A 144,179-nucleotide genomic window follows, 5' to 3' on the forward strand; every position below is an offset into this window, starting at 1 on the left:
GCTGAAATCAGAGAATACCAGGAAGATATTTCCTTTTGTTTTATTGACCATGCAAAGGCATTGGACTGTGCGGATCGTAACAAATTATGGAAACAGTGTGAAGAATGGGAATTCCCGAACATTTAATTGGGTTCATTGGGAACCTGTAAATTAGACCAATTCCCGTCATTTGGATAGAATAGCTTAAGGGTATACTGCATAGATTAACATTAGCAAAGATGCGTATCAGGCTTGTATGCTTCCCACATTTATTCAGCCTGTATGCTGAGCTAGCAAGATGAAAAGATGGATTATGTGAAGAATGGGCATCAGGATTGGAAGGATACTCATTGACAACCTGTGTTAATACAGCTGATATAACCTTGTTATTGGAACACAAAGAAGGTTTGAAGCACTTATTGACTTACTGATCATCAAAACCAAAACAAAACTCAGGGCCATGTAGTTGATTCTCAGTGCTAGCGACTCTACAGACACGGTAGAACTGCCCCTTGTAGTTTCCCAAGACTTTAAATCTTTACAGGAGTAGAAAGTCTCATGGTTCTCACTGAGAATAGCTGGTGATTTCGAACTGCTGATGTTGGGGTTAACAGCTCACAAGACTACAGCCTTTGGAATGGATTACAATACTATGTAAAAAAAATCCCAAATCTTCACACCTGGATCAAAAGACACCATCATGATACATAAAGAAAATATTGCATTGGATTCCAAAATTCTGGCCCAGCATGAAAGCTTCTCAGGTTTATAATGAAAAAACAAAGAGAAGGGGGGAAAGTCAAGGTAATAGATGCTTTTCATGAAGCTAAATGTATCAAGGTAAAGAAGTTTTTTTTATTGTAAAATCTACGGTTCTCACGTCTGTGTTTAAAACACGTATTCTTCAGTAAATTGATGGGAATTGCCTTCAGTAGCTAGTCTCTTATGTTAAATAACAATTTTTTGTCAATTAGGTGGGGATTTATATTTCAGGTTATGTGCTTTGTGTTCAACTCTTCAGACTACTAAACAGACCCCCGTGACTTACCCTTCACCTGCTCTTTGCTTTCTCTTCTCCCTCTTGTGAACTAACTTCCATTTCACCCAAGTTAACACTGGTCAACCGTCGTTTAGCCCACTGACTTATCTTCTCTCCATAACCTCCCACCTTTGGCAATCTCTAATGTCTGTTCCCTTTGGCATAAAAGTCTTTAAATGCTCCCACCCCACGTCCTGGCCACATGCTAATAACAGTTATCTCGATAATGTTTTGTTTTTTGTGATTGGCTAATTTCACTCAGCATCATATTCTCCAAGTCCATTCACACCATGAGGTATTTTGTGGTTTGTTCCTTTTTAAATTTAATTAATTTATTTGTAGTGACACATAGTATTCCATTAAGGCATTCTCGTGACATTGTGGATATGTGTTGGGCTGTGATCCCCAAGGTTAGCAGTTCAAAACCATCAGAGACATCATGGGGGAAACACAGGGCTTTCTGCTTCTGTAGACAGTTGACAGGATCCTAAACTCACAGGGGCAGTTCTATCCTAACCTGTAGGGTCGCTGTGAGTCGGCATCCACTCGATGGCTGAGTCTGAGTCTTCCCTTGTGTGAATGTAGTTTCCTGATCTAGTCTTTTAGGTTGTTTCCATCTTCTTGCTGTTGTGAACAGTGCTGCAATGTATTTGAATGTGTGTATATCTATATTTATATCTATCTGTTCCTGTTATCACTGTTGCTTCTTTAGGATCTATACCCAGTTGAGGGAGTGCTGGTTCGTAGGGAGTTCCTATGCCCAGGTTGTTTGGGGTTCTGCCATATTGCTTTCCAAAGAGCTTGTACATTTGTACAGCCCTGTAGTCATTCACGTTTAATACTTTATTGGTTACAATCAACTCTTCACCCTGTCAGTCCCCCAGTTTTCTGAAAATATATCATGGATTGGTGCCATTTTGGAGACTCGTTTAAAGATAGGATTCACTCACAACAGCACAGTATTTTGACTTAAACCTACACATTGAAAGAAGACAAACCATTATCTATGAGCAAAACTTGGCCTTGATGATGCTCATGATAATAGTAGTCAGCAGATACTAGAGGTAGTCTGCTGAGCTTCATTCTCAAGCCTTTTAAAGAATGTACTATGTCATGTAAATTTCCTAGAAGCCCAAGGACACACTATTATTGTCCAATTTTTATAAATGAGGACTCAAGGCATAAACAAAATTCTTTGCCCTCAAACCCATGCAACCAAGGTAATAAAGTGGCGAAGCAGGGATTCAAACCCCAGATTCCTGTTACAAAGGGGAGTCAAAACATATTGCTACAAAATCATACAACTCTTTATTAAACAGAAATATCCCAATGTGAGGCTATTGCTTCTCAATATGGACTTAATCTAAGTCAGCACTTCTGAAATGGGTGCTTCCTTCCCTCTACCCCTTTTCTGAAGAATTCTGTACTCTTATTTGGACCACATCACAATGGCAGTTTGAACATGGTTGCAGATTCTAATTGTGTTTCTTTTAAATGTTCTTTGAGTGTCAGGGGCAAACATAAATCTGGAGGGCAAGTTCAGGGCCGTAGAGTGGATGGGGTAAGGTAGGTTTTCAAGGACATTCTCTGCTATACTCTTGTGATGTAATAAAATCCCTCAGTTCAATTTTTCTGCCTTTTGACCAATGCAGTTTTCATTTTTCTTAAAACTTCTTTATAAAACAGTCTCTGTGATTATCCCAGTATTGTCTGAGAGAATGTATCAAGATTACTAACCACATTGGAAACCCCCAAAGCGGTTGCCATAACCTTCGAAGCTGACTGTGCTGCCTTTTATTTAGTTGGCTCAGTTGATCTGTTAGAAGCCAATTTTGATTGTACCTTGCTCTCTGAATCCCATTCATAAATTGAGGACTCCATACTCCATGTGTTCATAATTTCTTTCATAAGAATTAATACCAAACTCCAAGGAGTTAGAGATTAAAGATGTCCCAAATGTCTAACTTCTCCAAGATATTATAATGCTCTCCCCGCCAATCCCACTCCTCCTTATAGTATGGTCCTTCAAATCCCTGGGTTTGATAATTCACTGCAGTATCTCACTGAAGTGTTAAGGAAATGTCTCATAAACTTTCAAGGTTGTGGGTGCTGTTAGGTCTCAAATCTGAAGGTAGGGGCAAGTGAAATGCAGGGTCCAGAACCAGAAGTCAGCTAGGTATAAAAGCCAAAGCAGGTCATCTTGCTTCAGTCAAGAAACAGAGGGTACAAAAACAAAAGAGAAGGGCTTGGTGGAAGTGTTTTTATTTTTCAGCAAACCCTTTCTCCAAGGAAAACAAGGATGGCGATTTAAATCATACCCTTTAATAGAGTCTAAAGATATATCCCACCATATTCCTGTGACAGAGAACCCCCTTCAAGCTGATAAAAGTCTTGAATATATACATCACAAAAGGGATTATGGCAAGCAAGATTAGGGCTGGTTAGGCACCATGAAATTGGTTCCAACCCATAGGGACCCGTGCACAATGTAAAGAAACGCTGCCTACTGCTGCACCATCCTTACAATTGTTCCTATGCTTGAACCCATGTTGAAGCCACTGTTGAGGCTCATCCATCTTGTTGAGGGCCCTCCTCTTTTTCACTGCCCCTTCACTTTACTAAGCTTGATGTTCTTCTTCAGGGCCTGGTCTCTCCCGACAACACGTCCAAAGTATGTGAGACTAAGTCTCGCCATCCTTGATGCTAAGCTAAGGAACACTCTGGCGATCTTCTTCCAAGACATGTTTTGTCTAGAAGCGTCTTATTAAGAAATTCACTAGATTTCAGGTGACGATTTCTCCCATAAAATTGTCTTTATTAGTTTGATCGTGTTTAAAATACTGATGGACTAGTCAGTGCTGTAAGCTGGCTTATCGTTGAACAATTCCTTTTGGCATTCCAGATACCTAAAGCCTCACGAGGACAGATGTTTGCTTAAAATTGAAAATGCCAAGCCACGTGAGATGCTAATTTCCCGAGCTGGCACATCAACGGCAACGTTTTCCAGTCTTCCATCAGCTTCCGGACTTCCAACAGTCTCTTCATTCATTGGGGTTGACCATCATCCCTCCCAATCATCTTCCAGGTCTTCCCGACCATCCTTAAAATGCACGATCCATCTAGAAATCGTTGTCTTGTGTGAGGAAGCATTTCAGCAAACTTGTGGCAAAACTTCAGTGGTTTGGGAAGATGTCCAATTGAGGGTTGCTAAAAAGATATAATGAGCCCTGATGTCAAAATTGTCTTTTCCCATGGCGCAAAAAGCATCCTTTTATTGAAGGCAACTTAATGAGATTAAGTGTTTTACAGAGAGAACTTGTTCGTAGTCATCCATTAATTGTAAAGACATGTTTAAAGACATTTTGTTTTCAATAAATCTGTGCTCATTGGACTAGAGCCTGAGTAGTATTACTTTCTTACTTACATTGGTATGTTATTCTATTACAAATAGATGGTCAGAAAAGTACAAACAAGAGAAATGCATTGGTTGTTAGTCTAATGCTAAGAAAATGTTTCAATTAGCATACAAATAAACTCCTACTCAAGACTCCTATTGTCATGTTAATCCAGCGCCTTTCCCAATATTGTCTTATTATCCCATTTATTAATGACCTATTTTTAGCTTCAGTGTTAGCACACTGTCTCATGATTTTTATTTGTTTTGATTAGCAAAACTCAAAACACAAAAATCAGAAAATATTATTTTCAGTAGGGCCTCCCAACCAAGCAGGTGCTGACAGTGTAGTCAGCAAGGCTAAGTTAACTGAGGACAGTTGAATCTTTATGTCAAATACAAAAAAACCTTCAAATGAACAGGTTTCATACTCAAAAGAACTAGAGCCTCAGCCTCCATATCTTGACATCCATCCCAACAATAGTTTCTTGTTTATAGATACAACAAAAACAAAACAAAAAATAGTTTCTTATTTGAAATAAGAAGATCAAAACATTCAATTGGGACTGACATTTGATCCATCAAGTTTGAAACCCAACTAAAGGAGTAACTGGGCAATATAAAATAAGGAAGTAAAATTCATAGTAAAACAAAAAGTAAAACTGGTGAGTCAAATGTTCTAAGTACAAAAAACTACTACTACTACAACAACAACAAAGAAACCGTTCGTATTCACAGCAAACGGAATTGAAAGAGTACTTTTGGTTTAAAAAAGTGATTTGGCAAGCTCAAGTTGAGCTTGCATTACAAAGTTATGGAATTTCAATCGTAAAGGAAAAAGGTCTTAACACGAGCAATTCCTGGGTCCACAGGAAAAATCTCAGCGAACTCAGAGGTCCTGAAGTTTTTCACGATTTCAATAAACTTTGTGGATTAATGTCCACCTTAGACCTGAGAACTGAGGTGTGCATGTCCCGTCGTTTCCTCGTTATGTATAGAGACCTGATTTCGGACACTGCAAGTAACTCCTGCACAAGGTCCTCTTTCAACTTCCGGGCTGGTGTCCAAGTACCCATCCCTACTCCACATGCCCTAGAAAAACATAGGAACCAGTTTAGGACGTCAGCTAGGCAGTGGGCTCCCCGCGCTCCTCCCCGATACTGGCTTCCCGCCGCCTCAGCCCAGCCCAGCCCAACCCAGTCCGGCCCACTACAGTCCTCTCAGTCTCTCCGAGCATCCCCCGCCCGCTCTGTCCACGTGACCAGGACCCCCACCGACAGCCCTCCTCGACCCACCAATCAGCCACGTCCTGAGCACAACAGCAAGTCTCAGATGGTCCTCTTTGCAGCAGGCAACTCGATGTTCCCGCCCCCGGCCCCGCCCTCTCCCTCCTCCCGCTCCCAGGTGACCCCGCCCACCTCCCAATTTCCCTCCTCCCCTCCTCTCGCTACCCACTCTTGCTCCCGGGCTTCGCCCCGCCCCACCCGTGGCCGCGCGCTCGCTCTCTTCTCGCGAGATCTGACGTCCTCGCCGCGGCCACCGTCGTCCCCCTCCCGTCCTCCCACCCCCCCTCCCCCCAATCTCTCCACTCTTTGGCTCTCCTCCCTCCTCCCTCCCCCCTCCACCCTCTGGGCCGGATCTCGTCTCGCTGAGGCGGAGGAGGAGAAGGAGGAGGAGGAGGACGTTCGGCCTGCGCAGTGAGATGTTTGTCCGTCGCCGCCGCCGCCGCCATCGCGGAGCAGCGCGATAAAGGGAGCCGAGTCGGGCGCGAGGGGGACCCCGCGGAGCCGCCGCGCCAGCGCAGCCCCCCCAGCCGAGCCCGACCCGCCGAATCCGAGCCGCCGCCCCCGCCGCCGCGGCCGCCCAGGGGCCGGCCAGCTCCCCGTGCCCAGCCCGGGGGCCGCGCCGCCGCCGCCCCCAGCGTCTCCCCTCGCCCGCCCGCCTTAAATGTGACACCGGCGCCTCGGAGTGCGAGCTGAAGCCGCCGCCGGGGAGGGGACGAGCACCATGTCGAATCTGAGCAAAGGCACGGGCAGCCGGAAGGACACCAAGATGCGGATCCGGGCCTTTCCGGTGAGTGTCTTGTCGTGCCCGGGACCCCGGGGCTGGGCCCGGCCGAGAGCCGCACGCGAGGCCCGGGCTGAACTCCCCCAACAGGCCGCAGGCCCGGCCTCCCCGCCCCCACGCCGCCGGCCGCGGGGCGCGAGCCTGCCCGGCAACGGGGTGGCGCGGGGCCTGGCGCGGCCGCCTCCCGCCCGCAGCCGCGGCTCCCCGGCCCGCGGGCGTCGGCTGCGGCCAGAGCCCCACGCCGGGCCCCGGCCGCCCCACCGGCGGGGGTGTAGGCCCGATCCCCGCCCTGGCCCCCGCCCCACCGGGCCCCCGAGACCTGCAGCGGTGGGACGTGAGTGTAACTTTGACGCGCGGGTTAGCTGCAAGGCTAGAAAAATCACCCAGCCCCTAAGACGGCCGGGCCGAGGGGACGAAGGGGGACTGCCCTCGCGCCCTCCCCGCCTCCTTCGGAAGGGTTGAGCCGGCCACCTTCCCCGCCGCAATGACAGGGGCTCCTGGGAATGCACAACGGTGGGATCCGGATAGCACGGACCTTATTTGTAGCATCTTTCATCGCACACGCTTCCAGAGGGCCCTACACGCACTCTGTAGGAATCGCCTCGCAGAGGAGGAGCAAACTGGACAAGTGGCCCTCTGCTTCGTGGCCCTTGGAAACCCAGGAGAACCCTGAGCTGTTCCACTTGACCCGTTTTAGTAACAGCAGACCTGCTCGGCTCTGAAACTTTTAGTTTTGAGGGGTTGAGTCATGTGCTTGCGGAGTTGAGTCTACAGGGTACAACTTTGGATGGCCGGTCTGATTCAGAGACCCAGTGGCAAGCAGCTCCTATGCACTGCTGTTAGAGAAACAGGACATACTTGCTCTGGTCGTTACAGTAACAGACATGTGTCAGGATTGACAGGCTGTCTGCCAAACTAGCAACGGAACTAGAATTGTTTAAAGAAGCAAAACGGGAGCTGTACTACTAGTTTGTTTTCCTACGTGTGCCTTCCTTGCAATGAAGGAAGATTCTCCCCCATCCCCCCTCACTTTCATTGCCCTCATTCAGTACTTTTGTCCCAGGAAACTCGACCTCTGAATTCACAGCATACACCTATTGCTAAAGCCTGAAATACCGTGCATACTGACTAGGTGTAGAAAATTCCAGCTACAAAAGGTAGAACATACTCTGGAGACTTAAGTGTTTGGGTGCTATTTTAAGGGATTTCGAATTATAAAAGTACTTTCCTAAGTAAAAACTACATCAGATAATGAGCAATGTTGACCAGAGGAGCACCAATGAGGTTCACTTGCAAGTGTCCCCATATAATGAGGCAAAGAGCTGGATCTGTGAAGTCAGAAGTCTTGTTTTATACTAAATGAGTCCTGAAAGCCTGAACTCTTACTTTATTGCTAAAATGTGAAATAGCTCAAAATTGATGTCAATTCACTTATTTTAACATATACTCCGATAATCCAGCTGTCTCTTTGTTGTACCCTTATCTAGGTGTATCACCAACTCTTTGATCTCTAGGTTTGCCTGCGCTTTCCTGTTCCTCCATTCAGTGAATATTCCTTAAGTACTGTGTCAGGTGTCACATAAGCAATATAGCTTGAAAAACCAAGATCCCTGCTTTCTGGAGCATGTATTGCTAAGGGAAGGCTTGGGAATGAATTTCATTGTCCTTTAGTTGAAGGCTGTAACACTGTGTGATGGGTTTACATGTAGTACAGGAGTGTGTGTGTTTCCAAAGGAGCATCAGAGTTGTGTGCTAATGGATCTTTTCCTTCTAAACTTTGTTGCCATGAAATTTTCTTTAAAGGCTCTTAAGGAAGTTTGTGTAGTGTTTGATAATCAACAGCTAATATTGTTAATTTTTAAAAGTAGTTTTTTGTGTTTATTTAAGTATTTCTGAAATAGTTTATGAACTTATTTATTAAACGTTTCCATCAAAAACAGTTCTTATATTTTAAATAGGTAATTTTAGTTGTCGTTCCTTGACTTCATTGAGGATATTTATTGAGGCATTTAAAAGTTAGTGGAAAATTTCATTATGTGTTAATTTTGTTTTTCCACCAACTTTTTGAAGCCCTTCATATGCCTCAATATTAGGATATACCAATAACTTATCCTTTGAGGTCTAAAGACGGATCTCTCGCCTAGTTTAGCAGCCTTGACTACAATACTACATTTTGTGTGAGTCTATAGTCAGAAAGAAATAGTAAATGTGTTTTTTCCATGATGAAAAAAAAGTTTATATGCACACTTAAAAACTACTATTGAATTTTACATATGTCATTTGGATATGTAATTATAAGTTAAGCAAAATTATAGTTTACCAAAAAGTCTTGAGTTTCACTTCAGGTCATATAAGAGAAATTGGTTCCTTTTAGGATGAGAAGCATTAAGGAATTTCCCTGTAGTTAAACTGTTGACAGGAGAAAAGTTTTAGTATTTAGTCTTTGCTGCAGCACATAAAATAGTTGCCATGTCACATCTCTTTTTTTGAGGCATAAATAATATAAAATAACAGCCAGGGCCATACGACTTTTATAAGAAAGGAGCCTATAGTTTTGAAACTTCTGGAAAACATGGGTTTGGATCAGCTACTAGTGCTGCCCCGAGCGGCCTTCGTTGCTTGTAGCCGTGTGTGTTACTTCTGCGTCTGTGCTCTGACAGGAGGGTTTGTTGCATTTAGGTGAGCCTTTGTCCTTACATTTGAAAACTCATTGCCTCCCATCTTTATTGTCCAGCAGTTGGTCTTCTGAGAATTGGAATTGGAGGGGGAGATGTCTGAATGAAAATATTGTTTAGCCTTTTGTTGTTACTGGCTCAGTCTTCAAAATTGAGGAGACACAAGGAGCGTGAGAGAAGAAGAATCGCCGCTTGACCTCTGGTTTATGCATGCTCAGGTTTATTCCAAACAAAATATATTTGATCATGGCTCTGCATTCTGTGGATGGTTGCAGCCGAGCCTCCTCAGTCTCATTAGGGTGCCTTTAAAGAAAAGATACTTTTTGTGCATGGGGGATCTAACAATTTTAAGATCCTAATAACAAATTTTTAGCAGCACCCAAGTGAACTTCTTCCCAAACAGTTGAATGCTGCCTCACACAAAATGACAGTTTTTAGATGAATCAAGCAAGTGTTTTAATAAGGATGATCGCAAGATCACAAAGATGAGTCAAGGGACGGATTGAATCGTCAAATATGATAAATGAAGAGTCCGGAAACTTGGTGGACTGCAGCATTACCATTGATGTGTTAGCTCCATAAATTCAGATCTCACATGGCTTGACATTTCAATTTTAAGCAACCGTTTTGACCTCAGCATGCTTTTTAGGCTCCATGGGGACCACAATCAAAGATCAGCCAGATCAAAGCGTTGATTTTTTCCATCAGACTTCTAAGAAGCTAATGAAGATGATTTTTATGGGATGAATTGAAATTGGGATTGAGGCTTGGATTTACCTAGGGGAGGCAGAGGGATGGTGCAATGGTCCAATGCAAGTAGAGCTGTCAATTAAACTGAAAGAAGAGGGGTCAGGGCAGGTATGACAACTGTTTTTTGAGATTCCTTATCTATAAGGTTTCTCAGTGAAATTCTCATGACAGGGTTTTATCCAAGGACATACAATGATCACCAGGACTTAGACGTTTTAAGAAAATTAAGAACTGCATTAGTGATGAAAAGGCCAGGAAAGTTGTGCCAAGGCATTTTTTCTTCCCCCGTCATGACTATGCACCTGCTTGTTCTTTGAGGATAGCCAAGACTGTCAATAGACTCCTACTGAGCAACCTTATCCCGTTCACTTCCCATTTCTCATCTTGATTCTTCCGATTGCTTTTTGCCCCTGAAGCTTAAAAAGTTTGAAAAGAAACAAGATGTTAGATTTTGAAAGGGTGCCAGACTATATTTTTTATGTGATATCAATCAAAGCATGAAAGATTTAGAGAGATGGGCAACACTCCTTCAGAAGTGGATAAAGATGGAGGATATTTTACGAAATAATAGCTTCACGTTTTGATACTTTAAGAAAAGTCTCTCTGATTTTGTAGCAACACTATTAGATTTAATCCTTGTATTATGTAAGTGAAGGCCTGAAAAGTGAAGTGCTCAGGTTATATTACGATTTTACCTTGAGAATTTGGAAATATTTATATTCCAGTTACTGTGGAGTTGATTCTGATTTATGTTGGCCCCCTTTTTGTAAGAGAAGTAAGTCCCCTAAGGTTGCTTTTTGAAGATAGCCAGCCCTTTCTTTTGACATACCTCTGGCTGCACTTGAACCTCCAACCTTTTACCTAGCAGTAGAACATGTGAACTATTTGTGTGACCCAGGGAAAAATAAGCATGCTTAGTCGTAACAAGGAAGAATCTGATTATGATGTCTACGCGAAACACTAAATGAGCTCCAGAGAGAATCATGTGAGTGGTGAATGGTGTGGTTATTATGGGGTGGACCTCTCAAAGGGAAAGACATTAGTGGGAGATGAGTTTTAAGATCATTTGCAAGGTATGTACGAACTCTTAAGAGACAGTGCAGTGAAGCTTCTCTTCGCTGTTTGCTTTTCTACTGTGATAGTTCCAGATTAAGGGAAATAATTTTGATCTTCTTAATAGATTTCTTTTGTTTAAAGAAAAAATTTGTCTAGAGCTACTTCAACTTTACATACCAAACCAAACAAAAACGGGGCTCTGGTGAGTAATAGTGACTCCTTGGGCAGCTAACCACAAGGTGAGTTGGAAACTCACCTTATAGTAGTTTTGGATATCACACAGAATTCAGAAATAAATACGAATTTGGTTATCTTTTCAATATTGGATATTTATTTATAGAGAATTATAGATCAGATGTTACAGATTCATTGAATTGTTATTTATACTTAGACATTCTCTGTGTTTGTTTTGGGGCAGCCACTGTTGTAGCTGCTGTTAGTGCCTCTAGTTGATGAAGTTGGGAAATAATAGAATCTTGAAGTAGTTCACTGTAAAGTTTTATTTTGCCTTGTCTTTCTAGGTAACAATTGAAATGAGCTTTGAAAATTACTGGTACCAATAATGAAAAAAAACCCAACTTCTAGTAGTAGTATAAACTATAACAAAAGTTTGGTGTTTTTAAAAAGCACATTAGTCACAATGTAATCGAGAAAGCTTTGTAGTTTTTCCTATAATTCTTCATTAACTGTAATTTAGTAGTACCGCTTCTTTAGTTCAGAAGGATGATTTAATTAACACTAGAAAAAGTTAGGACCTTATCAGGAGAGACCAGTCCTTGGAGAAAGATATGCTTGGTAAACTGGAGGGGCTGGGCAGCAAAAAAGAGGAAGGCACTCAATGAGCTGGGTTGACACTGCTGCAAAATGAGCTCAGACATAAGAGCAATTGTTACGGTGGCGCAGGAATGGTCGTTATTTTGTTCTGTTGTACGAAGGGTGCTATCAGTAGGAGGCGACACCACAGCACTTCAAAACGAGAAAAAGCAAAAATATGCTTCCCCATGTTGTATACTGGGAGACTCTAGAAGTAAACTTCAATATTTTAACAAGATTACATGGATCTCTTCACCAATTTTGTTAGATTTTTATGAAAGTGACTAAGTTCTGTAGTTTTAAGTTTGAAATATATATATACATATATATAGGCTTTTACTTCCTTATTGTGAATTAAGTGCAGTTTTACAATTTCTGGTTATCATTTGAAAGAAAAAAGTTTTATTGGCATGTACTTCACATATACTGTTTAATAGATCACATTAAGGTTTGCGCAATCATCACAATTTCAGGCCATTTTCTTCTCATATTCATTGTTATTTCCCTATTGTAAGTTTAACAGCAAAGTAATTACATCATTGTTGAATTACTGAGATGAATTATGAATTACATTTAATATTAGCATATCAGTGTATTGTGAGTGTTATCCAAACAGTATGTGTTATAGCAGTTGTAAAAATGCTTGTTACAGGCAGCAGCTGACTTCTTTGGCTTCCCAAGGGGCGGTGTGTTTGGGGTAGTGGTGGGGTCTAGGATCACCAGCAGCATCATCCTTTGGCAGGTTTCTGTGAGAAGAAGGTCAACCGTGGCTCTACCCGCCAACCTTCACCACTTCTGATACTAACTATTCTGCCCATGATACTGTTATTATTCTGCTGGGTTCAATGATAAGCAGCCACAGGAAATTCAGAGATAGTACAATTATGGGGCTCACTTGGGGGAGTTAATATGTTACATTTCAGGATCAGCAATGTTAAGAGTACAGTTCTTGGTTTCTTTTCAGCCTGGCCAGCAGTTACAACCCTCTCTGGTCCTGTCAGTCACATGACTCATTTTCCTCTGTCCTGCTTGGGCAAGTGTTAAATAAACAAAGTCCCCTTATCACTACCAATAGAATGCTCATAAAGCATTCTACTCAAAGCGAGCGCTTTCTTAAAGGTGCTCAGCTTTACTCATTGCATAGGATGAAAAGCTCATTGTTATCTCGTGTTCTCTTGGTTCTGCTGCTGCTGCGCCTCCCTCACTTTTCCCTGCTTCCCGGGTACCCCACAGTTCTATCTACTGCATCAAGGAGGGTTAGCACTGAGATCTCTGGGTCCGTGGGATACACTCTGCTCTTTGTCTTTTTTGATGGTAATGAGAGCTTCAGAGATGATGACACATTTTAAACGTAGGATGGCAAAACTGACCGATCACTTTGTTTTTGTTAAAGTTTCATGTATCCTGGTTGTATTTTTATACCCAGTTATTGGGTAGCAATGATAAAGACTATGTATGGATAGAAAAATCGTACCACGTAATGCATTGCACCGCAGTAGTGCATTCATTCTGGTAGCTTTTCTAATTATAAAAGTGATTTAAAGTCTTGGTAGAAATGTTGAGAAATAGTAAAATTTATTAGGAAGGAAATAAAAATTAGTAAAATCCTACCAGTTGGATATAAACAGTAATACCATTTGGGTGTGTTTCCTTGTAATCTTTCATATGTATTTGCACAGAGTAAAATTGAGGTTCTACATAATTTATTGTTTTGAGAAATAGCATCATATTGTACATGTTTTTGAAAGCATTTTAAATGATTGTAGTACTTTCGTCGCAGTCTGCTTAGCTGTTTCATGACTTTCTGTACTGCTAGGTATTTTGATTGCGTCCGGTGCTTCTCTGTTATAAGGCCTGGCACTAATTGTGTCTCTCCATGATTGTGGGGTATTAGAGCTTAAAGTCCGAACACTTGGTTGGCTAAAGGGTCTGAATGGTAATGACAGCCCCCAATCCATTTGCAGAGTCCCCACATAAATTAAGCCTCCACGAATACTTTCTGATAATTAACCAAGGATGTAGAGAATATTGTTCTCAGATTGAATGCTTTGGAGAGTGGATTGCCTCCACCTCTCTGGCCAGCCCAGAGAGGGGCAGTCTCCTTCTTGGGCTTGCTTAATTGTGTTCTTAATGCACCTTACAGAGCATAGTACAGGTGGTCACCTAGTTATGAGTCATGCCTTAGCAGCTTTGCCCTGATTTGATCAGAAGGCCCTAGACCAATCTTGTAAGCCCTTCTATTTTAACAATGTACTTGTCCCAATCATGGTCCAGTTTCTGCTTCTGTAGTCCCACGTGAAACTGTGATGCATTGTTCTGCCACCAGCCGTGCTTTTGTGACAGTTTTCTTTGCCCAACATGCCCTTTTGAAATTTTGATATCTCAACAAACCCTTGGACGCCATTTCAACCTCGTGGTGGTGGTCTGCCACATCTGCATGATGTGTCGTTGTCCTTGTTTTCTATGTCTCTTTAAGACTTTAATATTCCCTTTATATTCAAGATGGGGTTTCTTTTGTACTCTAAAACAGTGGAAAGACTGGCCTAAATATAATTAATGTATCATACCAAATTTACTCCTAGAAAGGTCTCACATCCACACTGTCATTTAGTCAGTGTGGTTCAAAGCGACCCCATGTGGGTTTTTGAGACTTTAACTTTACAGGAGCAGAAAGCCCAGTCTTTTTCCTGCAGAGCTGCTGGTGTTTTTGAACTGCTGACCATCTATGCAGATCACAGTTCAATACATAACCATTAAACTGAAAGGTAGTAATCATAATTAAAAAAAATTCAAACTAGTTGCTGTCAAGTAAGCCTGTTGTACCTTGGTGACCCCTGTGTTTCAGAGTAGAGCTGCACTGCAGAGAGGGCGTTCAGGCAAGAGTAGCCATGGTGGTTACATGCTCCGCAGCTAACTGGGAGGTGGACAGTTCGAACCTGCTAGCTCCTGCCAGGGAAAAAGATTAAACAAACAAAAAACAAGCCCATCAGAATTGAGTCAGCTCCGATTCCTAGTGACCCTGTAGGGTAGAGTAGACTTGCCCAATATGATTTCTGAAACCTTTAAGGGCAGTTCTACCCTGTCCTTCAGGGTCGCTATGCGTCAGTAACAACTTGATGACGAGTTCCGTTTTTTGGTTTGGAATTTTTATGGAAGTAGACTGCCACATCTTTCTTGAAGCTAGTGGGTGGGCTTGACCTCCAAACCTTTGCTTAGCAGCTGAGCACTTAATCACTGTGTCACCAGGGCCACTTCCATCAAGTTACAGCCTAGTTAGAAACCCTTTGGGGACAATACTACTCTGTCACGGGTTGCTTTGAGTCAGAATTGACTTGATGGCGCATTGGTAGCTATAGCTGTAAACAGAAGGTAGATCAAGCACATGCAATGCAAAGGAGCCACTGGATAGATTGGAATTGCCAATCTTTCAGATACTGGCCATTTAGAAACCTTAATTGTATTATTAATAATAGCTAACACTTAGTGAATGCTTACTGTGTGCCAGGTACTATCCTTCATGCTTTGTGTATGTAAGCTCCGCCAGTTCGCTGAACTGTGACAGTTCTTATGTTTTGCAAGCGAAGCCTAGAGCAATGAACTAATCTGGTAAAGGTTGCTCTGGCCTACAAGCAGGTAGCTGAACTGAACAGTCTGCCTTGAGAAGTAATTCTGCTCAAGCGTGTCTAGTTTAACCTTTGCTATGTAGCCTCCTTAACCAATGTACTCTTTATTTTCATTGGCGAAAAAAATAGTAGATTCATGCTTTAATTTACATTTCTGTGATTACTTGTTTGCTTTACTCAGAATAAAATGATGGATAAATTATAGGGGATTTTCATTTAGTTTTGCATTGGGGTAATGAGCATCCATATTTGGAGTGTGACTAATAAAGCAGAGAGACTGGGTACGTGGTAGAGTGTGGGCTTTGGGCTAGCTGAGTTTGGATGCCAACTCCACCTATTTTATGTTGTAGCCTCATTTTTTTCCCTGTAAAATGAGAATACTCATTGGATGAGCATACTAGATTTTTTGTGTGGTGAAACAGAAAAAAGCATACCACATTTAATAGCATTCCAAAATTTATATAGTTGCATATATAATTAATATGTGTTACATATTGCAGTTTGCTTGCTTTTGTATGTATTTATATTTGGATACTGTACACTTACTTTATTGTTGCTGTCCCCCTTTGTGGGAATAATTTTTAGGGCTCATGTTTTACAAAGTCTACAGGGTCAAGTTTCAAACCATATTAGGAAATCATTCTTTAAGAATAGGAATCAATCTTGAAGGAAAAGGCTTGGCACCCCTGCAGCCTTCCGAGAGAATATGCGACAGGCTGTTGGGAGGTAGTTTTGAAAGGAGTTCCAGTAATTCTTCTCACACAGTCCGTGGAATAAGCGTGTAATCTCTTCAGGTAATTTTGTTGCGCGAGTAGACACAGACTTGATATGTACTGGATGATAACCAAAAAATCATATCTCCTGCCATCTAGTTTGTCAGTTGTGATTTATAGCTATCTTGAGCCTTGTGGCTTAGTGGGTTACACAAAGTCAGCAAATCAAAACCACTAGCCACTCACTCCACAGGCATTCTACTCCTGTAAAGATGTATAGTCTTGGAAAACCCCAGGGGCAGTTCTAAGCTGTCATATAGGGTCCGTGTGAGTCAAAGTTGACCTGATAGCTGTGTGTTTAGTTTTTTCTTAAGTACAGGGTAGAACTGCTCTGTAGGATTTTCAAGACTTAATTCTTTACATAAGTAGACTGCTTCAGCTTTATTTTGCTGAAGGTGTGATGGAATCGAATCGGTTACCTTTCACTTAGCAGCTCAGTGCTTTGGCATATGTATTAAATGTTCATCTAAAAACACATCTTGTTTTTCTTCTATCTTTCTCACTCTTTAGCCTCTTCTCCTGTGTTCAACCGAGCGAAACACTCCCTGTTTCTGTGCCATCTTCCCAATTGTTATATGCTAGCCCATCCTTGTAGTTACTGTGTCAGTTCATCTGGTTGAGGCCTTCCTCTTCTTCACTGCCCCTTACGTCACTAAGCACTTTTCCAGGGGTTGGTCTCTCCTGATAAACATGTCCAAGGTATTGTATTGAAAGGTGGTGTCTTAGCATCCTTGCCTATAAGGAGCACTCTGACCTTACGTCTTCCAAGACAGACTTGTTTGTCCTTTGGCAGGCCATGGTACTCTGGATAGTTTTCTCTAGCACCACAGTTCAAATGCATTGCTTTTTCTCTGGTCATCCTTCACTAATGTCTAATTTTTGCATATAAGGCAGTTGAAAATACCATGGCGGTATAGGTTAGGCCCATCTTAGTCTTCAGAGTAACATTTTTGCTTTTTAACACTTAAAAGAGGTCTTGTGCGGTAGATTTACACATTGAACTGTGTCTCTTGATCTTTTGACTGCTGCTTGTGGATCGATTGTGGTGGATCCAAGCATGATAAAATACTTGACAACTTCAGTTTTTTCTCCTTTTATCAAGTTGTTATGTATTGGTCCAGTTGTGAGGATTTTAGACTTCTTTAAGTTATAATCCATATGGAAGGCTGAGATTTTTTAAAATCTAAATCAGCAAATGCTTCATGCCCCCCTCACTTTAAGCAAGCAAAAGTGTATCTATATACTGCAGGTTGTTAAATAGCTTCCAGTCCTGGTGACAGGGTTCTTCATATAATCCAGTTTCCCTGATTATTTGCTTAGCATACAACCCTATTGTGTACACCTTTTTGATTTTAAACCATCCCCGTGTTTTAGTCACACAACTGACTCGTGATCCATGTCTCTGTTTTCATACAGTTGAAGTGCGCCCCTGATTTAGATTTTAAAACTCCAGCCAATCTTTTCATTGTAGAATATTTGGATAACTTAAAATTTTTCTCTTCCCATTTCTTTTTCACCTTTTCCTCTTGAGATTCTATACACTCTTATTTGGGCTGTGTGAGATGATGTACTCTGGTGATACTAAGTTAAGAGTTCTTGCTCTGTGAATGATTTTTCCACTGATCTCTTCAATCGTATTTTCCCTTTTAAAATACTTCCCCTGGTTTCACCTAACTCAGCAGCTTCACCCACCCCATGTACCTACCTTACATGCATTTTCCCATCGCTCCCTTCACAGAATACAATGTGTCAGGTACCCTGACAGTAGGAAATGTGGCTCTGGTAATTTAAATGTGTGTCATTAATCGGGGACTACCTGTAAAAAATGCTATAAAACCTTAAGTATGAAAGTGAAGATGTGGTTCCTTGAAATTTGAATATATACATTGCTTAAAGGCATGCTAGTATGTACTGAATTGGGAAAAAAATTCAAAATTACAATATTTAAGAAAGATTCATTAGTTGACACTTAGGAGTTAACATTTTTACTTTAAGATTCAAGACTGGCAGCGCAAATTTAACTTTCTTTTTAGGTAACTGAAATGTATCTTAAGAATGTGATTTAGAAAAAAGTGATTCTTTAGAGTTAACATAACAATTTTTTTCTTTTGGGTTTACAAAAAAGTAATTTATCTTGTTTAATCATTTACTTTTTTACATGCTCTGAGACATAAAAGAAAGTGTTTTTTTTTTATGGCTATCACTTGCCAAATAGACATTTAACTTATTGTTTCTCTTTATTCTGCTGCACTTACGGTCACTATGCAAACAGCACTTTATATTAGTAAGGGCACTCTGTTGCACACTTGTTAAAAATTGGGCTGCTAACTGAAAGGTTGTTGTTTCAAACTCACCAAGTGCTCCAAGGGAGAAAGAGCCATCTGCTCTCTGCTTCCATCGAGGTTACTGGCCTCAGAAACTCCATGGTGCAGTCCTACCTTAGGCCGTCCTGAGTCACTGCCAGGTGACGTGACTCCAAGGCAGCAGATTTGGTTTCAGATTTATTTATATTGGTGGTTTAGGTTTTAAAAGCAAATGGAATTGTTAAAAGTATCTGTTCTAGCTGGTGGCTGTGAAATTTTGTTTCCTGCTCGGGGAAGAATGGCCACAGAAACTGTTGTGAAGTTGAACACAGCTCGCAAGGACAGCGCTATGGGGGAAACTCAAGTGTTCGAGTGGTTTTCTCCTTTGTCAATTGATGACAAACCTCTTTCTGGCCATCTGTCAACTTCCTGAACAGACTGAGATGGCGACAACATTTGTGCCCTTGTGCTTGAAGACTGACGGCCACCATTGAAGTAAGAAGGGGAGTCATCGGAACTGTCTAGGAGCTCAGTTCAGTGAAGTTTAAGGGAGACTCGGGAATGAGATGGGTAGCTGTGAGATTTGTGCCTTAGTTCTGAGCGCCAAGTGGAAACATGCTGCACTTGGAAATAACAGCTCCCAAGTGACCCACACTTTTCCCAAGGTCATTACTGGTGACGAGACATGGTACTATTCGTTTTTGATCACTTGATTGATGGCTCTTACAATGCTTATTACACGCTCGACATCAATCGTATCAGGCATATTTGTACATATGTTGCCATCATTCACTTCTGGACAATTTCTATTGAGTCCTTGGTATCAGCTCCTCCTCCCCCACCTTTTATAAGTTATTATTATTTTCATATCTCACACTGACTACAGTCTCCCGTCCCCCATGGTTTCTGTAGTTCTGCCCCCTGGAGGGTGTGGTGTGGTTGTGTGTCGATCGTTATGATTGGTTCCTCTTTCGACACGATGCTATTCTTAAGGACTCCAAAAGCAAGCATCTTTCAAGCCTGTGGAAGACGCCATCGTCACCTCGCCCAGAGAAGGTGCATCAAGTGAAATAAAAGATCAAGATGAAAAAAAAAAGTATCTGTTCTATCTTAATTAATTTTTTTTAACAGATCAGGAAAACTGATCTGTTTTACCCAAGGAATTCTCTTATGATTTGAATTTATGGAAGGAACCATGAGTAGAAGTCTCATTTCCAGCCACAGCTCATCATTACGCCAACATGAAATATACTGTTCACTTGGCATGCTGTTGAGTTGTAACATGATTTCCTATAGATCAAGCACCCTGATTAAGTGACTCCATTCAGTATGGTTTAATAAAGGAGCACTCAAGCTTAGAACCACTTGCATTTGGTCATTGCTTTAATGAGCCATGTGATCTTGGCTAAGCTATTTTACCTCAGTTTCCTAATTTGTAAGATGTTCAGGTTTCAAAATTTGGTTAGCTTAGATTCTTCCCAGCTTTTAATAACCTCAGTAAAAAGGTGTATGATTACATACTGACTCAAAACTGAATGCTGTATATTGTTTTTCGTCCTACCTATCTGCTTTACGTTTTTTCTTTAAAATGGGAATGGTATACAAGGGGGCTTCAAAAACTCCTTTAAGAAAAAATTCCATTATCTTTAAATTCCGTTAATCTACAAACTTTCTGAATCCTCACATTTCAGTGATGATGCATAGATTCTAATATGAGGATATGTGAAACAGTATTGGTTTTAGGGTTCCAGTTCCTAGATGCATGTGTTTATTCCAAACAGCATGTGTTGAACATGCTTCTGTGACTAGCGGATGGCTGCAGGCAAGTTCTCTCATTCTTGTATTTGTCTTAGTCTTATTAGGGTATCCTTTAAAAAATAAAATAGTGCCAAAGCCTTTGCCATTCTCTTTGGAGCATTTTGGATGTACTTCCAAGACAAATTTGTTTTTTTCTGGCAGTCCATGGTATATTATGGTATAATCACAACAGCATGGCATATTTTCCCCAACACCATAACTCAGAGACATTAGCTCTTGTCCAGTCTTCCTTATTCATAGTTCAACATCCACATGCACTTCAGGCAATTGGAAATACTTTGGCTTGGGTCAGGCACAGCTTAATTGGCAAGGCAAAGTGCCATCTTAAAGAGGTCTCGTGCAGCAGATTGCGGGAGAAAGATGAGGCTTTCTACTTTGTGTAGACGTTCAGTGTTGGAAACCTACGGTGACAAATGTACCCTGTCCTGGAGGGTCTCTAAGAGTTGGAGGTTAACTTAGTGGCAGTGAGTTTGGTGCAGATTTAGCCAATGTAATATGTCTATTGTTTGTCTGCCACTTGTATGAATGTTGGGTGTGAATCCAAGTAAAGTGGATTTTTGACACATTTAACATTTCCTGTATTCATGATTTTGTTATTGGCCGAGCTGTGGGGACTTTTCTTTGCATTGAGCTGTGATCCATACTGAAGGCTGTAGTTTTTGATCTTCATCAGTAAGTGCTTCAAGTCCTTTAATTTTGGCAAGTAAAGTTGTATCAGCTGCTTGCTGAATTATAGTTAACACCATAAATCAATTGCTCTATGACTTAAATGAACTTTTTGTAGCTGATCTACCAGCTTGACATTTTATCTTAAAAAAAAACAAAACAAACACTTCCAGATCCCACAAATGCATTTTTAAGTTGATTTTTGGACAGCTAATAATTTTTAGGATCAATATATAGATCATGACTGAAACTAGAATTGGTGATTTTGTTTTCTCATTATGAAAGTTACTGTTCTGTACCCAAATAAAGATTGTGCTTTTAGTTATTTCATAGAATTATCCCAACCTGCAGTGCTTTTCAAGTTGATTGTATTTACTCTTTCCTCGATACTCGGTACTCCTGGCAGGACACTGCAGTTAGTTGGGTTGTACCTGAAGAGAAGCAGGCTAATTGCACTTTAGTGGTCTTAACTATCTCTTCAGGTTGAGTCATTAAACAAGGCTAGATGAGTCTTCCGAGTAAGGAAGAAACAGAACATCTCTTGAACAAATGCTGCATCGGGTGCTTTCCCAGCTTTCTCAGTTGTCACGCTGCACACCAGTCCCCATTCTTCCGGCTCTAAGCAAGTGAGGAAAATGGTTAGAAAGGTTAAATAGTTGTCCAGAGCCTGTGAATGCAACTAACTCACTGACTATTTTTTATCATCTTTGTTGCTTAAAGCTTAACTGGTGGAAAAAAGGGAATGAGTGCAAATGTTATAATCATTGTATAGTCATTGGTCACAAATAAGAGTCATCAGTAATACTAATACTGTACATGGGATGAATTCAAATTACGTTTTTTGAATGTCATTCTGTGTATTATAACCAAATCCAAACTTCCTGTCTTCGAGTCAATGCTGACTCGTAGCCACCCCGTTGTGGACTTCTGAGACTAACTTTTTACGGGAGGAGAAAGGGGAAGACACCTTATTTATTATGAGGTGTTTATAGGCTGGGCAGGAGCTTCCTTACATAATTGATAGTCGTGGATGTTAAAATACTGCCATTCCTAAGATATCTGTACCAAAGTGGTCTTTTGGGGAAGACAGGGACTGAAGTTTGAAATTAATATCAAGCATTTTTCTGTTCATTTTTTTTCAAGTGTGTCATTCAGAATTACCAGGAATTTCAAATTCTCACCCCTTTTCCCACCCACCTGTTCCAAATTTCTTTTCATAGAAAATTATTTACAGAGGACTACAGACTTCTTCTCCTTTGTCTACATTGGATGTGAGACTATAATTCTATTCATCTAAATTTTGCCTTAACACTGCAGCCCTCTTGACTCAGTAATTACAAAAATTACTAAGTATATGATACTAATATTCTTTCACATTTAGGTATTTTGAAGGGTTTATGTTTTTGTATAATTTGAAGATGAAAGAACAACTAGGGGTAGATGTGAAATAAAATGTGCATCAGAATTGTTTTTGTTATAGATTCTTACCAGTGAAGCAATCATCATCCTGGTTATGGGAGGTGGCGGTGGCACTTTTTAAAATTTAAGTCTGGTTATGATTTTTAGTGGTCTGGTTAAACCGTAAGCATTTATGAATACTTAATTTTATCATTTTTCCCTCCCAAGAGAGCCTTTGTTCCTGCTAGATGATTTTACTTTACTCTGATCACTTTGTAACTTGAGTTTCGTGGGGAAAGACCCTATATGCATTTAATAGTAGCCAGTGCTTAAATGTGAGTGTACATTTGACTTTACTGATTTGCTTCAGTATCACTGCCATATCCCTTCCTAAGTGTGCTGCTCACAGTTTACCTACATGATTCAACTTCATCCATAGGCTTAAAAATCCTCCTGGAATACTTTAGAATATTATGTCCGAAGAATGTTAAGCTGTAAATTTTTTTGTATGAGGTGACATCCTAAGTGTGGTACAAATGGATGTTTTTATATTTAATGCATCAACCAGATTAGCCGTTAGCAGTCTTTACTTTGATTGGTGGTTGTATTCTGTTTTGAAAAAGTCATTTGCTAGCGTTGTTAACATGTTCACTAGATGTCGATATCAAGGCATCCATATATGGGCACCTGTTGTACTTGAAGCCCAGTTCAGTTTCCTGATTTTATTTTGATAAAGATGATAGTTTATTAGTCCTCTGCAGATTCTGTTTTGTGTATTACTGCACGTGATTTCAATTTTAAAAAGACATTAGATTGTTTAAAAATCAGCACCCATTGCTCTAGATAGGCATGTTGAGATGTTTCTCATTCACATGCTTACTCATTCAAATTTCATATTTTACAAACTTGGCATTGATACAACATGGGCAAAATAGTATTTAAACAAACACCTTTCATGGCCTACTGCTATCATATAGTCTAATGGGAATATACATAGGCATAATTGTTGTGCAGTATAGGTGTATAAAGCTTAATATAACTTGAATTTATGGAAGAACAGAGGATTTGACAACTTTGCTTCAGGAGGTCAGGGAAGGGTTCTTGATGGATGTAACACTTGAACTGTGTCCAAAGGATATGTATAAGAATTCAATAAAGAAGATATTGAAGGAGGAGAATAAACCAGATGTTTTGAGAGGGCGAGTGAGGTAGTTGTGGCAGTAGATAGAATGTGTGAGAAGTAGCGAGCTATATATTGGAAATCAACATTGGTTTAATGTTAGAAAATAAGCAAGTGTTAGGTAGTAGTAGTGAGTAAAAGATGAGGTTGGAAAGATAGGCACTGTGATTAGATCTTGAAGGATGTAAGTTCTCTCTTAAGAACTCCCCCAACCCTACACACCCCAATCCATGTCACAGATGAATCATGAATGGTTTTGAATAGGGCTCTGATGCTTATGTGTTTGCTTTTAATCACTGGTGATTTTGAGGAAGGTAGATTCCAAGAGTTCATAATAGTTGGAAGACTGTTACAGTGATCTAGATGACAGTTTTAAAACAGTAGTATTTGAAACGAAAGAATAAGACATACTTGAAAAATCTCTACTTTCAGTAGCACTTCATAATGGGTCAAAAAGGTGATAATAGAAAGTCAACAATAATGGGAAAGGTGTATGCTTCAGGTTTATATAATTGGGCTGTGTGTTAGTTAATCTCTTCTGAATTAGAGAATACAGGAGAATAAGTCTTATCAAGGATTTTCAGAAGCCAAGTAAAACGAATTCTTTGACAATTTCAGTGTTTTCACTGTCTTCCTTTGTGTTGCTTTAACTCATAATCCAGGATAAAATGTAGGTATCTGATTTGCAGCCCCCCTGAATTGTAATGGGATTGTACCTGGTCCAGTTATTAGAATTTTTGTTTCAGGTTGAGGTACATACTAAAGGCCGTAATCTCTGAGCTTCATAAATGAGTGCTTCCAGTCTTTTGATTTTAGCAAGCAATATTGTGTTATCTGATTATTTCATTGAGTAGGTACGTCGATACAACTCCCTGGTGACGTTAAGTCTTGGGCTATTAAGTGTAAGGACAGCAGTTTGAAACCACCAGCTGCTTTGAGGGAGAAAAATTGAACTTTTTACTTCCATAAAGATTTGCAGTCTAAGAAACACCCATGAGGGTAGTTCTACCCTGTTCTATAGGGTTGTTATGAGTTTGCATTGACTAGATTGCAGTCAGTTTGTTTGTTTAGTCAAGGGATAAAGCCAAGTAGGATTTATGAATTTTGAGATTATCACAATATATAAAACTAAAAATTCCTAACCTAGTGCCATTGAGTCTATTCTGATTCATGAGGCAAACTCACAATGCTGACTCCTAGTGACCTCTTCTTAGACTGTAATTGCTCATGGGAGTAGAAAGCCCAGTATTTCTTATGCGGAGCTGCTGGTGGTTTCGAACTGGCAACTATGCGGATCGCAGCCTAGTACATAACCCACCACATCACCAGGTAACCTATATAACATGAGTGTTGTATAGCTGTTATTTAAAGCCATGAGATTGGATGAGATCAGTTCTATTTGGAAGCTGACTAGAGGACTATAATCTGATCGAGCCCTAGGGTTGGAGATGGTGGTCGTGAGCCAACTAGCAAAGTAAGCTGACAAGGAAAGAAACGAGATTGTAGTGCTTGAAAGCAAGTGGGAGTTCTGTTCAAAGGAACAGCAGTGATCAGAACTTTTAAGCGCTGCTAGAAAGGTCATGTAATATGAGAAACAACAGTATGCCCACTGAATTTAGCAACATGAAGGTCACTGGTGACCTAATAGTTTCAGTGCAATGGAAATGAAATCATTCAAAGTATATTAAAAAATAATGGAAGATGGGACTTGGAAGACTGAATGTAGAAGTTTCTGTAATTCCCCATGGCTTTACTATATAGGAAATTAAGTGGTGTTACAGGAATGTGTATGGAGACTGGTGGCACAATTGGTTAAGTATTGGGCTGCTAACGTAAGGTTGGTTGTTCAGACCCAGCTATACCCTTAATTGAAAGATTGAGACCATTTACTCCATAAAGATTTACAACAATGTTTCTCAGCGTGGGTGATACTGCCCCCTAGCGGGTGCTGGAGCAATCCTGGGGGGGAAGGGGGCCTGCAAATAAGGTACCTACATTTTATCCTGGATTATGAGCTATAGTACAAAGAAGCGGAAACTATGCATTTGAAATTGAACATTGGTTGAAGAAGACTGATGGGAAGAACTATTGAATTGCGGTGCTGGAGAAGCATATTGAAAGTACTGTGGACTGCCGAAAGGACGGACCGTCCTGTTTTGGAAGAGGGAAGGCCAGAGTGCTAGAGGCAAGGATGGAGAGAATGTCTTCATACATACTTTGGAAATGTTGTCCGGAGGGACCAGTCCCTTGAGAAAGGATAGCATGTTTGGTAAAATAGAGGGCCAGCAAAGGGGAGGAAGGCCCTCAAGGAAGGATGGATTGTGACTCCATGGCTGTAGCAATGGACTCGGGCATAAGAAATCACTGTGAGGATGCAGAGGATGGGCAGCGTTTCCTTCTGTTGTGCATAAGGTCGCTGTGGGTTGGAGCCGACTGCATGGCACCTCACAAGTTTCTCCTTACTAAACACTGTAATTTTTTTTCCCCTGTAAAGAGGTGGTAGGTCAAATAAAATTCGGAACCTATGATTTACAAGGGGATTCCACTCTCCCAAAATGGAATCTTTTTTTCGAAGTTATGTATTGTGGGGTGCCAGCCCCCACAACCAAATGGGCTCAAGTGGGCAGTTGTATAATTGAAGGGTAATTAAAGAGACATTGGATAAGTTAAAGCCTGCAAGGGCTCACCTAGGCCATGACTTCAGGAGCTTGGTCCATTCAGAGAGTCATTATATTTCCAACAACAGCTTATATATTCTTGGAGTTTGCAAGCCCCCATAATTACAGGTAACCATCTACCTAACAAAGTGGGCTGTACCCAAACCCTAAAGGCCCCTGAGTTATTGGAAGAGTAACTTAACAGTGCTGGGGCAGGTACAGGGAAGTAACTGTCTCCGGCCAGAGAGTCATCGAGCCAAGCGTTTGTAAGAAATAACTTTAAGGTAACACCATTATGGGAGGATATAGTGGGGAACAATATTAATTATGAGAATATGATTGAGACTCATCTCTAACTCCCAAGGGTGAAGGCCTCCCTCCACCCCAGAGACCCAGTCTGCCAGGCTTCTTAAGATAAGGGAATAAAGGATTCATCCTTAGACACTCTCATCCCCTTCTGTTTCCCACAATGTATTTCAAATTTTTTTAACAAAATAACCTTATCACCTTCAGAGTATTCTCCATTACACTTAATATACTTATTAAGTCTGCAATTCCATTCTTGGAAACATTTTCCAAACTCATCTGTTTGGATGGCTGACAGCACCTCCCTCTTTTTTTTCTTCACCTCTTCTATGTCGTCAAATCACTGTCCTTTCATGTTCCTCTGCATTCAGGGGAACATGTACCAGTGTACATGCTTTGGTTTAGCCAGATTTGTAAGGTAGAAATGGGATCATGAATATTAGGGTGTGGGGGTGGAGAGGAAGCATTAAAGGAGGAAAGTTGTATGTTTTATTGGTGCTATACTGCATTCTGACTGGCTGGTCTCCTCCCCATGACCCTCTATAAGGAGTTGTCCAATTGCTTACAGATGGCCTTTGGGTCTCTACTCCGCGACTCATTCACAATGATAAGATTTTTTTGTTCTTCGATGCCTGATACCTGATTCTGTCGACACTTCATGATCACACAGGCTGGTGTGCTTCTTCCATATGGGCTTTGTTGCTTCTCCGCTAGATGACCGCTTGTTTATCTTCAAGCCTCTAAGATTCCAGATGCTATATATCTTTTGATAGCCATACACTATCAGCTTTCCTCACCACATTTACTTATGCACCTACTTTGTCTTCAGCGATCATGTTGGGAAGGTGAGAATCATGGAATGCCAGGTTATTAGAACAAAGTGTTGTGTTGAGGGAGTACTTGAGAGGCCCAATGTCCATTTGCTACCTTAATACTAAACCTATAAATATATGTACAGAGACCTGTTTCCTCATTGTCTCATATATATATATATTTACATATGTACCTACCTGTATTTAGACCTCTATAAATGCCCTTTGGAGGGCTGTCCTCTTTCACTGACCATCTATTTTATCAACATAATGTTCTTTTCAAGGACTAGGTACTCCCACGTACATGTCCAAAGTACATGAGATGAAGTCTTGCCATCCTTGCTGCTTGTACTTGGTGGTTATGAATTTAAACTAAGTCTGGTTGAGTTTGTTACTCACTTACTTTACGCTACATGGGTGTAGGTTAGGAGTAGGTAGGCAGTATTTGCTTGACAAGCATTTGTGAGGGTGCAGTGGGAAGAATGAAGCGATTTTTGGATGTATATAAGGTAATTACAAACAAGGAGTCACAGACTAACTCTGAACTAGAGAAAGAGGAAACTGAGAATGCTATGTTAAATTAAAAAGATAAAAAAGCTATTTGCAGGTCTCTTCTGTATATTTAATTTGTTAAAGTAAATAGATTTCATGACCCCATTTGAAACTTAATTAATTTTTTAAATCAATCCTTTTGCCTTACCATTTCTTTGGAATTTTATTCTATGTAAACTTGGAGAAAAAATATTTTGGATATAGCAAGTGCTACCATTAGCGATTATGGTTTTTCTTAAAGGAGGGATTTTAAAGGATTAAACATTAGAAGCTTCCCTCAGCTGTAGAAACTATGTTTAAATGTGTCCTCTTCTTTTACTTATGTCAGACTTTAAAATCAAGTTGTTAACATCCTGGTAAGTTAAGGTGGCCAGACGTCCCACTTTTTAACAATTTTTCCCGCGTCTGACGGCGTTTTAAAGTCCTGATTTTTGGAAAGAACTCAAGACGAGCTAGGGCATACAGTTTTCGGCTGCCATGTGGCTATTGCGCCAGGCTATGAGTTTGATCAATGGTGTCCCGCTTTACCAATGTTAAAATCTGGTCACCTTGTAGTAAGTCAGGCAGAGTTATGAATGTGGCTGTATAATTAAACATATGGAAAAATTTAACTTTTCTTTACCCTCTTTTGAATATTACAGATGACCATGGATGAAAAATATGTAAACAGCATTTGGGACCTTCTGAAAAATGCAATTCAAGAAATTCAGCGTAAGAATAACAGTGGTCTTAGTTTTGAAGAGCTCTATAGAAATGCATATACTATGGTTTTGCATAAACATGGAGAAAAGCTCTACACTGGACTAAGAGAAGTTGTTACCGAACATCTCATAAATAAGGTATCCACTTTTAAAGGGTTGCTTACTAATAATATGGACTGTAAAGAATCCTCTGTAATCATATTTTACTTTGAGTAGAAGTAGTATTTTTAAAGAGTCCAAGGAGCCTATAGAAATAATTATGAAATCTCAGTCAGAACTTAACAATTGGGTAAATTAGAATTTAAAATTGACAGAAGATGCTTATGATCTATGGTAAAATATATTCTCTAACAATAATTAAGGAAGCAAACATTTTCAGTAACTTTGAAAATATTTCTTAATAAGTTAAGTACCTATAATTATTTTTTATATCAAATGCTTTTGTAGTCGACGTTAGCTTCCTCTCTTTGCTCTGTATATTGAGAAATGGAACTACATTGTTTAAAAAACATTCTCATAGACTTTTCATTGAAATTGACCGTACTCATTTTAATATAGTAAACGTGAATTTTTTTAAAAGATAATTTAGTGATGTACTGTTAAAAGTATAAAATGATTGCTTGAAAAAATATATTTGCACTATAAAACACAAGTGTTTTCACTGTGCAAATTCTTCCACTGCTAGTATTATTAAAAGAATGAAATAACTTTACTATATTGCCTTGTTTTAAGATTGCCAGAGAAAACATAAAATACCACAGATTCATAAAGACCTCTCATCATTTTTGTGTGGTATTAAGGTATCCATTTTAAAAGTTGTTAATTTGGAAAAATAAAAGCTGCATGAAAGTGAACTCTGTTTTCCCTTCACCTAGTTTCAACGGTTAACATTTTGTCACATTTTTGCCAATCTTCCTATTGTTAATTACTATGTTTTGTACTCTTATCACTGAACCATGAAAGAGTAAGTTTTAGATTTCATTTACCCTAAATACCCTGACCAAAAATTAGTCACCTTAACCTTAATGAATACTGGGGCCCAAATGACCCATATTCAAATTATACCAATAGATACTTTTTATTTCTTTCTGAGCCAGGATTTAGTCCCGGGTCACATACTCAGTTCCTTAGTCTTTGTTTGTCTTTCTGCGCATTGACACTTTTTTGAAGAGCATAGGTCAGTTGTTTGTAGATTGCCCCTCAGTTTTTGGTTTGTCTGATTGTTTCCTCATGACTAGTTTCAGGTTATGCATTTTTGGCAGGAATAATACATAAGTGATGTTGTGTCCTCAGTGCATCACATCAGGAGGCACATGATGTCAGTTTGTCCCATTATTGGTGATGTTAACTTTGATCACTTGGTGTCCGCCAGATTTCTTCACTGTGAAGGTACCTTTTTTCCCTTTGTCATTCATAAGTAATCTGTTCAGATATAATTTTGAGACTGTTTGAATATCCTGTTCCCAAAACAAATTTTATGTGATGGTTTAGCACCCACTGATGGTTCCTGCATGAATCATTGTTCTTATAGTGGTTGGAAAATGGCAGTTTTTCTATTTCTATGGTTCCTTTTATAATTCCTTTCTCTTAAATGGGATAACATGAACAGATAGCTGGGACTAATTAAGTAAGGTGATTGTGTTCATCCTTCAATCAGTCGGTTTTGATTAAGGGCTTATTATGTACAACTTTTCATGAAAACATACTAGATGCAAAAGAGTGATAGTAAGCTATTCTGAGACTAGGTTTCCTTTTGATATGAGAGATGACAAACACATTATGTAACAGTGTGAGGAGGTGTATCATTAAATTGCAAATGATTTTTCCAGGCAATAGATTGCTTAGGAATTCAAATATAGGAGAGTTAAGGTTTCTTGAGAAAATATCAAATGAAACTGAGTCTGTAAAGGTTTAGGATGTAAGTGAACACTGAAAGGCATGCCAAGACAGCAGATGTCATGTGACGTTCAGACATAAACTGGGCGCACAAGTGGCGAGTGCAGTGATTGACATAATTTTAGGGATTAGTGGACTGTAGCCATGAACAGATGTGCTAGGAAGAGACTGTAGAAAAATTTGAATGCCAGGTTAAAGAATTTAGACTTGCTTGTGTTGAGCTCTTTGATGCTTATAAGTAGATGATATGCCACAGGATATTTGAAGAAGATAAAACGAGACTAAATGCAGAACCAGTGAAAATGCTTACTAGAAACAGAAGACCTAGAATAATCTGATAGAGTGATAAACTTGAAATGACTAGAGTCAGAATTCTGAAATAAAACTAAATTGTAATGAAACTCTTACTTATAATGGGTAGAGGTGACACTTTATTTTAGATCATAATGGAAATTTTTATAGTTGTTACTTAAGCACCGTAGAAATAAATTTATATGAGAAGAAATTTGAGTGTGAGAAAGTAAGAAAACGCTCAAGTGGAAATACCAAGTTTAGAGATACAGGGAGGATAAGTAAAAAAATTGCTATAAAATCATAAACATTAAAGTGAAACACAAAAATAGGAGGTTGTTTCTCAATGTGCCCTCCACCTAGGTCTGTTAACTTTTGAAGTTGGTAGTGTTGCCATCACTCAAATTCTGTGCTCATGGATAAACACCATTTCAATGATGCCCTTCGCCTTTCAGGGACTTAAATCATGTTCCTTTGAAAGTACGCTTTGAGTAAGGTTTCCCAGTGAAATTCCCAGAGCACAGCCCATGACACCCTCAAAGAAAGAACAGGTAGGTTGTCTTGACTGGGGGATAAAACACATCCCTGGGAGCATCTTTGTCTGGTCTTTTTCCGACCAGTGCTCTTTTCATTTTTCTTAAATCTTCGTCATGAGCACTGTCAATGTCCTGTTTCCTTGGAGAAAGTCTTTTGAGATTACCCTTTGGAATCCTATAAATAATTGCTGTACCTTCTGACCTGATCTCTCTGCCTTGAATTTATTTGGGAGCCCCTGTATTGACTGGATCTTTTCTCTAAATTGGATTGGTAAACCTAGGACTTGCTCCTGGTAAGGAGTTCTGCAAAATTACCTTCATTAACCTCCTCTTGTGTACAAGATTGGTGGAAAGATCAGCTTTTTTGAAATGGCTGATCTTCATGCAACCTTTTGGCACCCATTGAACCAAGATGCTTGATTTAAACAGAAAATGCCAAACCGTGTACTAGTCCACATTTTAATTGTGGCAATTTTATTGTCTTTCTCCACCAGTGTTTAGACTTCACTCCATTTGTTGCAGTGACGACTCTCCCTTTATTGGCTTCTCTTCGTGGCTCGTTTTATGGGTGGCAGATTTCCTGTATGCTTCTTGCAAAATTGCAATGGTTTGGTTAGATTGGCTTTGTTAAAACGTGGATGGTAACTACACAAAATGCTTTTGAAGGCACTCTAATGAGACTAAAATGAGTATTTTGCTGAGAGAATTTGGCTGCAGTGATCCCTTTATACCAGAGGTCTGTTTAAAGATACTTTGTTTGGAATAAATCCATGCATTTATGAACTGGAACCCTTTTACAGCAGCACTTTTGGACTTTCTCTTTTACAACTTGGACAGGAGTCCAGAAATAGAGGTAGAGATTTACTATTTGACAAGCATGTATTGAAGTGTAAGTTTGAGAGTTGAGAAAACAAGCTAAGAGCTGAATTTTCAGAAGCAAGCTATGATAAGTAGGTGAGGACAGTAAATAAGATTAGGGAATTTGGTAACTAAAGGAGTGCAGAATCTACTGAAGGAGGGTCTATTGAAGCAATTGAAGTTTTGAGAATGAGAGTATGACATTGAGAATAATGGTGAAGCTGTAAGGGTGTAAGAAGGGATATTCTCATTTGTCAGAGGTTCTAGGTACATATACTGCTTAGATTACGGAGCCCCGGTGGTACTATGGGATAAGCACTGAGGTAAGTAATGACAAGGTCACTGGAATTCCAGTCAGGAAGTGATTAGACTTGCCTGCTCCCTTAAAGATTTAGAGTCTTGAGGGCAGTGGGTTTGGGTTTGATATTAGTAGGTTATGGAAAACTTCTATTCCAGTTGATTATGTTAGAGAAGTTAAATATACAAGGATCCTTCAAGAAAGTGTGGGAGAATTGGAATGAAAAGATAATGGAGGTTTCCTTGAACTTTAGATGATTTCCTTTGTATATGCTAAACTCTTATTTTATGTCTCTTTCACAATGATGTCTGAAAGTGTACTTTAATCTTATTTTTTTCTGTCATCAACATTTGACCAGTTTAGTTATTATCTGACTAGGCTGAAATATACCAATTTTTGAAAGTTTAATGATTGATGTAGTTATTTATTCAATTGAATTAATATTTGAGACCTCTGCTGGTATTTTGTTTTCGTTTTTTTTTTAATGTGTTTTCCACTTACTTTCATTTGAAATCCTGGGGTTAAAAATTAGTAACCACACGAATCCAGTACTGCTGTATGAAGGAAGCACTGCCAAGAAAGATGAACTGATAGGCAGTACCATCATAGAGTAGCTCAGAATATTTGACCTGTGATGTAAAATACAACATCTTTATTTATTCTACCAAGTGGAATTGGGTTGTTACTGATGTATTGTGCAAAAGTGGAGTCTGCATGAAAATGGATACCTGCTGTCTCTGTGTTGCAGCTTTTGATGGAAATTCTTAAACGCACAGGATACATCCCTTATTGGACTTACAAAAATTTTATTATTTGCTCTAGCCATCAGGATTTTTTGTTATTGTTCTTTGTGTTCTGTGTTCTTTTGACAGTTAGTTGGATTGTCCAACTAACAGCACTTGCCTTTGAAAAAGTGACGTACTCTAACACTGTAATGCACCTTCTAGTGCTGTGGCACGGCTAGCCAGGACCCGACAGCAGTCCACTTGGAAGAACGCAAAGGAGTACAGCTTTACATGAAAGTAGGGTTGGTTGATTATAAGGAAGTTCGTAATTTCCCAACACCACAAAGCAGAACCTTAGGGTATGGTGTGGCCTTTGGGCTTTGCCATAAAAATCATTTTTCATGTTAGTGAAGATGAAAATGTTTTAGGGATTGCTCTTTGTTTTTCTAGAGGGACCATTGTCATGAAGTGGGCTTAGGTATTGGGCTGCTGTCTGGAAGGTTGGTGGTTTGAGTCCATCAGTTTCTTGCTGGGAGAAAGAGGAAGTAGTTTGCTTTTGTAAAGATTTATAGCCCTGGAAACGTGGAGCACTTCTGCTCTGTCCTTGTAGGTTTGCTAGGAAGATATAAATCACTTGATTGTTGTGTGTGCGTGTGCGTGCGCGTGCGCTCGCGCGCGCGCTCGCACACAGGTAATGAACTTGATCCATATCATTGCTAAATAAGATAAATGTTCCCTAGTAATTATTTAGAAAGTTTCCATTTTTCTCTTTAAGCCCCTAAAGGTTCCTTATAAGGCTTTTCACTACAGAATTCCGCATTCAAGAGCATTTGTTACTTGCCCAGCTTTAAATTAGTGCAAAGAATATTTTGGTAAAAATTGAACACATCTGATCTTTGCACTTGTGGAATAAAAGTAAAAAAGCAAACATGCTTAGTTATAAAGTGTAATGAAGAAACAATATGAATGAATTATGGAATGGTGTCTGCTTAGCTCTTAATAAAGTGGTTAAGGAAAAAAAGTAACATGGTGCAATGATACAATCAGGGCAGGTACGTTAAGGAAACGGTGACCTCTAAATGGGTTGAAGATGGAGAAGACACCGAAGAGTGGTTTCTGGAGCATTTCACACAGAGGTGAGGGCTATCCACACATCCCTCACACCTTGCAGTTTTGGTTGCAGGCCACTGTAAAGCTAGTATAGCAGTCAAGGGAGTCAGAGTGCTCTTGGTTTCCTGTTATGTGTGTACTCGGCTCACTGGCAGCGAGTTTGTTTTAGTAGTCTTATTAACTGGGCAGTAGCATTTGGAATACTCTGAGAATTACCAAAATGAGTCAGTGACATGAAGTGAGCATGCACGGTTGGAAAAATTGTGCTGATAAACTTGCTTGTTGCACAATTGCCACAAACATTCAGTCTGCTAGGCACAGTGAACGAGGTGTACTTTTGTAACGTTTATTCTGTGAAGGACCAAGTAGTCGTTCACTTCAGTTTTGTGAGTCATAGTCTGGTGCAGCTCCTCACCTGTCCTCTTGGTGCACAAAAGGATACGCTCATGACCATGTGCATGTGGCTAAGGGCCTTTAAAACTATCAAAATGGCAGTCGGCGGTAGTTTGCCAGTTTCTAGTATAGAGAAATTGGGATGGGAGTAGGGGAGTCTGTAATGAATGGGGTGTTGAGAGTGGGCAGTGGACAGGAGGAAGCAGGTAAGACTGAAGAGAGAGAAGTCATTTCATGAAACTATGACCTAAGGGCTTTAGAGTTAGTTGAAGATATGTTAGGAAGCCCTTTATGGATTTTAAGCAAGAAAATGCAGTGGTCTGATAATAGAGTTTCTAAACTATTACTCTGGTTATTGTGTGAAGAAGTTAGAGAGCTTAAGAATTCAGATAAGGAGACCAGGGAATTTCAATTCAGTAATTAAGTTGCAAATTCAGAAATAGTGATAATCAGCCTGTCACTCACTGGTGGACAGATTAAGGGTGGAGTTAGTTACCTCTTAATTTTTTGTATTAGATTTCTACCTAAGATTCAAATTTGACAGTCTCTAAACTCACAGTACTAAAATAAAAGGCTTGCATATTCCTGCTCAGGGGAGGAGTTGAATAATAAATTAATTAAAATATCTTGAATAGGGAGAATACTGGGAAAAAAGTAGAACTGAGTTGCAGGACTGATTTTGTCACTGACAATCTTGTACAAATTAGACAATCATAGCACAAGTTAGCCAACCATTTGGGTGTCAGTTTGTCGTACTGTCAGTGATTTGTGTGTTGCTGTGTTGCCGGAGGCTATGTCACTGGTATTTCAAATGCCAGCAGGGTCATCCTGAGAGAACAGCTTTTAATACAGCTTCCAGACTCAGTGAAGAAGAACTTGGCTCTCCACTTCAGAGGAAAGAGTTGCTGAAAACCTTACCCAGAGCTTCCAGAAACGGTTGGCTATTGAAAGCCTAATGAATGGAAGCAGAAGCTTATTGGAGGTAGCGTAGCAGGAGAGACTCCGAGGGCCAGAAGGCACTCAAAATGGAAGTAAGGAGAAGCCGATTTCTCCCTCAGAGTGGAGTTGACCATGAGTTGGATAAAGCCTATGGGAGTGGAGCCGTGGATCTTACTTTGCTGATTCAAGGTAGGAGAAACAGCTGTAAAATAATGCTCATGATTGGAACTTGATGTGTGCAAAGTATGACCCCAGGAAAATTAGAAGTGGTCAAAAATGAAACATAAAGATCAATAATCCTAGGTGGTAGTAAACTGAAATGGACTCTAGTAATGGTCATTTTAAATGGGAAGACCTTTTGATTTTCTATGCTGGGAATAACATGAGAAATGGCGTAGCATTCATTGTTAAAAAGGACATTGCCAGATCAATCTTGAAATGCAATGCTGTCCGTATAGTGTTATATTTATCTGCCTTCAAGGAAATCCAATCTAAGAACTGTTCTATTCACATTAACACCAACCACAAAAGCTAGTGATGAAGAAATTGAAAAATTCTACCAATGACTTCAGTCAGAAATCGATCAAGCATGCAGTAGTCAAAGATGCATTATTGGCGATTGGAATGTAACAGTTGGAAACAAACGAGGAAGGAGTCTTAGTGGGAAAATAGGGTTTTGAAGCTAGATACAAAGTTGGAGATAGCATGAAAAAAGTTTTCAAGACCAACTACTTGGTCATAGCAAATACCTTTCTCCAACAACACAAAAGGCAATGTGGGCTTACATATGGACTTCTCCAGGTGGAATACACGGAAATCAAATGGACTAACTGTGAAAAGAGATGCTGGAGAAATCAGCAGCTTAAACCAGGCCAGTGGAACAGACCATCAGTTGCTCCAATGTAAGTTCAGGTTGAAGCCGAAGAAAATGAAAACAAGTTGATGAGAGCCAGACTGACTGAGTGTATCCCACCTTAATTTCGAGACACCTCAAGAACAGATTTTTTTTCTGTTCCAAAATGTATTTTCATTAGCTAGAAAATGAACCAATGCATCTCAGATACCCGAGATGGCTCTGGGTATCTGGGGAGTGTGATGACACTAGGGCAGGGTCCTAGCACAGGAGGACTAGGGGCTAGGAGGCTTTACATCCAAGCAGAGGCTGGGCAGTGGTTTCCTGCTTAGGAATTCCACCAGCAGACTGGTGCAGGTTCAAACCAAATCCATGTTAAAGAAGGAAAGCAGACAATTCGTTAGAAGCCAAGACATAGTCCTTGCTGATTTTACATTGCGTCCTCCAGGCGGAAGCTGTTCTTTGGACCGATGTCCCATGGACTGGTCTAGCCTGGTGGGACAGAGAGGGACCATTAGGGTGAGGGTGGGGGGATGATGGAGAGCAGTGTGAAATCCCAGCCCTGCAGGCCTCCTGTATCATCTGGCATGCCACTTCATGAAGTCTTCAGCTTTATTCCAGAAGCCCTCCTTGCCCCACAAATGATGTTCTGCAGCTTCAATATTCAGTGGATCATCCGACATTCAAAAGATCAGTAAATAAGGAGTTTAATCTTCAAACAATATCCTTCAGCGTCCTTGTGGGACCCCAACTAGTGCCGTCAGTTGAATGTTCTCAGTAAACTAGAGGTTCCCTGTTTCCTCCAGTTCCTAGGTGCTTCCGCGCCCCCCCCCCCGCCCCCACTACCGTGATCCGAATTCTACCTTGCAAGTCTGGATAGAGCAGAGGATGTACACTGGTGCAGATGGGAGCTGGAGGCACAGGGAATCCGGGGCACATGATACCTTCAGGACCAGGGGTGTGAGGGGCGATACTGGGAGGGTAGAGGGTGAGTGGGTTGGAAAGAGGGAACCGATTACAAGGATCTACATGTGACCTCCTCCCTGGGGGACGGACAACAGAAAAGGGGGTGAAGGGAGACGCCGGATATGGCAAGATAGGACAAAATAATAATTTATAAATTATCAAGGACTCATGAGGGAGGGGTGAGCGGGGAGGGAGGGGAAAAAAGAGGACCGGATGCCAGGGGTTTAAGTGGAGAGCAAATGCTTTGAAAATTATGAGGAAAAGAATGTACAGATGTGCTTTGTACAATTGATGTATGTGTATGTATGGATTGTGATAAGAGTTGTATGACTCCCTAATAAAATGTTAAAAAATATGCAAAAAATCATTTTATTAGGGGCTCATACAACTCTTACCACAATCCATACATGCATCAATTGTGTAAAGCACATTTGTTCATTCATTGCCCTCATCCTCAAAACATTTGCTCTCCACCTAAGCCCCTGACATCAGCTCATTTTCCCCTCCCTCCCCGATCCCCCCTCCTTCATGATCCCTTGATAATTTATAAATTACTATTTTGTCATATCTTGTGCTGCCGACATCTCCCTTGACCCACTTTTCTGTTGTCTGTCCCCCAGGAAGGAGGTCACATTGTAGATCCTTGTAATTGGTTCCCCTTTTCCAACCTACCCTCTCTGCACCCTCCCAGTATCGCCACTCTCACCACTGGTCCTGAAGGGATCATCCGTCCTGGATTCCCTGTGTTTTCAGTTCCTATCAGTACCAGTATACATCCTCTGGTCTAGCCAGATTTGTAGGGTAGAATTGTGATCATGATAGTGGGGTGGGAGTGGAGAAAGCCATGGTATTTTCAATAGCCTCATATATATGTGAAAGTTGGACATTGAATGAAGACCAAAGAAGAATCTCCTCGTATGACTTAGGGTGCTGGAGAAGAATAGTGAAAGTACCATGGCCTGCTAAAAGACCAACCGATCTGCATTGGAAGAAGTAAGGCCAGAGTGCTCTGTATAGACAAGGATGGAGAGCATTCGCCTTACCTACTCTGGGCGTGTTGTTGGGAGAGACCAGTATTGGAGAAGGACAATCATGTTTAGTTGCACAGCTGCGAAAAAGAGAAAGGGTCTCTAGAAGATGGACTGACACAGTGCCTGCAGCAATGGGCTCAAGTATAGGAGCAGTTATCAGTATGGTGCAGTACTAGGCATTGTTTTGTTCTGTCGTACATTAGGTCGCTATGGGTTGGACCTGACTTGATGGCACCCAATAACTGAACAAATTATTAGAGCCCAGTTTATTTTTTTATAACATTAAATTGGAGTTGGCTGTTTTAGCTAGAAAATCACTACAATTTCATGCTAATAGAGACATGGTAGGTATTTGGATTTTACAATTTACCACTCTTAAATCTTGCACCATAATACACGTTTAGAATCAAAGCATCTGAACCTAATTGTTTCTTGAAGTGTGTATGGGGGGGGGGGGCGCTTTCCTTAGTTTCAATGTAGGAAGAACTTTTTCATTTTAGTCTTGTGATACTTAATGGGTTTCTTTGACCTATTTATGTATCATTTCCCATTCTCTATCAAATTATTACTCTCTGGTAATTGAACAGTATAGCAGCCCCACAAGTAATCCTGTAATAGCTAATTCTTATACTTGAAAATTTGTTTCTTCTTGGAATAAAAGCTTGTTTCCAAATAGCAAACAGTACATATTTTTAAATGTACTCTAAGAAGCATCTTGGTGTAGAAAAAAAACATTTGCTTCAGTAATTTTCAAAGTCTCTCTTTCAATCTTACTTAAATAAAATCTTTGATGGAATGGAGTGGGCCGACTTTGGCTCTCTTTTCGTTCCTAAAAATAACAGCTGGGGAGGGGGGAAAGGGACACGTGGGGGCTTGGGACCCTATTATGTGCCAGGCACTGGTTTAAGCATTTTTTATCTCTACAATCAGACGGATTTCTTCTTTGTGTATCTCATGTTCTTGGACTTAACATTGTTGGATTTCCATGCCTGTGATCCTGATTTACTGTAACCACTTTGTTTTACATGTAGTAAATTTAAGCCTTTATGGAGCCTATTCTCAATTTCTAAGTGAGTTTCTTGTTTGAGAAGTCAGATGACAACAAATAACATTCTTCAATTTAGTTTTATGTTTCACATACATGTGCTGAGAATTATTTCTCTGTAGTAACTTTTTCTAGTAACTATCCCCCTCCCCCCTCCCTATTTTTAGAAAGGAAAGGAGAAGAGGGAAAGTTTTAAGTAGTTGGTTTATGTGCTGTTTAGGATGTTTATGTTGGGGAGCTAATTGCCTATGGAAATGAATTTAGTTAACTTTGTGGTGAGTCTGGAATGTTTTATAAGCCAGTTATGTAAACAGATTTTTATAATAAAAGACTTTTTGTTTTGTTTCTTAGACATTCCTCACTAACTCCTTAATGGGCATATGTGAATGAGTGTAGAAAGATTTAAAAATACATACATTTATGAATAAAATAGGCTATAAATATAATCACAGTGAATGACAAATGGTACATTCCTAGAAATAACTCTTGAGAAAGATTAAGTTCAAAGCCCATACTTATTGGATCTTTTCTGTCTTTCAGGCAAACTCCCTTAACAAAACAAAACACCCAGCATCATTCCTACCAGCAAGCAGTTCACAAGTTTTTAGTAGGGTAACCAGATTTGAAGTGGAATTGTTCTACTTGAGAAATTAAGGGCCCAAGAGAAGAGTATGTCATTTTTGTATGAATTTTAAAGGATTATTCAGATTTTATCATAGCAAAAGATAATCCCAGTAGAGAAAATGGCATGAGAAGAAAAGGCAGGTGGGTGTGACCATCATCAGGCAGATCAGTGTATATGGCAACATGGGCTTCACATGAATGCATGGACTATGATAATGGTAAAATGTATTGGAATAGGTGTTGAGAAGTGGAGGAGTTGGGTTTTATTCTGGTCGTGGTTGTAGTCTTTGATGGTGGGAGCCACTAAAGGTTTTTAAGCTTCTAAACAGTGAGCATAGTGAAAAACATAGGTTAAAGGTGTCGCTTGAATGCTGTTTTCAGGGTTTAATTCTGCCATCTTGGGCTCTTTTTTCTAATTGGAGAAAATTGATGGAAGAAACTGAGGACCGAAGGCGACATTCTATCAAATTAACTTTTGTAGTTTCTGGAATGGATAGTAGACAGAATGGGGTGGGAGTGGGGGGTGAGCCGTGTGTGCAGTTCGTTTTTATGACTATGATTTGGGATCTACTTGACTATGAACAGGTCATCCCAAAAGCAATCGAGATTATGTTGAGTAAAGGAGTAGTGGGATGTGCAGGACATAAGGACTGGAATACTGCATATAATTGTGTATAAGCCAAGGTTTTTAGCATATTTTTCATGATTTTTTGTGGTAAAATTAGGTGCCTTAGCTGATAGGTCAGCTTCTACTCAAGTGTATATGGTAACTTGCAATTTGCAAGATTTGGAAGAAAGATGTCTCCGGTTAGGGAGCATAACAGGTTTGAAGAAAGTGTTTCTGTTTAGCAGGTTCACCAGATTTAACTGCCTAAGCTGTGGAGTAGACTTTAAATACCGTGTGATGTTTTACTTGCTGGTGATGTTCTTTTTTGAATCACTAAACTTTTAAATTATCTTTGTGTCTCATACCATGAATGTAGTTAATACTCAAAATTGCCTATTGAAGTGAATCTCTGGGAGTGATAGCAGCAGGCCACGTGGTATGTCAGACACAAGTGGGGTCACCCTGGTTAACACGTTTGGGCAGCGATTCTAGTCTAAGAACAGACTAAGAAAAAGAAATCTGTGGTCCTTCTGAAGGATTAGCTGGCAAACTCTGAAGAGCAGCAGACCCTTTCAGATACAGTGCTGGAGGGTGAGTGCCTCTGTTTGCAAGACGATGAACATCTGACTGCAAAGTTGAGTCGACTTTAATGATGTGGACGAGTCAAGCTTTTGAGATCTAAATTTACTGACCAGATACACTCAACATGTGACCTAACAGCTGCAAACATCTATTAATAATTTGAACCTGGAATGTATGATGTATGAATCTAGGAAAATTGGAAGTCATCAAAAATTAAATGGAACTCAAAGATTGAAAGCCTAGACATTTGTGAACTGAAATGGACTGTTACTGGCCATCTGGGATTAGACAACCAAATAGTATACTGTGCATGGAATGACAATATCAAGAGGCATGGAATCACAATCATCAGGGGGAAAAAAAAGATGTAACTTGAAATGCACTATTGACTTTCACAGGATAACATCTATACTACCTATAAGGTAGACCAGTTAAAACACTTAATGAAATTATACCCAACCAGTAAAGCCAGAGATGATGAAATTAAAGCACCTAGTCTAAAATGGATTGAATTTGCAGTCAAGTTGCTTTTATTATTATTGGCAATGGGAACGAAGAAGTTAGAAACGGGAAAGAACAGTAATTAGAAAATAATGGCCTTGGTGATAGAAATGAAGCTAGAGATTACATGATAGAATTTTCCAACACACACCAATTACACACGCAGACCTCCCCAGATGGACAACTCAGGAATCTAATTACATCTGTGGGAAGAGACAAAGGAGAAGCTTTATATTATCAGCCAAAACAAGGCCAGGGACCAACTGTGGAGTTGCTCAGCCATTGCTCATATGCAAATTACAGTTGAAGCTGAAGAGAAAAGTAAAATACGTCCACAAAAAAAAACCAAAATATGTCTTGAGCATATCCCATCTGAGTTTAGAGAGCATATCAAGAAACTATTTGACACATAGAATATTTATGAACAAAGAACAGATGAATTGTGAGATGGCATCAAAAACATTACATATGAAGAAAGCAAAAGGTCATTAAAATGAAAGAGAAGACCAAAGTGGGTGTTAGAAGAGAGTCAAAAAACACTCTTGAAAACAGAATAGCTAAAGTAACAAGAAGAAATTAAGTAAAAAGGCTTGACAGAAAATTTTACTGGATAAATCGGAAGACAGTGAAGCGTTATAATGAAATATGCAAAAACTTTGAGTTAGAAAACCAAAGGAACATGTTTAGCATATCTCAATCTTAAAGAACTGAAGAAAGAAACCAAACCTTGATTTGCAGTATTAAAGACTTAATGGGCAAAATACTGATGTCTAAGTTGCACTGAATGCATTGGTAAAAACAAACAAGGCTTTGAGAATTGACAAAATGCTAATTGAAGTGTTTCTACCAACTGATGCAGGACTGTCAATGTCAAAGTGTGTGACGAATGTTCTGACTGGAACTGATTCATATTTTCGCCCATTCTAAAGAAGGATGACCCAGCACAATGTGGAAATGAGCCACCTTGTTGATAACTCACGCAGGTAAAATTTTGCTGAAGCTTATTTAAAGCAGTGGTTTGCAGGACATCGACAGGTAGCTGCATGAAATTCAAACTGGATACAGAAGGGAAAGGTGGAACAAGGGCTATCATTCAAAGTCAGATGGATCCTGATTGAAACCAGAGAATACTGGAAAGATGATTACATGTGTTTTTTGACTATGCAAAGGCATTCAACTGTGGATCATAAACCACTGATAACATTGTATAACCTGTATAGAGGCAGTCCTTTGGACAATACAAACATAGTTTAAATCAGGAAAGGAATGTATCAGGATAGTATATATTCACAATTATTCAATCTGTGTGCTGAAGTAATAACCCAAGAAGCTGGACTATTTGAAGAACTCAGCATCAGGAATGGAGAAAGGCTCATCAACAACTTGAGATAAACAGATGATACAACTTTGTTTGCAGAAAGTAAACAGAACTTGAAACACTTAAAGAAGATTGAAATTGTTAAAAGATTTTGTTTTATTAGGATCCATTATCAGCTCAATAAATCAAATACAGCAGACAAATCAAATAATGTATTGCATTGGGCAAATTGGCTGCACAAGACGCCATTAAATTTGTAAAGAGAATTTAAATTTTGTTGAGAAAAGGATATTATACAATTGTAGGTTGGCTATGAATTGTAATATATGAATTGCTGACTAACTGTGAATGATCGTTGGTCGCTGGGAAGCTATGGATGGCAGCGGGATTCCAAAGTCCACTCACAGGGTCCACACATGGATTAAGCCTCCAGTGACTCGTCTTAACCACAGATCGGCTATGTGAAGAGCCTTGCTATCATGCCGAGTACAGCATTTTGGTTGGTTGGTTTTATTCTGTACATGAAATCCAGGATCGATAGAACTATTGAGCAGTGACTGCATCAATGCTTTCATGAGCAGGGAAGGCGGTGGGGAGGTGAGGGTTGATGACAGTGGGTACAAGAAGGAAAAACATTCGGAGATTGTGGAGATGATTGTATGATTCTTACTAATCTGATTGAACTATTAAAATGTAGGCTATGTGAAAAATGTAGCTGTTGTTTTTTAAACTTTTTAAAAAATAAAGGACCCCCTCCCCTCAGAAAAATGTATTTCAAAGGACAGCGTTGAATCTGCAGCTCCTGGAGAGAGACATAATTGATCGGAGCACACAGGAGCAGATGAACAGGGAGGAAGAGAGAGTGGAGCACATCCTGGCCCACCAGGCCATGAATATGATGTTCCCGATTAGAGCAGCCAGTTGACAGAGAGGAACGCATGGCTGGCCCCACTATGAGGCATGATGTCCCTAACTGACCCATAGTGTTACAGGGGACAACACTGGAGACACAGAATGGGAATCGTGCCCGCTGATCGCGCACACTGAGGCAAAACACTAAGGGGGTGCAATAGAAGAGCAAGGGAACAAAGCGATGAGGTCCCCAGGGAATGCTGAAGGTGGACTTTGGGGCCAGGGTGTGGTGCCCCAACAGACTGGACTGGAAAACACTCCTAAAAGCCAACAAACAGTCGTTGAACTAACTACAAGCTTTTCTTTCTTGTGTTTTGTTTGTCATTGATTTGTTGTTGTTTTGTTGTATATTGTTACTTGGTTTTTCTGTCTTGTTTTTGTGCATGTTATTATCTCTGCAGGTCTGTCTAAATATGATAGGCTGGATGAACAATCTGGAGGAGAAAACAACGGGACTGACAGTTCTGGGGGGACATGGGAGAGGGGGAGGTGGGGGGAAAGGTAGTGGTGTTAACAAACCCAGAGACAATGGGAACAACAAGTGATCCAAATCACTGGTAAGGAGGGTGTGGGAGGCCTGGTAGGGCATGATCAAGGGTAATGTAACCAAGAGGAATTGCTGGAACCCTGGTGGGGACTGAGCATAATAGTGGGACAGGAGGAAAGTCAAAGGAAATAGAGGGAAAGAGCTGGGAGGCAAAGGGCATTTATGGAGGTGTAGATAAAGACATGTACATATGCAAATACATTTATATATGAAGATGAGGGAATAGATCTATGTGCATATATTTATAGGTTTAGTATTACGGTAGCAGATGGGCATTGGGCCTCCACTCAAGTACTCCCTCAATGCAAGAATACTTTGTTCTATTAAACTGGCATTCCATGATGCTCACCTTCCCAATATGCTCGCCAAAGACAAAGCGGGTGCATAAGCAAATGTGGCAAAGAAAGCTGATAGTGCCCGGCTATTAAAAGATGTAGCGTCTGGGGTCTTAAAAGCTTGAAGGTAAACAAGCAGCCATCTAGCTCAGAAGCAAAGCCCACATGGAAGAAGCACACAAACCTGTGCGATCACGAGGTGTCGAAGGAATCAGTTATCAGTCATCATCAGAACAAAAAAATCTTATCATAGTGAATGAGGACGGGAGTGCAGAGTGGAGACCCAAAGCACATTTGTAGGCCACTGGAGATCACCTTACAGAAGGGTCTTGGGGAGGAGACGAGCCAGTCAGGGTGTGATGTAGCAACGATGAAACATACAACTTTCCTTCTAGTTCCTAAATGCTTCCCCCTCCTACCCCTCCCATTATCCTCCCAGTTCTACCTTGCAAGTCTGGCTAGACCAGAGGATATGCACTGGTACAGATAGGAGCTGGAAGCACAGGGAATCCAGGGCAGATGGTCCCTTCAGCACCAGGGGTGTGGGTGGCGATACTGGGAGGGTGGGTTGGAAAGGGGAAACCAATTACAAGGATCTACATGTGACCTCCTCCTTAGGGGATGGACAACAGAAAAGTGGGTGAAGGGAGACGTCGGAAGGGCAAGATAGGACAAAATAATAATTTATAAATTATCAAGGGTTCATGAGGGAGGTGCGGAAGGAGGGCAAAAATGAGCTAATGCCAGGGGCTTAGGTGGAAGGCAAATAAATGTTTTGAGAATGATGAGGGCAATGAATATACAAATGTGCTTTATAGAATTTATGCATGTATGGATTGTGATGAGTTGTATGAGCCCCTAATAAAACGATTTAAAAAATAAAATAGTTTCACTTAAAGGACTAAGATGTACCTAACCCAAACGCCGGTATTTTCAGCTGCCTTGTAAGCATGTGCAACTGGAACAAGAATAAAGAAGACTTGGCCAAAAATTGATACATTGGAATCATAGTGCTAGTGACAAATGTTGTGAGTGCCATGGACTTCCAGAAGAGGAAACAAATCTGTCTTGGGGGAAGTACAGCCAGAGTGCATCTCTTGTTCCCCCATAGTACCTAGATAGCACCCTGCTTTGCTCATTGAGTGGATCAGTAAATATTTGAATTGCCTGTTTGGAGAGAAATGTACATATCCAGAATCTCATTTTTTTGAGTGTGTAAAGCAAAGAATTCTCTGCTAAGGGAACAATTTTGAAGTTTGAAATTGAAAGTAGCTTCTTTGAAATGTGATTACTCTGTTAGTAAAATTATCGATAGCAGGGTTTTTTAATTTGATATAATAAAATGTTTTGCCTGTGGTAGTCATTTCATTGTTAACGATACTGGTATATAAGGTTTATTTTAAAAGTTGGTGAGCAATAATGAGAATAACTGTCAATCAAGAAAATATCAGGACGATTTTAATCATTTAAGGATCACTAGTTGTTAGCAGTTGGAATCAATTCAAAGGCAGATTACCATATATACTCACATATAAGCCAACCCAAGTATAAGCAGAGGTACCTAATTATTACCTAGGAAACCAGCAAAACTGATTGACTTGCGTATAAGCCTAGGGTGGGAAATGCAGAAGTTATTGGTGAGTTTCAATAATAAAAACAAATTAAAATAAAATTACTAAAAATTGAGATAACAGTGGGGTAATGTATTAGAATATTTATTTTAAACAAAAAACAAATAAAAGGACAAGTCATTTAACTTTAGTAAACCACAGTAAGTGGAATATAGGTTCAACAAAAACAATAAGGTATCAATAATGATAGCTTAAGAGTGAGTACTATTCCCTGAGCTCAATCAGCAACCAAGCTAAAATGGAAAGAGTTAAAATCCTTCAAAACTGGATTCCTCATCATCATCAGTATCCCAATGCAGACCTTCAGCTGGTGTGAGGTCATCATAGACGCTGTCCTCACTGAGATCACTGTCATCACCATCACTGCTGTCATGTTCATACAAAGCGCAGTCTTCATTGCCATCCGTAGCATTACTAATACTACATTTCTGGAAGGCACATCGCACCATGTCTTCTGCAATGTCTTCCCATGCATCTCGAACCCACTTTGCATTAACTCTATGTCAGGCTTCATGAGATTTCTTCCTTTTGTTAGTCGGGCTTGACCAGATGACATCCATTCATGCCATGTCCTACGCACACGATCTTTAAAAGGCTTATTCAAAGATACACGTCATAAGATGGCTCTGATTAGTTAGGTGTGAGTAAACAAACATTCAAAGCCCTGCAGTGTCAGCGGAGCTTTGAATGAACAGTGGAGAAATGGCAATCACCCGCGAGATGGGGGTTGGGGGAGGCAGCAAGATTTCCTTTTTTTGTCCTGAAAAATCGGCTTATACATGAGTATATATGGTGGGTTTGGGTTAGGTTGTCATCATTTAAGGAGCCCAGGTGTCACTTGATTGGTGAGTTTCAGGCTGCTAGCCAAAATAGTGGTCCAAACCATCCAGCTGCTCCATGGAAGACAGATACAGGCAGTCTACTTTCGTAAAGATTTGCAGTCTTGGAATCCTGATAATGTACAATCAACTTGGTAGCAATGGTTTTTGTCATCAAGTTGAGGTTTACAATAGCTGTAAGACCTGACAGCTTCCTGATTGTACCAGAAATTCTTCAAAATACAAGGATTTTAAGGTTATATGTGTTAAGAGAGATGTCAGCATCTATTTTAAAATTTTACGTCAAATGCACAAATAATAGGATACTTCCTGAATTCAGAATTCCTTCGAGTATGAAGTGAATGACTCATTCATAAAATTTTCTGTTCTTTAAAAGAGAGGAAAGCAAGAATCAAGTGTAAAGTGAATTTGAAAAAATGTGGAATATAGTACACGAGTATAGGTGTTCTATACTAAAATTTCAAAACAAAAATTTTGTGGAGCTCTTGCTAAAATGCAGATTTAATAGCATACACTAAATGGCATTTACTGTGACGCACTATTCTATAAGCACTTTATATTAATTCATTTAATTCCAAAAACTTGAAGTAGCTATTGTTATTCATCTTTAATAAACGATAAAACTAATAATGTACAAATAAATAAGTAATTTGCTCACATTTTAAGGCCACACAGTTTAAGTGCTGGAGCTGAGAGTTGGATGGAGGCCAACGAGTTTTAGCAGTATCCGTACTCTGCACTATTCAGAATATAATATAACTGATAAGATTATCAAACCATTGCACTATGCATTTTTCCACGTTTGAAGCCAGGCATGCTAAGGGGGAGAGAGAGCGCTTTTGCCGCCTTGCCTCTCATCCTGTGTTACGTTTGGAGACACTCTTCCTACCCCCAAGTCTGGGCTCCCGTCCACACTCTCTTCGGTGAGGCGCCTCTTTCGTTACAGGCTTGTGCCAACTCAAATGTGTTGATGTAGAAAGTTATACTGGGAAACAGTCCTCAATTATTCTTTTAATGGAATTCCTTTGTAAAAAAGGATTTACATAATTGGTCAAATTTGCTAATAAACCCACAGGTCATGCATGAATGATGACAAGAATGTGAATAAGTTTAAATGTCAACGTGGAAACTTGGACTATACTATTGTGGATCAGAATAAACATTGCATATTAATTTCAGTATATGAAATAACCTAAATTTTAGAGGGTAGAATCAGAAAAGCATTTAGCAGTCATTCATCCCTTCCCAATTAAATCATATAAAACCAGGGGTTTAGGCATATCATTGGAGCTGGTGTAAAAGCCACTTAATTAAGTTACCTCCAGTCATAGGAAAGGTGTTAACTGATTTGCTGAAAGTCATAAATAGAAACAGCAATTTCTGTAAAAACGGTTTTGATTATTTTACCCTTTGTGTGAATCTCAAAATATAGAACCAATTTCTAAGGGTATACATGCTTCTTATAACTAATAGTACATATGTGGTACCTTTATTTTTTTATTTTTTAACATACACTCTTATCACAGTCCATACATACACATACATCAATTGTATAAAGCACATCCATACATTCCCTGCCCCAATCATTCTCAAAGCATTTGCTCTCCACTTAAGCCCTTTTCATCAGGTCCTCTTTTTTTTTTCCCCTCTCTCCCCTCCCTCATGTGCCCTTGGTAATTTATACATCGTTATTTTGTCATATCTTATCCTATCCGGAGTCTCCCTTACCCCCCTTCTCTGCTGTCCCTCTCCCAGGGAAGAGGTCACATGTGGATCCTTGTAATCAGTTCCCCCTTTCCAACCCACTCACCCTCCACTCTCCCATCATCACCCCTCACACCCTTGGTCCTGAAAGTATCATCCACCCTGGATTCCCTGTACCTCCAGCCCTCATATGTACAGCCTCTGCCCTATCCAGCCCTGCAAGGTAGAATTTGGATCATGGTAGTTGGGGGGAGGAAGCATCCAGGATCTGGGGGAAAGCTGTGTTCTTCATCGGTACTACCTCGCACCCTAATTAACCCATCTCCTCTCCTAAACCCCTCTATGAGGGGATCTCCATTGGCCGACACTTGGGCCTTGGGTCTCCACTGTGCACTTCCCCCTTCATTTAATATGGTATATATATATATACATACATACACACACCTATGTGGTACCTTTTAATGCTTTGTGTGTAAATACCATGCAATATTTTGTGTTTTGATAAGTGACATATATTTCAGTGTAAATTCTAAATGAATAAATTTAACACTGTAGAGATTTGGCTCTTATTTGGACTAAATTACCCACACTTTAAAATCTTTGGAAATTATTTAGAAGGAAACTCTTCATTTTTAATAACTCATAACATCATCTTTGGATTCTATTTTACCTCAAATCTTGAAATCTCGTGCATTGATCCTTTTTAGTTTCCATAGGCATTATTAATAACTTCTTTATAGTTCGTTTTAGCTGATGAATTTGGAAAGTGAAAATATTTCAATCCTGGAAAGTAATATATTAGCGGGCTTCTATGCAAATTGCTAATGTTCTTCAACTCCCTTCCAGTCAACTGGGACCTACTGGCTCTGCGGACACTTGTATCTGAAACGTAGGGCAAAGACACGGAGCCTTTAGCTTCCAGTCATGCTGGTCTTCCCACGTTAGTTCTACGTTCACCCCTTGCTCTCTTCCCTATGCCTTTGATTTCGTTGATTTGAGAATATGTTAAATGGATCTTGGACATGAACTTATCACCAAGGTTTTGCATATTACAGCATTGAAAAATAAAAGATTGCCTTTTTAAAAAATCTCAACTGAAATTTTAAAAAATTATAAAAAACTATACTCACAAATGAAGGAGATAGTATTGCAATTTAAATTGCTGCATAGTTCATAAGGTTGCTTTATTCAAATTGGTTAATAATTCTTTACTTATTTGGTATTTAAGTTGTTTTTAAGAATAAAGATCATGGGATTTTAGCTTATGTTGATCATAGTAATATTATGACATAATAAAACGGGACCCCAACTTGAGAATCACATTCTCTGAAAATTAAAAAAAAAAATCTATATAATAAAAATTAGCCTTTGCTTTCGACAGTTCCCTGAATTTTAACACATTTGCAATAATAGAACAGTTCCATACCCCAGAACACTTACTCTCTTAGACCTTTCTAGCTTCATCTCTAATCCCAAATTCTGGCAAACAGTGATCCGTCTCATCACAATAACTTGTTGTTTTAAAGAATATCGCATAAATGGAATCATACAGGGCATAATCTTTTGAGCCTAGCTTCTTTTCTTCAGCATAATTATTTTGAAGTTCATCCAAACAGATGTGCATATCAGTAGTTGATTCCTTTTTCTTGCTGAGGTGGTATTCTTTTATGTGAAGATACAACTATTTTCTTACCCATTTACTTGTTGAAACTCATTTGGATGATATACTTTTTTTTCAATTATAAATAGAGCTGCTGTGATTATTTTTGGAGGTTTTTTTTGTAACCTAAGTTTTCATTTCACTGTGTGTGTGTGTGAAGGTAAAGTATTGCTAGAAAATGATATAAATTTTATTCAACAGAAAGATTAAAATGGATGCTATTGCTTCTTGACATAACCTCCATCTAGGTCAGTACACTACTAATCTTGTTTCTCTAACCTTGAATGGAAGGATTCTGTACTCTTCAATGTAAGTATCACAAATGGCGGTTTTGGCATCCTTGTGGGACTCGACTTAAATGGTACTCCTTTGAAATGTTTCTTGAGTTTGGGGAAGAAAAGAAGTCGCAGGAGGAAAGAATGGGGATGGTGAGACTCTGGGCGTTCTTGCTACCCTCATCGTGGCAGCTGTGCTCTTGTGAAGGGGAATGTTCCCAGGCACAACTCTCTTGGCCTTTTCCTCCCCAGTGTAGTTTTCAGGTTTTTAAAAAATATCTTCATTATAAGACCTTGTGATCATCTTGTACTCTTTTTTAAAAAAACATTTTATTAGGGGCTCATACAACTCATCACAATCCATGCATATACATGCATCAGTTGTATAAAGCACATCCTTACATTCTTTGCCCTAATCACTCTCAGAGCATTTGCTCTCCACCTAAGCCCTCTGCATCAGGTCCTCTTCTTTTTCTTCCTCCCTCCCCGCTCCCCCCTCCCTCATGAGCCCTTGATAATCCACAGATTGTTATTTTGTCATATCTTGCCCTATCCGGAGTCTCCCTTCCCCCCTTCTCTGCGGTCCATCTCCCAGGGAGGAGGTCACATGTGGATCCTTGTAATCGGTTCCACCTTTCCAACCCACTCTCCCTCCACTCTGCCAGCATTGCCCCTCACACCCCTGGTCCTGAAGGTAGCGTCCACCCTGGATTCCCTGTGCCTATAGAAAATCTTACCAGGATTAACTCTTGGGAATCCTTAAAAGCACTAACTATAAGCTTCTGAACTGACCCTCCAGAAAGTCAACTTGTGAAATGCCTTGATTATCCCAAGAAACTGTTGACATGACCTTTGCTCTTGATTGGTCAGCCCACTGTTGCTCTGACTGGACAGCTCTTTTCTCTTGATGAGGCATTGTTGTGCTTTGCCTTCAGGATCTTTCTTGGTGAAGCCATACTTCATCTCCTGTTAACAATTCTTCCAAGAAATGATTTGTGATCTTGATCCTGCTTTTGCAAAATTTCCATTGAAAACTCTTGTCTTTAGCTGATCCGGGCACAACGGTGTTGGCACTCATTGAGTGGAGAGTTTACGCGACTTTAATTTCAGTAAACTGAAGCAGTTGAGATATTTATCGTGTGGGCTGTTGTTTCTGGTTTTAACTGTAGGTCCTCATCAATTAGGACACAGATAAGATGGTTTCTTTGCAAATTGATCTGGATGGTTTGCTGCTACAAGCCATTGTTCAGCATTGTCTCGTTCCTCCTTAAAATGAATATCTTTGCGTATTGTATCTGTAAACTTTTCATAAAGCACCAATGATTTTTTTATTCTTCCACTCAAGCTTCATCATAAATTTGATGTGTATTCTTGCCTCAGATTTTAGTAGAATTCATGTTGCCCCAATAGCGGTTCTTTTCAAGCTGTTGCTGCTTGTTGGTGCTGCAGAATGGATCTGGTTCAAATATGTTGTGTTAGTATGAACTTGTTTTGGTGCAATATTTTTGAATCCATGTATAGTTTGTCAGAATAGGTATTTTCCATGAACTTTTTGAAGACCCTACATTATAGATGGACATTTTTCTCCTAAACCAGAAGTTAATGTTGTGTTACTTTAAAAGTTCAGAACCCAGAATTGTATTGTTAGTATTACTGTACTCATGTTGAGGAGCTTCAGAGGAAGGGAAAACTACTCTTAACCTCTGGTGTTTCTTGTTCATTCTGGTTGGTTCTTGCTTTGACCTTCACATTCGTACTCTTTATCTGAAGTAGTCTTCATGAAGCCTTCCTTACTTAATAATCCTAGTTTCAGTTTTATTTGAGCCTCTGGCCCCTTGGATTCTTCCACTGCCTTTTACAGCACTTGCTTTGCTGTGCTTTAGAATACAATAGGAACAGCTTTACTCCGCCTTTTAATTCTTGTATTTTCTCTTTTTGAAGCTTTCCTTACTATTATGAAAGTTCAAATACATGATATATTTTAGTTTATATGTGTTAGTCTGGGTAGACTAGAGAAACCAATTCATAAGACATCCATATGTATATAAGGAGGAACTTTATTTAGTTATACATTAAGAACACATCCTAGCCCAGTCCACATCAATTTTATAAGTCCGATATTAGCCCATATGTCTGTGTCCGATAACAATCTATAAAGTCCTCTTTAGATCCATGAAACACATGCAATGATACTGAGTGCTGGTTGATCGCAGGCCAGTCGGTGGGAAGTCTTGTGGATGTTATAGACATCTCAGCGCTGGCAGGAGGTCTCCATGTGGCTTCTCCAGTTCCTAGGTCATGGGGTATATTAGCATAGTGCCATGTGTCTTGTCAGTAGATCGTCTCTCAGGGGATCGCCGAATGAAAGAGTGTCTCCTGCCTCTCAAGGAGAAAATCCAGGAGTTCCCAGAATCCTCAGGAGAAGGCCATGCCCACACAGAGGCCTCATTGGCAATTGATTACCCAATTGACAAACTAGGCTCCACCCCTTCATTCTTAATCTTCTCAAGTAATTGATACCAGATTATGTAACTACCACAATATGCCAACTTTATATAATAAAAAATATATTAAATAACTTTCACTCTTGATTACATAACAATAGTAAGTGAGGTAGTTGGTTTATTGTGGGGAGATACATGTGGGGTTAATTGAAGGGCGGGGAGATAAATGGCTCAGAGAGCCTTGCCTTTCTGGTTCTTGGGTCTCTTGCTTTCTGATGGTCAGACCAGGGTGCAGCTGCTTTAGCCAGTTCCCTGCTTCAGCTGACAAGGCTGATTTCCTGCAAGACATCCCTGAGGAGAAGCCACATGGACCTATCCCTGATACAGCCCTGGGTGCTGGGACAATAGTGTGGAGACCCCTGCCAGTGCTGATATGTTTACACACTCACTGATTCAGCTTTCCTCCTGCAGTTAGCATCATAGTGTATGTGTTTTGTGAGATGGATGAGGACTTTGTGGATTGGTGTTGGACATACGGGTTAATGGGTTAGTTTTGGACTTGTGGGCTTGGGCAGCACTGGATTGGGATGTTTTCTTGATGTGCACTTATTCTTTATATAAAACTCTCTCTTATACATATGAGTTTGTGTGGTTTTGTTTCTCTAAAGTATCCAGACTAATACAGTAAGGAAATATTTTAAAAGTGAAAGTGGAAGTTAATATGCATTGGTGTTGACATCATGGCTGTGAGTATGGTTTTGAGTTTTGGATGCCAACTTTAAAATATGAAAAACTCTAACTCTTCATTATAGCTGTTTTCCACTTAGTAAAACTGTCACTGTTTTGTCAGGATAATCTTTTGAAGTGTGATACAAGTAAAGAAATTTTTTTATAACATACTGTTTTGCTTACCTACTTGTTTTTTTTTGCTACAAGTCAGGTATAAGGACACAGTTAAACTTAGTATATTTTATCTTAAAAATGTATAAATCAGTGATAGTAAAGAACATTCATATTTTATAACAACTTTTAATTTAATTGTTTAGTTTTCGTTCTTTCAACAAGTGCACCCAGCACATTTGCATATTTATTCAGAAGTCAAGGTAACTTTATAGTTAACACATACGTTGACTTTATGACAAAGAAGTATGCAGACACTGAATGGCTAGATGCTGTGGAGTAGAGCTGGTGAATGTAATTGCTGTGCGGAATTTAGTATTTCAGTGAAGAATTTTGTAAATAGGCACATTTTCAGCTTACTGTTCTTCCTAATGATTGTTGCCTTTGGCGTTTGCATCTGATAAGTGCTGGACTTTGCTGAGTTGGAACAAATAATTTATTGTCAATTTGTATAAAATTATTATTTAAAACAATATTTATTGTTAATCAACTGATAGGTGTTTATCTTGCTTGATACAGTTTTCCCCTTATGGTTTTGATAAAGGTTTGGGGTGATATATCTTGAAATCAAGGCACTTAGTTGTGTGAGAAAAACTTAAATTGATAATAAAACTCTAAATTATATAGTAAAATGGTATTTCTCATATATTTTTTGTAGACGGGTTGTACTGTTTTATCCATAACATCTAATAATGCCTCCCTCCCCATATTATGAAGAAAAATTAATTAGATATATCTCAATTTAACTTACTCCCTTAATAGTGTCCATAGTTTTTCTTTCTGTTGTTGACTTATTTTTTGGCTTTCTGTTGTTGGCTTTTGGTGGCATTTGTTCAAGGTAGATCTAATACAAAATGTAATACAGTTATATTTAACATTTACTTATTACTTAGCTCTATGGGTGGCTATATTGCTCAGCACTGATGTAAAAAGTCAAGTATCTCAAAAAACACATGACTTCAGATTCTCCCCAACCTAAAAAAATAACATGACTCTTTCACTTTATTTACAGTCAAGGATGTTTGCAGATCGAAGATGTCTGTTTAGACTGGAGTTAACTTAGAGTTGCTAGACTTTGGAGGATGGGTTGAGTTTTAATTAACGGGAGAGGAGATGGTAATTGAGTACCAAAGTGCTGTAGGACTTTAAGAGGACAGGCATGCTACTTCTTTGTGGTAAAGGGAAACTGAATCTAGATTTGCTTTCAGAGTCAGTCTCTTCAAATCAGGAGGGAGTAGTGGATAGTAGCCCATTCTTGGGGAAAGTGGTGCTAAGCTTGTGAACTCTGGAAAGAGGTTCTTGCTATTTTGTATAGTCTTCTATGAACAGAAGCGGGTTAGAAAGGCATTGCAGATAATGAATCAAAGGGTGGCACATGTACAGTCAGTTACTTGACGTTTCCAGTGTGAACCGAGCAGCCACTTCACCGGAGAAAGATGCAGCAATGTGCTCTGAACAGATTCACAGCCTTGCAAACCGTGGGTGCTACTCTCTACTGCAGGGTCAGTTATAAGTCAGTATTGAGTCAATGGCAGTGGGTTTGCTTTTTGGCTTTTGATAAATTCCACACACTGTTTTAGGTGCAAAGGTGTATACATTAAAAAACCAGAAATCCTGTTACCGTGTAACTTGTACTTTAGTGGGAGAAATTTTTAAAACTCTGGTGTAGTGCTTAGATAGTGTTAAGTACTACGAAGAACATCTGTAGAGTGAAGGGGTAGAGCTTAGTTGGTTTTGGAAAAATAGGATGCGAAACTTGAACAGACTATAAAGGGAATGAACATGTGGATAGATCCCAAAGAAATGGCAGTGAAAACGCAGCAATGAGGCCATTGTGACTAAAGTTGACTGTTAATGTTGATGCTTATTGGCTGTCTACTGAGTGCTGAGTTCTAGTGAGTTAATTGTGTTAATTTAATGTTAGTACAATGCTACAGGATGGATACTATTTCACATGTGAGAAAAAAGAGTTACAGAATTTATATAATTTACCCAAGGTCACACAGTTAGTTACAGAATTAGGATTGGAGTAGAAATAGTCCCACTCCAAAGTTGGTACACTCGTTCATAGTCAAGGGTGTTTTGGATGGTGTGGTAGGAAATTCGGGTGAGGCAGTAGTCTGGGGCTAGTTCTGTATAGTTCATTAGGGAGATTTTGGATTTTATTCTGATTGGTGTATTATCAATGGAGGGTTGAGAAATACTTAGGAAGGTACTTTAAGATTCTGCAGGCTAAGCGATGGTCTGGAACACACACACACACAGAGAATTGGTAATTATCAGGGTATAGCTTAACAGATTTCTTGTGACCTGTAACATTTTTTAAAATTTGAAATTGAGGATGGCACTTCATTGTTTATTGAAAAGACTTATGTTCATGCTTATATATGTGTGTGTATACATGAACTGTAATGAATTCTTCTGTTATTAGGTGCGAGAAGATGTACTAAATTCATTGAATAACAACTTTCTTCAAACGCTAAATCAAGCTTGGAATGATCATCAAACAGCCATGGTGATGATTAGAGACATACTAATGTATATGGTAAGTACAACTTTTTGTAATTTTCTTTAAGAAGTTACTTCCTAACAGTGCCTTTCTGTCAGGTTAGCTAGTGCCTCTCAACTGTGTGATGTCATTTACGGTTATTTAGACTATATCCTTGCCAAGGACCAAGCTCAGCCTGTGTGAATAGCAGCTTGTTTATATAGTTACTAAATTGTTAGAGTAGAAAACTGAAATGGAACATGTTCATTCTTTTTTACTTAGTATCTAGTATTGTTCTCCAAAATAGGAAATATTTTAAAAGTTTTACTTATCTTGAGTAAGAGTATTTGAACAACTATATGAGAGATGGAGTCAATTATTCTCTTAAGTGTTCCGTCTCAGAAATGTCATATTAATACACATTATGTAGTAATTACACTCTTAATAGGTGTCAGCTATTTTAATTGCAGATTTCTAATAATAAATTAGATTTGATCGCAGTATGTGATTATAACCAGTCTGTTGAATGAACTGGATTATTCAGATACATATTCCATTTTTCGCCCATTATTGCCTATTTTGAGTTGATTGTATTTATTTATATCAGCCACAAGAAAAATGTTGTTTGGCGGGGTAACTTGAGAAAAATTGATTTAATTAAACTGTTTAAGAACTTTCAAGGAGATTAACCTATTGTTTTTGTTGTCTTAACTAGTAAGATTAAAGAATGAAGTTACATTTATTAAACCCTACTATTGATCCAGTGGATTGTTTTATGTCACATGATTTGTTTTATCACATCATTTATGCTTGAGAATGGGGTATGCATATTTTCTTCCAAGATCTTACCTCTGTTTCTCATTTTTATTCTAATTTATTTAGTTTTGAGTTTTAGTCATGCGGATTAAAGTAGGCTGTAGTTCTGCCTTAAATTCTTTTTTAACTTCAGATAATAAAAGCAATGCAAACATAGCTGTAAAGTTTTGTTCTATTCAGGAATTAAGAGATTCCTGTTGTTCTTAGTTTTATTAAGGACTTTGAGTAGATCAGGGAGAAGCCACTTCATTTGTCAGGGACTTGATGAAAGGTAAAACAAATTATGTAGTTTTTATGAACTTTATTTTCCTCATCAGGATATGGAGTCACTTTGGTGTGTCATTTTGAGGTTGAGATTGTGTATGAAAACATACATCACAGTATCTGGTATATAAATGTGAAATGTGCTGGCTTGGTGATAATTCTCGTTAGTTCTCGATTTGGTAAATGTGTTCAATGTCATAGTAACTGTCGAATACTGAAAAAACCACTTGTAATGTCATGGCTCATTCCTCTTGATAGAAGAAAGATCTAAAAACAGTTTCAATTCTTCCTTTTTATAGACTCTCAAACTTTACTTCTCATGTGACCAGTCAAGAGGGTAATTAGTTTGTGTTTTACCTTCTCCATTTATAGACTAAAAATAAAATTGTGTAAATTAGAGTAGGGATGAGGCTTACGTGAATGGTACATGTTCACTTCAGGCCTGACCCATAGAAGTGTTAAAAATATTAAAATATTAAAAAGTGACTATTTCTTGTGCCTTTTACTAGTGCCACAATCCTGGGTAAACCCAGCCACTTACCTCTCTAGGACTTCTCTAGGACTTCTGCTCACAGAGGACAGATTAGTGTCTCTGTGTCTTATTGTCACAAGTCTCCAGGGTACCTTCCATACTGCCTAGCAGTTGTAACTTTTTTTCCCTTTTATCAACTCACTTCCCCACTTTGAAAGCATTCATTTTTGCCCAGTCTTTTCAGCTCTCCCTCTGGTCCTAGCACACTTAGTAAGCATCCGTTGGGAACTGCTGTCACTTCTTTTCACAGGATCTACAACTTTCTTTTCTCGAATTTTTCATTTGTTTTTCCTACTGTTTGATGGAGGACAATGTCTCCTCCTATTAAAAGTCCATTTCTCTTCCACTTGTGCTATAGATCCCTCTTAAGGTCTAGTACCTTCAGAGTTTAAAGTATTCACACGTGTTTTAGGATTCTGCCTTTCAGCTGGATCTTAGTATTAGACACGTTCAGGCCACTTACATCTTCAAAACAAAATTCTGTTAAAGGTGTGATGGATCCTTGCACTGCCAGAGTCTCTCATTTCACAGCTAGCTGAGTGTCTGTTGAGGTGTGTTGCCGTGTGCTCCATCCATCCCTTTTCTCCTCTTCCATTCACTGTGAACATGTATGTTCCGGTCAAGCTTCTATCTCAACGACTCAATTCAGTCGTGCCTGATGTCAGCATATCTCTGAATGCCAAGATCAGTCCTAGTTTTTATTGTCTTTGACTTATCAACAACATTTGGACCGGTCGATCATTTTCTTTCTGGTACTCTTCATTTCTGAGACAGAGCACTCCCTTGGTATCCTTTCTTCTTTTCTGGCTGTCCCTTTTTAGCCCCTCCTTCAATAGAGGCATTATTGGGACTTTGTTAGGGACTTTCTTCTGGTGCTCTCACCTCCCCTTACTTACTCATGACTTCATTCAGTACCTCTGTGAATCCGGCTTTTCTCTAAGATTCAAACTCTTCAAATGTTTAATTGGCGACTCCTTTCATATTCTCAGAGGTATTTACTTAGTAGGTTCAGATAAGCTTTTAATCACTATTCTTTCAGCAGCTTATGCCATTATGTCAGGGGCCCCTTTTTAGGACACTTTCTTCTGCCTCTTTTTCCTCATTATACATTGCTGTTGCTGCCTCATATATCAGTTTTCTCTTTCCGCCTTCAATCTTAGAATCCTCTATTTATTCTATAATACATACTATTCTGAGGTATTTTGTATCTTAGTATATCTTAGAATCCTCAATTGTCTTCTGTTTAGAAATATTTCCAGAAAGTTTCCCCTCTCCGTGTGGCTTGCTTCTACTCATCGTTCCATGTTTTAGGCTAAAATTCTGGCAAGCTGTCCTTGTATACTTCTTCCACGTGCAGTCGCTCTCATTGTACCAGTACTGTTCCTTCACAGAATTTATTACAATTGTTAATAACAATAGTTTAGTGTATTGTTTTCATGCAAGACTGTGAACTTTTGAACCCGTGGACAATGCCTGTATCATCTCTCTGTCTCCAATCCCTAGAACAGCTTCTTGTAAAAATGGACCCCCATATCTGAAAAAAATATTAATACACAAGATTTCATCTAGTTTCCCTTTTTTATAGACCAGTGCTTTTATCCAGTGCACATTAAAAAGATATGCTACTCTAGCTTCAGAAACTAAAGTGTATTATCTTTGTTTTAAAAAATTACTTTATGAAGCACACCAGCCTGTGTGATCATGTGTCGAAGGGATGAGGTATCAGGCACCAAAGAACAAAAATCATAGCATTGTGAATGAGGGGGAGTGCGGAGTGGGGACCCAAAGTCTGTAGGCAACTAGACATCCCCTTATGGAAGGGTCGTGGGGAGGAGATGAGCCAGTCAGGGTGCAGTGTAGCAATGATGAAACATAGAACTTTCCTCTAGCTCTTTAATGCTTCTTCTCCCCCACTATCATGATCCCAATTCCACCTTACAAATCTGGCTAGACCAGAGGATGTACACTGGTACAGATAGGAACTGGAAACACAGGGAATCCAGGATGGATGATCCCTTCAGGGACCAGTGGTGAGACTGACGATACCAGGAGGTTGGGTAGAAAAGGGGAACCGATTACAGGGATCTACATATAACCTCCTCCCTGGAGGATGGACAGCAGAAAAGTGAAGGGGTGAAGGGGATATGTCAGACAGTGTAAGATATGACAAAATAATAATTTATAAATTATCAAATGTTCATGAGAGGGGGGAGGGAAGGGGGAAAATGAGCTGTTACCAGGGACTTACGTGGAGAGCGGGTGTTTTGAGAATGATGAGGGTAACGAATGTACAAATGTGCTTTATACAATTGATGTATGTATGGATTGTGATAAGAGTTGTATGAGGTCCCAGTAAAGTGATATTTTAAAAATTACTTCCTTTTAAATATAAATCTCTTTATTTTGCTGTTTTATGTATAGTGGTCTGGGTTTAGTTAAAGAAATGCCTCTTGGAGCTGAAGTCAAATTTATGTACATCAAAATATATGAAAGTAATGTGTTCAAAATTATTTTTGACAATGTATGCTTATATAGCTAATACCTTAGTCAAGATAAAGTACTTTTAAATTTTCAAAAAGCCAAAAATGCTTTTCCCGTTTGTGTGTATGTTATTTACTTTGGCAACTATCATCCTTATCCTTGACATTGCAGCTTACAATACCTACTGAAAAGGGCATACATGCCCTCACTGTCCTGGTTATATTTACTCAGGCCTATTCCGGCTTCTTACTATGAACACTGCCTCTCACTGTTGGACCCTTAGATCTGAGCAAGGAGCGGTGCAGATGCTCCTCTCTCCTCATGCACCACCTACTCCGCTCGCTTAGCCAAGAGATGGCCGTGTCTAGGTGCCATGGGACATGCTTACTACTTCGGAAAAGAAGAAAAGCCACGGCTTTCTTGAGCTTGGAAAACCATTAAAGGTGGATAAATAAGCTGGCATATTGGAGAGAGAGAAGCTGAAGAGTGTACTTTAGAAATACCCTGAGTCATTTTAGTAAGGAGATGGGACCATGAACTTTAACTGACAGGGAGCATGTGTTACGTTGGGAGTCTGAGGAGTCCTGTAGACTGAATCAAAGCCCTGGTACGGTAGTGGTTATATGTTGGGCTGCATAAAGACAGTGGAATTGGTGGGTCTATATTATTTCTCCTGTAGATTTTTATGATTTCATACCCACAAAGTGTTTTTCTTCGTATTCTAGATTGCACATTCATGGAAGTTTGAAAATAGCTACATTTTAGGAAAACACCGATTGCTTTAAGAATCTTCGTGGCACAGTTTCTGTTTTAATATACCGTATGTACTCATGTATAAGCCGAGTTTTTCAGCACATTTTAAATGCCTCTTTTGTGGTAAAAATTAGGTGCCTCCGCCGATACTCAGGTCAGCTTATACTCAATTATATACTGCAACTTCTTAGGATAAAACAACTCAGTAGCTTTCAGTCTATTACAATCACACCCGCTCAACATTTTTACCAACTCTTATAAGAAATGTCTGCTCAAAACAGCCTTCCCCTCGGTGTGCTCTAAATTTGCATCAGTGACTGACAATATATATTGTTCCGGTATCGTTTCATGGTTATTGCAAAGGCCAAATAGTAGATCTTTATATGAAATAAAGCCAGGGTATCATTATAATTATTGGAAAATAAAATGTTAGTTGATTTCTCTCTCTCCCAGTTCTTTCTGAGCTCCTGTTTCATAAGAGATTGTTAAAAGCATAAACATCCCACCCAGGTGCCCACTGGGCTGTTCGTTTCTGTGCACTGATGTGTCTAGGGAGCAGTGTTCAGTGTCTGCACTGCCCAGCATGAAGTGTAGGCCCTGATAGTATAATAAAAAATGGAGTACACTTTTCTGTTCTTCCGCTCTTTGCTTTCTTTTTAAAAGAACTTCTATTAGCTTAATTCTTACTCCTCAACCATAAAATTCTGCTGCTTCCGTTTCTTCTGGGATATCTTTTTCTTCTGTGCATCCCCTTTTCTGGTTCAGGCACTCTTTGTTCCTTTTCAGGAAGTATCATTTCATTGTGGCCCCGGGAGCTCGTGTATAGATTATTCCACCCATGAGCTCTGTAAATCGGCGACACGTCTTGTTCACCTGGACGTACTCAATGACCAGAGAATCCACACCTAAATCAGCATTCTTTTCTGAATTGTGAGCATGTTCAACAAAAATTCAGCATTCTTTTTGGGCCACTGGCCCTGTGTCCAACCCCACTGGTTGGCCGAGGAATACCTACCCACTCCACCACTCTTCCTGTTATGAGGGCACACACTGCTTCTGCAAAGTGACATCTTTCAAATCCCTGGGGACTGCGCATGTTCGTGATGGCCTAGGCACATTCACGGCTGTTCTTAAAACGGACGGAGGATTTGAGCCTTGGTTTGCATGATTTTGCGGGGTTCTCTGGGTCCATTGAGTTGCCAAACATCTGGGGAGATCACTTCAGTCCACTATGGAAAAGATAGACCATACATTTCTTAATGTAGTAAACAAAGTGAAATTTTGTATCTAAATTGGGTTATTGCCAGTAATGTAAGAAGCTTACAGTTGTGAAAAAATATTTAATGGTGAGTTAAGAGAGAGTGAATTTTTGTTCCTATCTTGTTACTTGTGTAAGTCATTTGACCTCTCTGGTAAAGACTGTTTTTCTTTCTGATCTGACTTTATATGTAGTCTAAAAGGTGTTTAAGGGTGCCCGAAAGTCAGAAATTAACTCAGTTGCGGTGAGCTTGGTTTTGAAGCACACCTGTAGGTCTGGTTAAAGATACTTTGGTAAGATCATTTTAATCCTTTGAGTTAATCCCTTTTCTTTCAAAACTGCAAGTGAACTGTTGGTATCTAGGAATGGTACCAAAGGACAACTGGAGCAGGGGTGGTATTATAGTTCGTATTCATTTAATGATGACTTTTCTTAAAGAACTCTTCAAATATGCTGACAGGACCTTGGTGGACTATCAGTCCACTTAATACTATCCCTAAAGAGCTCTGGTGGCAGAGTGGATTAATATGAAATAACACTTCCATAGCTCTTACTGTATGCATTTTTAAGTATAGTAATTCATTAAATCCTCAAAAATAGTCTTCTTTTTGTTATTTTTAAGCAGTAGCTTGCGAAGTAGTACAATGGGATGTTACTGTTTGGGTTTTAAACACTGACCCTGGAAGTGGGTCTTGCAATCATTTTTCAGAAGACAAAACAGAGGTGAGTGGCTAAGAATTGAAGCTGGAGAGATTAATTTGGAAGATTGCAGAGTTACTAAATTCTGGAGTAGGACATTGAATCCGTCTTTCATTATGCCAAAGCCTATGATCTTCACCTATTTCCTCTTCTACCTCAGTACAGAAAAATCACAATAATTGGCTCTGTTTAACAAATTTATGATTAACTTAAGGTAATTTACTTTTGCTCTATTAGTATAAATTAATTCATCCAGCAAATATTTACTGAATATGTATTCACTATATACCAAAAATTAGTTTAAATAACCATGGATCCTCTTCCAAGTTGCTCATTGATTGAACATTTTTTGTAATGTGGAGAACATCTTGGGCAGATAATCCTGTTGTCCCAAGCATAATTTTGAAATACTCACTGGTGTGCATTAGTGAAGCACTTAGCTGTTAACTGAAAAGTCACTGATTCTTTACCCGTCCTAGTGTGGTCTATTGTGACTAGGGTCTACAGCTAGCTGCTATCTAAGATGCCACTTGTCTGGCCTTTCCTTGTTCAGAGCAAATGAGAATGAAGAATAGAAAAACTGGTAAGGAATCCGTTAGTGCAGAGGACTAATGTACCGTGCAAACCGTAGTGTTGTAGGTACCGGATCCCGTCAGGTCCACTCATAGCGACTCTGTGTGCAGCAGAATGAAATGCTGCTTGATCCTGTGCAGTCCTCACAGTTGTGTTTGTTTCGGTCCACTGTTGCAGCCACTGTGTCAGCCTGTCTCGTCAGAGATCTTCCTCCTTTTCACTGCCCCAGTAATTGACCAGCTATGACGTCCTTCTCCAGGGACTGGTCTCTCCTGACATGTCCAAAGTACATGAGAGGAAGGCTTACCATCCTGGCCTCTAAGGAGCATTTTGACTACCCTCCTTCCAAGACAGATTTGTTATTTGCCAGTCCATGAGATGTTCAGTATTCTTCACCAGTGCTGTAAAGTCAAATGCATTGATTCTTTTTCAGATTTCCTTATTCATTGTTCATCTTTCCCATGCATATGAGGTGATTGAAAATACCATGGCTTAGATTAGGTTCACCTTAGTCCTTAATAACATCCGTACTTTTCAATACTTTAAAGAGGTTTTGTGTTGTCTTTTGATATCTTAACTTCTGCTTCCATGAGCACTGATGTGAATCCAAGCAAGATGAAACCTTTGACAACTTCCTCTTCTCCATGTATCAAGATGGTACCTATTGATTCATTTGTGAGGATTTTGGTTTTCTTTACATCGAGTTGTAATCCTTACTGAACACAGCACTCCCTTATCTTCACCAGCAAATGTTTAAGTCTTTCTCACTTGGAGCAAGCGTCATTTATTTATCGGTTATTAAAAAGTCTCCCTCCATAAAGAGAACTTTTGAGCTGCAGGGGGGATACCTGTATTTTGAGGTTTTATTATAAAGGGAATTATAAATTTAGAATTGTTTTAACTTCCTGTTGAATTAATTTTACTTTAGTAAAATATTCCTTTCTATCTTTAGTAATACTTCTTTCTTGGTATTACTCTAACAACTTTTCACTGTTAAGTGTCTGTCATTTTATCTTAAGACACATCTCTTAAACACTCTATAGTTACTACTTGGTAACCCATTCTGACAATCTGTATTTTTAAAATGAAACCTTGGATTCATTTACATTAATGGAATTAATTGGTACATTTAAGTTTAAATTTGCCAATCTACTCTATTTTTTTTGTTCCTTCTGTTTTTTCTCCTCCCATGCTTCATACCCTCATGAATGTTTTATTTCATTACAATATCCAAGGGTAAGCCCCAAAGTACCGCTGCTCACGTGCCAGTTCATACATGAATAGTTTTGTTCCTAACAAAATTAGGTTCAAACCTGGAAACGTGCCGACATGTTCTCGTGGTGGAACACTTAGGGCAGGAAGCCTTCGGTGGCTTGCAAGGGGATATATTGGGCCTGTTAAATTGGACGCAGAGGTCCGTTCAGAAGGGTTTGGCAATTGTTTGTGTACCACAAAAGAATTACCTTGCTAGGACATAGAATGATCAGAGTCCTTACAGAGAATTTTAACTGAAAGCTGCATTGGTGAAGAAAAGAGCTGGAAAGGTGCACCCACGAATGATTTGCTGTCTTGATAATGAAGTGTTCACTCATCAAGGGTAGCAAGAGCAGTCCTCATTTCTTTGACAAATGTACTATATCTACCCTACAACCTTGATCTTGCTCCTTCAAACCTTTTGTTCCCTAAACTCAAGGATTATTGAAAACAACATAATTTGATTTCCTTGTGAATGACAAAAATGCCATTTTGATGTGGTATCAATAGAAGAATGCAGAAGTCTTCAGGGAATAATTGAGAGATGGAAGCACCACTTTCAGAAATTTTTTGCCTAAATAGAGCATCTGGCCAAAAAACACTTAGCTTTACATTAGATATTTTTATTTGTAATAAAGATTGCTCTGATTTTATAGCATTGCTTTAAAAATGTATCTTTGTACATCTTTCACTTACTATGATGTTAGGTGTCATCTCTGAGTTGGTTCTGACTCACGATGACCCTGCCTGGCCCTAAGACCATCCTTATAATCATTGCTATGCTTGAACCCACTGTTAGCAGCCACTGTGTCAGGTCATCTCATTGAAGGCCCTTCTATTTTTAACTGGGCCTCTATATTTTACTAAGTGTGTGCAATAAATGGCATGGTGGGGATGGGGGGGCATATATAACCTCCCCTGGTTTCCCTATTACCACAAGGCAGGAGTCAGACCTGCCTCCGTGCTCCACCCTTCTTTACTTAGGCTGACACCAATCTTTCCTCTCCCAAGCCATTCATTCTACTTTTGTGCTCGGTTTGATAATTTGTTGCAATGGTCATACAGAAATCACAGACAGTGCTCACAATTAAGAGTAATGGATCATTGGAGAAGTTAATGGGGTGCCACAGGTCAGAATCACCAAACTGAAGATAAAAGCATTGCTCCCTAGCAAGAACTCTCCTCAGCCAGCAGCCGTGACTCCCTGGTCCTCAGGTTTTCAGTGATGGAGTAAACAAGCCTCTCTCTGGCCCTCAGGCTCTTAGCCACATGGTCTCTTGGTCTTAGCGTCCATGGGACAGGAAGACAGCCCACCTGTTACTTTGTCTCACAGTTCCATACTCAGGTCAGATGAAAAGGCACCCTATAGTCTTGGTGCTGTTTCTCTGACTCTCCAAACTATAGTCTCTGGCGTATCTGGTCTTCTTTGGTGGCCTCAGCCACTTCAGAAAAAGATCTTGGATGTGCTCTTCCAAGGTCTTGAGAATTTCTTCTCTTCAGAGATGGTTGATCCTTATTAACAAGGAAGGTGGTAGGTAAGGACAAGTGATTAATTCCCCTTGTTTAGTGTTAAACACACCCTGTTTGCATAAGCCCAGTCAGTCATTTGGTAGGAGTTATAGAGACACGGGTCCAGAAAAACTCCTGCCCTTGAATGGATTCTGACACATAACAACCTTAAAGAACAGAGTAGAGTCGCCCGTGTGAGTTTCTGAGATACTATAGGAGTAGAAAACCTTGTGTTCTCCCAAGGAACTGCAGTAGTTTCAAATTGCTGGCCTTGCAGTTGGCAGTCCAATGTGTAAACAATACATACAGTTCCTGGAACCTTTGGGTGGAAGATCCATATTAAGAAATTTTGCTCCATGCAACATGTTTTCCAGGGACTGGTGGCTTGGTCAAAGTTTGAGGTGCAGAGTCACTCATGCTTGCTTCTAAGGTGTATTCAGGAGTACTTCTTTCAAGACAGAGTTGTTTGTTCTGTTGGTAACCCAAAACTAGGCAATATTATTTTTTTAATATAATTTTATTGGGGGCTCTAATATCTCTTAACATGATTCATCCATTGTGTCAAGCACATTTGTACATATGTTGCCACCAGCATTTTCAAAGCATTTTCGTTCTACTTGAACCCTTGATATAAGTTATCGATTATTTTCATAGCTTACATTGCTCTTTGTCACTCTCCACCCACTTTTCTCTTGTTCGTTCCCCTGGAAGGGGCTTATATGTTGATCCTTGTGATCGATGCCCTCTTTATCCCCCCACCTCCTCCTTATCCTCCTGGTATCTCTGTTCTCATTGTTGGCCCTGAGGGGTTTATCTATCTTGGATTCCCTGTGTTGTACCCTCTTATCTGTAGCAGTGTGCATGCTCTGGTCTAATCTGATTTGTAAGGTAGAATTGAGGTCGTGATAGTGGGGGGAAAGGAAGTGTTAAAGAACTAGAGGAAAGTTGTGTTTCATCGGTGCTATACTGCACCCTGACTGGCTCATCTCTTCCTTGTGACCTTTCTGTGAGGGGATGTCCAATTGTCTACAGATGGGCTTCAAGGCTCCACTCCATGCTTCCCTCCGCCACCCCAAATTCACATTGGATATGATTTTGTTCTGGGTCTTAGATGCCTGATCCCATCGATATAACTCATGCTCACACAGACTGGGGCTGTGTTGCTTCACAGCTAGATGGCTGCTTGTTTATCTCCAAGCCTTTTAAGACCTCAGACACTGTATCTTTTGATAGTTAGGCACCATCAGCTTCACCACATTTGCTTATGCACCCATTTTGTCTTGAACGGTCATGCTTGAAAGGTGAGCACCACAGAATGCTGATTATTAGAACAAAGTGTTCTTGTGTTGAGAGAGTACTTGAGTTGAGGCCCAATGTCCACCAGCAAGCTTAATTCTCAGATCTTATCTAAGTACATAGATCTATTTCCCTATCATTATATGTAAATATATTTACATGTGTACATGCTTGTATTTAGATCTCTATAAATGTCCTTTGTCTCCCAGGTCTTTTATTTCCTTTTACTTTACTCTTGTTCCACCATCATGTGCGGCCTTCATTCGGGTTTAGTAATTCCAAGCCCCAAGAGACGATATTCCTGCTTAGAGCAGACAATGCACAGAGAGGACAATAGGGCTGGCCCCACCACAAAACATGATGTCCCTCACTGAATCATAGCATTACAGGGGACAACACTGGAGACACAGTGTGGGAATTATGCCATATCTGACCTCTTCACACTGGGGCGAAACACTAAGGGCATGCAACAGATCAGCAAGGGGAACAAAGTGTTGAAATCCCCAGGGAATACCAAAAATAGACAGGGGGATAGAGTGTGGCACCCCATCACACTTGACTCACACTTGACTGGAAAACACTCCTAAAGGTCAAAAAACAGACCTGGAACCATTTATAGGCATTTCCTTTTTTGTTACTGGCTTTGTTTTTGTTATTTTGTTTTGGGGTCTTTTGTTGTTGTTTTATTGGTTTTATCTTCCTTTGTTGTTGTGTTTGGTTTTTGCACATGTCTCTGCATGTCTATCTAGATAAGCTAGTTAAGAGAAACAATTCAGAGGCAAAAACAACAGCACCAACAGTTCTGGGGGAGGGGAGGACACACAGGAAAAGTGGAGGTAGGAGGGGGGGCAGGCATCAACCAACCCAGGGACAAGGGAACAACAAGTGAACTAAAATCAATAGAGAGAAGGGCGTAGGATGCCTAGTGGGGCTTAATCAAGGGCAACGTAACAGTGAGGAATAAGTAATATTCTTCACTGTAATTCAGAGATATCAATTCTTTTTTGGTCTTCCAAATTCTTTGTCCAGTGTTTGTAAACATACGACAAAATAACACATCTCGGATCAAGTCCTCCTTAGTCTAGCATAAAACCAAGACAGACCCACAGCTCTCAAGATGTTTCTGATTCATAGTGACCGTAAAAAACAGAGTAGAGCTTCTCCATCTGGTTTCTGAAACAGTAAAGTTTTATGAGCAGACCACCTTTTCACCCATGGAGCCACTGCTGGTGTAGAACTACTGACTCTGGGGTTAGCAGCTCTATACTTGGCCCATTGCACCACCAGTGCTCCTTTAGTGTGTATTGTAAATCAATACCCAAGCCCATTGGCATCCATTCGATTCTGATTCACAGCAATTCTTTATAAACCTTTATAGGAGCAGATAGCCTCCTCTTTCTACTACAAAGCAGCTGGTGAGTCTGAACCACCAATCTTGTGATTAACAATCTAAAACTTACCCCACCGGGCCACCCAGGCTTCTCTAAATCCAACATAGTTTATCTTAAATTTGTCACTTACCATTTTGTTGATAGTGTAAAGGAGAAAAAACAGTTGCCATAAAGTCAACTCAGACCCATGGTGGCACATGTGTGTCAGAGTACACGTGTTCCTTGCGGCTCAATGGCTGATGCTTCAGAAGTTAGATAACCAGGCCTTCAGATTTGTTTTGGATAAATTGAAACCACCAACCTTTTGGTTAGCAGCTATGCTTAATCATTTTTACCACCCATGGACACTTTGAGAGAGAGAGAGAGAGAGAGAGAGAGTGTGTGTGTGTGTGTGTGTGTGTGTGTGTGTGTGTGTATGATAATTTTGGATGAAATGCTGATACTCTGTATCAAAAATTGTGCAGGCTTTGGCTGTTACTATTTTTCTTTATGAAGTTATCTTTTCCTCAGCAGGCAGGTGGCAGTAGCTGTGGTGTAGTTAAGGTAGGCGTTCAGGCTCTCCTAGGATTGGTCTCTCTTAAGGTTGTCTTTATTCTCAAGGCACAGCTTTACTCACAGGGCCACCACTCTTCTGGGGTCTCACATGAAAACCTGGGTTGTTTCCCAAATTGCTGCCTATATTGTGTGCCAAGACCTTCAGAAGTCTGGAGCTCTCAGTGCTGCTTTCTGGGTTGGGGAGAGAGAGAGAGAGAGAGAGAGAGAGAGAGAGAGAGAGAGTGTGTGTGTGTGTGTGTGTGTGTGTGTGTGTGTGTGTGTGTGTGTCTGACTGAGCACATGCATACGCTGGGAGGTGTCAGTAAATGTTGTGATAGAAAATTGCTTGCCAGGATTCGTAACTCTTCCCCGTTTTCTCGTCTTCTAGAGAACTTTGACCTCTTATACCTCCTTGCTGCTTGGTAGCCAACCTTGGCTTTGACTTTGTGTTTGACTTCTTATTTCTCGTTAAGATACAGCAAAAATGACCCAAGGGAAGGAGCAGAAGTGAATGAAAAACTCTCCTCAGTATACTTATCTTTTCTCCAAAAATGTGGCCCCTTAAGTTTGGGTTGTCTTTCTTCCTTTGATGCTTTTAAATAGTCGGTAATGAAAACAATGTTTTTATCTGCCTTTTATAATTGTTTTTGACAGAATTGGTCATATAAAACTATTTTCAAGACTAGAGGTGGGTTAACATTTTGCATTAGATGTTATTTCTCAGATGAGGTAACTATCACATAAATATTAAGGTCACTTAGTGAAGGACAAGGAACCAGGAGTTAGACTGGTGCTGGAACTATTCTCTGCTAACCCCTGAACTTTAATGTGTCTCTAACATACTTCTACATTTCTAGAAGATGTAATCGTGTAATTTTACTGTGTTGAGACCTTGAGGGTCTCAGAGATAGTTTCTTTTAGAAGAAGTAACATAAGACTAATCTCAAGAAGGTGGAAGTGAAGTATGTCCCAAGTGCGCGTTCGTTAAACTCCTGTAGTGGTCTTTCACCTCTGACATCAACTACCACTCTTCTCCTTGTAGAGTCCCTTGTGTCCTTGGTCTGCAGTTTCCTGCCATGGCCACCCAGAACTTACAATATGAAGGAAAATGGCTCACGAAGTTGTGGGTGTTGATAAGTCTTAAATTCAAAATTCAGATTTATAAGTCTAAGATTGTGGCATTTGGTAAAATCAGATCAGGTTATAGACCACAACTCAAGTTCCATGAGCCAAAAATCCAGCAGAGAAAGGCAAACCAGATGCAGGGCCCAAAGAATGCTCTCCCCTCCTGGTTCACCTCCTTTGCTGGTTGTGAAATCCCCCCATCTGCTTCTGAGATGGTTCACTTTATATCCAGCAGGCTGGCAATCACTCAATACTGAATCCTGTAAGAACAATCAGTCTCTTTCCCCACCTTCTTACCAGATCTACGAGGGAAAAAAATAGCACTTACTGAGAATAACACATTTTCACCGTGATTAGAAGAACCATGAATTGACTAGTTGCATTCCAGTTTCTTATGGTTCTAATGGAATAATATCTAGCATCTCCTCCCTCCCCCCACATCCTTAGATTATTAAAGTTTGGATTAGGAAACATTTCCAGAGTTCCTCCGGTATTCAGCTTCTACACATGCAAGGAGGCGTCACAAAATTCAAGGGGAAAATGGAGCTAAAAGTTAATGGAACTTTGTTTTTTGAAGCCTCCTCATCTAATATTTTATGATTTGGCACTAAAAAGTTGTTGACTTGAACCCACCAGCAGGAGTGAAGACCTAACAGTCTGCTCGCATAAAGATTTATAGTCTTAAAAAATAAGGGGTAATTTTACTCTGCCTTGAAGGGACATTATGAGTTCATGAAGGTTAATGAAACATAACAACAACAATCTAACGTAGGAAAACATGGCTAAGTATTTTGGTTTGTGAAATATTAGGAAAAGTAAAGTGTTGCTATAAAATCAGAGAAACTTTTGTTAAAAATATCAAATTTGAAGCTGGTATTTCTCCAAATACCCTGCTTCTGTTCATTAAGTTTTCAGTAACTGCGCTGCCCAGAGGGTTTTCTGTGTCTTATTCCTCTGAAGTAAGCAGCCTGTTTCTTCCTTTTAGTGTGTCAGTTCTCCTGAAACTTGTTCACTTTGGGTGACTGCTGCTATTTGAAACAACCAGTTACATAGTTTCTAACATCACAACAAAACACAAGGCACCACAGCATGACACACTGACAGGTGCTGGCCCTCGATGAGATGGATGGCCACAGTGGCTGCAACAATAGGCTCAAACATAGACCAGTTGTGAAGCTGGGCAGTTTTTCATTCCGCTGTACGTGGGGTCACTAGGAGTTGGAACTGACTTGACAGCACCAAACAGCCACCACCACCCCATTTCTCCAAATAGCTTTCTGCTAAGTCTGTACATTGCTGGCAGCGGTGTTTCCATCTACCTCTTTCGAAGAATTCTGCATGCTTCCATTTACGCTGTGTCAGAATGGCAGTTTTGACATCCTTGAGGGATTCAAAATCGTGTTCCTTAAAAGTATTCTTTGAATTTGGAGAGCAAAAAGAAGCCTGAGGAGGCAGGCTCAGTGACTGTCGAGTAGTAAATTGAGTAACCTTCCCTAGCCAAGTTCTCCTGTGCTGCCCTTGAGGAATGAATGAGCAGGTGCGTTGTCACGATGACTGAAAAACCTGGGTGCGGTTTTCCTGAAATTTCCCTCATTAGTACAGTTGGCACTTTACTGAGAACATCTACAAAATATTGACGTGTCCCCATGATCCTCTAGGGTCTCTAGAGAAAATCCATCAAGGTTTTCCCTAAAAGAGGCCCCCCCGCACCCACCCACACACATACCACCACCACCACCACCTTAAGTATCAACCTTGTGAGCTGATCTTTATTCCTTGAATTTAACTGACCCAGGAGATGCCCTCAGAAGCCACTGATTTGGACTTTGCTTTTTGGAATATAATGGTAAATACACCGATCGTTCCTGGTTATGCTTTGTTCCATGAAATGGTCTTTCATTAGTTTTGGTCTTGCATAAGACTGATGGAACAATCAGCTCTTTGAGTTACCGACTCTTTGCATAAAGCTTTTGGCACCCATCCAGCCAAAAGCGTGCTGAGGCCAAGATGTTCACTTTTAATTGAAAATATGGTACCGCGTGTGAGTCCACATTTAGTAGCTGTATCATCAATGATAATTCTTGTCAATTCTTTCTCTTTTGAGGTGACAGTCCTCCCTCTTGTAGTTTATCTTTGAGGCTCTCGCAATCATCCTTAAAATACTGACCCACCAAAAACCCATGTGTTAGGCAAGGCAGCATTCCTGTAAAGGTATTGGAAACTTTCATTCATTTTTAAAAATAACCACTTGAGTTTTTAAAAAATTCTCTATCAGCCCTGACCTCAAAATGTTAGTTTTCATGTGATAAAAATATTATTTTCTTCTCGTTAAAGGCACTCTGATGAGGTCAGGACAAGTGAATTGCTGAGAAGAACATGTTAGCAGCAATCGGCTGATAGCAGACATGTTTAAACATGCTTTGTGTAAAATGGATTTGTGTATATATAAGCTGGAACCTGAATATCAAAAGAGTAAATGAAAACCAAACTCAGCTAACTCATATCAACCCTATACAACAGTGTAGAACTGCCCTTGTGGGATTCCAAGACTATAAATTATTATACTAGAGAACCTCATCATTAACCTGTGGAGCCAGGTAGCTGGTAGTTTCAAATTGTTAAACTTGTGGTTAGCACTCCTGGGCATAACCCACTTTTTTACCCTCAATTTTTGTAGACATTTCTCAAGATAAATGGAAATTATTTTAAGTGCCGTTTTTACAACCTCGTTATTGGTCTTAAAATCACTCTGCTGCCATGCCAAAGATTGTGCCCTTTTTACATTCATGCAAACTAAGAGTCCGAGCAGAAGTCTTGGAGCCAAGTCTTCTAACCCGGTTCTTTGACAACACATCTTGTGCATTTTCAATTTCTGCACCAGTATGAGTTGAAATGGACTCAGTGGCAGTGAGTCTGTTTTTATTTTAATATGGGCAAAATACTGGATTTGTTTAATCAGTCAGTTCTATTTACTTCTTAAAATTCTTATCAGTGTCTTCTGTATAATGTCATTGGGCACTATATTGCTAACAGTGGTTAAGCCTTGCTCGGATGCCTTTTCTTTGATTTGGTAGTAGAGACTTTTAACTTTTTACTTATTGCCTGTGTTAAGTCTGTTGAACCTATATTTATTTCATGGTTTGAAAGTGAACCCAATTTGAAAACACTTAAAATTTATTACTTGTTGATAGAAGTTTGTCTGGTGACTAAGCTTGGGAAAGCAGGTTCAAACATGTTCTAACAGACAGCTGCTTGTTCCAGGGTTATTTTCTTGTTGGCTGTTTTGTAACTTTTGGAGATTCAGCTCCAGTTTCTACCAGACTGTAAAGTTTGTATTCACAAAGTTTTAAATACTCCTTATTTTACTCTGTTTATGCCCTCTTTAAAAAAATAGACAAATATCACAGAGATTTCTACTGTCAGGGCAAAAAATATGAAAGAATACTTTTTAAAGTTCAGTTAATTAGCTTAATTAAACTACTGTCAGAGCTTTACACTGGAACTTTAACATTAGTCTTTGCCAAAGTAAACACTGCCATCGACCATAAGTGTGACCAGTGAGGGGATATAGATGAATGAGGATTAATTTATACCCACCCTTGTTTCATTAAAGCTGTTATTAAATTACTGAAATTCTGGAGTTTGAAGCAGAGTTTTTATAGTTTCCTTTGTACTTTGTGTTTGAGACAAAGACTTTGGGGTTATATTTATGTGTTTAGTACTAAGTTTTCAGAGTTAAATGAGGCACAAGGATTAGTCTTAGAACATGCTTCAGAAAAAGAATTTACTCTATCAGAATACATTGCACAAAAATCAGACATTACATACGAATGATACTGAAACTGCTTATACCTTGTGGAGCCCCACAGATGACTACTCCCAAGATCCATTTATCCTTGTTTGCTTTTCTGTGATGTAACAACTTATAAAATATTTGTTGAATCATTCTTGCAGCTACATAATTTAAATAGAGTTAATTTTGAACTCCATCTTAAAATGCATGCTCCTCTAATTTTATTTTTGTTCTTCGTATGAGTCCTTGAGCACTGGAACTGTTGCCTTTTCTGTGCATTTTGTGTCTTGACATTTGTGTGCTGAATAGGAGCACTTGTGCATTTGCTAATTGTTAAAATACTTTGGTGGATTTTGACCCATCTGCTAGGGGAGATGCCACATTTCTACCATCTTGGAAAAGAACCATCTGTGTTCTTGTAGGGTTAAGCACCTTGGAGACTGATGTCCTCTTGCCTGCTGGAAATTCAGAGTCTTGTTTAATGTACGAGTAAGCTGTGGTAGTTGACATAATTTAGCTTCAATTTGGGACTTGAGAGGATTAAGAGGGAAAGGGTAGAATCTACTTTGTCAATTGGGTAATCGTAAATGAGGCCTCTGTGTGGGCATGGCCTTCTTCTGAGGATTCTGGGAACTCTGATATTTACTCCTTGGAGACAGGAGAGCACTCTCCCTCAGCTCACTACCAGAGACACAGCCACATGGAGACAGGCTGATGACAGAGTTTAGGAGCTGAAGGAACCACGTGGAGATCCCTGCCAGTGCGGAGATGCTTCTACTACCACTGGCTCCATAAGACTTTCCACCAGCTGACCTGTGATCTTCCTGCTTTTGGCATCGTTACATGTGTTGCATGAGTCTGAAGAGGAATTTATAGGCTGGTACTGGACGTGGGCTAATAATATTGGACTTAGGACTTGGACTGGACTGGGCTGGAATGTTTTTTTTTTTTCAATATTCATTTGTTCTTGAATATAAGGCTCTTTCTTACACACATGAGAGTCTCCCTGGATTTGTTTTTCTAGTTTACCCGGACTAACACACAGACATAGAGAAGAGTTTTACATGAAGGTTCAGTACCCACCCACCCCAAGATCTGTCTGTCTTAGTTGAAGGATTGAAACTGCCAGACTTCTCCCAACTCAGTGCAAAGGGGTCAGGGACATAGATCCCAGTGCTGATAACTTCCTCTCACTCCAAAGTCCAGCTGACCCACGGAAGTTATTTTCCCCTGTAGGCTTGCCTGGCTTAGGAATTGCAACTTCTGAAAGAGAGCCATAAATAAAGAGATTTGAAATGTGACCAATCTCAATAGTGATAAAATATACTCTTCCTTATATGTAAACTTAACATTTGACTTAGACATTAGATTTTCAAACCTGCTTTGTAGAAAATCTTGTGTTTTCAAAACTTATATTTTGGCTTTAAAAAGGTAAATGTAGCTATCAGCATCCTATCTTCTCTCAGTCCTGGATAGGTGACTAATGCTAGACTCATGCTTACTGCAGTTTTTGGTCAAAGCCTAAGATTAAAATCTTTGTAGATTTTAACTTATTCTTTAGTATTTTTATCTCATTTGAGATGCTTTTCTTTATCTTATTTTTATTTGAGATTTTTTTAAAGCTGCTTAGCAGTTAACTAGATTGGAGACCTTAAATACTGCATATACCCCTGTATAAACTGAGTTTTTCAGCACATTTTAAATGCAGTTTTTGTGATAAATTTAGGTGCCTTGACTGATATTTGGTTTGGCTTATATTTGAGTATATATGGTAGGTTAAGTCTTCAGAGATTTAAATGATTGGAGCTACTTGGTACTGTGTTCCATAAGAGCAGCCAGTTATTTAACAGAAATGCCCATTAGAATCATTATAAAATGCTCTTGTGCATGCATAAGTGGAATTTTTTCTAATATTGCAATATCAGTTGCTGTATGCACATTTCATGTATAGATCACAGGTTTGCTGTGTGTACATGCATTTCTATTTAACATAACACAAATTCTCAAGAGTACGTATGTGTATAGGCTTTATTTTACTGATGGTAATTCTGCATAAATAACAAACACTTCATAAAAGGTGAGTTGAAAAACTATGAGACATTGGAATGAAAAGGTAACGGAATTTCACCAGACTTTTTTTTTGGGGGGGGGGTTGTTGTGTCGTCTCATGGAAATGACTACGTAGTATTACTAATTTCATATGATTATACTCAAGTTTCTCGGTTTTATTTTCTCTCTATTTGCTCTCCAATATTTCTAATTAAATTCAGAGTTAACTGGCTTCTTTAGTTTTGTATATTGTTTAAATACAGCCATTCTACACACCTTGATTGTCTCAAGTTAAAAGACAAAGGTCTTCCTCTTAGACTACAGCATCTGTTTCTCTTGTCCGCCAGTCATCCTCCCAGGATGTTGGTGTTCTCTTTCCTCCACCTGGCTTCTTTTATTAAAGCGAGGTTTTCCCTCCATACACTGTATACCTGAGGAATTTGTCAGCTGCATCTTTTTGCCAGAGAGCTTAAGATAGCAACATTATATGCCCGAAGGTACATACACTTGCAATTGTGGTAACAAGAGCATGCTTAGGGCTGGTGAGGGCCAGCCAAGATAGAAGAAATGAAAAGAGAAGTCATTGTGAAATACACCCTGAATTCCCAACATGTTAATTTGGGCATAAAATGTGATGCTTCATATGATTTTTTTTTAGCATTTTAGAGCTTCTATTTATCAGTCGTTTGATTTACTGGGAGCCTTGATGGCATAGTAGATGCAAGTTGGACTGCTAACCACAAGGTCAGCAGTTTGAAACCACTAGTGAGTCCATGGGAGAAAAAAGTGGCTTTCTATTCTTGTGAAGATTTACAGTCTCAGAAACCCACAGAGGCAATTCTCCCATTTTCTATAGGGTCACTATGAGTCAGAATCGACTCAATGATAGTCCATTTGAATTGTTTATTTTTACTTATTGTGGTCCAGGTAGCTAAATCATTTACCGTGTATACTGCAGTATAAGCCGACAATATCAGCCGAGGCACCTAATTTTACCCCAAAAATTGCATTTATAATTAAACTCAAGTATATATGGTATTCACAGTCACATTCCTCCAAGTGGTAGAGAAATGGATTACAGAAAGAATTCCTATGTCTACATTTAGCATTTTTTCAATTGTTGAAATTTTAATATTAAAGATGTACTGTAAGCAGTTACAGACACTTTAGAAAATAGTTTGGCAATTTTCCTATACCCTAGTGACTTCATTTCCAGGAATCGGTTTAAGGACAATAACAATGAATGCGTTCATAAAAAGATTGGACACAAATGTCCATAAGAGTAATAGCATAATAACTAATAAAACCGTCAAACAATGTAGTACATAAAGAATACTGTTCAGCACAATACGAAATGAAATACTGATATATTCCAAAATATCAATGAACCTTGTGAAAGAAGCATCATACTTAGTGAAAGAAAATGGGCACAAAATACTACCTATCAATTTTATAAAATACAAGAAATGGAAATTTATAGGAACAGAAAAAAGATAATACTGGAGTGACGATAGCAATTGACTGATCGCAGGAGGGCTCAGGAATTTGGGATGATAGACATGTTTAAGATCAAATGAATCCATGGTTGCGAAGCTACAGAAATTTAGTGAGAGTTATTGAATTGTGTTCTTACTGTAGGTGAAGTTTATAGGGTCAATTATACAGGAATAAAATCTTTTGAAAGGAGTTTTTAAAATGTCACTGTAACTGCTTTTCTCAGAAGATTGTACTTTTATATCAATTGTCCTATAACTGTAGAGAATGCCCTTTCACCCCAAACCATAAAGTCCAATCTAATTATTTGACACTTCTCATAACTCAAGTTCAGAACATTTTGGTGTCTTAAGAAAGGCTTTAGTACTTTGTGTAAACATAGATGCATCTCTCTGCCCTCTCCCTCCATATGCTAAGATATGTAGGACATACTCGTTCTAGCATCAAAACAAAACAAATCAAACCTACTACCATCAATTTGATTCTGATTCATAGTGACCCTATAGTACAGGTAGAACTGCTCCTGTGAATTTACAAGACTATAAATTTTTTGTGGGAGTAGAAAGCCTTGTTTTTCTCCTGCAGAGCAGCTGGTGCTTGTGAATTACAGATTGTGTGATTAACAACCATATTTGTAACCCACTATACCATCAGGCTCCTCATTGGCATCAAAGATGCTCATAAAAGAGCAATATTTTTGGTAGCCATTAAGTATGTACTCTTACTATACAGAATGGATTAAAGGAGATTGTGAACAATATTGTGATATAATGAGAGCATTACACATTGTGACGTGTTAGTCTGGCTTGACTAGAAAAACAAATTCTTAGATACTCGTGTGTAAGAGAGAACTTTATATCAAAAAGAGTACCATATATACTCGTGTATAAGCCGAGTTTTTCAGCACAACAATGTGCTGAAAATCTGGGGTTCGGCTTATACACAGGTCAATGGCATGAATGGATGTCATCTGGTCAAGCCCGACTAACAAAAGGAGGAAATCTCATGAAGCCTGACATAGAGTTAATGCAAAGTGGGTTCGAGATGCATGGGAAAACATTGCAGAAGACATGGTGCGACGTGCCTTCTAGAAATGTAGTATTAGTAATGCCATGGATGGCAGTGAAGACTGCGCTTTGTATAAAAATGACAGCAGTGATGGTGATGACGGTGATCTCGGTGAGGACAGCGTCTATGATGACCTCACACCAGCTGAAGCTCTGCATTGGGATACTGATGATGATGAGGAATCCAGTTTTGAAGGATTTTAACTCCATTTTTAGCTTGGTTGCTGATTGAGCTCAGGGAATAGTACTCTTAAGGTATCATTGTTGAATGGAGATCCCCTCATAGAGGGGTTTAGGCGAGGAGATGGGTTAATTAGGGTGTGAGGTAGTACCGATGAAGAACACAGCTTTCCCCCAGATCCTGGATGCTTCCTCCCCCCAACTACCATGATCCGAATTCTACCTTGCAGGGCTGGATAGGACAGAGGCTGTACACTGGTACATATGAGGCCTGGAGGTACAGGGAATCCAGAGGGGATGATACCTTCAGGACCAAGGGTGTGAGGGACGATGCTGGGAGAGTGGAGGGTGAGTGGGTTGGAAAGGGGGAACTGATTACAAGGATCCACATGTGACCTCTTCCCTGGGAGAGGGACAGCAGAGAAGGGAGGAAGGGAGACTCCGGATAGGGCAAGATATGACAAAATAACGATGTATAAATTACCAAGGGCACATGAGGGAGGGGGGAAAGGGGAGGGAGGAGGAAAAAAAAAGAGGACCTGATGCAAGGGGCTTAAGTGGAGAGCAAATGCCTTGAGAATGATTGGGGCAGGGAATGTATGGATATGCTTTATACAATTGATGTATGTATATGTATGGATGGTGATAAGAGTTGTATGAGTCCCTAATAAAATGTAAAAAAAGAAAAGAGGAGAAAAAAATGATTAGGGCAAAGACTGTACAGATGTGCTTTATACAATTGATGTATGTGTATGTGTGAACTGTGATAAGAATTGTATGAGCCCCAATAAATTGTTAAAAAAAAAGTATCATTGTTGATACCTTATTGTTTTTGTTGAACCTATTTTCCATTTACTGTGTTGGTTTACTAATGTTAAATGACTTGTTGCCCTTTTATTTATATTTTTATTTAAAATAAATATTCTAATACATTACCCCACTGATGTCTCAATTTTATTAGTAATTTTATTTTCATTTGTTTTTATTATTGAAACTCACCAATAGCTTCTGCATTTTCCACCCTAGGCTTATACTCGAGTCAGTCAGTTTTTCTGGCTTTCCAGGTCATAATTAGGTACCTCGGCTTATACTCAGGTCGGCTTATATTTGAGTATATATGGTAATTCCATGTTAAGAAAGCATCTCAGCCCAGATCAAGTCCATATGTCCGATATTAGCCCATATGCCCAAAACAATTTATAAATTCCTCTTCAGACTCATGTAACGCATGCATTGACACCAAATACAGGAAGATCACAGGTCACTGGGTGGAAAATCTTGTGGATCCAGTGGCAGTGGAGGCATATCAGCATTGGCAGGGACCTTCACATTGGCTCCTCCAGCTCAAGGGCTCTAGGGTAGCTCCACATGCCTTGTCAACAGGAATGTCTCTCAGGGAGTGAGCGTGCATCCTGCTTTCAGTGAGCTATTTCTCCTTAGTGCCTCCAAATGAGGTCATCAAAGTACAACCTGATTGACAGGCTGGACTCTACCCTTCCACAAATTGACACCAGATTATGTAACTACCACACACATAAAGAATTTAGTTAAAATTCGGATGCTGCCATTATTTGCACTGTTACATGTTAGCACTTTACTGTATATTCATCCTGCAACTGCTTTTGAACTGTGTATGCTGGTGCTTATGGTGAATTAAATTTGCATGAATGCAGACTCAAGATAAGTTCTTGCTGAGGTTCTGAAGCATTAATATTTACCAGTAAGCAATAGACTTCTTAGGCATTTAGCTCTCAATCTTGAAGAATATGATCTTCAAGTCCAATACTGTTTAAGGAAGTGAAAATTGTATTTGGGACTCACCTGGCTTTGAGCAGGAAGAAAATAATCTGCTTACTTTGCTTCTCTTCCTTTGGCTTCCTTGCCTCTCTGTCGCTAGCGTGCTCCCCCATCCTCATTTCAGGCAATTATAGCCATTGTTTGTTTCAGTAATGTAACCATTGCAAATTACAAAGTCATAACTTTACTGTAACTTGAGAGAGAATGGGAAGTTCCATATTGTTTCAGATTCTTATTAGAAATGTTTCTTACTGTTTATTCATTGTTGTATCATAATGATTATTTTTATGTTTGCTAGTATTGCATTTTGTTTACATGCCCTTTTTTTTAAAACCACAGGACCGTGTATATGTACAGCAAAATAATGTGGAGAATGTCTACAATTTGGGATTAATTATTTTTCGAGATCAAGTTGTCCGTTATGGTTGTATTAGGGACCATCTACGGCAGACTCTGTTGGATATGATTGCAAGAGAGCGGAAAGGAGAAGTTGTGGACAGGTATAATCATTGTTTACTCTCGAGGCTTTGGTTTTTAGATGTGTATCTGTAGGACCAAGTCATTTTCATAATTTTATTAAATAAGTGAACATTTGAATGCCAAGCCCATCAAGAATAACCTGTGAACCCTGATAGCACGTTCAACAAAGTCGTACTATTAGAATAAATCATCCTGAAGTCAGCGGTAGTAAACCTCCCACCACTGTGGGAATGGAAGAAGGCATAGCTTTTTATAGTCTTGGAAACCGACGGAGGCGCTTCTACCCTGACTTGTAGGATAGCTATGAGTTGGAATCAACTTGATTGCATTGAGGTGTTTTGTGGGGTAGGAGTACGGGGAAGGGGTGGGGATCTTGTAGATGATCACTCAAAACTCACTACCATCAATTCAGTCCCTACTCATAATGACCCTGTGGAACAAGGTAGAGCTTGTTCTGTGGGTTTGAGGCTGGAGCTTCTTCAGAGGAGTAGGATGCGCTGGCTTCCTTCAGAGGAGGAGCAGCTGGTGGCTTTGAGCAGCCTGTTCTGCACTCAGTAGCCTTGTACATGACCACTGCATCACCGGGCAGAAATCCAGCTATTCATCTTCCCTTTTTATAGATATTTTTGTTCTGGCATTTTGTTTTCTTTTTGTTGTGTGGTAACTTTTGCATTCACCACCAACAAATACACACACGCGCACACACACTTTTTTTGGTCTTTAAAGACTTTTGGCTAACATTTATTCTGAAATATCCTCCCCTGAAAAAAAAATACTGAATATTGAATTGTCTAAAATTACCAAGGTCTATTAATTCTCTTCTGTCCCCTTCCTCTTTCCAACATTGGATTGCATTGCTGTTGTGGCCTTAAACTCGTCAACTACTTGTCCTTACTCCTAGCAGCTGTTAGATGAAGACTTACAATGGTACTTGGTCATGGTTGCCCAAAAGCTACTTAGTGCAAAAATTAGATTGCCTAGGAAGAGCAGTAGGCTGTGCCTGGGTTGGGATACAGCTGCCTCTCCGCCTTTCTCCCTGTTCCCTGCTTCCTAATAAAGCAGCCTTTTCATTCGGATAGAAATGGACAATATAAATGCATTGTATTTTTAAATATTTCACAGATAAATTGCTTAGAGGAGATTGGTAACTTTAATAACACTAAATGTTCTAAAATGATTTCTAGTTCCGTGTGTTGCATTATTTTTCATTTAATGAGTCTAATGTAATTTTTATCCATTGATTTAACTTTTGACAGAGGCGCAATAAGGAATGCATGCCAGATGTTAATGATTTTAGGCCTTGAAGGAAGATCAGTCTATGAAGAAGATTTTGAAGCTCCATTTTTGGAAATGTCTGCAGAGTTTTTTCAGGTAATCAGTGAGGATATAAGTAAACACTCATTAAGATGTTCTGAAAGTAATTGAATGTAGTTATTAGTTTGAACTTACCGTAAGTAAATGTGGCTACCTCTGACTTCCTCTAGAGTACACAAGGGAGGGCCGTCTACCCCTTCACTAGACTTACGGCAAAGCCTATGCCAACCCAGCAGAGGTAAACATGCCTCCAGTCCCATTTTTCTTTAGCCTACTTTGACATTCCTGTAGTACTCTACTTCTCTGCTGGGTTCCATAATGTTTTGCAAAGGCCACACAGAACTGACAAGACAACACTCAGGATTAAGGGGCTTTATTAGGGAAGGTAACCACTCACCTGGATCAGAAAACATTAAGTATGCATATTAAGTCTTTGGTGCATCAGAATAACTCCTCAGCCAGCAGCCAAGATTTCTCTAGTCGCCCATACATTTAGGCCTCTACTCCTGCGGAACCGGAAGCTAGCCCCCATACATACTCTGCCTCACAGTTTTTGAGTACTGCTGCTCTGCTCTGTCTCACAGGCCCCTGGACTCTTGGTTTGGCTCTTTTGTTCGGTTCCATAACCTCCGTGGCATAGCCTCTGGTGACTGTGGTCTCGGCCTCTGCCATTTCAGACAGAGATATGGGAACAGGCTCATCTGCTGGTACTTGTTCCTTGATCATCTGGGGATTTCCTTCTCTCTTTGATTCTGAGATGGCTCATCCATATAGCCAGGATTTTGGCAACTAAAACTGACCAATGCCTTCCGCAATCAGCAATGTCAGCAATTCGAAACCACTAGCTGCTCCATTGGAAAAAGACAGGGCTTTCTACTCCTGTAAAGAGTTACAGTATTGGAAACTCACAAGGGCAGCCCTATCCTGTCCTCTTGGGTTACTATGAGCCAGCATCAACTCGATGACATTGAATTTGGTTTGGTTGGTTATGCCCTATTTACATAATTCTACCCTGGCATTTGGTGGGAGCTGCAGAGTCTTTGATGTAAGGGGCATATTAAGAGATTGCACTTTACCATAGAACTTTCTTGCTTATGTCAGGCCCAGTTAGTTGCCACAGAATGCTTTTTAGCATACCCGCCCACATTCCCGTGTTTCAGTGAGGAATAACTACACTTTGTTCAGGCACGGGTCATAATGCTGTTTGCTCTAAGTTCAGTGTTCATAAATAAACACGTTTTAAACAGGAACACATGTTCTGTACTGTGGTATAGAGAGACTTGCCAAACTCAGCCAGGTATTTTCCCAGAGAGCATTGGTTCAATATTTGCTAATTCATAGTCTCAGTGATTAATAAGCATTGACTAGAATTAAATGGGATACACTTGGCAGTTGGCATGTCACAATGAGGTCACACTGTATAGACTTTAATAATATGGTAGTATATTAAATATTTAATACTGTGTACCTATCTTAAAGACTACTGATTAGGAAATTAAAAGTAAGTAAATACTGCTAATTCAAATATGTAGTGTTACACACGAGCCAGCACCAACTAAATTGCCTATCCCAAAATCAAATCCACTGCATCAAATCAGTTCCTGCTTTTAGAGACCCTCTCAGACTGGGGAGAAACTGTTCCTGTGAGTTCCCAGGACTAACTCTAAACAAGCACAAGCCTCACCTTTCCTCCTTCTGAGGAGTACCGTGTGGTTTCAAACAGCCGACCTTTCCATTTGCAGCCCGATGCTTAACCACTACACCAGCAAGCTCCTAACTTGCCCAAAAAATGAAGCTAAATTATTACTAATTTGTAATGAAATTATAATACCAATAATTGAGTACCATGACAGACACAAGACAAGAATTGATCATGTGGTAACAGGGCATCTTTGCTGATAGCTGCGTCAGTCTGTGTGATACTAAACAATTTTCTGGTAGACATTAAATCTATAATTTCTACCCCATTGATAGGCTTTAAAAGACATCCACAATTAAAATAAAATTGAAAAATCAAGCTCACTCAAGTCAGTCCTCATCCTGACTGATCCTAAAGACAGAACTGCCCCTTTGTGTTTTCTGAGACTTTAAATCTGTGTGGGAACAGATAACCTCATTTTCCTACCATAGAGCTGCTGATGGGGTCAAGCCTCTGACCTTGTGGTTTAGCAGGTCAGTGTGTAGCCCTTGATACCATCAAGGCTCCATTCTAACCCACAGTGACCCTATGTAGGGTTTTCGAGACTGTAAATCTTACAGAAGCAGACCCATATTTCCTCCTGGTGATCAGCAAACCCACACTAACAGTGCCACCATGGCTCCAAAATGATAATGACCCTGAATGGATCAATGTATAGCTAAGGGCCCTTGAATATATAAAAATGGAACTATGACTTGTAGTGTCATTTATCCTCATTGTGAACCTCATACATTCAGAAGTAATAATTGACAACACAATAGCACTTGTAGAAATTTTTTTTCTTTTAAATGGATATTTAATATAATTCTTGACATTGCTGTTTCATTGACATTTCATTGACATTTCATTGCTGTTTCTTGACATTGCTGTTTCACTAGATTTTCCAGTGAGCCATCTGACTTGGTTTGATTGGTCTTGGTCATGGAGGAATGGCAGGGTGTGTGTGAATAAGTTGTCAACTTGATCCGTTGGACGAAATGTTCGAGAGTTCTAATGTTCAGCTGTCCTCTCTTACACACCAGTCCTTCTCTCTCCCCTCAGTGGAAGCCAGCTGGGGCTCGACCCTAGCCAAGCCATTGTGTCTGCCCAAGCCGGGACCATTTGGAGCCTGTAGCAGGGCTTGGCCTCGGCGCAGCCACAGTTTTCCCCTGCCTGCCTCAGGGCAGGGACAGGGCCCTTGAGGCTCCACCGGCAGGGATTGGTGTTCAGCTGCATTCCACTTGTAGAAATTTTTAACAATTTTGTAACATTATGTTTTCTTTGTTCTAGTGTAATTAATTCCATTATTACATATAATAGATAAATTATTTGCCAGTACAGTTTTGAAAATATTTTATAATATTTACTTATGTCTCTTATGTTTATGTGTAAATGATGATCATTTTTGAGGATGACACAGAATCAGTTTCTGTTAAGAGCTCTTTTTCAAATTTCAGTATTTTGTGGTATTCTTTTTGAGACTAGGAGTGGGATGGCATGAGAATTTAAACCAGTTCGTATTTAAGCAAAACTATGACAAAAATGATTAAACTTTATGGGTATAATACGGTTTTTATGTTTATATAAAACTTACCCCAAAAGTTGCCACTCTCACTTGGGGAGAGATTGTTCAAAATTCTGTACTCTTGACCTCACTGGTTATGTTTTTTGTTTTTTTTTAAACTATTTGGCCGACTATTCTGTAAAGATCATGTTGTTTTAGTCGCATGCTTTATGTAATCATTGCTTTAAAAGATAGAGTTCAAATTATATATGAATCTTTGCTGTCACGTTGAGTTGAAATCCAGTTAAACGCAACTTCTTTTTAATGTTATAAACTATAAAATTTTAATAGTGCTTATGATAATTTGGCTGGTTTATGGTCAACACCATGCCCATCCACTGCTGTACAGTTGACAATAACTCCTAGCATCCCTACATGGGATTTCCGAGACTTGGGTTTTACAGCAGCCGTCAGCCGCATCCTTCTTCTACGCAGGGAATTTAAAACCAGTAAATACAGGCCAATCACCATTGATTTGGTTTCAGCTCACATAGCCTCATGTGTTACAGAAGAGAGCTGTTTCCATCGTATTTCATTGGCTGTAATTTTTACAGAAGCAGATTACTAAGCCTTTTACAGAACCATTTTAGTTGGTTTGAACCTCTGTAGAAGCCCAATTAAAAGCAGAAGAAACATGTTGTGCTTCCAGGTTTCTTTGTTTGTTTTTAATAATTATGCTTCTTATATGCAGATGGAAAGCCAGAAATTTTTAGCAGAAAACAGTGCTTCAGTATATATTAAAAAAGTAGAAGCTAGAATTAATGAAGAAATCGAGCGGGTGATGCACTGTCTTGACAAATCAACTGAAGAGCCAATTGTGAAGGTTGTTGAGAGAGAACTTATTTCCAAGCACATGAAGACTATAGTAGAAATGGAGAATTCTGGACTAGTACATATGTTGAAAAATGGAAAGACAGAAGGTAAGCATTAACAGTTGAAAGATAACAAGAGTCTTAAGTTTTCAGTAATTTTTTAAACTCCTGGCTTTAAGTAATTGTGAACATAAAGTTTTAAAGGAGTTGTGGTGTATCATTAATTTATCACCACTGTTGTTTAGATTTAAATATAAATCTTTATAAATGAAGCTTTTAGGTTATTCTACTGAATTTAGTGACTTTTTCTCTTTGCTTCTCAAGTCTTCTCGCTTTGTGTGTGCCCAGATAAAAGAAATATAGTATGACTGGGGAGGTCAATAAGCTCCTTATCTATTTTTGTTTTCACATACCCTGGAAGCATTGAATTTATGCCAAACCAAAAACTCATTGTCATCGAGTCGATGCTGACTCATAGTGACTCTATAAGGATGAGTCTTCGAGACTAATGGTTTATGTGTGTGTAGGAAACTACCTTTCTCCTGCAAAATTTCAAACTGTTGACCTTGCGGATCGCAGTCCAACAGGTGACCCCTATGCCACCAGGATGCTCTCCATTGTTATATACCCTTAAGAGTTTTTGATTCCTTTAAAACTCTGACATTTTAATCTTTAAAATATCCAGACAACCTTTTGAGATTAATTTGTGATAAAGTGTTGAAAAAGCAAAAAGACTGTCTTATGTGCACACAGTTAGCCTCATTAGTAGATTGCCCTTGGGAACTCAAGTTATATATTGAAAAAGGAGAATTTTATAAAGGTAAACATTTTGAAAGTAACCAGCATTCTTCTTTGTGGCTACTTACCTTTATTATATTGAAAAGATTTTGAAAGTAATAAGTCCCCTAGACAAATTGTATACCAAAGCCCAATGTGATTATTGACCTTATTCTTAATTTCTGATACAACCTTCTAATGTTGACTTCATGTTAGCATCATCCATATATATGTATTTATATGTATATATAAAATACAGAAGGATGTAAGAAATGGGGGGAAAATGTTGGAAAAAGAAATTGGTCCAAGATTATCTCAGTTAAAAATCCTTGCCTCATTTGAAATCATTGCATTTCTATATTTGTAATAAGATTCTGAAAAGCTGCTCATAAATTTGCTTTTATTAAACCAGAAAAGCTTTCTTCTTAAAGATGCTTTAGATAAACCATTTGGTAAAAGCACAAACTATTGCCTTTACCATATATACTCAAGTAAAAGCCTACCCAAGTATCAGCCAAGGTACCTAATTTTACCACAAAAACTGCATTAACAATCTGCTCCAAAACTTGGCTTATACATGAGTATATACGGTAAATATGTTTGTCATATTTTCTAAAAATGAGCTGTTCTTATTGCCTCTGGCCTTAGTTTGGCAAACATTTCTCTGTAAGGGCTAGATAGTCAACAATTTAGGCTTGTGAGGTATTCAGTCAACTACTCATTCTGCTGCAAGAAAGCAGTCTTGGACAGTGCACAAACAAAGGAGCTTGGTGCGTTCCAATATGCTTTTACTTGTAGGTCCTGAAATTTGTGCATTTCATACAATTCTCTCAGGTCATAATACATTTTTATTTTATTTTTTTCCCTAACCATTTAAAGATGTAAGAGTCATTCTTGGTTCATGGGCTATATAAAAACAGACAGGCTGTTGGGTGGATGGGGCCATACTTGGACATCCCCTGATTTAAATAGTCTTTTACAAAAAGTATTTTTCCCTGCTTAAACCAGGTGTTTTCTTTTTTCTGTTTCGTATTCTCTATTATCCTGTATAATTAACTGACATTACATTAATACAATTAAATATACAAAACAAAATACTAAGCAAAATTTGTAACGACATAGGAACAAAATAGATGAGTTGAGGACTGTTTTATTAGATCTACTTTATATGCCAACGTTAGTGTATATGTTTATTGTTTGACTTGGTAATTCAGAAGGTTTTATATGAAAAATTTGCTATACCTAATACCAAATATATGAGAAATTTTATACCCTTTGTAAAACAGTAAAACTTACTACTGAATATACTCGAGTATAAGCTGACCCAAATATCAGCCAAGGCACTTAATTTTACCACAAAACGCCATTTAAAACGTGCTGAGAAAACTCGGCTTATACACGAGTATATGTGGTAAGTATTCTCTAATTGCATACAACTTTAGTTTTAGGATCAAGTATGTGCTCTTCCAAATCCTAGAATAAGATGGAAAAATAAAGGCCTGACCTACCCACCACCAGCTTTGTGTTCATCTTGTAAGCTAAGAATGGTTTTTGCATTTTTAAATGGCTAAGGGGGCGAAATATCAAAAGAAGGATACTTCATACTTCATTACACGTCAGAATTAATAATTGCAGATTTGGGTGCCCATAAATACCATTTCATTGGAACAGAGCTGCACCCAGGCATTTGTTTTGTTAGTGACTGTTGTGCTCCATAGACAGAGTTAAGTGGTTGCCACAGTGACTGCCGGGCCACAAACCTAAACTGTTCCTTCACAGACAGAGTTTGCTAAGCTCCTCATCTGGAGCTGCTGTTCCCACTTCATTTTCAGATGTTCTTAATCGTAATAAAACTCAGTGACCCTATGTGCGACAGAATGATTACACTGCTTGGTCCATTGGAGCCACCGTGCCAGTCTATCTCATTGACATCTTCCTCTTTTACACTGACCCTCTGACAAGCCTGATTCCTGCTATAGGCACTTAGCCCTTGTCCAAAATGCATAAGATAAAGTCTCACCAATTTGGCTTCTAAGAAACATTCTTACTCGACTTTTTCCAAGATATTTGTTTGTTCTTCTGACACAATCCTTGTTGTAATCAATATTATTGGTCAACACCATAATTCAAATGCATCTGTTCTTCCATATGTATTGCCCAGCTGTCACGTGTAAGACTTTAATTGGTTTTTAAAATATTTATCCCTTATCACATTGACTACCATTTATACCAAAATTATGAATTTTCTTTTAATACATTATTGTAATTAGTGGGGTTTATACAGATAAATTAGGTGGGTACTCAAAACCACGGTTCTGATTTATTGCGACATTCTTGTTATATTGTTTGGGCATCTTCTCTATGTAGCTAAAAGCTGTAATTCTTAAATTGTGCTAATAACAATTAACTTTCCTGTTCTTTCTCCCCATTAGCTATTTTTTAGTACTATTCCATGTTGTCAAGTAAATGGTAGTGATGGAGACAAGTTTCTCTAAGTAACCCAAGTAAATGTGCAAGCAGATTCTCATTTTTCCTTCATTTTTAATGTAACCAATTTGTTTTCTTTTTTCCCCTGGTTTCAGATCTTGCTTGCATGTACAAGTTGTTCAGTCGTGTGCCAAATGGTTTGAAAACCATGTGTGAGTGCATGAGCTCCTACTTGAGGGAGCAAGGCAAAGCCCTTGTTTCTGAGGAGGGAGAAGGGAAGAATCCTGTTGATTATATCCAGGTAAGTAAGCCAGAGCATAGTGACCTTTATAACACTAGTAATTTGACAAGTTGAAAAGGTCACTCTCTCTAACCTATAATGATGTACTTTTGGTTTGTCTCGATAGTAAGCAGGTGTGATTATCCTAAATATTTTAGAATTTTGAGGTGTATCTATTTTATCAGGGAACCCCAACACCAGTTGTTTATTTTTATTTAAATCTGCCTGACGATCTTATTTAGTCTCAAGGATAAAAAGAAATCATTTTTATATGCCTAGTGCTTGTAGAACATGGCATGTTTAAAATAAAAAAACTTTTAGTTTTAAAATGTTTTACTCAGCAATGCTGATTGTGTTCCAGTTTTTTCCTTTTGTTTTACTATAATCAGCTTTTATATGTGTGTCTTAGAAAGTTTTCTCTGTCTTACCCAGCTCATTACTTCATACAGAAGGCAAGGAGAAGCAGGGAGAAGACTCTCTTATTCATCTTCAGTGTTACATAAATGGGAAATGAAACACGTCTTAGCACTGACATTTTTAAAAGTGATTAAATAGAGGCATAAAAATACAGATTTTCTGAGTTTGCTATTAAATACACACCAACATAGTTAAGATGCATGGTCACAAGTGAATTAATTATAAAAATACTATTATGTATCCTAAATTTCTTTGTTTTTATTTGTAAGGGCTTATTGGATCTGAAGAGTAGATTTGATCGCTTCCTCCAGGAATCGTTCAATAATGATCGGCTCTTTAAACAAACGATTGCAGGTGACTTTGAGTATTTTCTCAACCTCAACTCCAGGTCCCCAGAATACCTCTCATTATTTATTGATGATAAGCTGAAAAAGGGAGTCAAAGGGGTAAGTATGGATGAACACTCAGTTTCATTTGTAGATATTGTTAAGTAAAATATAAAAGCAAGTGTTAGAAGTCTAAAAGTAAGCACAATCTTTTGCTTTGTACTTCAGTACATGCTCTGATCTATTAAACAGATTGCTTTTACTTCATGTATAATTGGTATTAAAAACAGAACTACACAGTCTTGATTGTCAATAGTCTTCTCTGTGGCTACTGTTTAAGCCAGTGGTTCTCAACCTTCCTAATGCTGCCAGCCCTTAATACAGTTCCTCATGTGGTGGTGACCCCAACCATAAAATTATTTTCGTTGCTACTTCTTCACTGTCATTTGGCTACTGTTATGAATTGGGTGATCCCTAAGAAAGGGTCGTTTGACTCCCAAAGAGGTCATGACCCACAGGTTGAGAACTGCTGAAAAGCTCAAGAAAGAGAAGGGACAGTGGTGGTTTCAGTGTAGACTTTTCACCTCCTGTGCTGGGGATCTGTATTCAGTCCTGCCTACTGTACCTCACATTATGCCACCAGATGTCTGTCAGAGAAGGGTACCCAACTCCCTGTGGTTTCCTACCATTTAAAGAAAAACAAAACTCTCACACATTTTTAACAAACCATAGCTACTACTTTGAACTTAATATGGACCCTTGGACCTGCTATAGCATACCTGATTCTGCTGACAAAAATGTAGTAACGGTTCTTTTTCCCATACTTGGAGAAGGCAAGTGTCTTTAATGGGCTCCTTGTGGTGTGCATCAATGGACGGTGGGATTTCAGTGGGAGAAGTCTCCCTTCCATGGGGAAATCCAGATTGTCTTTTTGGCCAGGGCACCTCATGAGCAGATACTGCTTTAACTCAGTGAAGGTGGCTTCCGTGTTTCTATGTTGTTGGCTAATAGCTTTCAGATTAAGGTAGAGCAGCATGGAAGGAAGGAAGGAAGGAAGGAAGGAAGGAAGGAAGGAAGGAAGGAAGGGGAAGGGAAGGAAGGCAGGCAGGCAGGCTCTGGTGACCTGTTTCTGAAAATCAGCCAATGAAAGCCTGTGGATCTCCACAGTCCATTCTGCTACCTATTCCGGGGCCAAGACCCCTGCCTGTTGCTCTGCTCTGTATGGGGTCACCGTGAGGCAGGGGCTGGCGCAGCGGCAGCTGACAGCAACTCACCTAGTTAACAAGGATCTTGAGGGCAGCCATCCTCTAGCACAGAACTTTGTGGGCTCACATCATATTTTGCAAATTAATTATGCCTTCAACAGTACTTGAGTGATAAGAATTTTATGGCAGAAACTAGAAGAGGAGCTAAAAAGATCATTTTGAAAGCACATACTGAAGCTCAGTTTCAATCTCTTATGATATATCTGGAATCTTGGAATCACACTGCAACATTGAAGGTCAAAAGATATGATCACACGAGATTTTTTTTCACTTTATTCTGGAATGTGAGCCAAGGGAAATATAACTTAGGACCACAGGTTTAATGGAAAGCAGTATGAAACACCCTAACCCTCTCCACACCCCCCCCCAAAAAAAAGAGGCAGAAAGAACAAGAGGGAGCTCGTCAAGGATGTAACGAGTAGAAAAGCGTATGAATTACATTACCTTTTAGTCTTTTGTTCTTTTTGAAATGTACAATTCATACAACCCCGCCAGAGTATCATCCTAGCCTTATTCAAAAGGTAAGAGCATAGAGTCTTTTTGCTTTTCGATTTATAACAAATTATCCTCCTCCTGTTGCAAAGTCCAGGTTTCTAGTGAGGTTACATGAAAAATAATCAGTATCCTGGTTTTTAACTCTCTAATTATTATACAAAGGCTTTTAAAAAAATTTTCTTAGTAAAATTTTATTTCATGTGTTTGAGTCATGTCTTTACCACACATGTTGATGTCAGCAGGCGAGCTCTGGGGAGTCCCCGAATCTGCCTTCAGCCCTAGATGAGAGGGGAGCAGTTGTGCGGGCGATGGAGGGGTGCTTGCTGAAACAGCCTCCTAATGGTCTCCGTGCGCCAGACTATTGTCAGAGTATATCCTAAACTGTGATGCAATTACTGTATAACTATGGTTCAATAATTGTACATTATTTTATAATTCTACAGCTAACAGAACAAGAAGTAGAAACAATATTGGATAAGGCAATGGTCCTTTTTAGGTTTATGCAAGAAAAAGATGTATTTGAACGCTATTATAAACAACACTTGGCAAGGAGACTTCTCACAAATAAAAGTGTTTCTGATGATTCTGAAAAAAATATGATATCTAAGTTAAAGGTAAGGTACATGTAAGATGAAATTAAATAAAACACACTGATGTCATATAATTGAACACCAATAACACTAGATTGTGAATTGCTTGATTTAAAATGTTTATTTCTAGAAATCAGTAAAGATCTGTTGATGTTGAGCAGGATGTGGGTTATAGATATACTTGGTCAAGTTCCGGGACATGTGCAAAGTTTGCTGTATTTATTACTTGGCGTCACAGATTTCCAAGTTCATGAAGATCTGTGGAAGGATTGCAAACCAAGCAATAAGAGAAGTTGGTTTTAGATAGATCTTTCTCATCTGAGGCACTTGTTAGGAAGTCAGGGCTTGATCTCCACCTTTGATTAGGAGGTATATTGGAATCTCTGGGAATATCTTTCTAGGAATATGCATTTTGGATTAAAATCCGTTGGCTTGAGTCTTTCTTGAACACTCCAAGTTTCTTAGTCAAAGGCATAGAGCAACTATTGGAAACCTTTAGAAGGGAAATTATCATGGATGGCAGTTTTAGAAAATTTCCTCATTGATCTGTATATATTTATACTTTTTTCCACAGACTGAATGTGGGTGTCAGTTTACATCAAAACTGGAAGGAATGTTTAGGGATATGAGCATCTCAAACACAACTATGGATGAGTTCAGGCAACACCTACAGGCCACTGGGGTAAGATTCTACTTTAATTTCTACCCTACATATTTTTATGTGAAGTCTTGTAGTGGGAGTTTCCATCCCTATAGCAGTTAATTGAACTACTGGTGTGGTTTTATGTAAGTTGTTTATTAAAGTGGTTACACATTTGGTTCAGTGTTTCAAAACCACCAACCACTCTGCAGGAAAAGACTGGGCCCTCTACTCCCACCAAGAGTTTCCGTCTCAGAAGTTCACAGGGACAGTTCTCCACTGTCCTGGGAGAGGGTTGCTTGACATTGGAATCACTCAGTCGTAGTGAGTTTATTTGGTTTTGGTTTAAAAGCACTTTTCCCATTTAACTTTTTTTCTAGTCAATGTTTATGTTTGGAAACGTCCCACACCCCCCATTTTAATTCTTTAAATTTCTATCTTTCTCCTATTTGAGGGAATGCAATGAAAATTGAATCCGTTGAACAGATGATAGAAAGAATATTGAGCTTAAACAAACATGTTGAATTTTAGTGTTCTTCTTTCACCAGGATTGTGTTGTTTTGGGATACTTGACCTGACCTTTCTGTACCTCAGGATTTTCTTCTATGAAGTCAAAATAAACAGACACCTGGCATCTTCAGGCTGATGGAGAATGGCTTCAGTTGATTTAAAAAGGCAGAGATTAGTGTGTGAGGACACCCAGAGGATGGTGTACTGGAACTTAAATGGCTTTAGAGTCAGATAAGTTGTCGTGTCGATTTACTGAGGGTGCCATTTTTGTTTTTGTTGTTTTTGCTGCTCTTGTTCACCCTAATTGAACCTTAAGTCTAGAGAGAACTGCACAGCTTATGAGCTCTTACAATACTTTCCTTCTGCATGACCACACTCGCTCTGTGGTTAAGTCGTGTGACAGCTATTCACAGATTTGGAATTCTTCTTTCGATAGTAAATAGAAGATGATCACTTCTGGCCCCACTGTTTTATGCCCAGAAATAATCAGCAAGATCTGTAAAAATAGTAAATTTTATTGACATAAACATTATACACATTAAGAGATCTGATTCACTTGTAAATGGATATATAATTTGCCTCTTAAATATTAATTGCTTATAGTGGAGATAGGCTGAAAGCAGAAAAGATGCAAGTTAGCAACAAAGTAGAACTTTGGGATGACAGAAAATTCATATTGTAATTTTCTTCCTTGTTTAGATATGTCTGCTTATAGCTAATATATCATCATAATTGTATTTTTTAAATACTTTTTCTTCCACTACTCTTAACACATATGAGAGAGGCTGTTCGGCTATTGTGTTCTGATTATTCAACCAGCAAATCAAGAAATGCCTTGACATACTTAGTCTGCGACTCTTGACCCTGTCATGTGCTTAAGACAATAAGCTGAATTATTTCTGGTTGTTACTAAGACATTTGGAAATAGGAGATTAATCACTAGAATAATAGTTCTTGGACATTTTAAAAAATTTTATTTAGCAAATCAATTTTTTTGCTAAGCATTGTGCTAGGCACTAAGGATATAGCAGTGAATGATACGAATCAAGGAGAAAGATAATAAGTAGATAAATAACCCCATAGGTGATGACACAAACTAAAAGGAATTCTATAGCAGGGAAGTGTGGATTAGGGAAACCCTTGTTTAAAAAATTACATTTTAAGGGAAGACTGAAAGATGAGAGAACAACCGGTATGACTAGGAGATGAGATCAAAGTTTTTATTGTATTCATCTTTGAGATCATGGGTCAGTCTCATGCCTGTTGATGAGAGTTCGTGGGTTTGAACTAAGTTAAGACACAGAACCCTCACTTGGAAGTGTGCAAAGCGTTCCCCACCAGGCATCATCGAGTGTCTACAGTGAGCACCTCTTCTTTGCAGCATGTGAGACTGGAGCAGGCAGAATGGACCCTTGAACTCGCACTTTAACTGTGGGAGCCACTTACGTGCTCACTGTTTGCTTTGGTGGGGGGGTGACTCAGTGTTGAGTGTCCATTTAAACCTGTGATGATCCTCGTTGCTTTCGTCTCTCCAATAATCTAGTGTTTTGCCTAACGAGAAACTAACAACTAGATGTAATATTCCAGTCACACTCCATTTTAAGCATATAATCTGCAAAACTTGTGTTAACTGCCATAGCAACAGGCAAAAAAGCCCTCCTAATATTTCTTGTATACTGGCTTGTGCCACCCAGTTGAAACCCCTGTTGCTCAAAAGTCAGTTGTACTTGTAAAGAAGACTGAGTTTGGGCTGCTTCATATTCATAAATACACGCTTTGCTCTAGATAAAAGTCAATCATTAACTCAGGTGAGATAAAAATGCACTGAAAGTTTAGAACAAGCTTTGGATATCAATAAATAGATAATATTTCACCTTCAGCATTTCTGCTGGTGTGCTTTTTAAATTTTAGGTTTAATCATTTAAAAATATATTATGATCGTAATGATATAAAGAGTGCTTCAGGAACCTTTTTAATTCAACATCTTAAAAAATATTAAAAGTATTTACCATGGGAGTTAAAATGTGGAAAATACTGGACTGGTCTAACTTTTAAGAACTATTTTATTTGCTAGGTAAGGCTGACTTTTTCAATCTTGCACAGTGTCTAAGGAGGCAGAATGAGTTGTAAAATGTAGCTAACCTTGAGGGGACTGTTTCTTCCAACTCTAAGCAGGTATCTTTAGGTGGTGTTGATCTTACCGTCCGGGTGCTCACAACAGGCTATTGGCCCACTCAGTCAGCCACACCCAAGTGCAACATCCCACCAGCACCGAGACATGCTTTTGAGATCTTCAGAAGGTAAGCCTGCATCTGCCTTTGTATTTCTTTGTGTAAATAAATGTCTCAAATTGAAATTGCTTTTTCTTGTTAAAAACATTTTATTGGAGACTTGTACAACTCTTATCACAATCCATACATGCATCCATTGTATGGCAAGCACATTTGTACATTTGTTGCCCTCATCATTCTCAGAACATTTGCTTTCTACTTGAGCCCTTGGTATCAGCTCCTCATTTTCCCCCTCTCCCACCTCCCCTCTCTCTCATGAACTCTTGATAATTTATAAATGATTATTATTTTGTCATGTCTTTCCCTGTCCAATGTCTCCCTTCGCCCACTTCACTCCAGTGCCTTCCCTGGAGACGGAATGGAGTTCTCAATTTTTAAAACCTGATTTCAAATGAAAAATACATTGCAATTTTGTTAATATCCTTTGTTCAGTATAAGTGCATTAATTACTCAGGTCATATTTTGTACTGTTAGTATCTGCCACTGACTCAGGAGAAATCTTTGAATGAGTTGCTTTGAAGAAACGTGTTGGTATAAAGAGCAGTGGCAGAGCAGCAGGCTAGGGACCAATCGTAGCAGCAGACACGATTTCGTAAGTGAAGTGAAGTCTTTGTTGCATGTTAGGGGCTTCACAGAGCTCTTGGGAAATTCCTTCCCCTTTCTGTCTCATGTTTCCATGAACTTGGTTGTTGTGTGTGCTTTCAAGTGTGAAACTTGGATGAGTTTCTAAAATCTGGTTTGATTTGTTACAGGTTTTACTTAGCCAAACACAGCGGTCGACAACTCACACTCCAACATCATATGGGTTCTGCAGATCTCAATGCCACCTTTTATGGGCCAGTTAAAAAGGTAAATATTGAGAGTTTGAACTTATGTTAACTTAAATTTAGTCCGTAGTAGTGATTTTTAAATTTCTGCTCAACTGGGTAGCCTAGCAAATTCACTTTCATACATTATTTATTTCTCTTATTATATACTACATATTACAAATATCACAAGGTGGAAAACCTTGGCTCTGTTTACTTCAGTTACTCAGTTGCTAACATCATTTGAAAATATGAAAACGATACCAGTAGTACTTGTTAAGGAATAAATGATATTATAGGGGTAAGATATTTTATAAGATTAGACTTGAGATACTGTGTGCTAGTACGTGTAAAGATCTAATCTTAATATTTAATTTGAATGGAAAATATTGCTTCATTCATTAAGCTGAATAATATATGCACTGTTATATTAAGTGGGAAGGTCATGGAAAAGAATTGGGTTTTAAGTGTTTATTTCTGTTTTAACTAGCGTTTATTTCTCAAAATGTTATTGTTGTCAGGTCTGTTGAGCCAGTGGTTCTCAACCTTCCTAATGCCGTGACCCTTTAATATAGTTCCTCATGTTGTGGTGGACCCCCTGGCCATAAAATTGCTTTCGTTGCTACTTCATAACTCTAATTTTGCTACTGTTATGAATTGGGTGACCCCCCCCCCACCCCGTGAAAGGGTCATTCAGGGGTCACAACCCACAGATTGAGAACTTGCTGTATGAAACCATTGATTAAAAAAATCTTGTGTCAGTTACCAAAAGCTTAAGGAAGTGGCTACTTATTACTTCCTAAATCATACACATAATCCAGGAACAGGGTTTGAGAATGGCAGGTGACTGCACTGTGCTCTCCCCCCCATCCCCACACACCTCAAATGCTATTTTATATAATTAAAGATACACAAAATATGTAAAATCTTGCTGTAATCAGCAGATACAAAACAAAGAAAGCCTACCTCTTTGATAGTGTTATAATGCCACTCATTTATCTCTCGTAAGCCCATTAGTATCCCACTGCACACTGTTAAAATAGTTTTACCTTTAATTATAGGTAAATTTTTATTAATTACTTGATCAGATACCGTAAAATGTTCACAGCGGGGGAATGTAGAGGGAAGTCTCAGATAATAGAAGGAGCATAACATGATAAATAGAAAAGACCTTGAAAGTATTAATGATTTTGTTTTACTTGGCGCCACAAGCATTGCTCTTGGAAGCAACAGTCAAGAAATCAACTGCCAGAGACTTCTTTCAAGTGTTTCTCCCCGCCCCCCAATGGAAATGTGATGTAGTCTTCAAATGGCTTTTTACTAAAAGTGAACATATTCAAAAGAATATTTGTTTTATGAGTGAAGTAGAACAGAACCCCACCCTAACACGAAGTTTCTGTGTGCTCAGTGTCCAAAATATGCTCAGGTCACCTTCAGAAGTGCAGGCTGGGAAACAGGGTTCAAGGACACTCAAGGTATCAGTAAATGCCATCTCTTCCTCAGCCATACTGTCACTATCCAATCAGTTGTTTTTGAATGGATTCCAACTCCTGGTGTCCCCGTGTGCCAGCTTAGGACTGTGCTCCATAGGGTTTTTACGGGCCCTTTTTTCCTGAGCAGGCTTTACTGCGTGTCTCTGGGTGGTCTCTCAAACCTTCAACCCTTCTGTTGCAGTAGGTTAACCATTTGCGCCACCAAGGACATGGCCTGACCTCCAGTGATCTGTTTTCTCCATTCCCAGTATGTGTGATCCATTCCTGAATCTTTATAGTGTTGAACAGCAAAGATGCCACTGTGAGGAGACTAAGGTTCTGGCCCCAACCATGGTATTTTCAAGTCACCTCATGTGCATGTGAAAGCTAGACAATGAATAAGGGAGACCAGAAAAGAATGAATGCCTTTTAATTATTTTGTTGTCAACGAATATTAAATAGATCACAGGCTGCCAGGAAAAAAATGAGCAAATTTGTCTTGGAAGAGGTACGGTCAGAATGCTCCTTAGAAACTAGGATGAGGAGACTTCATCTCATGTCCTTCTATCGTGTTATCAGGAGCGACCGGGATCTATAAGGAGATAGATCATAGTTAGTAAAGTGGAACGTCAGTGTATAACAGCAAGACCCTCGATAGGATAGATTGACATGGCTTCAGCAATGGATTCAAACATAACAATTGTGAAGATGGCTCAGGATGGGCAGTGTTTGTTCTGTAGCTTGAAGGTAACAAAAAATACTCATGCAAAACCATAGGTATCTTTATGAAACAAGAATAGCAACGTGGGAAGCCATTTCCTCCACTTGTGCCTTTCCAACCCTTCACAGAAGGAGTCTTCTTTTCAGTTGACACTATGTTTGGCATGTTGAAGACTCAACTTGCATTACTTTCAAACTTCCAATAAGTTTGGGGAACAAATTTAAGCCTGGAATGGCAAGGTCAGGCTGTTATAGACAGGATGAGGAAAGATTTTGAAGATTACTTCCCATGGAACAACCCTTGCTACCCTTGAAGAAGGAGCAGGTACATTGTTGTGATGGAAACAGATTTGTCCACAGCTTTTCCAGGCCTTTTCCTTACCAGTGCACGTTCAACATCCTTCGGCTTCTTTACATCCTGGGTCCTCTGAAAACATCTTTCAAGATCACCCCTTTGGGGAGGGGGGGGTCCTAAGAAAAATAATTGCCAAAACTGTCTGAGTTAACATCTCTGGCTTAATGTCAACAGGCTCAGCAGACTCCCTTGGAAGCCACTGTGTTCACTGGAACTTGCTTTGTGTGCACTGCATTGGTAAATCTAAGACTTGCCCCTCAGTATAATCACTTCCCTAAAACTATCTTTGTTAGTATCAGTTTTAATTGAAAGATTGATGGAAAGTTTGGCTCTTGAAGCTGCCTGATGGACCCGCAATACTTTTGACATCCATCAAGCTGAAAGACTGCTGAAGCCAAGATGTTCTCTGCAAATTGAAAATGTCAATTCATGTGAGATCCTGGCACCAAGTATCTCTTGCGTCAGTGGTGGTTCTACGGTCCTCCACGATTGTCTGGACTTCGGGCACAGTGTCTTTATTTATTGAGGCTGATGGTCCCTTTCGTGGCTTGTCATTGAAACCATTCTGAATTTTTAAGAGAAGCAGTGTAAATACCACTGACTTCTTCAATGATTCTGGAAGGTGTCTAGTTTGAGTTTTGTTAGAGATTTGATATTAACCCCTGACTTCAAAAGTGATTACCTGCATAGCACCCCCCCCCCCAAAAAAAACCCCAAAACTTTTGAAAGGCATTTTAACAGGAAAAAGGTACATTTTATGTTCATATATGAACTGGTACCCTAGTAGCAATACTTTTCTACTTATCCTTGTAAGGGTGGCTGTGAATCGGGCATGGTTTCCTTATTTGTTGAAGGCCATCATAACAAACCGTGGGTAACTTTGAGAAGAATGGGAATTCCCGAACAATTTGTTGTGCTCATCAATCATGAGGCAGTTGTGTAAATAGAACAAGGGAATACTGCATGGTTTAAAATCAGGAAAGGCGTGGGTCAAGGTTCTGTCCTCTCACTTATCAGTCTATATGCTGAACAAATAATCCAAGAAGAATGTGGCATTAGGAGTGAAGGAAGGCTTATTAACTACCCGCGATATTCGGATGACACAACCTTGCTTGCTGAAAGTGAGGAAGACTTGAAACACCTACTGATGAAGATCAAGGATTGTAGTCTTCAGTATGGATTACAACTCAATGTAAAGAAGATCAGAGTCCTTACAACGGGACCAATAGGTGGTACCATAATAAATGAAGAAGAGGTTGAAGTTAGGTTTTGATCTTGCTTGGATCCACGGTCAGCAGTCAAGAGATCAAATGGCACTCTGCATTAGAGCCGAGTGTTCAAAAGCAAGAGTGTTTCTCTGAGGACTAAGTTCACCCGACCCAAGCCTATGGTGTTTTCAGTCACTTCATATGCTTGTAATAGTTGGAAATTCAATAAAGAAGCCTGAAGAAGAGCCCAGGCATTTGAATTATGACGCTGGCAAAGAATATGCAAAGCACCATGGACTGCTTAAAGAAATAACAGTTCTATCTTGGAAAAAGTACAGCCAGAATGCTTCTTAGAAAGCAAGGATGGTGAGACTTGGTCGCTTACAAGTTGCACATATTACCAGGAGAAACCAGTTCCTGGACAAGGACATCATGCTTGTTAAAGCAGTGGGTCAGTGAAAAGAGGCAGCCAAACACTCCCCCCAGCGCCCTGCCCCGAAAGATGGATTGACGCTGTGGCATTAACAATAGGCTCACATACGACTGTGGGGGTGGCCCAGGACTAGGTGGTGTTTCATTCTGTTGTACATAGAATCACTGTGAGTTAGAGCTAACCAAAAAAATGGACAACTAAACAGCTTTTAATATGAAACATTTAAGAATAGATAAATGCCATATTTTATATTGATTTGCTTAATTTTTTTAGTTTGGAATTATGCACCTCTATTAAATAGTTGGTTTTATTATACTTACTAAAATTTTCTTTTTATACAAGAGTAAATTAAAATAATTTTGTTAAAGGAGTTTGGCGTTACAGAAGTTAAATGAAACATTACTCTTGCAATTCTATGAGGTAATTAATTATGTGCCTCACATATCTTTTTTAAAAATGAAACAGGAAGATGGATCTGAAGTTGGTGTTGGAGGTGCACAAGTAACCGGCTCTAATACCCGGAAACACATACTGCAAGTCTCCACTTTCCAGATGACCATATTAATGCTATTTAATAACAGAGAAAAATACACGTTTGAGGTATGGGTTTTAGTTATGTCTTTGTTTTATGAGTGAACATTAGATTACTTGAGTACCCTTAGAGAAAAATGCTTCAAATTGGGCCTTAAACATTCTTAATTTATTGAGACATGTTTTATTAACTTAGAGTATAATTTTCAGATAATGTTCTTCACCAGTGTGACTGCTGCTCTCATCAAGATAGAAAGCATGGCCTGGGAAATGGAATTGTGCCCTGTGCTGGCAGCGCTCGCCTGGCCTCCCAGCCGTGGGCAGCCGCTTAGTAACTGGCCTGTGTCTCTGCGTCAGTTTCACCTTTTCTAGACTTTGTGTTAAATGGGGTCAAACAGTCGGTGTCATTCTTGTCCCACATTCTTCACATGCTTTTGATGTGAAGCCATGTCATCACAGACAAGAGTATCAGTAGCTGGGGTCATTATGTAGTTTTGGTCATTGGTTTTTTTGTTTTGTTTTTTAGTTCACTCACCTACTGATAGGTATTTTTGTTGTTCCCAGATTTTAGAATATGATATTAGGAATAGAATTATTATAAACATCATGTAAAAGTCATTTTATAGACTTTTTACACTTTCATTTTTCTTGGATACTTAGGAGTACTACTAGGTTGTTTGGTAAATAGGTATTTGACTTTTGTTTTCGTAAACAAAAACCGGAAGCTGTCTTCTGTTTCTATCCAAACTCTTTCAAAGCACTTGTAAGCATTTGCATTTGTATTGGCAGCATAGGTTGAGTTTATTTGTTTCGCATGTTCTTCCAAGCCTTGGTATTTTCAGTGTATATTTTTCACCACTTTAGGTGGTGTATAGTTATTTCATATGGTGAATTTAATTTGCCTTCCCTTGATGACTAATAATCTTGAGTGTCTTTTATGTATTCATACGTCATTTATAAAGTTGCTTGTTGAAGAGCTCACATCTGTTTTATTGGCTTGCTTGCTTTCTTCTTAGTTCTAAGAATTTTTTAATAATTCTGCATACAAGTCCTTTGTCAGATGATACGTTGTGAATATTTTCTCCCAGTCTGTGACTAGACTTTTAATTTTCTTAATGGTATCTTTTGAAGAACAGAACTATTAAATATTGACAGACTTATAGCCAGGCCTCTGTCCCTCCCAGCCTTTGTTTCCTTTCTTTTTATGAATGGTTTGTTTGTTTGTTTCTGGTCTAGAAATTATTGCCTGCCCTAAATAACAAAGATTATTTTTCTGTCTTCCTTTTCTAGATGGTTTGTAGTTTTAACTTTTTATATTTGGGTCTATTATAAATTTCAGGTTAATTTTTAGAATTACTGCATACTCTCGTGTATAAGCCAAGGTTTTCCAGCCCATTTTTATGCAGTTTTGTGGTAAAATTAGGTGCCTCGGCTGATATTCAGGCTAGCTTATGCTCGAGAATATACAGTAAATGAGATAAAGGTGAAGACTTACTCCTCCTCTCCTACACAGATGCTCAGTTGTTCCAGCACCACTTGTTGAAGTTACCATTCTTTATCCATTGCATTACCATGGCATCTTTATCTATCTATCTATCTAAAGTCAAATGATCATATATGTTTGGGACTGCTCGTGGATGACTCTCGGATCAGTTTCTTTGAATTACATGTTTGCCCTGTTGCCAGTTCAGTCTTGAGTTGCATGGTCTTGATTTTTTTGTGTATGTGTACTTCTTTTTCTCCCTAATGTAATTAATTATAATATGCTTGCTTTTTATATCCCTTTGTCTTTTTCAGTTCTCCTCGCCAGGTTATGATTTGATTGCATTCAATCTAGAATTATTCTATACCTTAAAAGATAGATTTGGGTTTAAAGTGAAGATTGTATAATTCCTACTAAGTTTTATTAATGACCATATGTTTTGAAAGCCAGTTTTGAGATATTGAGATGAATATTTGAAGAATGAGTATAAGTTTGTAATTAATAACAAGAAGATTAAAATTTAAAGTTATTTTGGTATTTATTTATAAACTCCCAATATGTGGTCGGTATAATTAGGAGATGACCATTTTTTATATGACAACTTCAAAAGAATTATTTCGGAATCTTGGTGTTTAGTTCATTGGCTGAATCAAGAGTAGGTAGAAGGAAGTTTCACAAAGTTTATTGAAAAAATTATTATCTTTTTATTCCATTTTCCCAGGAACTTTTTGAAGCCTCCCCCTCTTTTATATATTAGAAAACTAATATACTTTTAAATGTTTTCTCTACCTAGAGAATAACCTTAATCTATAATCATAAATTTTGTGACTCAACCCCATGAGTGTATTGAGTAGGCAGTTAATTGTCCATCCCTTCCTTAAATAGGAACTTTTCAAATGAAAATAAAATGATCTAAAGCTAGTTTTGTTATAGTAGCCCTGGTGGTATAGTGGTTACGCATTGGGCTGCTAACCATCAGGTCAGCAGTTCAAAACCACCAGCTATTCCGAAGGACAAGGGTGATACTTTCTACTCTTGTAAAGAGTTAGAGTATAGGAAACACATGGGCAGTTCTGCCCTGTCCTGTAGGGTCTGCTATGAGTTGGATTTGACTCGATGGTAGTGAATTAGGTTGTTCATCAGTAAGTTTTAACTTGTACGCCTCATGCATTATAGATTTTCACAAAATAAGCTGCTTCAAAACTGCTGAAGTTGTTTCTAGAGTACTTAGAAGGAAATGATGACTGTGGAATACATAGAAATTTAAATGACTTTTAATAATAATTACTGGATTATTTGTAGTTCTAGTGGTTCAAGCTTAGTTCCCCACCCCTTTCCCAGCCAACTGGAAATCATTTGATACCATGAGTAATGATTGTGTAGCAGGTAAAACGAAGTTGAAAATTCCTGTAAATTTTCATGTTTTAGCTGCCTCACAATGTGAGTGGCGTGTGTTCGGTGCCATGTCGGTGGCTCCAAAGCCTTTGGGCTGAGCGTGCTTTCAGAAGAGGGCCTTGTGACAAAGCTTATGAAGTTCATCTCTTCTCACGCATGTGTTGGTGATTGTTTTTTGCACAGCCTTCTGCATGCATTTTAGTAACTAGCTTTGCAAAATTATCTTCATGAATGAGAGTATATTTAATTCAATAATTGTAAAGAAGCTGGTTTTTTATATTCTGATTTCTCTCGTGGGTTCAATAAGAAGGTGTGTTATTCTGATAAAATCTCGTAGTTAAAAAGTAAATTATTTGCAATATATGAAGTGGAACCCCCTCCCATAAGAACGGAATTGTATAGGGTGGAGCAGAGCTTTCAGAGTGTGCATTTTTCTCTAGCATCAAGCAACTTGCCCTAAGTTAGTGCTCCCAGTGGAGTGTTGTCACGGTGAATTTTTTTGTGAAAGCTGTTTCGCTCAAACCTCATTTTGTGATGGCCAATTTAAGAGAAGAACATGCAGCTGTGAAGTTTTGTTTCCTGCTCAGGGAAAAATTCTGCAAACACTGTTGTGGTGTTGAACACAACTTACAAGGACAGCATTATAGGAAAAATTCAAGTGTATGAGTGGTTTTCTCATTTCAAAAAAAGTTGAAATGTCAACTGATGACAAACCTTGTTCTAGACATGTGTCAACTTCCCAAACATAAAAATGTTGATTTGTATTGCTTTGGTGTTTGTTCCACCAGGTCAGACAGTTAATTAAGCTTTCTATTTAGTGGTTCTGAAAAGATGGCGCAACAGTGAGAGACAAAACAGGCTGATACATGGCAGACAGAGAATTGGCTCTTCCACCACGACAGTGCACCTGCTCACACAGCCTTCTCACTGTGCCAGTTTTTGGCCCCCCAAAAAAAAGCATACCTCTCTTGCTCCATACATCTGACTCACCTGACATCGCTTCATGCGACTTCTTTTTGTTTCTGCAAATGAAGAAGGACATGAAAGGACTGGAATCGCAGATTTGACGAATGTATTAAGTGTAATGGAGGGTGCTTTGAAGGTGATACGATTGTTTTGTGAAAAACTTTAAATACATAGCTTTGAGGAGGTGGGGAAAATCCCATTTTAGGGGGGTACCCCCTCATATAATAGCATCAGTATTGGAAGCCGTGACGTATAAAGAGCCAATAACTATGAAAGTAAATAAGTGAATAAAAATTAGGCAAGGAATATAATTAGGTGCAAAGTGTAGAAAGGACATTACAAATGTCCTTTAAATAAAGGTGTTCTTTTATCATAATGGTCATAAAAACACATTAAAATAATGTCATGGCAGTCATCATTTTCAGCTGAACAGATAGACAAAATCTTTGTTGAAAAGAATGTCTGGGAGTGAATACACTGTTGTGAGGGTTAGATTGTTGAGCAGCAGGCAAGGGTGTATATTCTATCAAATATGAAGTGGTTACAACTTTTGAGGATGCATTATATTTCCTAGTACCTTGTTGAGAAGAATTGATGGTGCACAATGATAGATGTGCAGGCACATAACAGCCCAGGGTTCTGTGGACCTATGTGCCTATTAGGAGCGTAGTACCAAGCAAACTCCCCCCACCCCCCAAGGCCCTTAAACGTTTCCTTAGCCCTTTTTTTCCCTTTTCTTCATGCAGCATTTGTCCTTTTGTGATTGACTAGCTTCACGCAGCAATGGTGTCCAGATCTGTCCATGTGTTGAGGTGGTTCGTGGTTTCATCACTGTTTTTTAGGGATGCGTAGTAGTCCATTGTGTATACATACCAAATCCTTGGTTGTATGTCCAACAATGATGTTCCTAGTGTTTCTCTTGCCAGTTGTTTCATGAATTACCATGTCGCTTTTCACAATGTTTGTACAGATTTACAAGCCCAACAGCAGTGTATAAGAGTTTCAATCTCACTACATCTCCAGCATTTGACATTCTCTGGTTTTTTTTTTGTTTTTGTTTTTCATTGGACTAAGGTTGTGAGTGTTAGCTGTTATCATTGTTTTGATTTACATTTCCTGGATGGCTAGTGGATGAGACCATTTTTTCATAAGCTTGTTAGCCATTTGAGCGTCCTCCTTTTGTACTTATTTGTCTATTCAGGTCCCTTGCCCACCTTTAAGGGGGTCATTTGTTTGTGTCCCGTCCCCCCGCCCTCCGGTAGAGTTGCAGCACTCTGTCGATTTAGTAATTAGTTCTTTGTTTGTTATTTCTTAGATATCTTTCCCCAATCTGGGCTCTCATTTTACTCTCTTGATCAAATCATTTGATTTACAGTAGCGTATTATTTTTGACAGGTCCCAGTTTTCTGTTTTGTTCGTCTTCCACTATGTGTACTTAATCCCCTTCCCATTTAATGTTTATGGTCGTTTGTCAAAAATCAGTTGTCCATAGGTGGATGCTTTTATTTCTAGGTTTTCTGTATCATTAAACCAGTACTAGGCTGCCTGCCAACTGTGGCTATGTAGTGGGTTTGGGGATTAAGTAGCACAGGACCACTTACTTTGGTTTTCTTGAGAAGTTTTTTGTTGTCTTGGGCTTCTTTTTACTCCACACAAAGTTGGTAGTTTTGCGATTTCTTTTTAAAATGATGTTAGGATTTGAATTGGGATCGTGTTGAATTTGTAGATTTCTTAAGGTTGTATTGACATTTTCACAGTACTGTGTCTTCCCATACCTGAACATGGGCTATTCTTCCATTTGTTTAGGTTTCTTTTGTTTTGTTTTTTTGTAGTTTTCCTTGTACTGGTCTTTGGTTTCTTTGGTTAGATTCATTCCTAGGTATTTCAACTTTTGTGTAGCTGTTATGAATGATCATTGTGTTCTTGGTGTCTTTTTTTGGATCTCTCATCACTGTACATAGGAGTCCAATTACTTTCTGCTTCTAATCTTGTGTCCTACGACTTCACTAAATTTCTCAATTTTTTCCAACAATCATATTGTGGAGACCTTGGGGTTCTTTTTATATAAAATCATATCACCTGCAAGTAGCAAGAGTTTCACTTCATTTCTCAATTATACTCCCTTAATTTCTTGTTGTTTTAAGGTTCTGGCTAAGACTTCCGGACCGGTGTTGAATAAGGGTTGCAATCAGGGGCATTCTTGTCTGCTACTCTTTTTAAATGGGAGTGTTTTCAGATCTTTCCCCATTGAGTGTGATAATGACCATTGGTTTTTGGTATATGACCTTTATTGTGTTCAGGAATTTAACTTCTATTACTATCTTATTGAGTTCTTTCATTAGAATTGGGTGTTGGATATTGTCACATGCTTTTTCTGCATCAGTTGATGCATGAATATGATCATATGGTTCTTAGCCTTTTTATCATGTTTATGTTATGGACTGCATTAATTGTTTTTCTTAATGCTGAACCATCCTTGCCTCCCGGTATGAATCCCACTTGGTCACGATGTATTATTATTTTGGGGGGGATATGTTAGATTCTATTGGCCAGGATTTGTTGAGAATTTTTGGAGCTGTGTTCATGGGAGATAACGATCTGTAATTTTCTATCTTTCTGGAGAGTCTTTGCTTGGCTTTGCTATCAGGGTTATGGTGGCTGCATAGAATGGGTTTGGGAGTTCACTGTCCCTTTCTATACTCTGGATAGTTTGTACAGAATTAGTGACAGCACAAAAAGGGATAGAAGCCCAAGAGTAGAGTTTAGTGCTGTTTCTAATCATTAGTGGTCTTCAGGTTAAGTACAGTAATTTTTGATAAATTGGAAAAGGAGATATTTGAGTTGTGCTAGTACTTGGTAGTTTATTTGAAAATGTGCCTCAGTGAGAAAGGGGGAGCAGGGTCTTCAGCTAGAGGTGGGTGGGGTAGGTGGAGAGTCGATCTAGTAAACTACCAAGGTCACTTATTGACCCAATACGTAATATAGGGAGAATGCAGCAGATTGCTGTTTTGTGTTGACAACATAGGGCCTTGCTGTTTTGTGTTGACAACACAGGGCCCTTGGTTTAGTGGCACTCCACTTCCCTGCTCTCAGTGAGCTAGTCTGTCCGTGTGGGAACCGTGCCCCTACAGTAAGGGTCATATGGAGAAGTGGAGAGAGGTACAGTGATTCAGTGACACAGTCAGGGGCCCCAGGGGGTGAATACAAATGGAGAGGTGAGGGGGGTGGACTTCAGGGGAAGGTTGTTGGAAAAAAGGTAAGGTCTGGCACTGATGTGTCACTGAGCTGCGGGGTGGGGGGTGGAGGCGTGCCAGAGATTCACCAGTATATTGTGTTGTAAGTTCTCAATGGGGCAAAAACGTTTGGTGGTTTTTTTTAATTGAAAAAAAGAAGAAAAATAATCAAATATCACCTTGAAGCGCCCAGAATTCAGGTCGCATGTCTGGTTTCCCAGGACGTGAGGGTCCCTGTTAGATTCTGGCTGAGACTGCCCAAGTTCACTAGGAGGTCCTATTTGGTGGTCATGTTTCTCTCCTTATCCATCTAGTGGGCCACCAAAATCGCAGTTAACTATGAAACCTACTGAAGTGTCTTCATCTGATGCTCTGAATAGGGAAAGCTTAGTGGAAGGGTTGACATTTTACATTGAGCATGTTGTTTAACAACTTTTCACAAATCAAAAGTTTCAGAAAATAAAATGAACAAGGCTGAATTGCCATATGAAAACTCACAATCTAAACAAAGGAACCGCTTCTCTATGGAATTTGCCATTAGGGCGAAATCACTGGCGAGTCCGGGTCACCTGGTGACTCACAACCAGGGTTTTTTGGTCAGGTCCCACCAGGTCTCTAGGTCAAGTATATGCTGAAGGCAGATAGAGAGAAGAGGATAAAGATGGAAAAACCGTTTTTTCCACATCACATGGCTTTTGTGTCAAGTTGGCTTATGTATGTTAACGTCAGGAAATCTCCCAGGGAACCAAGAATGGAAAACAAATGTTTTAATAACACCTGTCCCTTCCCCCAGAAAAAAAACAACGAAGTGTTACTGTGTGATAAAAGAAAGTAAAACAAAATTTGGCATTTTAAAAATACTTTTAAAAAAAGTATTTCAGACTGTGTAGTCACCAGAAGTACACAGTTATCAAAAATGCACACACTTCACTTGACATCTCCAGCACCTTCAGCTTTCTGTCCCTGGTCTGTTTTGCTAACTCCATTTCTGCAGGATGGTTCCCCTCCCTACCAAAATCAGCTTTTCCCCCTTTTCAGTTTGGGTACGATCCCTTCTTGCCCTTTTTTGCAGGGGCCTTTTCACACTTAGGCTCTGACTTTGGGGAAACAGGTTTAGCAGATAGTCGTCTGGCTCTCCTTTCAGGCTCCTCCTTCACTTTCCCTTTGTCTCCCTTAGCGCCCCTCCCGCCTTCCTCTCGGACCGGGCGGCGGCAGTGGCGCTGGTGCACAGGCAGTGCACACGGGAAGGCAGGCAGTACATGGGCTTTGGTTCATGTAGGCTGTTCTCACTTCTACTCATTGGTTCCTGTCAATTATTTTTTAATGGTATTACCTAACTTTACTGAGTATGAGGTGCCTTACGTATTACAGGGGTCAGAGTGCTTGCCTACTCCTCAAAAGGCAGTCACTTCCAAACTACCAGGGAGGCTGATCCCATAGAGATTTTAAGCCTTGGAAACTGTGAGGCAACTCTGCTATGTCCTCTGGGGTCGCCTTGAGTTGGATTCAACTCAGTGGCAGTGGGTTAACCACTGCTTGGTCACTTTTACTTGCTAATTAATTAATTGATTTTAACATTTCATGAAGGTTGATTGTGCTAATCTGGTACGTTTCAGGAAATCCAGCAAGAGACTGATATTCCTGAAAGAGAACTTGTTAGAGCCCTACAGTCCCTCGCTTGTGGGAAGCCCACACAGCGGGTGCTGACGAAGGAACCCAAGTCAAAGGAAATAGAAAACGGTCACATATTTACAGTTAACGATCAGTTCACGTCCAAGCTACACAGGGTCAAGATTCAAACAGGTACCCGGTATCCAATTTCTCTCTCTAAGTAATATAGTACTTTCTAAAAAGTTCTCATGTGTTGGGGGAAGAACAAGGTATGTATTTTCATGTGAAATATAGTTATATGAACATGTGCTAATACTTAGAAAATAATTTTAGCTGATTGTTAGCTTAATAATCAGTGGACATCTTTTAAAATTGATTATTAGGGTTTTTTAATCAAGAATTATCCATAAAAAATTTTAGTATATTTTGGAAGTTATTTTTATCTTGATAAATAACTTTCTTTTAGGCTTAAAACTCTTAAAAAACGATGTCTAATTTAAAAACACATGATATTCTATCATGAACAGCTTTTCGTGTAGCCCCACTTTTAAATTGATAATGAAAATCTGCTTCCTTGTATATTTAATCTAATGTTATGATGTACATTCTATTTATGGGGAACTATATTCAACCTACCGTGATACTGAACATTCTAACAATTTGCTAACCTGGGTTTAAAAGTTGCATTTGATAAGCTTTCCCACAGTATTCAATATTTTGTATAATGAAATTGTCTCTTAAAATAAGAAATATAATATTTTTAAATGACTTATTTTCAAAAAATAAATCTATATTATAGGTAATGAAGTACTCTGTCTTTTGAAGAGTAATATTAAATATCTAACTGGTTATCATAGTACACTGATTAAAGAACTCTGCACATTTTCAATATGTTTTCCTTTTTGACATTGAATTTATATGTATGCTCAGTGAAATATGCTTGTATTTTTTAAAGCCTGTACTAATTTGTCCTATAGTTGTAACCTGTATTACTGTACTCTTTGTCAGCCAGGATTGTCCCATATCGTTGTGAAAGACATTTATGTATATTAAAAGTAAACCACACCTGTACTAATGAGTCATGCGATAAATATCTTTTTCCCCCAGTGCAGAAGGCATTATATGATTTCATAGTTTTCAGCAGATACAAGTTTTAGATATTCGGGTTTACCTCTCTCCATGATTTGAAGGAAAATAGATGTAATACCTAATCCCATCTCATTTTACTTTTAATAAATAACTAGTTATGGTGCCTGTAGTCCCAGATTTCATCAAACCTAACAATGTTATAATCAGATATTATTTTTAAATAGTCTTCATGTATATTGTGATTATGTGCTGAATGTGCATTTGATAAATTAAGAACATAGTGATACCAGTGTAACAAAAATATTGCTATAAAAATCGTAGAAACCTGTATTAAACAAAAACATTAAAATGTGAGACCGATAGCCTGTAAGTGTGCATACTTCTGAAGATGGGAGTTCTCATCTCTAACCCTTTCCTAAAGAACTCCGCCCTCTAATTACGAAGTGTCCAAATGGCCGTTTTCATGTCTGAAGAGGGGGCATTCCAGCTGTGTTTCTGTTTACTGTTCTTAGACTCGTAGGGACAAATGAAAGACTGTAGTGGGTTTGAAATAAGATGTTCCGGTGAAATCCCTGTAGGTCAGCCCGCAGTGACTGAGTGCATGCACTGTAGTGGGGAACAATTGTGTTTCTCCAGTCAGTGTTCAGTTTTCTTCATGTAGCTTCGTAATGAATGATCATCCTGTGCAATCTCAAAAACCTTAGCTGATCTCCTTGAAGCCAAGTATATTACTGAGAGGACTTGTCTGCAGCCTTTCTTTATTGTAGCTATATGTTTAAAAATATTTTATTTGGAATGAATCCATTCCTATGTGAACTGAAACCCTAATCACAGTACTTTTTTTACTTAACATCACTTAACTGATGAAAACTGATGTTCTCTTGGAATTCATGATTCAGATGGGCAGGCATGCTCTTTATCTTGGTTACTCCTGTGTGTGTAAATCGGTTATGTTACTCCGACTGGTCAAGTGCCTGTTAGTGTTTTGTGACAGGCATTTGGACTCAGTAGCACAATCGACTTTATCAAGACTAGGATGAGCCTAAAAGGGACGTAATCCTTGAAATGATTTACTTGCCTTCTTTCTTCCTCCTTTCCAGCATATAGTTAGGCAGATACATGTTGGGGAAATGGTATGGAAGCCACTTCTGCCCTCCTGGCTACACAAAGGAGAATCCAACTCCGCATCAGCCTAAGGATGGGTTTTATGAGGCAGAGGTCAGCCATGACTCCACCTCCAACTCTCGTTACCCTATTCGGACACCAACCCTCCCTCCAGTGTACTCTTCTGCTAGGTGTGATCATCTGTTAGACTGGACCTGCACAACTGACAGACAGTATCCACAGCTGTCAGGAAGTTAACAGGTCACCACGAGTCAAGATCAGAAGGCCTGAGGATACAGTTCTTTGGCTCAGTGCGTCTTTTTAGTGAGACTGGCAGGCATAGTTCTCTGTCTTTGACCTCTCAGGCACTTGGATCCTTGGTTTCTACCCTGCTCTGGCAAGTGTTAAGAAAAACTCCTTTAAACAACAGACTCGCTGTCACTGAGTCAATTCTGACTCAGAACCCTGCAGAGCAGAGCTGCCCGAGTGCGCATTTCTCAGATTGCAAGTCTTTTCATGAGTTAAGACCCGCATCTTCCTCCCACGAAGCAGCTGTTGGGGTTAAACTGCCGACCTTGTGGTTAGCAGCCCCATGATTAATGCATTATGCTACCTGGGACCCCTCATACCCAAAGGGCAGCCCACTCTTGGACGAAGGGGCTGGCGCAGCTCTGCTTTTTTCGTTAACCAGATCCACCGCTCAGTCTCGAGATCTCCTTAAGGCTTCTCTGTTCTGTCCTCATATCTCAGTACTCTTCTGCTCTCTCTGCTGGTCTCTGTGTTGTAGCCACTGTTGCTTTCACCGTTCAGGAAAGGGTCTCCATTTTGCTCTGCTGGTGGCTATTTTTCTTGATGGTCATGAGATTCTGTTCTTGACTGCTGACATGACGCCCTCCTATTCGCCGCCAACTGGCAAAACTCACTGATCCCCAAGTTTAAGTCTTCTACATCTTATTTGCATTTTACCAGCCACTCACATGTTGGAAGTGGATTCGTTTCATTTCATCCCACGTGTGCACATACTTACATGCACAAGCTCACGTCAGAGTAATGTGTGGTAGACTCTGGACATGAACTCCTTCCTGCTCTCACATTTTCATAGCTCCTGTTTCGCTTTTTAATCACCACAATAAATCCATCTGATTCTTTCTGCAAGTAGACCAGTAATACTGCAAATGGCCAGCTGCGCCACAGGGGAGAGGCAAGGCTTTCTCCTCTAATAAAACGTTACACTGCTCAGAAGCCCACTGGGGCGGGGGCGGTTCTGCTTAAAATGTTCTGTTTTAAAATTGTTCTTTCCCATAAACTTTGTCTGTCACATATCCTTTCTTTTGCTTTGGGTATACAAAAGTGGAGGTCAAAGACAATAGGATTCACTCCTTAGAAGGCCTCTCGTCGTGTATTAGCTGAATAGCATTATCTTGCACTGACTACTGTCTTGAAAGCATTGTTTTTAGCCAAGGATTCTAATTAGAAATACACAGCAGAATGTAGAGCCACTAACTGAACTTTCCAAGGGTACAGTTTGCTGAGTAATTGTTCCTGTGGCCATGCCCAGGTCAGCAGGACACCCGAAATATTTCTTTGTTGTGTTGTAATTTCTACCTCCAGATATGTCGCTTGTAGCTATAGTGATGACCAAATAAAAGTATCCTAGTTCTTGAGAGGGGGCCTTCTGTATTTAATCCTTGGCAATTGTTCTGAGAACCAGGTAAGACGTCTGAAGGTTTGAATGTAGTATGAATTAGAGATTCTGAGGTTGTAACATAAGATATTAAAAAATTCAATGACAGAAGAGGCCACTAGAAACTCGAATCAAAGGAGACTTTGGTTGGCAATACAAATGAAATAATGAACTGTAGGGAGTTCCTTGATCTCATGTTCTAGTGGTTCTTAGAAGACCGAACCTTAGAAGTACATATCTTTCCCCCTCTAAGGATTTAGAAATGTGAATTAGTAAGATAGATCTTCACCTATTTGCAATAATTTTAGTGAGTTTAAACTGGGACCCACAGCGATAAATACTAGTGTTGCCCTCTGGAATTTCACAAGCTCTGAAGTTGCTCTTTATAATTTTATTACTGAGCATTTGTGGGTCCCATTTTTTCCAGTAAAAAAATCCTTGTATAAAAAACAGGATTGGTTTTACATTCTCAGTAAAGTTGTATTCGTAATTCTTAAAAGAGTAACTTAGAATTGAAGGATTTTTATATTACTGATTGTCAAATTTTTAAGTATTACGAAAATAAAAATTGAAATTGGTACTCATTGAATGCTTTCTTTTATTAATTAGGTGTGTGGGTCTCCTTAGAGTTTCAATAGGCTTATTTCTGTGTGTAATATTAAGTTTGCTTATAACCCGACCTTCTTCATGGCATTTTTTTATTTCCATGCTAGTTGCCGCCAAACAAGGTGAATCTGACCCAGAAAGAAAAGAAACAAGGCAGAAAGTAGACGACGACAGAAAGCATGAGATCGAAGCTGCCATCGTCCGGATAATGAAATCTAGAAAGAAGATGCAGCACAATGTGTTAGTAGCAGAGGTGAGACCGTGGTGACGCTAAATTAATGTACAGCAGGCAGAGTAATGTTGCTAGCGATTTTAACTTTAGAAAGGGCTTGACTCTAATGCCGAAATACAAGAATAAATTACAACATATTGCTATGAAGTCAAAGAAACCTTTATTAAAACATGAAGCATTGTTATAAGGGATATTAAAAAAATTAACTTGATGAGGTGATGACTGCTAGACCAAAGTTCTGAAAAGAAAGGTAAAAGATTTTATATAGAGACACCACAGGGAACTGGCTATATCAACATGGATGTACCTGAACATACGTCTTCCTGGGGTGGGGTGCAGAGATGTTTAGTAATCAAGGTTAGGTATACATGTGGAAGTAGGAAATTAAGGAATTTCAAACTTACACGGCCTCTTTTTCCAATGTAAAGCACGATGTGAAGTTACAGTGTTAAGACTTAGATCAGAGAACTTAAGGAAATGGTGAAAAGTTTGAAACAGTGCATGTTGAAGAATGGTGTTGAGAAACGTAGCGGCCATGCGGACTATGAATGTATGGTAGCAGTCTGTACCAGAGGTTGGCACGCTTTTTTTAGGCCAAGAGCTGTCCAGCATGTAAACGAATGAGTGCATCTGTATTCCACTAAAAAAGAACAAAAGTAGTCCCCTGGGCTACATACAGTTTGTTTGACAAGCTCTGGTCTGCAAAAACTGTGAGAATATCAGTTTTACTCGGCACACAGAGAACTGCAATAGGTTTAAGGTGATGAAGAGTCAGGACTAGATGTGGATCTGATGAACAGGAGTTTGTGGAGTAGGGCCAGAGAATTAGGGAGCTGAAGGTGCTGTTGTGACACGTGGAGTTAATCTTTTTACAGTCTTGATCTCTGGTGAGGAGATAAGCAAAAGCTATTCCTCGTAGAAGAACCAACAGGTTAAAGTAGGTTGAGAGCAAGTTTGTCGATTGTGAGGTGACAGTACTGAAAGAGAGGTAGATTTTAGTCGTGCACTCGAGTGTTGAGTTTCCAGATTTCAGTTAATCATCAATCCACATGACCTTGGGAAATGGGCTGATGAGCACAGGTAACAGTTGGGAGATGGTGCGTGGAGGACGATGGGTGCGTGGGTGATCTGCAAGAGAAGCAGGGTGAGCCAGTGGAACGATGCGGGCCTCGGTGGGAGAGGGAGACCTCATCTGTAGCTCTGGCTATTTGATGTACTCAGGTAGTCGCCCTGGGACAGGTACCCTAGTGGTCATTCTTACGTCACAGTACTTGGCATCCAGAAAGAAATTGATCGCTTCAGTCAGAATTGATGACACAATGATTATAAGCTCAAAGAAAGGAGAAGGACCTTGTGAGTGTTTATTTTGGAACCTTAGTGGATTTTTGTTTTGTTTCATTTTTCTTGGTTGGTTATAGTCTTCTTATCTTCTCTTTTAGGTAACTCAGCAGCTGAAGGCTCGATTCTTACCAAGTCCAGTTGTTATTAAGAAACGTATTGAAGGACTTATTGAGAGAGAATATTTGGCACGAACACCTGAGGATCGTAAAGTATACACATATGTAGCATAAAATGCGTTCAGAAATTTGATTTATTCTTGGACTGTACTCTTCGCATGGACTGGGACGTTCTTTTAAATCATTAAATATTAAGACGACCATCTCTTCTATTAAATTACAGTACATGTTCTAAACCATTCAGATCAAGCCTATACTCCCTCTGAGAGTTCTCAGCATCGATTGATGGAGCTTCAGGCTTTTCAACGTTGTCCCTGTAGAGATCATCTTTACAGTTCCTCGGGAAAATGTGAATGTGCCGCGTTTTGTTTTCAATACTGTATGAAAACAGGAAAAAATAAAAATTTAGAAAATGCAGCTCATTAAAATAAAATTGTTGGATTTCATTTCCCCAGGTCTTCAGTGTTGATGTAAATGTGTTTCTGTAGTTGCTTAGCACTTGGCACATTGTATAAGTTGGGTAACAAAAATGGTAAAAGAAATGACAGAGTTCCCAGTTATATTGCTCTGCTTTAAGACATTTCTTTAGGAGATCTTGTTTAATTTAAAGTTTGATAAATAGACAAAGACCCAGCCATACAAATTGAGCATGCTGTGTTCTGCCACTTGCACTTAATAATCTTACAGCCTTATGACGTAAAACCTTTGTTTTGGGCTCAATACACACTCTGACTTGAATTCCCCCCCCCCCCCCCCTAATATGATTTGAGATTTCCCAAATTTAAGTCCTAAAATGATTAGATTTTGTTCTGAGTTATTTCTAGAGAAAGAAAATATTTTAGTATGTATAAATTGTACAATAATTTTTTGCTGTTGTACTCGCTGGTAATAGTGGATTGTATAGGGTGATGTTTTTATTTCATTTGTTGTAGACAGAAATAAAAGAATTTAGTAATACACATACCTACTAATTCAAATCTGTAAGAGCACAACATTGGCAGCTGGCTGTCTTGAACTCAGCCTTTTGAAAAGCACATGCAGTCTACACTTTGTTTATAAATATGTCAGGGACCCATCCCCTTCAAATATATATTTTGGTGAAGCTTTGGTGCACTATTAATTTTCTGTTTTAAAATGCAATCTAAAGATGCAATAAATATGATTACCTTGATATTTTTAACAAAATATTCAGTTCTTGCAGGTATGTTTTGGAGAGTGGTTAAGCAATATTTTTCAAACCTGATGATTCTTGGATATTCAGCTATTGTCCTCCAGAGAGTCATCATTTTATGTTTTCAAAGATGTGCTTTGTGCTGAAGATTCACATCATTTATCTTGTGCTTCCAATGTTCACCAACGGTTTTACTTGATTGATCTGCCAAGGACTGCAGTTTGCTTTATTTTAACTTCAAAGTATTTTTATCTTCAATTTTATTTAATTTTGTTTTGTTTTCATAAGAAAATGTTTCAAGTATGTAACTGGGGCAAACCACTAGAAGTTTCTGTTGGGTGGGGGTGGGGGGAGATTTGCTACTAATTAAGTACAAATAACCAACCCCCTTCACTGGCTTTAAGTATTGTTGATGATACACTTATTAGAATGTATGTCCCAGAAGATGGTTTCTGTTTAAGTCCCTGGTCAAGTTAAAACAACTGAATTCTAATCTGGATTAAAAACTCCACAGAAATATTTCCCCCCGTGCTTCTTGGATTATAATTTTCCTTCTTAGACTTGCAGAAATAGTCTGTTGCATTTGTTTTTTGTCTACATTGGTATTATACACTTCATCTTGACAGTTTCCACTTTTACATGATGTAATTAAAATGCAGGTGAAAAACATCACTACCATTCTCAGGACACTGTTACCATACTTGAAAGGTAGTAGGACAGATGTACCGTGGAAAGCTCAAGGGTTTTTGATATATATCCACAATTAGAATTTCTATGTAGTGGTAAGATGTTTATCTAAAGGGAGGGTACTGTATTTAAGGTTTGAGAATTTCTTTTTACTGCTCTCGATTCCCAATTACATGCTGTATAACTGTTGGAAAATGGAACAGCTCAGATTGTCAAGTTAATAAATATATGAAAGATGTAAAAACTGCAATGATTTGAGATCTAAGACATTAAAAGGAATTTAAGTACTAGTTAAAACTATTAAAAATCAGTCAAGTTAGATTGATGTCACTGTCTCTAGTGTGGATGTGCAGATTTAGAGTTTAGAGATGTACTTGTTAGTTTGGGGATAGAAAATTTGCTATTTACGCTTTTAAATGCTTACAGAGTGTTACATTTTGAACTACAGTTGACTGGCTGGGGGGCTGCATTGGAGGGGAGGCTAGGGCACTTGAAGCATCACTGTGCCTTCAGCTCCTGAAACTGACAAGACACGGTGTGATGCTTTCTGCTCGGCAAGAGATCGCTGGGTTTTTTCTTTTCCTTTATGTCTTCACTGTAAGGACTATTACATCCTGACCGTTCACTTAATCCTACTCATGTGAATAAAGTTGGGTGACTTGAATTTTAGGAGGGTGGATACATCGTTTTTCATCTACAACAGTGGTGTAAATCTGTTCAGTAATTGTTAAATTGTACTTCTCTGCTATCATTTTTGAATCCAGGACAGTGCGTTTTTGTTTTGTGTTTTTTAAAAAAAATTGTTGTTATTATAATATTAAGATTGCAATTAGGGAGCACACTGCCTCACAAAATAAAAAGTGGTTGTGGTCGCAAGGATCTCCATGGTGGTGAATTGCAAAGGGAATGGGGGAAAGCCTGCATCCTATCCTTGCATGCCTCTCCAAGGAATGTGTTAGAATCACCAGTTCAACACTGTGAACCTACCCAAAGTACCACTCCAGACCTGGAGACGCCGAGATACCTTAGAAGAACACTTGTCAAAGGGCAGCACTGCTGACACCCTGTTTGTCCACTATGTTGGGGAGCAGGAAAGACAGGTGAGAACTATTGGTTTTAATTACACCTGCTTCTCTAGAAGACTAGTACATAGGCATTACTCTGGCTTCTAAAAAGAACTTTGCCCCGTGTGGAAAATAGTTTAGTGATGTTGAAACCAGGGAGAGAGAGAAGAGGAGAGAGAGAGTGTGTGTGTGTGTAGTGGGTGGGAGGCGTTTTGGAAAATGTTCATTTTGAGTAACTGACTAGTATTACATAATTTTGCCTTTCCCTATATACTACTTGAGAATTTTTTACAGCAGATTTTTCACAAGTTCACTGGTAGATTATATCAGTCTAGGAAGGAAAACATCAAAATTGCAGATCTTGTCATTTAATGGATGGCATATGTTTACTAATTGGCTGTGCTACACAGCTCACCAAGGTGGATGAACACACTGGCTGAAACAGTGGGCTTCTAGTATAAGAATTGTGAGGATGGTGGGTGGGCAGTATTTCATTCTGTTGGACATAGGATACCTTACAATAATATCTAGCAAACATTTAATGACACTTCTGAGTGCTTTGCGTTTGATGTAGAGTTAGCCTTCACATAGTTCTTCTGTGTGATAAGAACTTGTTACACCAACATTGTTCCAGGCTCTACAGCCCAGACTCAGAAGAGCTAGACCTAGGTTCGAGCCTAGGTTCTGGATCCAGAACTTAGAATCCATGCTGTAAAATACTTTTAAAATGTGTCCTTTCATTTTGTACGTGATTTATATGGAGGAAAGCGCACATATATAGAGCAAACAGAACTATGGATGTTTCTGTTTGCTGATTGTTGGTGAGAGATTTCAAGGGAGAGAATCTGAGAAAGTGCCACATGTTATTCCAGAACTGGCCCGTTTATGTAAAAATAGTTCCTTCAGCTCCAACTGTAATCTTTAGTGAAAAGTGTACATTCCTCAATGAAGGGTGATTGATGCAAGTTTCCTTTTAATATTTGTCTTATTGTGTACCTTTGGTGTGTCAAATGGCATATTTAGCCAGAACTAAAGATTGTATCTATATGCCAGTGAAAACTAACAGGTACTAGTAACAGCAGTTGATGGTAGGGCTAGCCCTCAGGTCAGCATGAATTAGCTAGGAAGCCTGAAAACTCAATTGTTGACTAGTTTTAAAACTAAACTTGCTCTGTAAACATGTCTTTTAAGTAATGTCCTCAGTAAATTAAACTTCAAATGAGCCAAACAAAAATAACTCACAAAATTTTGTGAAGAGCTCAAAGTAATCTTGTATTTCATATTAATTGTAACTTAGTAAGCTTTAATATTCCAATAGTAGCATGTAGCTCAAGTATTACATAAAACCATTGTACATAAGAATTTTTGCAGTGTGGGAAAATGAACTTTCTGAGTCTTGAGATTCTTCCAGCAGTTGTATGATTCTTTTAAGCCTCAGCTACAGTGCCTGGCATGTGGTGGGCGAAGGCATTCAGTCTCAGATGAATGTACCTCTTGAGCACCAAGTGTCTGAAAGGAAGTCACAACTGAATATGACATTACAGTTTAAGAATAATGCTTTTAGTTTTGCAAATGGAAATTGATCCTGATTTTCAGCTGGGTAAAAAACGGAGACCTACTGCTACACTGTTGTAGATGACATTAAATGCAGATTTCAAGCCATCTTTTATGGGAGAATGGTGAGGCTTTCTACTCCCATGAAGAGTTCGTCTCAGAAACCCACAGAAGCTACCCTGTCCTGTAGTATCTGTGAGACAGAATAAAAACCATGACAGTGAGTGTGTATGTGTGTGTGATGTACTTAGTATTTTAAGCTTGTTTGATCTCAAGATCCTATGAAAGTGCAGGTATAATGAGAGTGACGCTCATTCAGGATCGCAGGAATGGAGAGTAGGAATGTGGTCTCGTGTCCCAAACCTGTGCTCTTCATGATATAATTGCCCCAGGACCGTGATTTTTCAGACTGTGGCAAGAGCTTTATCATTGAAGTTATGTCAGAAAGACCATGGTAAATATTTGTGTAAAATTTTTGTTTATACGGAAGTGTTTGAAAAATTTGTTAACGTGAACCTTTGGTAGCTGCTGCACAAGGTTAGGCATTCTAAATTCAAACATTTGTCTTGGAAACCAACCAGGACAGTAGTTCTACTTTGAACTGACTCAATGGCTTTGAGTGAATGAGTGAGCACGAGGAGAAAAAACTGGGGTTTTTTGGTTGTTATTGATGTATATGTTACACCGTTGTCTATTGTGTAGAATTAATGTCAAATATTGTAACACTCAGCTAAAGTTTTGTTTCCTAATATATTATCTCTGTCTTTTGAGAGGATCCTTTAGATTGACTCTAAATGCCTGAAATTAAAGGGACAGAAAGACAAGAGAAAGCTACCTATACAGCCCTGGAATCAAATGGAAGAAGAATAAAATTCGCGTCTTTGTTCCAATGTAATGCCAGCTATAGGCAACATAGTATTGTGTAACTAAAATAGTAAAATATTGTAGCAGAGCTGTTTTTATTAACATCCAAGTGCAGAGGGAAGGGAAGAGATCTTTAAGAATATGTATGCTACTACACTTAATACATTTTAAAGATCCCTTTAAATTTGCTTACAATTTGCAACACTTCAAAGGAAAGTTTTAGTAGTATCCAAGTTTATAATGCACCAGACTTGCCTTGAAACTGATAAAAATAATGACAATCCATCTTCAAAGAAATTGCTGTCATTACAGTCATACAAGGAATATGCTACAGTCTGACAAGCACGTCCAAAAACAAAGGCCTTGCCGTTTTTCCATTTAGGTGCACCCCAGAAGTAGCAGGGAAGCCTTCCATTGAAGAAAAAATAACTCACTTTTTGTAGAGAGATTCAATAGGTTTATGGTGATTAGTTGGGGTGGCTTTGTTTTGATTGTAGCTACTAAAGCATGTAAGCTTCCCCTTTAGGACAACATTGACATTTTAAGTTGTGAGTTACTCTATGTACGTATAGGAGCAGTGAGCGTCAACGAGTTAAGGCAACACTGATCAAGTAAAATGGTGAGTTAATTTCAAGCTCTGACTGGGAATTAATCACAGCAAATTGTCACTAGTGACTCCACTTTCAGTTGAGGGGAGAGGCTCAATTTTCCTCATAACCAAAGGGCATCCTGTTTGGCAATTTCAGTTAGACTTTCCAGGTTCAAAGTAAATTGCTCTTGAAACCAAGCTTTGAAAGCTGCTGCTGGCTGGTTGGTAGGTGCTTCGAAATTGGTGCCAACTCAGCACCCCTATGTAAGGTGAAATGAAGCGCTGCTCAGCCCTGTGCCATCCTCATGACTGAGTTGAGTGGCCGTTAGTTATCTCATGACTGTGAGTTGTGATGGGTGGGTGGGGTAGGGGTTGTCTAAAGTGGTTGGAGAGAATGATGTGGTAGTACTGTGAACTCCTGGGACCTTCTAATGTCAGATGTTGGTGTAAGTCAAAATTGATTTTCCATCACTGGGCTTCGTTTAGATGTCAACCTTCAGGGAGTATTTTCTGCTGTTGAAGGCACCAGCCTGCTCTGCGTCGGGAGACTGAGCATTATGCTCCCCTAATAGTGACCGTCTGCCAGCCCTCTAGAGAGTCGCTATGAGTCGGCCGCAATGCAACGGCAGGGTGATTTGGTCTTTTAAGACTCGTTACTTTTTAGAACAATTTAGTGATGGTTTGGTAGCACGAGGGTGGTTTGCTAATGCTGCCAGCCTTGTCAAGTAAATTACTGTCCTGGTTATGAACGATGTAAACCAAATGGTGCCGATTTTGCAATGTGGCCGAGTTTGAGTGTGGTGATAATCTACCCTACCCTTACTCTCCAGCTTTTGCGTTATGACTCACTGAGGAACTTTCTCACAAATGTCTATTTTCTTGTATAAGAGCAATGATGCAAAATCCATCTTTATAAAACGTTCCACTTTTAACAAAACAGATTCACACAGGTTTAGGCATTGGGCCCACCACTCATCTGTCATGTTGCTGTACTGTGGTGACTTGTGCCGTGATGTTTGCTGAGAACTGCCGCTATGTCGAACGGCAGGGTCTCGGCAAAGCTAGATTAAGAACCGATTAGGGGTGTGAAAAGCAAAAAAAGAAACAATTAGGAAGAGAGAAACTACTCACTTCTGACGGAAACCTTATGAGTAGCAGAAGAATATCAACTATAGTGCCAGAAGATCAAATATAATGGGGACGCACTAAGCATATGCCTGGGGAAGAGGTGCTGCCACAAGGAAGAATGTGGGTGGAGCAAAGCTGCCAAGACCTTCACTTGGTGATGGGGCAGGACCACAAGAACAAGTGGAAATATAAGATGAAATTTACAAAGAACGGGAAGTTGGAATTGGGTAAAAATGAAAGGTGAGCTGCAATGATCCGACAATCAAGGTTGACGACCCTGGAAGGACGAAACGAGAGGAATGGCATCACATTCATCATTAAACCCTTTTTCACGATCGTGCTATCTGTAATAGCATCATAACTATGCCCACGAGTAAATCCCGTTAAAACGACCGTTAGCTCATATTTACACACCACTCGAGCGATGATGATGTTGAATTCTACCAACTTCAGATTGAAGTTGATCAAATGCAATTGCTAGCAGATAGTGACCTATCTGGGTGATAAGATAACAGTGCTGCCCTGTGAGAAACTTCCCTCAGTCGCCTCTCCAAGGCTGGAGCTTGAATTTCCTGAAGGAAACAACTGCAGGCGTGATCTCTCCGGGACTGCGTGGAGTCTGCTGCTCCTTAAGATCTCAGTGAACAGACGCTCATCCCAGCCCCACTAATGGCAGTGTGTCGAATCTACACGACTGGATCACAGCATTCTCCCCTCCTAAACTAGTGTCAACGTGGGGATATCTTATACTTAATTATCTAGCTTAAATGAACTTCCTGCATTCCTTCCGTAACCATGCTGCTTCCCCCCACTTAATTTATATAATCGATATGAACAAAAGGCTATGAAAACAGTCCCCAGAGCTACAGTGATGGCGTAGGTGTGCGTAAATGTTTGCATATGTTTCTATGTATTAATATACCAGTGTGCATATGGATGTGCGTGTGTTCGTGCATGGGTTTCTGTAAATATGAATATGAGTGACATTAAATCTGATGGGGTTCATTGCTTGAAATTACTAGATACTACCCATTTCATCAAGTGACCACCACTAGTAATGAAGTGAGTTAAACCCTGAGTTTATTTTGCTTCCTTTGCTAAGAAGCAGTGTATTGTCAAATATCAGTAAAGTTCTATTATGTCAAATGCATGTTTAGAGTTATTTTTGACAATTCTATATAAGTAAAACTAGAACATTTATTTAATAAGAAATATTAAAGATGTGTTTTGAAATTAATGTCTCATTAAGTGTTGCATTGGGCCCAAGACATTTTGAAAGCGTTGAAGAACAAAGCTGTCACTTAAGACTAATGTGCACCTGATCCAAGCAATGTGTCCGTCGCTTCATAGGCGGGTAGGGATTGGGCAACGAATAAGGCAGAGCAGAGGGGATTCAATGCACTAAAAGTATCATGTCGGCAAACAATAGGGACAGTACCCGGGGCTGCCAGGAGAACAAACTTGCCTTAAAAGGATAGCCAGAATGTTCCTTAAAAGCGAGGTTGGGCATATTATGTGAGGAACTCATCCGTGGTGAAGAACTTCATGCTTGCTAATGTAGAAGGTCTGTAAAAGAGAAAACCTTCAATGAGGCGGAATGACACAGTGGGTTCTACAGTGATCCCAAACCATTGTAGCAATTAGGACGTACAGGACAGGGCAATATTTCCTTTGTAGGGCGCTGTGAAAGAAGCAGAACCGACTGGAAGACACCTAACAACAAATGCACCACTAACAACTTTTATGTTGTAAACTCTCTTTTTGTACTAGAAACTCTTAAATAATTTCTACATATATGCAAATATGCTACATTTACCCAGGATGAAGACTTACAACTTTATATCCCTTTCATATTGTTATGGAAGTTTTTCCAAGGTGTGGTACCCATGTCTGTGTCTTCTCAAAAGAGGAGAGAGGATAGATGTGTAATCTTTCCGTCATGGCCTGTCACGGCATCAGCTGCCGTACCTATTTCAAAGTGTTGTGCTTTTTGGATTTTTCTATTTCATTCCTCCCAAATGTGGCATCATGGTGCCTCCTTCTAGAGTGTACTTGTCTCTAAGGAGACCTGGTGGCATGGTGGCAACTCGTTCTGCTGCTAACTGCAAGATTAGTTTGAAACCATCAGCCACTCAGTTTAAGAAACTCACCAGGGCAGTTCTACCCTGTCCAATGGGGTCGCTATGAGTTGGCCATCCACTTGATAGCAGTGAGTTTTTTGTCTTTCGCAGTCTCCTTTCTCTGGGATACAAAATAGCAAAAGAGCCAATAAATGGGGCTGAAACCAAAGGAAGAAGAAGCTGCCGGCACGGTAGTTTATTGAGATGCTGCTACAGGGCGATTCCTTTTTGGATTCTGAAGTGTGGAGGAGCTCCCACGTCCAAGGTTAATGGTGGACCACTGCGGGACCGAACAATGCCTCGCCACCTAGACTTTTAGCTTATACTTTCAGATTGCAGTGTAGACGTGCTGAGGAAAACTCTTAGCAGAGCAACAAGGTGGAAAGGAGCCCGTGGGTGTGTTCTCCATTCTAGCCAGCATGCCAGTCCACTCTTGGAGTCCTATGACAGTCTCTGTAAGCAAATGTATAAGACTTTTAACATGTCTTTCCAAAGTCGCTTATATTAGTGGTATAAACTTCCAGTTGTCCAGAGTTGAAATTGTGTTGTTGCTAATTGGTTATCCCCAACGTTTTACTTAACCTGTGTAGCTTACACATTTTAAAAAAATACGAATCCAATTAAATACATTTAAAAGTAGACTAACATTTGGGTATTCATAGAATTTATTCATTTAATCATATTTACTGTGTACCTGCTTGGTATCTCATACCATTTTAATAAAATAGACAAAAAAATTCTCATCCTCAATTAGAATACATTGGGGAAAATAGCCAAATATAAATTGTATAGCTTGCAGAATAAAATAATTGCTACAAGGAAAAACTAGAGCAGCAGTGGTGTGGTGGGAGAAGAGTAATTTACACTTTCAGGTAGGGTGGCCGTCGCTGGCCTCATTTAAAAAGTGCCATGTAAGCAAGCGCTCAGAGGGTGTAGGGAACAAGCCAGCCGTGCCACTCAGGGCTGTCCCGGCTTCACGATGGCTTCATTGAGGCAAATTAAGTACTGAGGGATTGAAGAAACTTCCCCTCCAACAGATCATTTTGTCTTTTTCTTAATTTTGAGTCATTTTGCCCCAGGATGAAAACTGCTTAAAGGGTGTATTAATTTCCTATTGCTACTGTAGCAAGTTGCCACAGTCAGTGGACTGGCTGAATTATCCTGGACACACTCACTCCAAGGCTAGTCTGAAGTCAAGGTATCAGCAGGTCCGGTTCCTCTTGGACACACTAATGGTGAACCTGTGTCATTGCTGTGCCAGCTTCTCAAGGTCACCTCCAGGACCCCATCCTCCTCCAAGCCAGCAGCCGGGCATTTTCAAGTGTCTTCACTCTGCTTCCATGGCCACTGCAAGTTCTCTGACTGATCCTCCCGCTCACATCCAACCCACCCAGGTAGGTAATCCAGGATCATCTCAAGATTCTGAATCACGTTTGCAAAGTCTCTTGCCTGGTGGTGGTAGGTGCCACCGAGTCGGTTCCGACCCATAGGGACCCCTATACACACTGCCCAGGCCAGCACCACCCTCGATGGTTCCAATGCCTGAGGCATCGATGCAGCCTCTGTGTCAACTCACCTCGTTGAAGGTCTTCTTTCCTTTCACTACCCCTCCGCTTGACCCTGCACCATGTCCTCCAGGAACTGGTCTCTGCTGACAACCATGTCCAGAGTATGGACATCCTTGCCTCTGAGGAGCCGTCTGGCCTTACTTCTTCCACAGCAGATCGGTTTGCCCATTTAGCAATCGCTTGATACATTCCATATTCTCCAGTACTACAATTCAAATGCATCGCTGCTTCAGTCTTCCTTATTCGCTGTCCAACTTTCATTTAGGCAATGGAAAATACCATGGGTTGGGTTAGGTGTACCATAGTTCTCAGAGTAATATCCTTGCTTTTCAATACTCTGGAGTGGCCCAATAGAACAACATCTGCACAAATTCTGGGGATTAGGACACAGAGCTTGGAATCTCATCACAGAGCAAACTGTCGCCCCCACGTATTGATGAATTGTCTATGGCTTCCTTCCCTATAACAACCTACTTAAGTAATTGCAACAGAGGCCCCATGACCACAAAGTGTGAAATATTTACTATATAGCCCTTTAGAGGCAGTTTTTCCATGGCTTGTTGTCTTGCTTTTCCAAGACAAAACCTCCCAGGGCCAGAAAGGCCAAGCTCCTCGTCCTTCCTCTGTTTGATAACCCCCACCTTTCCGATTCTCACTTCATGGTGAACCTCTACTGGGAGACAAGATTATTTTTTAATGATTTCTCTGAGAGATTCTGAGCCCTGGTGGCATAGTAATAAAGGGTGGCGCTACCAACCACTCGCCAGCAGCTCAAAACCCACCAGGGCCAGTTGTGCACTGTCAGAGAGGGTCACTGCGAGTCAGAATCAACTCAGGCACAGGGAGTTTGGTGGGTTTCTTCTGGTTTGGCAAAAGACTACTGCTTTGCAACCGTGCTTAGCATTTGGCATATTAAATAAGAGTAAAGCAATTTGGACACTTGGTTTCCAAGTGGTACGCGTATTTGCCTTTTGTCTTTTTTACAAAATGTCACTTAAATGTTAGAAAATCTTTTATTCATCATTACAGTACTTCTTTACAAGTTAATATTTTGAAAGAAGTGTGAGTGTAAGAAGACTGAACTGAAGGTTTGCTTTGGGGGTGCTACACTCCACTTCTTGACATCAGTGCAAGGTGAGGGTGCAGCCCTTTGCATGAAGGGCACAAGCAATATCACAACGGTGCTTAAAAGAGCCTGGTGAAGGGCGGTGGCAGGCCCCAAATTAAGGATATAACATGGTCAGTCATCGAAACCCCATGAGACATCAGTTAGGTCCCAGAAAAGAAATGGGTAAGTGTTTAAATCAACTGGAAAAACCATTTGGTGTAATGGGTGATATGTTGGCCTGTTAACCAAAGTCAGCAGTTCAAAACCATCCACCAATCTGTGGGAGAAAGATGAGGCTTTCTACTCCCATAAAGGTTTATGGTCTCAGAAAGCCTGAGGGGAAGTTCTACTCTCACCTGTAAGGTCTCTATAGTGTTGCTGTGAGTCAGAATTGACTCAATGAGTTTGTTTTTGTTGGAATGATTACAATGAAAATTAATTAAAATATCCATAGTAGAAATGTAATTTGGCTTTTCTAAAGCTCAGTGACCTGAAGTATTTGACTCTAGAACACCATTGTTTTTTACTTCCACATGACCTACTCTTAATTCTCTCTCATGTGCTCTAGCTAAGAAGAGAGCATTTGTTTGGAATTTGTTTCTGATTTTAAATGAAAACAAAACCCTGTGATTTGGCTGCCCGTTTACAGAGCTCATCAGTTTTCCATTCAAGGACAGAGAGATTTTGTTTCATGACACTTGCTGCCATCCCCTCAATGTAACAGCTCTCTGTCTGCTTTCCCCCTGGATTACCTGTTTCCATTCATTCTATCTTCCTGCAGCTTTCTACTTTCTGGACTTCGTTTCTGGAGACATCCTGCACTTTCGGTCCCTAACTTGGATTTCATGTTCCTCATGAGTGTTACTGTTCACAGGCTTGTTAAATTTGGGGCTGAGTAGTGATTCTTGGGGCTAATTTCTGTTCCAGGCTTGGAGGGTCTGGTCTTTTTAGGATTTTGAATTTTGTTCGACATAGTTTTTCCTACTTTGTCCAGGACCTTCTGTTGTGATCTCCATCAAAACCCTGTGCAGTGGGAGCTGAGCCACCTCCAGCTGGTTCCTCTTGTTCCAGGCTAGTGGAGGGTTTGATTGATGTGATGTGATTGTTGTGGTCTAAGTATTTAATTTCATTCTTTTTAAATTTTAATCATTCTATTGGGGGGTCGTACAATTCATCACAATCCATCCATCTATCCATTGTGTCAAGCACATTTATACATTTGTTGCCATCATCATTTTCGAAGCATTTTCTTTCTACTTGAGTCCTTGGTATCAGTTCCTCATTTTGTTCTCTCCCTCCCCAACCCTCCCTCCCTCAGGAACCCTTGATTATTTATAAATTATTATTAATTTTTCATGTCTTACACTGACCAAAGTCTCCCTTCACCCACTTTTCTGTTGTCCATCCCCCTGGGAGAAGCTTATATTTAGATCATTGTGATCAGTTCCCCCTATCTTCCCCTTACCTTCCTGGTATGGCTCCTCAATATTGGTGCTGAGGGCTTTATCTGTCCTGGATTCCCTGTGTTTCCAGGTCTTATCTGTACCCGTATACATGTTCTGGTCTAGCCAGATTTGTAAGGTAGAATTGGGGTCATGATAATGGGAGGAAGCATTAAAGAGCTAGAGGAAAGTTGCATGTTTCATTGGTGCTATACTGCACCCTGACTGACTCGTTTCCTCCCCGAGAGCCTTCTGTAAGGGGATGACCAGTTGCCTACAGATGGGCTTTGGATCTCCACTCTGCACTCCCCCTCATTCACAATGATATGATTTTTTTGTTCTGGGTCTTTGATGCCTGATATCTGATCCTATGGGCACCTAGTGATCACACAAGCTGGTGTGCTTCTTCCCTGTGGGCTTTGTTGCTTCTCAGCTAGATGGCCACTTGTTTATCTTCAAGCCTATAAGACTCCAGATGCTATATCTTTTGATAGCTGGGCACCATCAGCTTTCTTCACCACATTTGCGTATGTACCCGCTTTGTCTTCAGCAATCATGTCAGCAAGGTGAGCATCATGGAATACCAGGTTCCAGATGGGGAAGAGGCCAATAGTCATATCTTAGATGACCATTCACAAACTTTATAAGATCCAGTTATTACTTACCAAAAGTAGGATGTCAAACATGATGAGCAAGGTTAGGCCCATTGCCTGTTCCCTCAGGCAATGGTCGATCCTTTTAAGGTATTTGGTTATATTTTCAAAACTTTGCCCTCTTGTTTACTATATGAATACTTATATTGGTACCATGTATAGATAGGTTTGCAGAAATACCCTCTGCCAAACATCTCACTGTCATCAAGTTGATTCTAACTCATAGTAACCCTATAACCCAGGGTAGAATTGCCCCAGTGCGTTTCCCAGACTGTAACCTTTTAGGGCAGTCAAAATCTTCTTTCTTCTGTTGAGCAGCTGGTGGTTTTCATCTGCCGACCTTGAGGTTGGTTTAATATATATGTATATTCATGGACGTATTAGCATACTCGTGGACGTATTGGCATACCCATCTCACATGTGTTCAGTTTGCATACCTACCTGTGGTATATTGTAAATTATTATTTGTTGCTACTTTTAATGCCGTGTTTATATAATATCTATGATCGTGGCCTTTACTCTTGCACTTCTCAGTGTCTGGCTTTGCCTTGGTCATGTTATGCTCATCTCCCCCTTATTGCACGCTGTCTTTGCCTTACTTCAATTAAGACATGTCTACTCTATTGATTTTTCCCTCTCACTCCTTGTAACTATCAAAGAACGCTACTTTCTGTAAACCTTTTCTTGACTTTTTATTGTACTGGGCTCATCCATTATTTACCTTTTTGTGATTGATTTATTTCACTCAGCATAATTTCCTGCAGCTCTGTCCATGTTATATTGCACTAAGTCAAAGTTATTCTTTAATGCATAGTATTCCAGTGTGGGTATGTATCACAGCTTATTTATCCATTCACCCATTGTGGAGCATTTAGGTTATTTCCATCTTTTTGCCATTGTGGGTATTTTTTGTTTGTTTGTTGTGAGTACTGCTGCAATGAATATGGTGTGCTTATATATATTCACATCTCAACTTATATTCCTAGTATGCATCATATGGTATCTCTGTTTCTACTTTTGAATGGACGCCATGTTGTTTTTCACAATGGCTGTACCATTTTAACTTGTTAAATTTTAAGTAGACTCTATGGAAAAGGAGTCATTTAAATTTATATAACATTTACTGTTTTAGAGTGTTTCTCTGTAAAAATTCTCAAAAAACAGAGTTCAAAAGTCTTTTTTAAGCACAGAAATAAGACATGATTTTGTTTGAAGATTAATATTTTCTCCTATTGATCTTTTAAAGTTGACCATTGTAGCATTGATGAATTTTTGCTCATTTTTTAAAGTAAAATGCGATTTGAAAAAGATCATCAATTATTAATTGGAAAACAAGCTTTAAATATCACCTCTAGCCAGAGGCTTAACCTTTGGGTGTGTGTTAAAATTTGGTAGGTTGGGCCAAGCTGCTCGATGAATCAAGTGTGTGTGGATGTGTGTGTGGATGTGTGTGTGTGGATGTGTGTGTGAGGATGTGTGTGTGTGGATGTGTGTGGGTGGATGTGTATGTGAGGATGTGTGTGTGTGGATGTGTGTGTGAGGATGTGTACATGTAACCTTGAATTTATGTGCTTTGTGTGGAGCCTGCATTCTCTAGTTTAACACACTTGGCACCAAGATCTATTGTCATAGAAAGGGTTAACTCAACACATTTCCACATCCTAACTGGCCCTTGGAGCCCCCTGAATCTGTGACTATTGGATAAAATGATTGATATGATCCGTTCCAACTCGCAAATTGTAACACATAAGCACATGCAGAATCCACCAGGGGTCAGCGCACCAAGCATTGTCATCCCATGTCAAGATGAATTGAATCAAGAAAAAATATTAGAAATCTTCATACTCTTGGAAATTATGCCACTATTTATGCAACTTACAAATAAGACCCTCTCGTTGTTTTTGTTTTTAATTTAAAATCTTCCTTTGGAGTTTTTGAGTGGGCAATCTGTAATGGAGCATCGGATTTGCTTCCATTCCTGATGGTGAAAGTCTAATCATATGTTGTCTTGCTCCTCTTTCTGTTCATGTATGGGCAACTTATCTCTTTAAAAGACAAACAAGTTCTTCTGAAAGCATCCTTCGAGGGAAGACTGACTAACAAGAGAATTCTGGATCTGGCTGGAAAATAGAAGCAATCAGAAATGCTTCCAACTCCTATAAAAACAAAAACATGATTCTCACTTCAATACACCATGCTTTTGGATTCTCCCACCCCACCCCACCTTTTCTTCAAAATGATCAGCACTTTAAGAAGCACAGTTGGTGGTTCTTTCTGTACCACATGCGTCACTCATGCTCTGCTATGAACGGAGAAGTTCGTTGTTTTAGTCCGCCTAGATGTGCCTCGGAAGAAAGGTCTGACCATCTGCGTTTGAAAGATCACAGACATTGAAAAGCCTACGCAACACAATTCGGCTGTCACCATGCATTGGGTTTGATGTGAGATTGACTGGTTTGGCTTGGATTTGGTCACTCTAAGAAAAGTAAGAATCCCTGCTCAACGCCAGGCATGGCTTTCATACACTGAAGATGCCTGATTTATATAACCCATTAAGGTGGCTATCTTCTGTATGGTGGACATTTGACTTGTGATCAGCTCAGAGAACTGAGTCGCTGAGCAAAACCATGCTTGGACTGAGACCCATATTTTCCGAGAAGGAGTACAGGATGAGGGAGCATAGCACGGAAGGATGGGAGGACGTCTCTGGGTCAGACGTAGAGGATTGCAGATGGAAAGCAGGACTGACAATCTGGCCTTCTAAGATGGGTTGTTTGTCCCCATAAATTTTTTTTGCTAAACTGGTTATCCCGTGGGAAACCCTATCGTGCTCTGACTGCTTCGGGAAAACTGGGAAAGGTGAGGGCTGCGTGGTGCTGGACAGAGCCAGGGGGAAAGACAGGAAGGAGCCCGAGGTCTGGTGATGTGGCGGGAGTAGACCAAGGTGATGGGGAAGGAAAGGAGAAGGCGACGGGAAAGGAAAAGAGAAGTGAGGAAGCTAATTGATAAGGGGACCAACAAAAATGAACAGGAAGAGAGCAACTGAACAGGAAAACACTTTGGCCAAGAGCGTGTGCTGCGTCTCTAAGCAAGCTCTTGATGCTCATCTGCACAGCAAGCTCTTGATGCTCATCTGCACAGCAAGCTCTTGATGCTCATCTGCACAGCAAGCTCTTGATGCTCTGGGAGAAGGAATGGATGAAAATATCAAAAACTAAACTCTTCAGAAATGCTCTGTGGTTTTCGTTTGTCAGAGGGGAAGGAGGTGCCACAAACTGCCCTTCATGGGAGCAGTAGGCTTGCAGCTGCAGGGGGAGTGGACACTCAGTAGCCCAACCAACTGCTTCTCTGAGCCCTTCATTTGCTGGTTCAAAGCATCGTAGCAGGTGGAGGGCGTGGGAAAGACCGCTGGACAGCGAGTAGAGAACCCTAGGGTTTGGCAGGTAGTTGTTACCATCACAGAGACCCAAGAGTTATTCTAGGGCAGTGGAGGGACCAGTGGTCGCATTGCAGAGTGAGGACGGGTAGTGCAGGAGGGCAGACTGTGACACTGTCACAGGGGTGACACCAAATGACTGTCTCCAAATATTTTGTGCCGTGTTTTCGCACGCATGTTTTTGAAATGAAAATATCACTGTAGTTATAATAAAAAAACCTTAAACATTTTTTTCATAAACCAAGCTTACACGTGTCAGAATCCTCATAGAGTTAAGCTTGTGTCCATTTTCTTGTTGACCTCTTGCTGTCCTCCTGTCGGAGCGGTCATGATCCCCCACCGTGTGGTTTCATCTGACACACACTTGTTTTTGTTGCTGCCTGTCCGTAGCATCCTTGATTGTGTCACATTTTCTGGTGTTTTACCCACGGCACTGTGGTAAGTAGTATTTGAACCACTGTCAATAACTTTGTAAAGTATATTCTCACTGCCGAGTTGGTGCTGACCCAGAGCGACCCTGTAGGACAGGGTCACACTGGCCCTGTGGGTTCCCCAGGCTGTAGCTATTCATGGGCATAGAACGCTCAGTCTTTCTCCTGGGGAGGAGCTGGTGGTTTCAAGTTCATGGCCAGATGGCAGCCCAGTGGGTAACCTGGACGCCAGGAGGACTATAACAGAGAATAAAAAAAACCATTGAGGGAAAAGGAGAAAAATCAACAAGGCTTCCTTCTGCTCAATTGTTGTCGTTAATAATGGTGTTGTTCAAAGTAGAAAGATGTTTACGTTTGTTAACCTTCACACCAAAGCCCAACCCACTGCCTGGGTGGGGAGTCCCGCTCTCAGTGGCCAGATACAGGGATTTGGAAGTTGGCAATCTTTGCGTGAGCAGATTGCCTTTCTCCGGAAAGATCCACCAGATAGGGATTCCTCATGTCAACTTTTGTCCTTGTTCTGCCAGAAAGCCTCCAGGGACAGCCCTCAGGCACTGTTACGGTGGGCCTGGCTGGACCAGCTTCCCTGCCTTGGCTTGTCCCTGCTCAGAGTCCTGGAGGGTCTTGCGGATCGCTCACAGCAGCAGGCCCTGGGCCTGGAGTCCGATGGAGATCCAGCTGGAAAAGGAGGTGGGTGGTGCCCAATGGCCTAAGCTAGTCCCCCCAAGGGATCCTGCCTAGGATTGGCCCTGCCATCCGGGAGCGAAGGGTCCACAGCCAGCGGCCGTCCACAGTCTCCGCTCCCCGTGCAGGTCTGCAGAGGGATGGGATGAGGTCGTGGGAGAGACTGGGCGGCCCTGAGAGCATGGGCGTGTCTGATGGCGGATGCCTCGGAGGACACCTGGCAGGCTGTACTACAGACTCCTGTGGGATTCCCCCCCCCCCCAGCTCGGGGTGCACCCTGCCCCTGCTGTGGGCGAGGTGGGCCTGGGGCCAGGGCTAGTTTCCTTGCACCTGCCTGGGGGCGTGGAGGCTAGTGACACAGGAATGGCCCCCCAAGCTTCTTTTTCCTTCCACATCCTCTTAGAGTTGGGGTCAGGTGGCCTTTGACTGTGTCTGATGGCGCCAGTTATTCTGATTCCTGCACCCTTTGTTTCTGCTTCCTGTTTTGAATTCTGAATCGCATGTCCCCTGAATGCAAAGCCCCTTCCGAATTCAGAAAGCCTCCCTGCCCCCTCTGCCGTCACCCCCCATCCCCCATCTTTCTACAAGACACAGCGATCACTTTGCTCCTTGGAAACAAAGTACAAAAACCGGACAGGTGTCCGCAGCGCATTCTGACTCACAGCACCTCCATTGTTTCTCCGGGGTTTCAGAAACAGACTGCAGGCCTTTCTTCCTCGGTTCCTCCAGGTGAGCTCCAACCAGAAACCTTTCACAGGTTCCGAGCCTGAGGTGAACCCTCTGCACCTCCGAGATCGCCAGCACCTTTCCCAAATCACCTCCTCTTCCCAACACGCCGAAGGCCCAAAAGAAATGCATGCTGTGCTGCCAGTCACAGGGTCATGAGTTCGGATTTGCCAGCTGCTCAGAGGCACAAAGACGAGGCTTTCTGCTCCTGTAAAGATTTAAAGCCTGGGAAACCCTCTTGTCTGGAAGCAGCGGGATGGCAGTGACTGGGTTGGTTTGGGTTATGACTTTGCCTTCTCTGGGAAACGTTCCTTCTTTTTGTGCTTGAACGAGAAGGTGACTTCACAAGCAGAGGAGGCAGCAGTGGGTGGTGAAGGCCCTGCGCTCCTGTCTGAATGAGAAGACTGCTGAGGAGAGAGGGAGACGCCTCAAGTCAGGGCAGCGTCAAGGCTGCTGCTGTTTGCCTTCCTTCTCTGACTGTGTTAGCAGATTTTGCTCGACACAGGCCTCACGGTTACAGGCTCATGACTCAATGATAAGAAAACGCCAAATTGTGACTTTCTCTTTTGCTTGCAGATTTAATACCTTAAGAAATCGTGAATAGACCTGCCCCTAGATGGACCCAAAAGCACTGAGGCAAAGGTCCTGTGGAAACAAAAATCACAGCAAGCCAGCAATAGAAATGTATGGAAGCTTATTCAATATATGGAGCTACTCAATAAGTGATTTGCAAGTTGGGGTAACAGTTGCACTAACAAGTTCTCAGGTAGGTGTCCTCGACTTCCATCTGACGTGGACAGCAGTCCTGTGCCGGCCTCACGATGGTTGCTGTGTCTGAGCTCACTGCGCCAGCCACTGCGTGGATCCATCCTGTCAAAGATCTTCCTCGTTTTGTAGGGGGGGGGGGTTCCTGCCCCTTTACTTTACCGAGCATCTCCTACTCCGTGAGGCTGATCTCTCTTGATAACATGTCCAAAGCATGGGAGATGAAGTCTTGCCATCCTTGCCTCTAAGGAGCATTCTGACATCCTTTTGACAGGCCACTGTACTTTCAATATTCTTGGCCAGTACTATAGTTTAAATACATCATTTCTTCCTTATCATGTATCGTTCACATGCATATGTGGTGATAGAAAACCCTAGCTTGGACTAGGGATCCCACAGTTCTCAAAGCCACATCTCTGCCCTGGAACAGCCTAAAGAGGTCTTTGGTTTTTTGACTGTTGCTTCCATGAGCATTGGTTGTGGGTCTAAGTAAAATGAAAAACTCGACAACTTCCATTATTTTCTCTGTTTAGCATGATGGTGTCTAGTGGTCCAGTTGTGAGGATGGCTTTCTTTTCTTTCTTTCTTTCTTTCTTTCTTTCTTTCTTTCTTTCTTTCTTTCTTTCTTTCTTTTTCTTTCTTTCTTTCAACATTAAGTTGTAACCCATGCTGAAGGATACAGTCTTTGATTTTCATCTGGGAGTACTTCAAATCAGCCTTGTTTTCAGCAAGCAAGTTTTTGTCATCTGTATATTGTAAGTTGTTAATAAACCTTCCTCCAGTCTTGATGTCAAATTCTTCTTATCTTCCAACCCCTCGGGTGATTTGCTTGACACGAGTTTGTCCTATACTGGAAGTTCTGCTTAAACCTGTTGGGAATCTTGCTTTCCGTCCCAATATCTCGGAGTTTGTTGGAACCAGGCTGGTCATTGTCAAAGGATGCTTGGGCAATACAAACAGTGAGGTGCTCAGTCACTAACTGAAATGTTACTGGTTCCAACTCACCTCCTTTCAAACGGTCACAGCCTTGAAACCATGGGTCACTATGATTCAGAATTGGAATCGACTTGATGACAATCCAGCCCAACCACAAAACCAAACTCACTACCATTGAGTGGATTCCAACTCACCCAACCCTGAACAGCAGAGTAGACGTGCCCTTGTGGGTTTCCAAGGCTGCACATCTTTAGGGATCAGAAAAATCTCACCTTTCTCTGTCGGATCCACTGGTGCTTTCAAAATGCTGACCTGAGTGGCCACAGGTTGGATATTCCTCTGGTCAAAAATATCCAAGAAACAAACAAAAAACCCCAAACACTACCTACTTGGAAACTGAATTAACAACTTAAACCAAAACTTCAAACACATGAAGGGAAGCCAATCGGTCATTATAATCAGGGAAAATGTTACGCTTGCTTCACTGGCCTCTTCAAGAGGAAATAGGTAATTAGTGTGGTTATCAGTCCACATTAGTATGGAATTCCACTTCTTCCTAAAAGGAAGGCCCTGAACAATAGGGGATATGAGCTTTTATTGGAACTGTTATTGTAGTAAATAGACATGCTTGTCCAGACCCATTCTTTCTGAAACTTCCATTTCATTGAAACCTCTATTTCTCCCCTATATGTTCCCTTCAATCTTTTAATATGCCTGAAAGATAAGATTTTTGTGTATAACTGTAATCACTTCTGTAGGAGTGGGTGCTGTTATATTTTGTGGGATGAAGTTTAACTTTTGAAGAGAGTTATACGGCTATTTTTACTTTAAAAAGAACCCCTTTCCAATGTAGTGGTTTTGTTTGGGTGATCAATTATGGTTTCGGAAATAAACATTGTGTGATAGGTAAAGATGTTCTGTAGTTAAAAACATACCTTTCTTTTGGTAAATTACACACACACACACATACACACACTCACACACACACACACACACACACACTCTCTCTCACACACACACACACACGAGGGGGTACCCCCCAAACCAGAACTTCTGTGCTGGGTGGAGCTTTCATACGATGCATTTCTCCTGCTCGGCGAGCATCAAGCAACTTGCTCTGTTAGTGCACCCAGCGGCGCTGCCTGGGAAGGTTCTCTCTGGACCCAGTGAATTTTTCATAAAAGCAGTTTTACTCAAACCTCATTTTTTGTGATGGCCGATTTAAGAGAACAGTGTGCAGCTGTGAAATTTGGTTTCCTGCTCGGGAAAAATGCCAGAGACGCTGTTGTGATGTTGAACACGGCTTACAACCGATGGGAAAAACACATGTATGCGTAGTTTTCTCATTTTAAAAACAGGTAAACTGTCCACTGACGACAAACCTCATGCTGGGCGCACGTCAACTCCCCAGATGTATGAAAACGTGGACTGTTGTGCATTTGGAGTTCATCCCACCAGGTCAGACTGTTAATCAAGCTTTCTAGTTCGAGGTTCTGAAAAGATTGCGCAATGGTGTGCAACAAATAAGGCTTGATTTGTGGCAGATGGGGGACTGGTTTTGCCGCCAGGGGAATGCACCTGCTCATGCAGCCATCTCAGTGCGCCAATTTGGGGGGGGGGGGGTTCGATAGGTCGATAGGTCTTCCTCCTGGATCACCCTTCTTTGAATGCTTTCAGCTTCCCTGTTAACGCCAGCATCTTTTCATTTCAGTTTGCACCTGCTAGAGAAAGGACACTCCCAGACTGCTTGGCACAGGTAGAAGAAAATGAATATCAACACAATGGAAAGGAGAATGCTATCTGAATTTTTTTTTCAGACCAAGTTTGGCTGCTTTGATATTACCTGTCAAAGTCATAAAACTGACCTGTCAGACCGGGTTTTTGTAGCAAGGAAAGGCCTCAGTTGTATCTGGCTTATTCATCAACCTGGATTAAATGTTGGGCCCCACACAGCCCGAAAACCTGCTTCAACACTGATCATTAGTATCATCACATCTGTTTCTATTTTGCTGTCAGATTGCATTTTTAAGTTCCTACATGGAATGCATTTTTAAAATTTTCTGGGTACCACATGCAAATGGGGGTGGGGGACTGGGATTGCTATCTGCTTGAGTTACAGCTGTCGTGTCTTCACCTAGAACAGTGCTGGTTCTGTGGTAATGGCCATTAAATAGCCACTGAAATGAAGAACGAATGAATGAGCGATGCGGTGGTGCTAGTATCAGTTTGATAGTGACTCTTCGTGTGACTTCAGACACGAACAGATCCATTGTGTTTGCGGAACTGGGACCTTCTGAGAGCAAAACATCAGGTAGGTTGGGACCATCAACTTTTCAGGGAGTAGCTGAGAGCCTGTGCTTCCTGGGGATGTCTTTGAAAGACTGGGCTTTCTATTCCGCACACAGTTACAGGCTTGGAAATCCACAGGGGTCACTATGAGCAGGCACCAACTCAACAGCAGTGAGTTCAGTTTTGAGGACTGCCTTTGAATGAGTGACAGAATGATTTAGACATTGAAAAAGTAAACAACAAAACCGAAACACCCCACAATGACAGACAGGTATTTTAAGAGGACAAAAGCCCGTAATCCTTCACTTTCTGGAGTCAGGAGTGTCTGGCCCATCCCACCAAAAGATGCTGCAGGTTGACCAAGAGCCCTTCCTTCCCACCATCGTCCTGCTTTCTTGCTGCAGATGCAGCCGGCCGGCCTTACACAAAGCCCCTGGAACCAGAAGAAAGAGCAAAGGGCAGGATGTGAAATAGAAAGAGTATTTTTCTTGTATTTTATATACGAGATGACGTCTCACTGGGGTGCTGCTTGTGACCCAATGTTCTAGAAATGGTTCCTAAGGCAATTGAAATGCTCAATGGGGCCCTTCCTGTATCCTTGGGAAAGTCAAATGTACTTGCTATAACGCACATCTAGTTCCCCCAAACCCGCAACAGCCGTGGCTCCACAAGCGTTATTTTGGGCATGTAATAATTCTGGAAAATTAACGCAGATTTGGAACAATGGTTGTTGTCAGGATTGTTGAGAATGGGGAGAAAAAGAACTCTTTTGGTACTGTCCGATCAACACCAGAGCCGAGAGGAACACGTCTCCTGACTTTATTCACTTTAGTTCAATGCCAGGTGGAGCTGCAGGCGCCGCTCAGTGGGACTAATTAACCAGCGAGCTTCGTTGTCTCCTCAGTGCTTATCATAATTCGGGGCAAGTAGCCAGTGACTAGCGCATGTTCTGAACGGAACCGGACGTATCGACCACTCCTAGTGGGCACACAACCCTGGGAGCTATTGACAAGAATAAACGGAGGGGTATCAGTCAGGGCTCTACCGTTTCACAACTGACAGTCTCTCTACGGAGCTGTTGGCACAAATGAAAACGATCAGCACAGAGTAGCGATGATGAAAGCCCATGCATTCTGATCATGGTATCGAGTTCCTGGGAACTCTGCTCTGGGCCGGCTCTCGCTCTCTCTGCTCAGTTCCCTTGGCAGTTTTGCTCAGGCTTTCACACCCAGCATCTTTGTGCTGTGGAAATGGGTAATGAGCTAGGCTCCACAGCACCACGGTACGTCAAGAGTGTTTCTCGAGTTCTCATCAGAACGTGTGAGCAGACAGAAGAGGAACAGAGCATGTCCGTTTCGTGTACTGTGGTGTCCTGGGCCCCTCACACATATAGGGTTGGCCTGTAACCAGTGTTCAATACATGTCTATTGACAGACAAACATCCTTTTTTAGGGTCTCGGAAAATGGGGGTCTCAGAGTGGAAAGGGCTCTGAGAAAAAGTTTCATACAAGAACTTGCTGAAATTGGAATGAACAGTCTCTGATTTGCTGGTGCAGGGGTGACAGCCACAGGTGTGACAGAAAGACCAGCAGTTCCTCAGGGAAAAGAAGCAGCCGGCAGCTTCCAAACAGGTTTCTACTTTGGAAAGGCTGCAGGCCAATTCTCCTCTGTCCTACATGGTCAGCAGGAGTCAGAATGCACTGGATTGCAGGGTTCGGTTTATCTGGTTCGGTAAAATGCTATTGAGGCATGTGTGCGTGTGTGCGTGTGTGTGTGCAATTACTCGTCTGTATCCGAGACATACATGTCTATCACGGATTGCTGCATTGCTAGTTTATGCTTCACTTACGTTGAAATTTGGTCCACATCCTTGTGGGAATGACTGCACACTTCACATTGGTTTGCCTCATTCTACTGGACACTTTTGTACAGGATAAAAAGGAAGCGCTGCCTTTCTTTAATGAAAAAAATTTTAAATCACCTATTGTTTTCTTAATATTAAAGTGTTAAAAATACATTTTAGGTAATTTGGAAAATGCAGCATGTCAAAATGGGGAGAAATCTCATAGTGATTATCCCATTGTCCTGAGACACCAGTGCCCACATTTGCATTTCTGTGTTTTTTCCTTCTATCATGGCATCTTTACTAAAACTATAAACATTACATATATAACACATTGTGCCCTTGTTTAAAACGTTTCACATTTTACGTTCAGTATTTGAGCCAGTCAGTCGTATTGGAAAGCATATTTTCAAATGATCGCTCATGATGATTTATTGTTGTGGTGCCAGCGGTTAGGTGCCGCTGTCCTGCTGAAAGGTTGGTGGTTTGAAGACCCTCCCGGCCTGGACAATCCTGTCGGGTGCAGGGCTCGCCCACCACACGGGGTTGCCATGAGACGGAATCCACTCAGTAGCGCTGGTAACAGCATGGAAGGCTGCCCGTGGGTTGCATTTTAGCCTCCCAGAAATTTAGTCTCATTCTGCTTTTTACAAGATTTCACTGGGATGCATCTTTGTCCACTAGGTTTGTCAGAATTTCTAGATACCCACTAGCTTCCTACAAGGAGGATTGCTGAATGAAAGGGCTTCCGCCTTTTTAAAGCTCCTTCGACCATATGGCCTCATTGTTTTCCAGCACAATTGCATCCCCATGTCTGTTCCTACATTTCAGAGTGGCTTTGGCGTGTCACTGTATTCCAGACTGACATTGGGAAGAATCAGGCTCATTTTGGATCCTTTCCAAGAGATTTGTTACTAAGGTAGCAGCGTGGCCGCACTCCGGGGGTGGTCTTGCATAAAAACACCATCTCAAAGGGCGAGTCCCCAAAGAGAGCATTAGACCGAGTCTCCTGCGTATTTCTTTCTCCATGATTCCGGGGAGAAATGCTGGTATTTGAGACTGATTTCCTGAGCTTCCAATGGGAGAGAAAAGTGGAGGAGGTGGATTAGCTTAAATGCCCAGAGTGTTCTTTTGC

The 144,179-nt window shown here is 40.0% G+C and overlaps 1 protein-coding gene across 2 annotated transcripts; it reads left to right on the forward strand.

Moving 5' to 3' along the window:
* Positions 1 to 6,012: 6,012 nt before the first annotated feature.
* On the forward strand, positions 6,013 to 118,399 carry CUL3 (cullin 3). Of its 2 annotated transcripts, none has more exons than XM_075530390.1 (16): positions 6,013 to 6,485; positions 28,503 to 28,700; positions 56,814 to 56,927; positions 82,075 to 82,235; positions 83,472 to 83,586; positions 87,463 to 87,691; positions 90,943 to 91,088; positions 91,754 to 91,930; positions 94,014 to 94,184; positions 94,735 to 94,842; positions 97,483 to 97,610; positions 98,354 to 98,450; positions 103,061 to 103,195; positions 111,820 to 112,006; positions 116,405 to 116,550; positions 117,969 to 118,399. In XM_075530390.1, exons 1-16 carry the CDS (start codon positions 6,420 to 6,422, stop codon positions 118,098 to 118,100), a joined length of 2,310 nt encoding a protein of 769 aa, XP_075386505.1. In that variant the 5' UTR covers positions 6,013 to 6,419; the 3' UTR covers positions 118,101 to 118,399. The 2 variants fall into 2 exon arrangements, with proteins under 2 accessions (XP_075386505.1, XP_075386506.1); XM_075530391.1 differs by having other exon boundaries at positions 97,486 to 97,610.
* Positions 118,400 to 144,179: the final 25,780 nt, after the last annotated feature.

This window comes from Tenrec ecaudatus, chromosome 13, assembly GCF_050624435.1.
Source record: "Tenrec ecaudatus isolate mTenEca1 chromosome 13, mTenEca1.hap1, whole genome shotgun sequence".
Taxonomy (NCBI): domain Eukaryota; kingdom Metazoa; phylum Chordata; class Mammalia; order Afrosoricida; family Tenrecidae; genus Tenrec; species Tenrec ecaudatus.

Excerpts from the sequence above, each read along its gene's own strand:
- CUL3 (XM_075530390.1), top strand. The coding sequence starts at position 6,420 with ATGTCGAATCTGAGCAAAGGCACGGGCAGCCGGAAGGACACCAAGATG. Across the intron at positions 83,587-87,462 it reads TGTCTGCAGAGTTTTTTCAG|ATGGAAAGCCAGAAATTTTT; the intron begins GTAATCAGTGAG and ends TCTTATATGCAG. Across the intron at positions 91,089-91,753 it reads ATCCTGTTGATTATATCCAG|GGCTTATTGGATCTGAAGAG; the intron begins GTAAGTAAGCCA and ends TTTATTTGTAAG.